This window comes from Balaenoptera ricei, chromosome 6, assembly GCF_028023285.1.
Source record: "Balaenoptera ricei isolate mBalRic1 chromosome 6, mBalRic1.hap2, whole genome shotgun sequence".
NCBI classification, from domain to species: Eukaryota; Metazoa; Chordata; class Mammalia; order Artiodactyla; family Balaenopteridae; genus Balaenoptera; species Balaenoptera ricei.
This window is the reverse complement of record NC_082644.1, coordinates 30,050,235-30,182,536: the sequence shown is the minus strand read 5'-3', so window position 1 is coordinate 30,182,536 and position 132,302 is coordinate 30,050,235. Positions and strand designations below refer to the sequence as shown.

The following is a 132,302-nucleotide window of genomic DNA, read 5'->3' as shown; positions in this document are numbered from 1 at the left end:
ATACTTCAAAAAGAGTCATGTACCAAAATGTTCATTGCAGCTCTATTTACAATAGCCAGGACATGGAAGCAACCTAAGTGTCCATCAACAGATGAATGGATAAAGAAGATGTGGCATATACATACAATGGAATATTACTCAGCCATAAAAAGGAACGAAACTGAGTTATTTGTAGTGAGGTGGATGGACCTAGAGACTGTCATACAGAGTGAAGTAAGTCAGAAAGAGAAAAACAAATACCGTATGCTAACACATATATATGGAATCTAAAAAAAAAAAAGAAAAGAAAGGATAAAAAAAGGGTCAGAAAAACCTAGGGGCAAGACAGGAATAAAGATGCAGACCTACTAGAGAATGGACTTGAGGATATGGGGAGGGGGAAGGGTAAGCTGGGACAAAGTGAGAGAGTGGCATGGACATATATACACTACCAAACGTAAAATAGATAGCTAGTGGGAAGCAGCCGCATAGCAGCAGGAGATCAGCTCGGTGCTTTGTGACCACCTAGAGGGGTGGGAGAGGGAGGGTGGGAGGGAGGGAGATGCAAGAGGGAAGAGATATGGGGACATATGTATATGTATAACTGATTCACTTTGTTATAAAGCAGAAACTAACACACCATTGTAAAGCAATTATACTCTAATAAAGATGTTAAAAAAAAAGTTATGTGTCACAGATATATCCAAGTTTCTTGCCAATTGCCTTGTACTAAAATCTTTAACCATGCTATTTTAAGTTTTGTCTTTTATAGACAATCATTATTTTACACTGATGGTTTTACAAAATGAAGATCTTCAAGAAGACTCATAAAGAGGACTATTTTAAAAAACAAGTATAAGTTTCTGATAGCCTTTAGATAATACCACTGAACTGGGTAACAAATGACAAAACTCTAATGGAAAACCTGATGACTTCATCAGGATCAACAGGAATTAATTACATGAGACTGAATGAACTGATAAATATAATTTATAACTTTATGACTTTTGGGGAAATATACTGGTTTTTAATTTTTGTTTTCCAGAAAAAAAACCTTTCCTCTTATGTTATGACCTACAACAAGTTGATAAAGTATACCTTTGTAAACAAAGATGAAACATTTATTTATTTTTCTCTCTCTACCTGATCCTTCCAGAACTTGGCTGCTCCAGCTGGCTCTCCTGTGGACTTGGTGGTTTACTGCAACTGGATTGCAACTAGTTATACTAATCATTGTTTTAATTTGTTCTTTGTTTCCAAATTGTTTATGCATTGTGTTTATGCTTTGTGCTGCACTATGACTTTGTCAATGTTACTGTTCCCTTAGTATGATAATCTCCATGTCCAACCATGTTGTTGCAAATGGCATGATTTCATTCTTTTTAATAGCTGAGTAATATTCCATTGTATATATGTACCACATTTTCATTATCCATTCCTCTGTCGATGGACATTAAGGTTGCTTCCATGTCTTGGCTATTGGAAACAGTGCTGCAATGAACATTGGGGTGCATGTATACTTTTGAACCATGTTTTTCTCTGGATATATGCCCAGGAGTGGGACTGCTGGATCATATGGTAGCTCTATTTTTAGTTTCTTAAGGAACCTCTATACTGTTCTCCAGAGTGGCTGTACCAATTTACATTCCCACCAACAGTTTAGGAGGGTTCTCTTTACTCCCACCCTCTCCAGCATTTATTGTTTGTAGATTTTTTGATGGTGGCCATTCTGACTGGTGTGAGGTGATATCACATTGTAGTTTTGATTTGCATTTCTCTAATAATTAGTGATGTTGAGCATCTTTTCATGTGTTTGTTAGCCATCTGTATGTCTTTTTTGGAAAATGTCTATTTAGGTCTTCTGCCCATTTTTTGATTGGGTTTTTTGTTGTTGATGTTTTTTCATGTTATCATAATTATTTTACTTTAAAAAACTGGGGAACAATCTCAAAGTTACAAAAAAGTTCAAAGTAGAGTGCAAAAAACTTCATTTTCCGTGTTGTTTGTTTTTTATTTTTGGTATTGAGCAGCATGAGCTGTTTGTAAATTTTGGAGACAAATCCCTTGTCAGTCGCATTGTTTATTTTTGTTTTTATTTCCATTACTCTAGGAGACAGATTGGAAAAGATATTGCTGCAATTCATGTCAATGTATTCTGCCTATGTCTTCCTCTAAGAATTTTATAGTATCCAGTTTTACATTTATGTCTTTAATCCATCTTGTGTTTATTTTTGTGTATGGTGTTAAAGAAGGTTCTAATTTTATTTTATTTTTACATGTAGCTGTCCAGTTTTCCCAGCACCATTTATTGAAGAGACTGTCTTTCCTCCATTGTATAGTCTTGCCTCCTTTGTCATAGATTAATTGCTCATATGTGCGTGGGTTTATTTCTGGGCTTTCTATTCTGTTCTGTTGACCTATATGTCTGCTTTTGTGCCAGTACTGTACTGTTTTGATGACTATAGCTTTGTAGTATAGACTGAAGTCAGGGAGGCTGATTCCTCCAGCTCCATTTTTCTTTCTAAAGATTGCTTTGGCTATTTGGGGTCTTTAGTGTCTCCATACAAATTTTAAGATTTTTTGTTCTTGTTCTGTGAAAAATGACATTGGTAATTTGATAGGGATTGCATTGAATCTGCAGGTTGCTTTGGGTAGTATAGTTATTTTTAACAATGTTGATTCTTCCAATCTAAGAACATATTTTATCTTTCCATCTGTTTGTGTCATCTTCGATTACTTTCATCAGTGCCTTATAGTTTTGGAACAGGTCTTTTGTCTCCTTAGGTAGGTTTATTCCTAGTTATCTTATTCTTTTTGATGCAATGGTAAATGAGAGTGTTTCCTTAATTTCTCTTTCAGATTTTTTTGTCATTAGTGTATAGGAATGCAAGAGATTTCTGTGTATTAATTTTGTATCATGCAACTTTACCAAATTAATTGATTAGCTCTAGTAGTTTTCTGGTGCATCTTTAGGATTTTCTCTGGATAGTATCATGTCATCTGCAAACAGTGACAGTTTTACTTCTTCTTTTCCGATTTGGATTCCCTTATTTCTTTTTCTTCTCTGATTGCCGTGGCTAGGACTTCCAAAACTATGTTGAATAATAGTGGTGAGAGTGGACACCCTTATCTTGTTCCTGATCTTAGAGGAAATGCTTACAGTTTTTTCACCATTATGAATGACGTTTGCTGTGGGTTTGTCATATATGGCCTTTATTATGTTGAGGTAGGTTCCCTCTGTACCCTCTTTCTGGAGAGTTTTTCTCATAAATATGTGTTTAATTTTGTCAAAAGCTTTGTCTACATCTATTGAGATGATCATATGGTTTTTATTCTTCAATTTGTTTATGTGATGTACTACAGCGATTGATTTGCAAATATTGAAAAATCCTTGCACCCCTGGGATAAATCCCACTTGACCATGGTGTACGATCCTTTTAGTGTATTGTTGGAATTAGATTGCTAGGATTTTGTTGAGGATTTTTGTGTCTATGGTCATCAGTGATATTGGCCTGTAATTTTCTTTTTTTGTTGTATCTTTGTCTGGTTTTGGTATCAGGTGATGGTGGCCTCATAGAATGAGTTTGGGAATATTCCTTCCTCTGTCGTTTTCTGGAATAGTTTTAGAAGTATAGGTGTTAGCTTTTCTCTAAATGTTTGATAGAATTTGCCTGTGAAGCCATCTGGTCCTGGACTTCTGTTTGTTGGGAATTTTTAAATCACAGATTCAATTTCAGTACTTGTGATTGGTCTGTTCATATTTTCTATTTCTTCCTGGTTCAGTCTTGGGAGATTGTACCTTTCTAAGAATTTGTCCATTTCTTCCAGGTTGTCGATTTTATTGGCATATAGTTGCTTGTTGTAGTCTCTCATGATCCTTTGTATTTCTGTGGTGTCCATTGTAACTTCTCCTTCTTCATGTCTACTTTTATTGATTTGAGTCCTTACCCTCTTTTTCCTGATGAGTCTGGGTAAAGGTTTATCAATTTTGTTTACCCTTTCAAAGAACCAGCTTTTAGTTCATTGACTTTTTCTATTGTTTTCTTTGTTTCTATTTCATTTATTTCTGCTCTGACTTTATGATTTCTTTCCTTCTAGTAACTTTAGGTTTTGTTTGTTCTTCTTTCTCTAGTTGCTTTTGGTGTAAGGTTAGGTTGCTTATTTGGGACTTTTCCTGTTTCCGGAGGTGAGATTGTATTGCCATAAACTTCCATCTTAGAACTGCTTTTGCTGCATCCCATAGGTTTTGGATCGTTGTGCTTTCATTTTCATTTGCTTCTAGGTATCTTTTGATTTCCTCTTTGATTTCTTCAGTGATCCTTTGTTTGTTTAGTAGCATATTGTTTAGCTTCCAGGTGTTTGTATTTTTTGCATTTTTTCCCCTTGTAGTTGATTACTAATCTCATAGTGTTGTAGTTGGAAAACATGCTTGCTATGATTTAAATTTTCTTAAATTTACTGAGGCTTGCTTTGTGGTATAGCATTTATTCAATCCTGGGGACAGGTCCATGTGTACTTGAGAAGAATGTGCATTCTGCTGCTTTTGGATGGAATACTCTATAAATATCATTTAAGTCCATCTGGTCTAATGTGTCCTTTAAGGCCTTTGTTTCCTTATTGATTTTCTGTGTGGATGATCTGTCCATTGATGAAAGTGGGATGTTAAAGTCCCCCACTATTATTGTGTTAGTGTTGATTTCTCCTTTTATGGCTGTTAGTATTTGCCTTACATACTGAGGTGCTCCTATTTTGGCTGCATATATATTTACAATTTTTATATCTTCTTCTTTGAATTATCCCTTGATCATTATGCAGTGTCTTCTTTGTCTCTTGTAACAGAATTTATTTCAAAGTCTATTTTGTCTGACTTGAGTATTGCTGCTCCAGGATTCTTTTTTTTTTTTTTAAGGTTTTATGTATGTATGTATGTATGTAATTATTTTAATTTTTGGCTGTGTCGGATCTTCATTGCAGTCAGGTCTTTCATTGCAATGCAGGCTGTTCCTTGCTGTGCACAGGCTTCTCTCTAGTTACGGCATGTGGGTACTTCAGCTTTCTTTTGATTTCCATTTGCATGGAATATCTTTTTCCATCCCCTCATTTTCAGTCTGTATGTGTTCCTAGGTCTGAAGTGGGTCCCTTGTAGACAGCATATATACAGGTCTTGCTTGTATATCCATTCAGCCAGTCTATGTCTTTTGGTTGGAGCATTTAATTCGTTTACATTTAATGTAATTGTCGATATGTATGTTCTTATTGGCATTTTGTTAACTGTTTTGGATTTGTTTTTGTAGGTGTTTTTTCTTCCCTTTCTCTTTTGTTCTCTTCTCTTGTGATTTGATGAGTAACTTTAGCATTGTGTTTAGATTCCCTTTTCTTTTTGGTGTGTGTGCATCTATTGTACATTTTCAGTTTGCAATTACCATGACGTTTTGATATAGCAGTCTATAAATAAAGAAGATTATTTTAATTTGCTAGTCTTTAATTTCAAATGCACTTCCAATATCCTGCATTTGTACTCTCCTCACAATTGCTGGTTTTGATATCACATTTGTGTGCACAAGATTTCCTACCTTTACTGTATGTTTGCCTTTACCAGTGAGCTTTTCTATTTGTAATTTTCTAGTTTCTAGTGTGGCCTTTCCTTTTCCACTTAGAGAAGTTCTTTTAGCATTTGTTTCAAAACAGGGCTGGTCGACCCATTAACAGTCAAGTGGATTAAAGTTTTACTGAGCTCTGACCACCACAGCAACAGTCAGCTCTACCCACCACCAGAGCCTCCCATCAAGCCTCTTAGATAGCCTCAACCACCGGATGGCAGACAGTAGAGGCAAGAAAAACTATAATCCTGCAGCCTGTGGAACAAAAACCACATTCACAGAAATATAGACAAGATGAAAAGGCAGAGGGCTATATACCAGATGAAGGAACAAGATAAAACCCCAGAAAAACAACTAAATGAAGTGGAGATAGGCAACCTTCCAGAAAAAGAATTCAGAATAATGATAGTGAAGATGATCCAAGACCTCGGAATAAGAATGGAGGCAAAGATCGAGAAGATACAAGAAATGTTTAACAAAGACCTAGAAGAATTAAAGAACAAACAGAAATGAATAATACAATAACTGAAATGAAAACTACACTAGAAGGAATCAATAGCAGAATAACTGAGGCAGAAGAACGGATAAGTGACCTGGAAGACAGAAAGGTGGAATTCACTGTTGTGAAACAGACTAAAGAAAAAAGAATGAAAAGAAATGAAGACAGCCCAAGAGACCTCTGGGACAACATTAAGCACAACAACATTCGCATTATAGGGGTCCCAGAAGGAGAAGAGAGAGAGAAAGGACCAGAGAAAATATCTGAAGAAATTATAATCCAAAACTTCCCTAACATGGGAAAGGAAATAGCCACCCAAGTCCAGGAAGTGCAGTGAGTCCCATACAGGATAAACCCAAGGAGAAACATGCCGAGACACATAGTAATCAAATTGGCAAAAATTAAAGACAAGGAAAAATTATTGAAAGCAGCAAGGGAATAATGACAAATAACATACAAGGGAACTCCCATAAGGTTAACAGCTGATTTCTCAGCAGAAACTCTACAAGCCAGAAGGGAGTGGCATGATATACTTAAAGTGATGAAAGGGAAGAACCTACAACCAAGATTACTCTACCCAGCAAGGATCTCATTCAGATTTGATGGAGAAATCAAAAGCTTTACAGACAAGCAAAAGCTAAGAGAATTCAGCACCACCAACCAGCTCTACAACAAATGCTAAAGGAACTTCTTTAAGTGGGAAACATAAGAGAAGAAAAGGACCTACAAAAACAAACCCAAAACAATTAAGAAAATGGTCATAGGAACATACATATCAATAATTACCTTAAACGTGAATGTATTAAATGCTCGAACCAAAAGACACAGGCTTGCTGAATGGATACAAAGACAAGACCCATATATATGCTGTCTACAAGGGACCCACTTCATACCTAGGGACACATACAGACTGAAAGTGAGGGGATGGAAAAAGATATTCCATGCAAATGGAAATCAAAAGAAAGCTGGAGTAGCTATACTCATATCACATAAAATAGACTTTAAAATAAAGAATGTTACAAGAGACAAGGAAGGACACTACATAATGATCAAGGGATCAATCCAAGAAGAAGATATAACAATTATATATATATATGCACCCAACATAGGAGCACCACAATACATAAGGCAACTGCTAACAGCTATAAAAGAGGAAATAAACAGTAGCACAATAATAGTGTGGGACTTTAACACCTCACTTACACCAATGGACAGATCATCCAAAATGAAAATAAATAAGGGAACAGAAGTTTTAAATGACACAATGGACCAGATAGATTTAATTGATATTTATAGGACATTGCATCCGAAAACAGCAGATTACACTTTCTTCTAAAGTGCGCATGGAACATTCTCCAGGATAGATCACATCTTTGGTCACAAATCAAGCCTCAGTAAATTTAAGAAAATTGAAATCATATCAAGCATCTTTTCTGACCACAATGCTATGAGATTAGAAATCAATTACAGGGAAAAAAAACGTAAAAAACACAAACACATGGAGGCTAAACATTACATTACTAAATAACCAAGAGATCACTGAAGAAATCAAAGAGGAAATCAAAAAATACCTAGAGACAAATGACAATGAAAACACGATGATCCAAAACCTTTGGGATCCAGCAAAAGCAGTTCTAAGAGGGAAGTTTATACCTATACAAGCCTACCTAAAGAAAGAAGAAAAATCTGAAGTAAACAATCTAACCTTACACCTAAAGGAACTAGAAAAAGAAGAACAAACAAAACCCAAAGTTAGCAGAAGGAAAGAAATCATAAAGATCACAGCGGAAATAAATGAAATAGAAACAAAGAAAACAATAGCAAAGATCAATAAAACTAAAAATTGGTTCTTTGAGAAGATAAACAAAATTGATAAGCCATTAGCCAGACTCATCAAGAAAACCAGGGAGAGGACTCAAATCAATAAAATTACAAATGAAAAAGGAGAAGTTACAACAGACACCGCAGAAATACAAAGCATCCTAAGAGACTACTACAAGCACCTCTATGCCAATAAAATGGCCAACCTGGAAGAAATGGACAAGTTCTTAGAAAGGTATAACCTTCCAAGACTGAACCAGGAAGAAATAGAGAATATGAACAGACCAATCACAAGTCATGAAATTGAAACTGTGATTAAAAATCTTCCAACAAACAAAAGTCCAGGACCAGATGGCTTCACCTGTGAATTCTACGAAACATTTAGAGAAGAGCTAACACCCATCCTTCTCAAACTCTTCCAAAAATTTGCAGAGGAAGGAATGCTCCTGAACTCATTCTATGAGGTCACCATCACCCTGATACCAAAACCAGACAAAGATACTATAAAAAAAAGAAAATTACAGACCAATATCACTGATGAATATAGATGCAAAAATCCTTAACAAAATACAAGCAAAAAGAATCCAAAAACATATTAAAAGGATCATACACCATGATCAAGTGGGATTTATCCCAGGGATGCAAGGATTCTTCAATATACACAAATCAGTCAATGTGATACACCATATTAACAAATTGAAGAATAAAAACGATATGATCAACTCAACAGATGCAGAAAAAGCTTTTGACAAAATCCAACACTGATTTATGATAAAAATTCTCCAGAAAGTGGGCATAGAGGGAACCTACCTCAACATAATAAAGGCCATATATGACAAACCTACAGGAAACATCATTCTCAATGGTGAAAAATTGAAAGCATTTCCTCTAATATCAGGAAGAAGACAAGGATGTCCACTCTCACCACTATTATTAAACATAGTTTTAGAAGTCCTAGCCATGGCAATCAGAGAAGAGAAAGAAATAAAAGGAATACAAATTGGAAAAGAAGAAGTAAATTTGTCACTGTTTGCAGATGACATGATACTATACATAGAGAATCCTAAAAATGACACCAGAAAACTACTGGAGCTAATCAATGAATTTGGTAAAGTTGCAGGATACAAAATTAATGCACAGAAATCTCTTGCATTTCTATACATTAATGATGAAAAATCTGAAAGAGAAATTAAGGAAACACTTCCATTTACCATTGCAACTAAAAGAATAAAATACCTCGGAATAAACCTACCTAGGGAGACAAAAGACCTGTATGCAGAAAACTATAAGACACTGATGAAAGAAATTAACGATGATACCAACAGATGGAGAGATGTACCATGTTCTTGGATTGGCAGAATCAATATCATGAAAATGACTATACTACCCAAAACAATCTACAGATTCAATGCAATCCCTATTAAATTACTAATGGCATTTTATACAGAACTAGAACAAAAAAATCTTAAAATTTGTATGGAGACACAAAAGACCCCGAATAGCCAAAGCAGTCTTGAGGGGAAAAAATGGAGCTGGAGGAATCAGACTCCCTGACTTCAGACTATACTACAAAGCTACAGTAATCAAGACAATATGGTACTGGCACAAAAACAGAAACATAGATCAATGGAACAAGATAGTACGCCCAGAGGTAAACCCATGCACCTCTGGTCAACTAATCGATGACAAAGGAGGCAAGGATATACAATGGAGAAAAGACAGTCTCTTCAATAAGTGGTGCTGGCAAAACTGGACAGCTACATGTAAAGAATGAAATTAGAACACTCCCTAACACCATACACAAAAATAAACTCAAAATGGATTCGAGACCTAAATGTAAGACCGGACACTATAAAACTCTTAGAGGAAAACATAGGAAGAACACTCTTTGACATTAATCACAGCAAGATCTTTTTTGATCCACCTCCTAGAGTAATGGAAAGAAAAAGAAATATAAACAAATGGGACCTAATGAAACTTCAGAGCTTTTGCACAGCAAAGGAAACCATAAACAAGACGAAAAGACAACCCTCAGAATGGGAGAAAATATTCGAAAATGAATCAACAGACAAAGGATTAATCTCCAAAATATATAAACAGCTCATGCAGCTCAATTCTAAAGAAACAAACAACCCAATCCAAAAATGGGCAGAACACCTAAATAGACATTTCTCCAAAGAAGACATACAGATGGCCAAGAAGTACATGAAAAGCTGCTCAACATCACTAATTATTAGAGAAATGCAAATCAAAACTACAATTAGGTATCACTTCACACCAGTCAGAATGGGCATCATCAGAAAATCTACAAACAACAAATGCTGGAGAGGGTGTGGAGAAAAGGGAACCCTCTTGCACTGTTGGTGAGAATGTAAATTGATACAGCCACTATGGGGAACAGTATGGAGGTTCCTTAAAAAACTAAAAATAGAATTACCATATGATCCAGCAATCCCACTACTGGGCATATACCCAGAGAAAACCATAATTCAAAAAGACACATGCACCCCAATGTTCACTGCAGCACTATTTACAATAGCCAGGTCATGGAAACTACTAAATGCCCATCGACAGACGAATGGATAAAGAAGATGTAGTACATGTATACAATGGAATATTACTCAGCCATAAAAAGGAACGAAATTGAGTCATTTGTTGAGACGTGTATGGATCTACAGACTGTCCTACAGAGTGAAGTAAGTCAGAAAGAGAAAAACAAATATCGTATATTAACGCATGTATGTGGAACCTAGAAAAATGGTACAGATGAACTGGTTTGCAGGGCAGAAGTTGTGATACAGATGTCGAAAACAAACATACGGACATCAAAGGGGGAAAACCGCGGTGAGGTGGGGATGGTAGTATGCTGAATTGGGCAATTGGGATTGACATGTATACACTGGTGGGTATAAAATTGATGACTAATAAGAACCTGCAGTATAGAAAAGACAACAACAAAAAAACTAATACGAAACTTTCTTTGGGTTATTTGTATGGAAATATGTTAATATAAGTGTTTCAGACATTACATGAAATTTCTAAACATCTTATATGTTCTGGTATAATGTTATAAGACATAATTCTAGTTATTACTTTAAAATGTATATCTCAGGAATAACTAAATTTCCTTGTCAATTGCATTATTATGAACTTTCATCAAATCTTTAACCATGGTCATTTTTAAGTCTTTTGTCATTTACAGACAGTTCTGGGTGTACTCTGATGCTTGTGCAAAAATGTTCCTATAAAAGGGTTTCATATTCAAGGCATTCATGGAAAGGACTCTGACAAGTACAGGTTTCTGGTAACTAACTATACTGCTGAACTGAATGAATACGCATATTCGGAACTCTAATGAAAAACTGATGAATTCATAAAAGTGCTAACAAAAGATCAAGATAAAAAGAAATAAATTACATGGGACTAAGTGAACTGATGAGGTTGATTATAATTTTTGTGACTTTCTGTTTGAATAAAAAGAAAAATCCCACAAGGACTCAGAGGCAAAAAATATACAAATCAATTTTCACTGCAAAGTAAAGGAGCTGTTACAGTGGAGGATTGTTGGACTGAATGTCAATATTATGACATAGTATGAGCGTGTTTCATGTTTGGTAATTGCAATCATTGTTTCTTTTGTTGTGGTCATCCATTTACAATGCATGGTGTCAGTTTACCTCTTGTAAAAATAAAATACAGTGTGTGTGTGTGAAAAAAAAACTCAGCAAATTATGTATAGATGTAATGTACGTTATCATAATAACGGCCATATAAGATAAGACTACAGCTAACATCACATGCAATAGTGAGAAGCTGAAGCAAGGAACAGGATCATCTAAGATCAGGAACAAGACAAGCATGCAACTCTCAGCACCTTCATTCACCATATGACTGTAAGTCCTAGCCACAGCAATTAAGCAAGAAAAACGAATAAAAGGCATCCAAATTGTAAAGTTATAAGTAAAATAAGTCTGTCTGCAGATGACATGATATTATATGTGGAAAACCCTAAATACACTGCAAAACAAAAAAACCTGTTAGAATAACTGAATTCTGTAAAGCTTCAGGATCAATATACAAAAAACAGCTGCATTTGTATATCAAAGAATATCAGCTAACAATGAATTATCAAAAAGAAAAATTAAGAAAATTATCTCATTTACAATAGTATGAAAAAAAGTAAAATACTTAGGAACAAATTTATCTAACGGGGTTAAAAATCTATACACTAAAAACCATAAAACACGGATGTAAGAAATTGAAGAAGACACAAACAAATGGATAGATATTCTGTGTTCATGGATTGGAGGGGTTAATATTGTGAAAATGCCCATACCATCCAAAGTGATCTACAGATTCAATGCAAGCTCTATCAAAATTCCAAAGCATTTTTTAGAGAAATAGAAAAAAAATCCTAAAACTCATGAAACCACAAAAGACTCCAAAGAGCCAAAGTAATCTTGAGAAAGAAGAACAAAACTAGAGACATCACACTTCCTGATTTCAAACTATAATACAAAACTATAGTAATCAAATAAGTACTGTACTGGTAAAAAACAGAAACACAGATCAACAAAAAGGAATAGAGAGCTCAAAAATAAACCCATGCTTATATAGTCAATTAGTTTTCAGCAAGGAAGTCAAGAATAAACAATGGGAAAAGGAGAGTCTCTCCAATAAACGGTTTTTGGGGAAACTGCATAGCCACATGCAAAAGTCACATTACACCAGACATAGAAATAAACTCAAAATTAATTAAAGACATGAACATAGGACCTGATCCTTAAAATTCTTAGTAGAAAATATAGGGGGTAATCTCCTTGACATTAATCTCATCACTGTTCTTTTGGATTTGACACCAAAAGCAAAGGCAACAAAAGCAAAAATGTACAAGTGGGACTACATCAAACGAAATAGGTTCTGAACAGCAAAGGTAACCATTAAGAAAAAGAAAAAGCAACCTGTGGAGTGTGAGAAAATATTTGCAAATCACGTATCTAAAAAGAAGTTAATATCCAAAGTATACAAGGAGCTCATACAACTCAGTAGCAAAAACACCATATAACACAATTTAAAAATTGGCAAAGGACCTAAAAAGACATTTTTCCAAAGATGACAAATATTGGGGGAACAGGTATATGAAAAGGTTGTTCACATCACCAATCATCAGGGAAATGCAAATCAAAACCGCAATGAGATATCACCTCACACCTGTAAGTATGTGTATTATGAAAAAGACAAGAGATAAATGCCAGTGAGGATGTGGAGAAAAGGGAATCTGTGTGCACTGTTTTTGGGAATGTAAATTGGTACAAGCAGTACTGAAAACAGTATGGAGATTCCTCAAGAAAATAAAATTAGAATACCATGTGATCCAGCAACTCCACTTCTGGTCATATAGCAAAAAGAAACAATAATTTTTTAGGAGTTCCCCGGCTGTCCAGTGGTTAGGATTTTGTGCTCTCACTGCTGAAGGGGAGGGCCCGGGTTCAATCCGTGGTTGGGGAACTAAGATCCCACAAGCCACGTGGTATGGGAAAAAAACAAAAACAAAAACAAAAAAAAACTTTGAAATGTTATTCACAGTAATGGTATGGAAAGAACCTGCCTGTCTCTCACAGATGAATGGATAAACAAAATCTGATACACAGACACACACACACATACACACACACACACACACACACACACAAATATACATACATAACATACACAATGGGATATTATTCAGCCTTAAAGTAAATCCTTACACTTGCAAGAACATGAAAGAGCCTGGAGAACATTATGCTAAGTGAAATAAGCCTGATGGAGAAAAGACAAATGCTGTATGGTATCACTTATGTGTGGAATCTAAAAAAAAAGTTGGAATCATAGAAACACAGAGCAGAAATTGTTGCCTGCAGTTGGGCATGGGGGGAAATGGGAACACGCTGGTAAATGGATCCAAATTTTCAGTTATAACATGAGGGATAAAATGAAGGAATAAGGTCTGAGGAGCTAATGTATAACATGGGGACTAACTGATGATGCCGTATTCTGTAACTGAAAATTTCTGGGAGAGTAGAATTTGTGTCCTCACACACAAAAAGTAAATATATGACAGGTGATGGGTATGCTAATTAACTTGATTGTGAGAATCCTTTCACAATATATACGTATATCAAATAATCACGTTATACGTTTTAGATATATTACAGTTTTGTCAGTTATGCCTCAAAATAGCTGTAAAAAGAGGAAAACGATCAACAAAATTGACAAAACTAGTTAGATTGACTATGAAAAAAAGAGATAAGAACAAAATATGTAAAATCAGAAATGAAGAAAGGGACATTACTACCAATTTTGTAGAGATAAAAAGGCTTATAATAGAGTACTATTGACAGTTGTATACCAACTAATTTGATAACTTAGATGAAATGAACACATTCCTAGAAACACACATCCTACCAAGAAATACAAAATCTGAACAGAGCTAGAAGTTAAGATATGGAATCAGTTATCAAAAATCTCCCAACAACTGAACGCCCAGCACCAGGTATCTTCATGGTGAATTCTACCAACAACTTAAAGAAGAATTAACACCAATCCTTCTCAAGTTCTTCCAAACAATTTAAGAGGAGAGAATGTATCTTCACTCATTTTATGAGGTTAACATTACATCAATTACAAACCTAAAGACACTACAAGAAAAGTACACTACAGTTCAATATCCCTTATGAATACTGATGCAAAAACCCTTTAAAATAATAAGAGACAGAACAGCCCATTATAAGGATTATATATCATGACCAAATGGGATTTATTCTTACAAGGCAAGGTTGCTTCAATATATGAAAATCAATCAATGTAGTATAGCACGTAAACAGATTGAAGGGACTAAACTCCATGTGATCATCTTAATTAATGCAGAAAAAACATTTGACACAATTCAATGCCATTTTATGATTTAAAAAAACCCACAAAACTCAACAAACCAGGAATACAAGTTGATGACTTCAACATAACAGAGGTCACAGATAGAAAACAACAGCTATTATATTCAGTGGTGAAATCTTTCTCCCTAAGATCAGGAAGAAAGGAAGGATGCCTGTTGTCACCACTTCTATTCAGCAAAGTACTGGAATTCCTAGCCAAATAAATAAGGCAAGAAAAAAAATAAAAGGCATCTAAATCGGAAAGGAAGAAATAAAATTGTATTTGTTCAGAGACAACACACATGCACCAAAAAAACCCTGTTAGAATTAATAAATGAATTTAGAAAATTTGCCAGATACAAAATCAACACTCAAAAATCAGTTGTTTCTCTATACACTAAGAATGAAAAGTTTGAAAAGGAAAGCTAAAAAAAAATACCATTTAAAATATCATGGAATATAGTAAAAGACGAGGAAAAACTTAACCAGCGGGACAAAAGACATGTACATTGAAAACTAGAAAACGCTGCTGAAGGAAATTAATGAAGACACCAATAAATGTAAAGGCATCTTGTGTTCACAGATTGGAAGACTTAATGTTGTTAATATGTCAAGACAACTTAAAGGGATGTACAGATTAAAAGCAATCTCTTTAAACATCACAGTGAGGTTATTTTCAGACGTAGTAAAATTCATCCTAAAGTTCATATGGAATTTAAAGGGCCTGAATAGTCAAAATAATGTGTAAAGAGAACAAAATTTAAAGTTTCAAATTTCTTGATTTCAAAACCTACTACACAACCACAGTATTCAAAATAGTACTGGCATAAACACACATACAGGACGGAGAATAGGCCAGTGGAACAAAATAGAAACCCAGAAGTAAACCTGTATATACATCACCAAATGATTTTCAACAGGAGTGCCAAGACCACCCAATGGGGAAAGGATAGCAATTTCAACAAATGGTACTGGAAAAACAATATCCACATTCAAAAGAATGACCGTAGACTCTTACCTTACACCACATATAGAAATTAACTCAGTGAATCAAAGACCTAAATGTGAGACCTAAAACTATAAAACTCTTAGAAGAAAGTTCTGGGAAGAAAACCATGACATGAAATTTGGCAAAGAGTTCTTGAATATGACACCAAAAGTGGAGGTAATAAAAGAAATACATAAACTAGGTATTCAAAATTTAAAAATACTTCTTTCATCAAAAAATAAAATGAACCTGCTGAATGGGAGAAAATATTTCCAAATCCTATAGCTGATAAGGTTAATATCCAGTATGTATACATTTGTACACTGTTGGTAGGTATGGAAAATGGTGCACACAGAAAGGAAAACAGTATGGTGGTTCCCCAAAACATTAAAAATAGAATTACCATATGATCCCATAATTTGAGTTCCTATTAAATACTCAAAAAGAATTGAAATTATGAACTCAAAGAGTTATGTGTTTACCCATGTTCATAGCAGAATTATTCACTATAGGCAGAAGGTGAAAAAACTCAAGGGTCCATTGAGGGATGAAGGGATATACAAAATGTGGCCTATACAAACAATAAATCAATATTCAGTCTTAAAAAGGAAGGGAATTCTGACACATGCTACAACATGGATCAACCTTCAGGCATTACGCTAAGTAAAATAAGCCAGTCACAAGAGGACAAATACTGTATGATCCCACTTCTATGAAGTACATAGAGTAATCAAATTCACAGAGACAGAAAGTACAATGGTGGTTTCCAGGGGTGAGGGGGCAAGGGAAATGGAGAGTTGTTGTTTCATGAGTACAGACTATTATAGTTTTGCAAGATGAAAAGTTCTGTGGATGGATGATGGTAATGATAGCACAGCCGTGTAAATATATTTCATGCCTCTGGCCTGCACTCTTAAATTGTTAAGATGATAAATTTTATGTTATGTATATTTTACCAGAATTTTTTTAAATAAAGGAAAATTAAGACATTCATATAAAGAAACACTGATGAAGTTCATTACTAGTAGATCTGCTCAATAAGAACGTTAAAGGAATCCTTCAGGCTGAAATGAAACGTAACTTGAAACCATATGAAGAATTAAAGAACAATGGTAAAGGTAACTACACTAAGTTTAAAAGGCCAACACATTTGCAGTTAGGGTTTGTAATGCCTCTTTTCAAAATGTGATTTAAAAGACATATATAAAATAGTTATTATAAGACTATTAATGGGCACACAATACATAAGGATGTCATTTGTGACAAGTGCAGTGTAAACGAGGATGCGGGATGTAAATAAGCAGAATTTTTGTTATTATTAAATGAAAATGTTATTACTTCAAATTTGTTTTTTCATAAAATTAAGATATTTACTTTAACCCCTAGGATAAGCACTAAGAAAACTACCTCACAAATATACAGAAAAGAAATAAGAAGAGAATCAAAATGGTAAACTGGGAAAAACATCAACCACAAAAGAATGTAATAATGAAGGAACTGAAGAACAAAAAGGATATAAGATATCTAGAAAATAAATAGTGTAGCAGAAGTAAGTTCAAAGGGCTCAATATAGGATCAACACAGACAAGACTACACGCAATCACGTTATAATCAACTTGTTAAACGTGAAGTACAAAGAGAGAATATTGAAAGGAACAAGAGAAAAGTGACTTGGCACATATGAGAGAACTCCCAGAAAACAATTTGTGAATTTCTCAGCAGAAACCTTACAGGCCAGGAGAGAGTTGGATGATATATTCAAAGTACTGAAAAAAAAAAAAACCTGTGAGCAAAAATTATGCTTTAAAAATAAAGGAGAGATAAAGTCAACAAAATCAAAGTGAGTTCATCACCACTAGACCTGCCTTATAAGAAATGCTTAAGGGAGATCACCTTGAAATGAAAACATGTTAACAGAAATGCAAAAGCAAACAAAAGCATAAATTTCAATGGTAAACTCATACACACACACACACAAATATAGCATAATAATACTGTAGTGGTGCTGTATAAAGTGTTTTAACCCTGATATAAAAGTTAAAATTTGTTAACAATATAAAAAGAAGGAAACTGACTATAAGGACACAAAGTGTGGGTGGGAGTAAAAGAATAGATGTTTAGAACTACAAGATTTCTATGTAGCCTTCAGCTAACCACAAAGAAAAGGCCTATTATAAATAAACAAAAGATAAAGAGAAAAGGATCAAAGTAAATCACTACAAAAATATAATCAAACAACAATGAAATAAAGCTACAGAGAAAGAGGACAAAACAGCGGCAAAACACACATAAGACAATCAACAAAACAGCAATAGTAAGTCCTTACTGATCGATAATTAGTTTAATATAAATGGATTAATCTTCCCAATCAAAAGGCATAGAGTGGCTGAATGGATAAAAAAAAATATCCAACCTTATGCTGTCTACAAGAGACTCATTTTAGATTAAAAGACACATATAGGCTCAAAGTGAAGGGATGGAAAAAGATACTCCATGCAAATGGCAACCAAAACAAAGTGAGAGTTCCTATATGCATAACAGACAAAATAGACATTAAGTCAAAAATTGTCTGTATAGACAAAGAAGGTTTCCATATGATAATAAAAGAGTCAACTCAACAGGAGGGTATAACAATTATATATGCATCCAGCATCAGAGCACAGAAAGCTCTAAAGGAAATATCGAAATTAAATGGAGAAATTGATTGCAGTACACGAATAGTAAGGAACTTCAATAACCCAGTTACAATAATGGATAGAACACCCAGAAGGAAAATCAATCAACAAACATGACTTGAACAACACTATGGACCATATGGTCCTTACAGACACATACAAAACATTTCATCCAACAGCAGCACATACACGTTCATTTCAAGTACACACACACCATTCTCCAGAATAGATAATATGTTAGGCCACAATCAAGTCTTAACAAATTTAAAAAGTCTGAAATAATTTCAAGTATCTTTTCTGATCACAATGGTATGAAACTAGAAATCCCATCATAGTAACAAAACAGGAATATCTGGACGTCCCTGGTGGCACAGTGTTTAAGAATCTGCCTACCAATGCAGGGGACATGGGTTCAATCCCTGGTAAGCAAAGATCGCACATGATGCAGAGCAACTAAGCCCATGCACCACAACTACTGAGCCTGCGCTCTAGGGCCCACATGCCACAACTACTGAACACGAGTGCTGCAACTACTGAAACCTGCGTGCATTAAAACCTGTTCTCTGCAACAAGAAAAGCCACTGCAATCAGAAGCCCGTGCACCACAACAAAGAGTAGCCCCTGCTCACTGCAACTAGAGAAAGCCTGCATGCAGCGATGAAGACCCAGACAGCAAAAAATTAAATTAAAAACAAAATTTTAATAAAGAAAAGAAAACAAGAAAATTTACCAATATGTTGAAACTAAACAATATACTCTTTTCCCCCGATCCACTTTTATTGAGATATAACGGCCATAGAGCCCTGCAAAAGTTTTAGGTGTACAGCATAAAGATATGACTTATGTACATCAAGAAATGATTACCACAGTAAGTTTAGCGAACATCATCTCATATGGCCACAAAATAAAAGAAAAAGAAAAAAATGTTTTCCCTGTGATGAGAACTCTTAGGATTTACTCTCTTAACCTTCATACATAACACACAGCAATGTTAATTATATTTATCATGTTGAATAATACAGTCTTGAGCAACCATTGGGTCAAAAAGAAAATCAAAAGGGAATTTTAAAAGAATCTTGACACAAACTAAAATGAAACACAACACACCAAGATTTATGGGATGCAGCAAAAGCAGTACTACAGGAGAAGTTTGTAGTGATAAATGCATACATTAAAGGAGAAGTAAAACCTCAAGTAAACAATCTCATTTTATGCCTCAAGGAACTAGAAAAAGAAGAAAAAAGTAATCTCAAATTTGGCAGAAGGAAGGAAATAGTAAAGATTAGAGCAGAAATAAATCAAATAGAGAATAGAAAAACAATAGAAAATAGAAACAAAACTAAGTCGGTGTTTTTTGGAAAGATAAATTTGAAAGACTCTTGACTACACGAATTAAGAAAAAAATACAAAAGACAACTCAATAAAATCAGAAATGAAAGAGGAGACAATACAAGTGATGCCTTAGAAATAAAGGAATCATAAGGGTCCATTATCAATTAAGCCAACAAATGTGATAATCTAGAAGAAATGGATAAATTCCTACAAACATAAAACCTACCAACACTGAATCAAGATAACATAGAAAGTCTGAACAGTCCAATAACAAATAAGGAGATTAAATCAATATTTTAAAAAAAAGCAAAATAGAAAATCCAGGACCAGATGGCTTCCCTGGTGAATTCTGCCAAATATTTGAAGAATTACTACCAATCCTTTTCAAACTCATCCAAAAAATTGGATAGGAGGGAACACTTCCAAACTAATTTTACAAGGCTAGCATTACCCTGATACCAAAGCCAGACACAGACACTACAAGAAAAGAAAATTACAGCCAATATCTTTGATAGACATAGATGCAAAAATCCTCGACAAAGTATTAGGAAACCAATTTTAACAATAAATTTAAATTATCATACCCCATGCTCAAGTCAGATCTATTCCTGGGATGCCAGGATGGTTCAACATACACAAATCAACCAATGTGATACACCACATTAACAAAATGAAGGAAAAATCACATGATCATCTCAATAGAGGCAGAAGAGGATTTGACAAAATTCAACATCCTTTCATGATAAAAACTCTAAACAAATTAGGTGTAGAAGGAATGTACCTCAACACAATAAAGGCATATGAAAAAGAAAAGATCACAGCAAACATCTTAATCAACAGTGAAAAACTAAAAGCTGTCCCTCTAATATCAGGAAGAATGCAAGAATGTCCACACTTACCACTTCTATTCAACATAGCACTGGAAGACGGAGGAATTAGGCAAGAAAAAGAAATAAAATGCATTCAAATCAGAAAGGAAGAAGTAAAATTACCTCTGTTTGCAGATGACATGATCATACATGTAGAAAATCCTAAAGATTCAACAACAACAGCAATAAAAACTGTTAGAGGGGCTTCCCTGGTGGTGCAGTGGTTGAGAATCTGCCTGCCAATGCAGGGGACACGGCTTCGAGCCCTGGTCTGGGAAGATCCCACATGCCACGGAGCAAATGGGCCCATGAGCCACAGCTACTGAGCCTGCGCGTCTGGAGCCTATGCTCCGCAGCAAGAGGCCGCGATAGTGAGAGGCCCACACACCGTGATGAAGAGTGGCCCCCGCTCGCCGCAACTAGAGAAAGCCCTCGCACAGAAACGAAGACCCAACACACCCATAAATAAATAAATAAATAAATAAATAAATAAATAAATAAAAAAAAACCAAAAAACTGTTAGAACTCATAAGTGAGTTTAGTAAAGTTGCAGGATATAAAATCAGCATATAGAAGTCATTATACAAAAGGAATGACCTACCCAAAAAGGAAATTAAGAAAACAACCCCATTCTTAATTTCATTACAAAGAATAAAATACTTAGGAATAAATTTAGCCAAAGGGGTGAAAGATCTCTACATTGAAAAGTATAAAAAATTGATGAGGAAAATTAAAGATGACACTGATAATATGGAAAGACATCCCATGTTCATGAACTGGAGGATTTACTATCATTAAAATATCCATACTACCCAAAGTGATCCACAAATTCAATGCAATCCCTATTAAAATCCCAATGGGGGACTTCCCTGGTGGTGCAGTGGTTAAGAATCCACCTGCCAATGCAGGGGACATGGGTTGGAGCCCTGGTCCGGGAAGATCCCACATGCTGCGGAGCAACTAAGTCCACACGCCACAACTACTGAGCCTGCGCTCTAGAGCCTGTGAGCCACAACTCCTGAAGCCTGCGCACCTAGAGACTGTGCTCTGCAATGAGAGAAGCAACTGCAATGAGAAGCCCGTGCACCACAACAGAGTAGCCCCCACTCGCCTCAACCAGAGAAAGCCCACGCTCAGCAACAAAGACCCAACGCAGCCAAAAATAAATAAATAAATAAAATAAATTTATTTTTAAAAATGGGCAAAGGACTTGAATAGACATTTCTCCAAAGGAGGCATATAAATGGCCAACAGATGTATGAAAAGGTGCTCAACATCACTAACTGTCAGAGAAATGCAAGTCAAACCACAATGAGATATCACCTCACACCTGTTACAATGGCGATTATCAAAAAGACAAAAGATAACAAGTGTTGATGAGGATGTGGAGAAAAGGGAACCCTCGTGCATTTTTGTTGGGTATGTAAATTGATACAGCCACTAAGGAAAACAGTATTGAAGTTCCTCAAAACATTAAAAATACAACTACCTTATGACTCAGCAATCCCACTTCTGGGTATACAGCAAAAGGAAATGAAACCAGTATCGTGAAGAGACATATGCATTTCCATGTTTACTTTTCACAGTAGCCAAGATATTGGATCAACTGAAGTGTCTGTAGATTCATGAATGGATAAATAGAGTGTGGTATACAAACAGGCATATCTCGTTTTATTGTGCTTTGCAGATACTACGTTGTCTACAGATTGAAGGTTTGTGGCAATCCTGCATTGAGTAAGTCCATTGGTGCCATTTTCCCAATTAGCATTACTTTAAAATTAAGGTATGTACATTGGTTTTTTAGACATAATGTTATCGCACATTAACACACTATAATATAGTATACACATAAGTTTTCTATGCATGGGTAAACCAAAAAATTCGTGTGGCTTGCTTTGCTGCAATATTTGCTTTATTTTGGTGGTCTGGCACCAAACCTGCAATATCTCCAAGGTATGCCTGTATACGATGGAATATTATTCAGCCTTTAAAATGAAGGAAATGCTGCTATTTGTGACAACATGGATGAACCTGAAAGAGATTATGCTAAGTGAAATAAGCCAGATACAGAAAGACAGCAACAAACACTTCATGATGCTACTTTTATGTGGAATCTGAAATAGTCATAGATGTGGGGTGCAGAACAGTGGTTGACAGTAGATGAGGGGATGGGAAAATTGGCAGGTATTGATCACGAGGTACAAAGTTTCAGTTAGGCAAGGTGAATAATTTCTGGAAATCTAGTGTACAACAATGTGCATATAGTTAACAATGCTGTATTGTGTACTTGTAATTTGCTAAGAGGGTAGATCTGAAGTGTTCTCACCATAAAGAAAGAAAAAAGAAAATGGTAATTATATGAGGTGATGGATACGTGAATTGGCTTGATTGTGGCAATTATTTCAAAAATGTATATGTATATCAAAACATCAAGTTGTATATCTTAAATATATATTTTTATTTCTCTATTATACCTCATTAAAGATGGGAAGAAGAAAGAAATGAGGTAATGATACATACTACAATATGGGTGAACCTTGAAAATTATGCTATGTGAAAGAAGCCAGACATAAATGGTCACATACTGTATAAATTACACTTATATGAAATATCCAAATAGATATATCTATAGAGACAGAAAGCAGATTGGTGACTGCCCAGGGGTTAGGTAGAAGAAAGCATGGGTAGGTCTTCCCTTTACAGCGATAAAAATATTTTTGAACCACATAGAAGTAAGGGTTGCACAACACGGTGAATGTACTAAATGCTATTGAATCGTGCGAGTTAAAACGGTTAATTTTATCTCCGTAAAAAGTAAAACTTCTCCCCAAGTTACGTTTAGTTAATTTACTGTGTCCTGACAAGTTTTAATATGAATCATATCGTTAAGAAGAAACAGCCTCAATTCACACCAAATAAACATTCAGTTTAACGAGGTATCTGTTTTCCAATGGTTTTTTTAATGTCCTAACTTTAGCATACTACCCCATCCCTATTGTTGTGGTAGAGCAAATGTCATGAACCAGAGGTGGAAACCTAAATCAGACCTTAGAACTCTAACTGAATTTTTGAGACAATGCAACGGGGCGGGGGGCGGAGTGGGGTGGGTTATGTGTTTTTGCTTCAACATGTTTGTACCTACAATTTCTTATCTTGTTCTACCTGACTTTTTAAAATCTTTAATTCATTTATCTTAAAATATGTAAATGGTTTATAAAAAGCAAGTAAATATCTATGTATGGCTAGAAAAGACATAATTTAATGATGAGCTTTCTTTATTAGTCATATTTTATACTGTTAGAAGAATGAGGCTAGCAACTGAATTCTGTCCCCCCAAAATTCATATATTCAAGCTCTAACAAAGTGATGGTATTTGGAGATGAGGCCTTTGGCAGGTAATTAGATTAAATGATGTCATGAGGATTAGGCTCTATTAGTGCCCCTATAAGAGGAAACCAGAGAGTTTTTTCTGTCTCTCTCCACCATGTGAGGACACAGTGAAAAGACAGTTGTCTGCAAGCCAGGAAGAGAGCCCTCACCAGGCACTGAATTGGCCAGCACCGTGATCTTAGACTTCCAAGCCTCTAGAACTGTGAGTTGTTAAAGTCACCAAGCCTATAGTATTATGTTATGGCAGCTTAAGCTATAAGAGTACTAAATGGAAGAGACATGAAGGAACCCTAAACACATATTGCTAAATGAAAGAGGTCAAACTGAAATGGATACATACTGTATGATTTCAGCTATATGACATCCTGGAAAAGGTAGGGCGCTTAAACTATTCTGTATGATACTGTAATGGTCAATGCTTGTCATACATTCGTCAAAACCCATAGGATATACAACAGAGTAAACTGTAATGTAAACTATGGATATTAGTTAATAGTAATGTATGAACATTGGCTCATCTATTGTAAAAAATGCCCCACACTAATGCAAGACGTTAATAAGAGGGGAAACTTTGGTTTGGGGAATAGATGGGAGGGGGTGTATGGGAACGCTATACTCTGCTCAAATTCTCTTTAAACTTAAAACTACTCTAAATATAGTCTACCAATTTATTTAAACAAAATAAATCTAAGTTGCCTCATCATATTGTGAGGTTATTATGATCTTACATTTTTTCTATTTGACCACTTCTTTAATGTTCATTTCTATCTTCTTTTATTCTTGTAAAAAATATATCAAATTTTTTGTACTATTTCACCCCCTAGCCTATTATCTTTTTAGTTATATGTCTTTCACAAACTTTCATTGGAAACTACATTAGATATCCTTGACTTATTACACTCTATGCCCATTACTATTTTCACCACCTCCCTAGTAATGCTTGAACCTTGGCTATGACCCATTGTCACCTCTGGACAAATAGTTTCTGCTCTATTTTCTGTCTTCTGTCCTTCTGGGCCACTTCTATCTACCATCATTACCCAAAGAACTGACTTGACAGATTCTATATGCCAGTGTGTAAGACTTGCAGTGTTTTAAGAAGTATCCCAACTTCATGATGATGATTTGGGGTCATTACCAAAGCACTCGGGATCATACACACTATCTTAAGGTAGTTTTATAGGACAATGCACATTGGTATTTTCCTCCTATTAACAGAGTAGGAAACTGTGGGTTGATCTGCAGCTATTTTGATTAAGAAAGCAGGATATGAACTCTGCTTCTTTGCTGGGGTACTTGGCACTGCTCCTTCTCTTGCTGGGACATATTTTGCGCCTTTACAGCCTGGCATCTAGGCGTCTTGATCAGACTAATGTTTGGCTTTATTGGATACGTTGACCAGTCTGATTGATATTCTGGTACATACAGGGTACTTGGTCATGGTTGCTCACCTCTGAACCTCAGCTTCATCACCTGCAAAGTGCAACTAATAGCACATCCGCTTTGTGGGGTTTTTATGGATTTGGCAAGCGTCATAGTGCCTGGCACGTGCTAGAGACTCAGGTGATGCAGTAATTACCCAAATTTGCATTTTCAGTGGATCCTTCCCATCTGGAGAAGGTGACTCACGGCCTTGGGGGAGGAAGAGCAGGACAAACAGCAAGGGCAGCAAGGGCCAAGGCAAGGAGGTGAGAACTGACATGCAAGGGGGCCTCATGCTGGTATCACCAGAGGGTCCAGAGTGAGCCAGGATGTGGGGAGAGACTGGCCGGTCAGTAAGACCAGGCCAAGAAGGGCCATGTGAGGGGGCTTAGCTTTTACCTTGTGGTAGAGGCCATCCAAAGGAGAAAGTGGAAGATGGGTAGGTATAGACTTCTCCCTTAGGAATTGTCCTCGGGGTCTGTTTATCTCTTGGCAGGGTCTGTTCAATGATTTGGCCCCTCCAGCACATTCTAGAGAGGACTGGCCATGTCTGACCTTCTGGAGATACAGCCCTGACCCCCTGGTCACCTCACTGAGGAGAGGGCTCATGCGGGAATCAGCCTCACTCTGCATCTGTCCACCAGTCCTGCACCCTGGACTCCAGGACCACTCACTTGCAAGAGACACATCCAGCTGCCAGAGGAAGTGACATTTCCTGACTCATCTGGCTAAGAATGAACAGAGTATTGCTGACCATTCCAGGGGAGTAGCTGCCACAGAAGATCAGGATGGGTCCAAGCCATAGAAGATCAGAAGGAACAAGGGTCAGTCCACGTGGGAGTTCACATGGGCGCCTCACAGTCACCAACATGCCCTCGAGTTTCCCTTCCAGCCCAACACACACTCCACCTGCCCACAGTCGCCTGTGCCACCATCACACAGCCCCACAGAGCTCCAAACATCCTCAAACACACAAACTCCCTACCTATAAGCAGATGCCTGTGTGCCCAAAACCCTCCTGCTCCAATATACATGCACTACAAACCCCAATAAAATCACAGCCACAGTCTTGAATACAAAAACACACCCCCAATGGCCCCCGATAATCAAACACCTAAATCCTCATATCTCACAAAAATCCACCCAACCCCGTATAACCCCCCAATGCAAACACACAAACCCTTCAACAATAGCCAAATACATTCAAACCAAACTCACATACTTTGTAATATAAGACACAAACCCCAAAATCCAAATATAACACATACAGTCCCCCCACAGCTATGAACATCCACATATGTACAATGCCTCAGAAGCTGAGACAAACACAAAATACCATCAGAGAGACACAATGTTTCCAACCTTCTCCTAAATACTCCCCCCAGAACACATGATGAACTCACACCCCCAATACAAACATACACCCATCTCCCTCTTGAGATACTATAAACAGCCTCTGTCACATCCCCTGATTATACACACACAGCTAGCAACCCCAATTTACACTGACAACCCCAATCTCTGCAAATTCCTCCACACCAAAAATACACTCCCTAAACTCTTACCCTACAGGATGAGCATATGTATAACCCCTATACTCTGAATACACACAGATCCAACACACAAAGCATTAAAATGCATACCCCTACCTCTTCTCAAATGCCTGCACACAGAGCCTCAAAACACCCAGAACCAGCCCCACCACCCAGCCGCACCATGCTACACCAACCGTACACTCATAAAGGCACTCAGGCCCCTCATCTCTCCCTAGATCACACATACACAGTCTCTACGCAGCTTTACTATTACCCCAAAGCGTCCTATACCCCAAACATACATCCATGAGTTCCCCACACAGCCCTAACCCATGATAGAGGCAGCTCTACCAGGGGCATCATGGCACCCCGAGCGGGGAAATGCCGCTGAGGTAAGTGCCTCCTATGTTGCTGCAATTCTTGCTGTTGTTGCAAATCATCCCTTGACCCCACCGAGGCTGACTGGGACACCCTAAACGGGAAGTGGCAGCATATGAGTCAGGGAAGAGGAAAACTCCCTTCCAGGTATTCCCTGTCACCGTCCACTGCACCAAAACATCGGATGACCAGCATGAACAAGAAACAGAGACATGTAACTATACCATGATAGAAATGCAAATTTTTCTAGAAAAACTTTGTCCAAGGGAAGGGGGAGAACTGTGTTCCCCCTAATTATAAAGCCATGCTGTTACAATTCAAAGAAACGTCAGATACAGTACAACAGGCATTGGACTGCATCCATGTTGTAGCTAGATATGAGAAAGATAATTTTTCTGAAGCCCCAAATCTCGCTTGCCAGTAAAGGCACATGGGCCCCGCTGCCCCATCGGCCAGGAACCCAACAGAGGACCCTTAAGGGATAGAGGGACTTCTGGGACCCTTACTGGTCTCCACCAAGGGGTGGTGCTTCACCCAGCTCCATCCTTCATGGGATGACTAACAGACCTCCCTGTATTGGCAGCTCTGGAGATCGGGGTCCCTAATGACATAACCCTGGGACAGCCCAAGCACAAGGTAGAAATTTTTGCTCAGCCGTTACAGACTCTTCAGCAGACTGGAGTGATGGGCAGCTGTCACCTCTCCGAATCCTGTACCCTGACCTCTGCCAAGGCCTCTGCCTTAGGGACCTGGCAGATCCCTGGAGCGTGGCCCTCCTCTGGGACAATTGCCCATATACTTCTCTAATTATCCTTGGGACACACATAAACAACTTTTCTCATGGCTCTCATTGACAACTGGAGCTCAAATTACAGTGCTTCCTGGGAAACCCTCCAATTATAAACAAGGGCCACACGTTAGATTACAACGCATAATAGTCAGGGGAGTGGAAAGCATTCAGCTTCCATTGACTGTCACTACTGAAACAATCTTTATTAAAAATCTTGTAGTGGTGGTAGCCCCTTTGGCCCTACCCTTTCCCGGTACAGCTACGGATGCCTTGATGTACCGCAACGCCATTTGGAACAAACCCAAATCCCTGGTCTTCCTGGTGGAAGCCGAATATTGGGAGCCCATACGACTGCCACCTAAGACAGTAAATATCACCCAATAACATGTATGACAGGGGGCTGTGGGATTGCAGCCCAAAATTCAAAATTTATGACAAGAAGAAGTCATTAAACACACAATTTCTCCTTTTCAATTCCCCCATTTGGCTGCTATTAAAGCCTGCTATTAATGAGTGGCGCCTTATAAGCAACTACGGAAATATCAATGCTGATCCCCACTATTAAGGCTCCCATTTCCAACACTGTCCAGTTAATTAAGGATATCCAAAGGGCTCCAGGGAATTACTTTGCTGTGACAATCTAGCTATTATGTTCTATTCAGTACCAGTTATTGAGGAGTCCCAGCTGCAGTCTACTTTTACTGCAGAAGGCACCCAGTATGTTTTAACCCGTCTGCCTACTGGCTATCTTAACAGTCCAGCTATTGCCCACAGTCTTTGCTGGCAAGACCTGGTGTCCCCTTGCACCGTCTGGCACTATACTGATGTTCTAATCCAGAGCCCCTCAGGAGATTGGTGCACGAGGCCCTAACATGGTTGGTGACCCATCTATAACATACAGGTGGGCTACTGCCCCACAGAAAATTCAAGGGCTGTCCACAACTGTTAAATTTCTGGGCATTAACTGATCCTTTAAAAGCCAGGAAGTTCCTCTTGCAGCTAAACCTCAGCTGTTAACTATTCCGCTCCCCAACACACTATAGCAAGCCCAACTCGTCTTACTTAGGTCTCTTCACACTTCGGAGGCAACAAATACCACACTTGTCCATCATTCGTAGACCCATTTATGCAGCCACGTACAAACCCTTCACATTTTACTGGTGAAGAGCTAAACAATAAGCTTTATAGCAGGCACAAAGGTCAATTAGTCAAGCCCTCCCACTGGTTCCCGCTGGCTGCTCTTTCTGGGCTGAGAATGGACTATGTGTCCGGGAGCCTTTGGACTAACACAGCTCCTCCTAGCTGCCTGTGGGCTTCTGGACCAGACGGCTGCTCTCTACACCACTACACCCCCTCAGAACCCATTTGGGAACTGGTTCGTTGGTTTTGGTCTTGGTTTGGTGTGCACTGATGCCAGAGTTTGCTTGCGTCTTTTGCGTTTTGGTGTACACAATGGGAAATACTCCATCTACCCTGAAGGAGAGCCCTTTGGGGCCTATATTAGATAAATGGGTGAAACATAGCCCTGAGCCTATGACTAAGAAACACATGATATACTATTGTAATAGGGTGCGGACCCAAAATATAGGATCAGAAGGGCGATAGCCCCTGAATGGCTCACTCAACTTTTATAGGATCTCGCAGTTACAGGTGTTTTGCAAAACAGCAAGCTGCACCGGCAGTTGTTCCAACTGCCCACCCTCCCCCCATGCCGCCATCATATTCACCACCTCCTGTTTCCCCTACCCACAGGGATCAAATAGAAGTTTCTGTGTTAACCCCCAGAGCACAGGAGCTGGATTTAGTATCACCATCTAAGACTCCACAGGCCACCCAATTTGGACCGGGAGCCACTACCACAGCAGGGCAATTTCCCTTGTGCTGACATCCTATAGGAGGCCAGGCGACGCCCTTGGACTTGAGGCGTCTATTCTAATTTCCCCACAGGAGCCCCAGGGAACTTTGACAGTGGGGAACGAGTTGATTGACTCTCCAATAGATACCACTCCCCAAACCCTCCCTGTTTATCTTAAGAGGCTTGTAAATATTAAACAAAGGGGAAACAAAGTCATCCTAGGAAAAACTTGCCTGTATCTTTGAGATGCAAACGTCCTTTCTGGTCTTCTCAGGAACCCTCATCTCTGCCATCTTTTTAAAATGCATCTTTTTAAAAGAGGGTAAAGTAATTTTGAAATTGACTTATCAAGGATAAATAAAAAACCTAAGTGTCTTTTCTGTAATAATTCAGCCATCTAGACAAGTGAGTTTGATTTTTTCCATCTGTCAGAAACCTAATTTGAATCCAAACTCTTTTTGTAAACTGATGGGTTTCACATGGCTGTACCTGACTCCGTGCTGAAATTTGGAAATGACAACTATGACGTCTCTGTATGTTTGTGTCCTTGTATGTGTCTTTGTCTTTGGATAACATTGCTGAGGTGGATTTGTGGATGAGCTCTATTTAATTGGCTTAAAGAAAAGTGAGCACTTACAAACCAAACTATTCTAAATACAAGAGAAATTGAGCTAAATGAGCTTCAGGTTCATGTGAACTGGGAAATATTCAGTATTAATTAAGACCTGGTATTAACGTTCGTTTGTTGATCTAATTAATATAGACATGCTGTTAGAGTCATCAACATTAAGTATAATACTTTTATTGTGCCTAGGTTTACTATAAGCTAAATAAAATCTTGTTATATCTATTGCAAATTTGTCAGCAAGGAAATAACCTGATGTGAAGAAACTTTTAAGGAAAGAAAATGCAAATGAAATAAGAGCTTTAGGTGAACTTTTTAAAATACTTATCCTTTAGGAAGGTCTATCTAAAATAAGTCTCTCCAGATATTTGACCACTTGAAAGTCAGAATTGTGCTAAAATAAGTGACAGAAGTTTTATGGAAAGTGGACCCTGAAAAAAAGAGTTCTGTACGTGGTCAGGATTGACTAAGTTTAAAATAAGTTTAATTGAGTCAATAAATTTTAAAAGTAAGCTGGTGCAAAACTTGAATTTCGCTTTTCTCTCTGTTAAGAAGACAAGGTTTCTTAAGATTTTGGACTGCCTTTGATACCAGATTTTAAGTTTTTCTACCTTTTAAGAGATCTGTTCTGTACTTGCCTTTGAAATCTTTTATTGTTACTTTGGCTAACTGAATAACTATTGTTTCACAGTGACATGTGATCCTATCTGACAGTTTTAAACCCTTTTCTTATTTTTCGGACAAAACTTCCCAAATCAAATTATAATGAAGTTCCTTTGAGCTCTAGCTAACTTTGGGGTGCTTCAAAGGGCCCCTGAAACACCCCCAAAGAGAGATATTAACTAATTAGGTTGACTTGGTATGTTGAATTACACGGGAAGTGTTGTCAAATAAGCAATAAATCTTCTTTGGTTATATTGTATGCCAAATGATACGGGTATTCTACAGATTATATGGAGTTCCTAAAATTTGGTATGCCCTGGTAAAATGTTACCAGTCAGAATTCTCTTTATTATCTGAAAGTGCTGCATGTCACCGCAGTAACCACGTTACTTTGTCAATTGCATCGTAATCAGATTTAAACGTGCCTTCTCTTTGTTTCTTTTCAAGTAGCCAAATGTATGTCTCAGCCCACTCATCTTTGTAAAAATAGACATAGAAGTCTTTCAAATGCTGTTTTAGCAGGAAGTTACTGATGTGTATGTGCCATTTACAGTGATTCTGTATATACTCCCCAGCTTCAAAAACACTTAGAACTGCTGCTGTGGTTTCTGGAAGAGTCAGTTGTTGGTTCCTCAATTACACCTGTGCAGCTCGGGTCTGAGTTTTTAAAGAATAGTTAACTTTTAAAGAAGTTTCTTTATCAAAAGAGCAGTTTGAGTTATAGCCATGGTTTTTGCTGGGTTAACACTGGCTTCAGTTAAATCGTTTCAATTATAAAGTAAGTATAACTATGGTGAAGAAGCTTGTCTCATTTTTAAATGCTGAATCACATTTTATTTCTTGATTTAATGCGATAGAAACGTCAAAATTCCGGACCACTGGAATATGCCAACTTTTTTGTTTTGGGGTTGTGTGTATAGTTTTTGTTGTGCTGATTTGTTTGCTTGTTTTTTAAAGAAACGGAAACTGCTATGTCTGCTAGTGGAAGAAAATGCTTTGTTTTGCTCTGAAGATTCTGAAATTATTCAGGCATATCGTGGTTCATAGATTACAAAGAATAATGCTAGTTAAATGCCAATGAACTATTTTTACTCTTTTTATACGAAATGTACAAATTTCGGGGGGGGGGGCGTGGTGATGGTGGCAGCGGTGCCTCTTACTACCTTATGTAAAACACTTGAACATTTTCATCAATATTGCCATCATCTGTTTAATACTCCCAGTATATTTTCTCAACGTGTTTACCTAAAGTTGTATGGAATGACATAATAAGCAATAAAATCTGGATTACACCCCCCCCCCAAAAAAAGTGCCTTCTTAAGTCTTTCGTCATTGTACACAGTTATGGTATCACTCTGATGCCTTTGCAAAAATGCTTCCTCTTCAAGAAGATTTATAGAAGGGACCTTTGGATAAATACAAGTTTCTGGTTTTCAGACCATAAAGGTGAACCGGGTAAGATCTTGAAGAATTCTAATGGGAAACCTGATGGCTTCATAAAGCTGTTAACAAAAACGATTAGTTGCACATGACTGGGTAAACTGGTGACTATGGTTATAATTTGTATGGTTTCTATCTGAAAAATGACTGCTTTAAATCTGTGTTTTCCAGGTGTAAGCAAAACCCTCCCCTTAAACTAACTATGACTTACAGTAATTTGTTAAATTATACCCTTGTAAGCAGAATTGAAACATTTATCTTTTTCTCTCTACCTGGTTGATCCTGCCAGTAGCGTATGCTTGTCTCAAAGATGAAGCCGTGCATGTCTAAGTATGCACTGCTGGTACACTGAAACAGCGGATGGCTCACTAACTCAGTTATGGTACCTCTGGTCGCTCGCTATTGCAACTGGATTACAAGTAGTTATACTGATCATTGTTCTTTGTTTCCAGATTGTTTGCTCTTTGTGTCTCCCTGCTGCACTGTGTCTTTGTTAACGTTACTAGCTGCATTACTTATATCCTGTCTATTTTATAAGATTGGTGTCTCTTACAGTACCCAGTATGTAACCAGGCCTCCAACAATACTTCTATGGCTAAACATCTTGAGGAAATAGATCACATTTATAACATAAAATAATTGTAATAGTGTGATTCTAGGTATGGGAGGAAGCAACAAGGGAAAATGTCTCCTGGGTCATAATTAGATAGAGGATCCAGAGGATCTTTAATTATCAATAGGGCCTAGTCCAAAAACTAGCACCTGGAGTGGCATATCAAGCATTCTCCCCTGACCTGGGATGAGCCTCCCAGCACCGTGGGACAAAATTTGATCCTAAAATGTCTCCCAAATATTGGTCAAAATCCTGACCAAGACGAGAGGATCTGAGAAATGGAATATTGCCTGACACATCAGTCATTAGCGATTGCAGCCCTCCAACGTGAGCCGGTGAGCCCTGACGAAACTCAGGATATGAGAATATAGGATACAGGCCCCGGGTAGCTGAGGTACATATCAAATGAATGATTTCAGTGAGCCCAGACTCTTGCATCTTCCCATACATAGAAAACTGCTAAATTCCTTAACTTGAGACGCTGCTTCCCAGGCTTGAAGCTCTCAAAATTCCCATCAAATAGATCATAACTCTCAACTTTTAGGCTGAGAATATTTTTTTAAGGCTACAGGTGTAAAGGAGACACTTTCCAGAGAGGAACAACAACAAAAAAAACAACGTTTGGAACACTGGCACCGATGGTGGACACTCCCGGAAAGTTCCATCTGACGAAGCAATTAAAAGGGCCGTCACCCCTTTTTCCACAAGACTGTGGAATGGACATTGACAGTAGGGAATTGGAACAGGGAGGAGCCAAATCTGACTACACGTTGGATCTGTTTCTTTGACTTTAACTTTTGCCTTCTGCTGCTTTTGTTCACTAAAAGGATACTGTCTGTACATAATGGCCTGCCTCGGGGAACCCTCTTCCTCTGCCTGAATGTTAAACCAAAGTGCCTTTGTTCAGGGAAACATACGGACTCTGTCCACCTGTGGATGGCTGCAATTAAGAAGAAATTAACACATCCCCTCCCTGAGGCTGGCCATTCCAGGGGATATTCGCAAAACTTATGGCCCTTTTACTTTACCTCCTCATCTCCTCCCCATCTCTGTGCTATAAAACAAACTGGCATCCAAACCCCGATAAGATGCTTATTTTGAGACTTTAGTCCGCCATCTTCTCGGCCTGCTGGCTTTCCGAATAAAGTCATATTCCTTGCCTCAACACCTCATCTCCGACTTATTGGCCTGTCGTGCGGCAAGCACAGCAAGCTTGGACTTGGTAACATCTTTACTCAGGACACGGTGTCACAAAATGGGACATTGTTTTCTGTTTGTTTGTTTTGTTTTTGTGTTTTGTGTTTGTTTTTGTTTTGGGCTGCACCACGTGGCTTGTGGGATCTTAGTTCTTCGACCAGAGATCGAACCCACGCTCCCTGCAGTGGAAGCTCGGAGTCCTAAGCAATGGACTACCAGGGAATTCCCATGGGACACTGTTACCTTGCAGTCATGGTCCTCACCTTTGTGAGACAGAGGTAGTAGTGTAGCAGGATTGAGAACGTTGTAAAGTTTAAGATAAAGTTTAGGTGGTGAAAGCAGGATTTCACAGGAAGTGAATCTAGTGACACTTGCAGTGAAACGTTGTCAATTCAGAGTTAAGAAGACTGTGGACGATGTGTGGAATTTGCAAATAAACTTCATTTTCTAGAGTCAAATCTGCCAAGGCTTCCACTAAATTTGCAGTTGTGGCTATAACCTTAAGACAACTGAGATAGGCATAAGCAACTGACTCAAGCTGCATGCTATAATAGGCAAAAGGCCTATGTTTACTACCATGCTCACATAGTTCCGCAGGGCCTGATTATGCCATTCATGCACAAATCAAGTAAAAGGTTCTGCATAACCTAAAGTTAATCTATTAGGTAGAGATCTCTTTGCTAACTTAAAAGGGCTAATATATTTTGCCTCCAGTGGAGATCTCACCTTAAAGTTTCCGGATCAACCTGAACCTGATCATTTGGGTAACCCTAAGGCAGGCAGCTCTTGCAGTGCTTGTTTTAGCCTTATAAAAGCCTGCTTATGTTTATCTTCCCAAGCAAAGGATTCAGGGACTAAATCTTTAATAAGTTCATAGAGTGGAAGAGGTAACAGAGAAAAATTTGGAACCCAGAGCTTGCAATAACCAGCTAAACCTAGAAATCCACAATGCTAGCACTTAGTTGTGAGTCTAGGAAGTTCCTGTATCAGCCTAATTCTCTCTGGAGATAGCTGAATTCCTTCAGTGCTTAGATTATGTCCTAGGTAATGAACAGTGTCTAGAGATAATTGTAATTTTTCCTTTGTGTTCTTTCTCAGCTAACTGTTGCAGGAAATAAATGGAATCTTTTATGCATGCCTTATGGAATCTTTACAGTAGCTGAGTACAGCAGGAGGTTATCTCCATATGGTAAAAAGGTTGATTTCTCAGGGAACTAGAGGGTACTTAAATCTTGGTGAAGTACTTGGGAGAAAAAAGAAGGGGTCCCAGTGAACCCTTGAGGCATAAAAGTGCAGGTATATTGTTGATTGTTCCAAGTAAAGGCATATAGATATTGGCTGTTGGGTCTCCGGGATGCTGAAGAAAGGTGAACAAAGGTCTCCAACAGTAAACCATTCCAAGTCAGTTGAAACTTGTGACAGAAGGGTGGCTAGGTTTGGAACAACAGGAAAACAGGGAATAACTATTTGTATTAACAGCTCCCAAGTCCTGGACAAATCGCCATCCTGCCAGGTTTCCAACCAGGCAAGATTGGCATGCTGCAGGGACGAGTACAGGAATGACTATCTCCCGGGAAATTAAGTCTTCTACAATAGGTGTGAGACCTTGTATGACCGCAGGCTTTAATAGTTGTTGAGGAAACCTAGGGAGAGGTTTAGCTACACCTATCTGAATCTTTATAGGTTTGCATTTTTTTATTCTTCTGATGTTAACACTGTCAGAAGTAGCCCTCAAATTTGCAGGCATCTCCACCAAATTAGAGAACTTGTGCTGAACTTCCTCTTTTATGTCCAGGACAGATTGTAAGGAACATAAATAATCAGGTTCAGGTTGATCAGGAAACTTTAAGGTGAGATCTCCACTGGAGGCAAAATGTACTGGCCCTTTTAAGTTAGAAAAGAGATCTCTACCGAATAGATTAACTGGGGCTATATTGCATAGCAAAAAGGAATCTTGGTTGAGATAAAAATTCTCTCTGAACTTTATTAGGTACTCCCACTATGGAAACATCCTCTTGACTCAGAGGGGCCTGTTGTTCTTTGAGGGTGGGATTTAGAGTAGAAAGCACAGCTCTGGTTCGGGCTACGGATAGGGTGTTAAAGGGTTAGGTAATTATGTTTACAGTTAGGGTTAGGGTTTAATGTAGATTTCAAAGTAAAATATGAGAGTGGGGTTTAAAGTAGAAAGCATAGCTCCAGTATCAACTAAAATTTGGCAGTTTTTCATCAATTTTCATTCTATTTTCCTCTGGGCTGTTTAAGGTAATTGCTGGTAATAGTTTACCAGAGAACCTCTGGAGTTCTGCCAACTAGGGGAGAGGGTCATGGGGGGGCCCTCCCTTTGAGACAGATATGAGAGCATTTGTGAAGAGTTTGCATAGGACCTTTGAGGACACCTTTTTGTCCAGTGTCCTCACTGATTACAAATGAAACATTAACTTTGGGTCATCAAATTGATCATGGACCCCTAGGAGGTTGTAATGGGGGAGGCCTAGGTGTTATTTTGTGTCTCTTGCCTTAGAGCTGTTGTAACTGTAAGGCTATGAGCTTGGTGGATTTCTGTTTGTGATCTTGCTCCAAGGTCCTTTCAAAATGCTCAGCTATAGTCAGGAGTTCAGTCAGGCCTACAGCCTCCCAGCCTATTTTCTGCCCTTTTATCAATCCACTAATCTCAGAAGATAATCCATTTACAAAGAGGGCAGTTAAAGTAGGCTGAGTGGCCTTTTTATTGCTTGCAACCCCAAATGCTGTAAAAAGAGACCCTACAAACTGGCTCGAAAGTCTTCCACAGATTCACCCCTCTTTTGTTTGTATGAGTGAATAACAGGCCAATCATTATTAGGCCAACTAATAATAGACCAAGTATGAGCAGGGAAGATTTTAGGAATAGCTTATAAAAGGTTAGTTGTTATTCTGCAAGCCTTTTTAGGTTGAGGATCTTGAATATCATCCTAGGGATTATGTCATTTTGCTTCCCGCGTCCATTCTGGGGCTTCCCCCAGTCCTACCAACATGTGTACAAGCGGATAAAGATCTAGCAGTTTGGGGACATAGGCCGTGACAGTGACTCTAAATTCTTCAAAAAATGTTGGGGGTTCCTCCCTAGGTTTAGAGAATTCTTTGACTATAGCTCTCAGTTCAGTCTTTGACCAAGGGGTAAAGGACACCTGAGGGGGCTCACCTGCAACCTCAGCTAGTTTTACTTTAAATGGCAATTGTTAAATATTCTCTTGGGAATCGAAAAGTATTTCAGACAGAAAATGAGTAAAACAAGAGTACTCAGGTGAAAAAGGAAAGGGGGGGACAGTAGGAGTTAAATCTGCAGTCACATCCGTCCTATGGTCTTTTGTTTCAGGTACCTTTTTTCTCTTTAATTTTTCATTAGCTTTTTGTTCTAAGTCTCTAAACGAATTTATTTTGGAATCTTGAAACCTTCTGTAAACTTTTACATACCAATTAAAGAAGGCATCTCATTCTCCCTGTCCAATTTGGGAACCCTTGCTCTCTAGTGTTTTCCTTAAATGAACAATCTTGTCTAACTGGAACATTCCCCACAATGTCCACTGTAATTCTAGATCAATATTAGTATAATTTTGCCATCTTTCTAAATATCTACAGCCTCCAGGACCATAGTTCTCAAATATAAAATAAGCAGGTGTGCCAGAAGCTGGCATTCTCAACTCTTTGGTGATAAAGGATCTCATTTCCTTAGCTAGCCTTTGTCAACCCAAAAGAACACACAAAAGAACTGCGCCTTAATATATCAGCAGTAACAAAGAGATGTTACTATGTCCTGGCCAAAAGAAGGCCTGGTATGCACCACCACTAATTCCCAGGGATCCCTGGACTGAGGAAAAAGATCCAACCAGCAAATCCCAAGGAATGGGGACTGCAAACTGATGCCAAACAAAATGGAGAACTATAGCCGCCACCAACAGTTCCAAGCATGGAAACTGAGGGCTGATTCCAAACAGATGGGGAAGTGCAGACTACACTGCCAGCAGTGCCCAATGTGGAATCCAGGGAACAAAATTAGGGCCTAGGGTTTACCACTCAAAAATGTACTGGCAATAACCAAGAGATGTTACTGTGTCCTGGGAATTTCCATCTGAAAGGCTAGGGGTTTGGCCTCAGGGAGAATCCTCTACCAGCCAAACTGACCTGCCCTGTAAAGGAAAGCCAGTTAGATTGCGAGCACAAACTCAATCAAAGAGAATGGAGCTCAAACCAAGAGGAGCTTACCAACAACCTTCAGGAATGGCAAGAAAGACAGTGAACTCAAAGGAGTTGTGGGCACCACACCTGTTTCTCCTTGTCCCAAATGTTATCAGAAATTTGCTTCAGATCCCATCACTGCCACCAATATATTTATCTTTTTCTTTTTAAAAAGATAAGCAATTAATCATAAAATCATCCTGTTAGCAGGAGGAATCATAAGAGTGGATTTTAGAAAAGTGCACATATATATTTTTATACAGAACATTTCCGGAGGGATACATATTAAACTGTTAGTGGCCACCTCTGAATGCCACCGATGTATTAAAAAACAAAATTTAACTGAGTAAATTTGAAGATTTACTTTGAATTTTGAATAAATTTGCTTTATTAAACGATTCATGAATCAGGCAGCATCTCATCTGATAGAAAGGGAGATACTCCAACGGGTTACACAACATGGAAGGCTTTTTGTTTTTTGGCCACGCCACATGGCATGTGGAAATCTTAGTTCCCTGACCAGGGATCGAACCCATGCCCCGTGCATTGGAGGAGCAGAGTCTTAGCCCCTGGACCACCAGGGAAGTCCCAGAAGGCTTTTAAAGTAAAGAGGGTGGGACAAGGAAAGAAAGTCATCATCAAGGGAAAAAATGAAAGTTCACTGGAGGAAAGTGAAACTTCAGGTGACAATGGCTTCTCATTGGCTGAACTGTGGAATTTTCTATTAGCTATTTCTATTTTCTATTTCTTGTTGCTGGCCAGGAAGGAAGTCTTCCCTCCTCCAGCTGGGGTAGTAAAGTGGTTGCACTTCCTGTTTGGGGTCAGTAAATGACCTCTTCCTGTTGGGGTAATTGATGATGAGTGACACGGCATGAGAGCTCCCTCTACGGGCCTTCCAGACTCCAATTCTAGTTGAGGTTTCCTTTTGTTAACATTCACAGCATGTTTTATTGGCAGGAGGATTCACAATGAGGGAGAAAAGGCCACAAGACTCACCATAAAGAAGGCTCAGAAATTCCTGGGTGGGTCCAAGGGAGGCACAAGGTGGCTGTGGGGTCAGCTGGCGGCCACAATGATCACATGGTTCCATCTGATGGGTTTGCAGCTCGATGTGGAATAGTGAATAAAAGGGTCAGTTCATCCTATCAGAGAAACATGAAACTGAGATAAGCTTCCCACTGCTGGAAGCATCATGAGCCTTCAGAAAAGAACAGAGAACATGTCTAAAGGGTTTGGGAACATCAGAGTCATATCTCCTCAGAGTGGGACTCCCCAGGCTCTCCAGGTCTCAGTCCCCAACCCTCCCTCGGGGACAAAGCCTCCCCACCTCTGTCCTTGTCAGCTCACTGATCCCTAGAGGTCCTGCCTATCCCTGAGGACTTAGGTTTCCATGGAGACAGGTTGGTTGAGACCTAGTGATACAGTTGACCAGCCTGAAACGCAACAGTTCCCACCACCCTGGGGCAGTTGGGCTCAGGGACACGTGGCTCTGGACCCCATGTGGAGGGTGTTCTTGCACGTCAGTTGTGCCCCAGAAGAGCCAGTAACGCCTGTAGCTGTCCAACTGATTCTCAGGGTATTTTCCTGGGAGAGCCCTTGGTCATCTGACCTCGTATCCAGGAAGCCCCGTGACTTTCTGACTGCTGCCTGTCACACCAACAACACACCTGTGAAGGTTCTGCTCTGCATGGCCATCTGTCCTCCAGGCCCCCCCTTCTAGGGACCCAGATGCTAGGACCACCCAAATGCTGAAGGAGTGTCCACCTGCCTAAGGTACAGACACCCCTGTATCCATCTGCATGATTTCTACTGGGAATCAACAACATTTATGGGGATTCTTTGGCCCTAAAGAACAGACCAACCTGATAGGAGCAATGCAATGATTCACAATTACCAGGGTCAATGCACATATACAGGGGCCCATAGCCCCAGATGCCCCACTCACAATTCACATGGGTGTCCCATACGTACCCACCGATGCCCAAATATTCTTGCTTCATACATACATACATCCAAACACGCACAACAGTGGTGTGCTGGTAAGTGCTAAAAAACTCTCCGAGAAAGGTGGGAAAGACTTCACTTAGGCTATCTACATGGTATAAATATTCCCAGCATGACCAATTGCAAGCTACCCACTTGCCATCACTGAACACAGAGCTGGGAAGAGATATGCACCATTGACTATCCCAAGATAGCATGAACAAGTTCCAGCACATCCCATACTTTTTCCTATGAATTTGTGCACACAATCCACTTACACCCCAAGTAGAACCCTCAACCCCCACCACAGATATATAACCAAAATGATACCACATATACATATGTGTTTGTACATATACATATATATATATATATATATCCTGAACACACACGTACATGTCTACCCTCACCCTGAATAAATACACAAACAGACCACCTCTTACTACCTAAATTTTTACAGACGAAACCTTACTCACCCTGAATATTCACATTCCACTCTCACAACTATATATACACACACAACATGGGCCTGAAAACAAACATGTGCAACCAATATGCCATCCAGATGTACACACTGAGTACCTAAACACACAGGCTCACCAAGTACACAACTGTCTCATGTGCAACCCAAAAAAGACCCATATGCAGTCCCACAGCCCTAAGATACATATACTCCAGGATTCCTGCACACACACATAACTTACACCGTCTACTGGTTTCCAAACACACAAACTAAACTCTCACATCCCCCAGAATACATACCCCAGAAGCCCCAGGAACTCAAAAACACACACAGCCACAAATAACCTATACTTATCAAATACAGCTGACCCTTGAACAGCTTGGGGGTTAGGGCGCCAACCCTCCATGCAGTGGTTCTGCATCCATGGATCGTGTAGTAGTCCTGTAGTATTTACTGGAAAAAAAATCCACTAGAAGTGGACCCGTGTGGTTCAAACGTGTGTTGTTCAAGGGTCAACTGTACATATAAGTCCACCTCACTAATACTGAGAACACACATACAAGCAACACCACTAAATTCTTCAGGCATTACATTTTGAAATAGACACACAGAGGACTCTAAGCCTCCTGATATACTCACAAATCACAAATACACACACCCACAAACTACTCATGACTATACACCCCAAATGCTCAGACACACTCAAAACAGAAAAACACCGACAACCTCTGCAGTCTTACTAATATACATACACAATTCTCACACACCTATGGACACACACATGCAAATATTCCCAAGCCCTGAACATACAGATCCCCTCCCAAACACTATACATTATGCTACCTCTCCAGAATACAAGCTCCCCACCACTACCCCAACATATAAACTGTATATGTGTGTGGGGGTGTTTATATATATATATTTCTACCCTCACCCTGAATATATAGACAGACCACCTCTTACTCCTACCAAACACATGTATAAACACCCTAGCATTCTCCAAAGAAATACACTTTGAATACTCCTAACAACTCCATACCTTATGAACAAACTTTGATAATGCATGAACCTGATGATGGACACACACACAGATTAGAATACACAAGTAAGATACATGCAAGTATCTCCAGCAAACCATTTATGAAACAACTCCCATATATCAAATTATCCCTAGCTATTAGGAGCCAGCTCACACATATGCAAATACTCACAAATACCCGTATCACATATTTCTAATATATAGAAATGCAATTGTCCAACTTCCCTGTAGAAACATAGAACCCCACCTCTTTATCAGATATACATATACTCACTTCCCAAAATACATAAGCTTCAGAGGCTCCTACTGAAAATTACAAATGCACAGCCTCAGCAAATATTCCTCCAAGTGGCCATGCCCCTTGAATACACACACAAACTCATTTAACACATAACTCTCCACAAGTCCCAAATGCAACCACAATTACCCAGAACACTACAAATATGCAATAATATCACCCTATATGCCCTTTGTTCCAAATACACATACAGTACCACACTACTGGCATATACATAACCCCACATTCCCAACCTCTCACACACAATTAACTCTGCCATCTTGCAGAATACAGAATCATACAAACACAACATACCTACATATACAACATCCACCAGTCCCAGAAAATAGTCACAGACTTGCCCTCTACACATCCAAATATACATAGACAGCTCCTGAAAATGCACACACACAAACACCCCATAACCATACAACATGCCCTGAATACACAAATGATCATCCTACATTCCCCAAATATACAAAATAAACAGACTGGACACCCAAAGTAATATACACCACTACTTTTCCTGACATTGCCCTTATGCATATGCAGATAATCCTTCCAAATCCACCATTAGACACACATAAATCCCCAAATTCATGGGTGATAAAAACACATGTAAACATATTCCCCAAACACCAAATTACAAACACCTAACCACCAACTCCTTGAGTATGCCTGCGTCACATCTCAACACCCTCCAAGTACAACACTCACTCTTACACACTCTCACAAAAACACAGGCATGACCTCCCTTCAGACACAAACATCCACAGACAAAACCAACCCACACATTTGACTACATATCAGATTCCCACCAACCAATTAAATATGTACAGACCCCATCTATGCTTGCAAATCAATCATGATTTGACATCAGACTACAAATACATGTTTACTACCACATTCAGCAAAGTTGCTCCCATCACTGACAAAAGAATGCAGTTTGGACATAAGTGTTGATTGATGTTTTTATGATAAGAAGGAAGACACTAGTGAAACCATGAGTGTGTTCCTTCGATCTTCACTCATTTTCCAATCACCTGAGCTACACCTTTGGAACCAGATGAGGGTTTTCAACTCGCAAGAACGTCCCTCTAGCTTTTGGACTCTTCAGAACGTGCAGCCTAGAACGGCACCTGTTTAATAGCTCACACACACTACTTACCCCCCACCGTAGGCCCCGCAATCACTGAACCCTTCATGCAGCCGGCTCCCCAGTGGTGCCAATAGCCCTGGGGTAAACCCCTCAAGGGAATCGAGCTCTATGGGGGCGTGAATCCACATTGTGGGGAGTCTCCTTACACGGACAAGGGCACAAATAACCCACAGGGTGAACAACAGCGCAGAGCGGTGACACCTGAGGGGTGAAAAGTCCCCGTACCCCTTACCTCAGGGTTCCTAGAATTGACTCCAGAGGCGGCCATGACAGGCCCCGCCCCCGCTGGACAGCCATTGGGGCCCCAACCTCCGCGCTCGCGCATGCGCTCCTGTCTTCTGGAGCCGAGCCAACTGCCCCAACAGACGCCAGGAGCTGTTGGAGGACGGCGGTCCGCGTGCCTGAGAGCCCCGCCCCAGTGGGCGTGCGCAGGCGTGCAGGCGCGGGGCACGCGGGGATCTGTTCCAGGAGGTCTCTGCAGGAGAGGAGAGAAATGCAGGGTCGGGCACACTACGCAGCATCTCTGGCGACGCTCCTCGCCGGGAACCTTCGTGACGGTGTCTTCTTAAAACCAGCTCTTGTGAGATGTGCACTCGTGATTTTTCTATTGCACACCTGAAACCCATGCACTTAGCTACAAAGAGTTCTGGAGAGCTCCGCTCTAAGCACAGTAGCCTCAAATTGGGGCAAGTGCTTTCATGCCCTTTGGACTGCAGTTCCTTGGTTCTTGTTTATGCCTTTCAAAAAACAGTAGGTCCTTTTTCCTAGCAAGCCTGAAGTTTCCGCTAAAGAACAATTCTAGCCAAGAATTCAGACCTGGGAAACACTCTTAAGATACTGTCTCCTGACTCCATTCCTAGAGTTTTTCCAAACGTATTTACTCTACTAGAATATTTTTTCTCAGTGTATTTAATACATGGAGGTTTTTCAATAAATGTTGATTCACAGGTGTTTCCTTTGTACGGTTTTTTTTTTTAATAACTTTGAGAGAGAGTGGACAATCTGGGCCAATTTCAACACAGCAGGTAGTATGGGAACAATTTTACTTTCCCTCCCTCCTTTTTTGTAATATCTTGCAGACTTTCAGTTGGCATTAAAAACAACAACAACAACAAAAATAGTAGCAGGATCAACTTACTGACCTGACTTTGTAATACTTCCCAAAGAAACTTCAATCATCAGATCCTCTTTCTGGTCAATTGCAAGATTAGAGCATTTCTCACTCAACAGGATGCCTCTGAAGACCCCTCACGTCTAACAGCACTAAGCGCCTCCAAGTGCACAGACTTGAAAACTCCACAAGACACAAACATGGTATCTCTTCATTTCTTTAACGTTTCGTGATTGAGTGGAAGATGAACTGTCTTCTGAGGCTTGTGATGCATGTCCAGAGATGTTTTTTCTCAGCAGTCAATGCCTGCCCACAGCCTCTGTGCAGGAATAGTCAGAGATCATGATCCAAAGGACTTTTAGATACTCCCTTCTGTGACTACTCTTCCCAAATTACATTTGGGCTAATTTGATTATCTCTGTCTCTGGGGTGTAGGATTTTGAAGTATTACAAAAGTGATTGCAGAATTGGGACTGGCTAATTTTTGCACAGTGCAATTTTTGTATCAGTGGCCTTGAGAAGAGTCCTTCAAATACTGTATCAGAATTATGAGTGAGAATCTTGTAAATAATTGGTTGAATGACTGAACAAAGGGAGGAAGCAACAAGGAAGCCTGCCTTTCTCGAGTGCCTGGGTACAATATTTTGCCTCACCATCCCTCCAGTATGAAGTTACTGGTTGAAAATCATATGAGTTTTCCTTCATTGTAAAAGCTCCAGTACTGAGCGATATTCCCAAACTGTTTATTTTTTTTTCAGTCCCCGACAGGAGTTTCCTTGGATATAAAGTTCACCATGCTGTTGCTTGAAATATTCTCACCTTATCTTCTCATCTTCTTCTGGGTCAATTTTTCCTGACAAGGGGCAAGGAACTTCTTAAGCACCAACAGGAATCTTTTTCACACTGTGGAACAGTCCTTCTAAACCTCTGTTTCCTTCCGCAACACCCCACAATCAGTTGGAGTTCTACTGCAGCTACAGCAGTGAGAGAATCTCATCTCCCAAGAGATTTGGTTGCATTCCTCTGAGGTTTTCAGCCTTCATCTCCCTTGACAAGTTTCCTAACAGTCCTCTCTTCTCACAACACAAACCACGAATACTCTTTCATATCATTTTGATAGTGGTAAACTGACTGACATGGATTCTCAATATGAAAATAATAATCAGACAAGTTTTGTAAAAGGAATGCTACCATCATTCCCATGCAGATGGGGCCATATGCAACGATGAGCCTAGATTCTAAAGAGCAAGTGTATGTAATGCAGACAGGAAATTAACAAACTTGTAAGCAGGGCTTGCAGGCTAGGATTTAGATGGAAGTGGGCTTGTCTGAATGGGGATTGGACACTGGTGGATAAACTCTTGGCATTGTGTCAAGGTGCACATCCATCTCATGGGTAGTGGACATTTAACACCTAGAAAAACCAGGGCTCTAGGATGTTTAGTCCCTTTAACATAAGGAAAGAGAAGAAGATTTTCTGCCTTCTTGTTCCTTACTTCTGTCCTTACCCCTACTAAGCCAAGATGTTCAGTGCTATATGATGGCTCTTCCAAATCCATTTCATCCAAAGAGCCTGCAGATTTTGTGTATGTTTACAGTTGTGTTTTCTGTTGGAGCCAAGATGCACACTTGAGTCTCGTCACTCCAAGTTCTCTTTCTCATAAGGATGAGTAACTGATAATAGCTTAGTATGTTCTAATTTTTTGGTAGTGTTGCCAGATAAAATACAGATTTCGAGTTAAACATAAATTTCAGATAAACAGGGAAAGAATTTGCAGTAAAACTATGTCCAAAATGTTGCATGGGACAAAGTTGTACTAAAAATGAATTCATTGTTTATGTGAAATTCAAAAGTCAAATTCAGTTAGGCATTTGTTACTTTTCTTTACTAGATCGAGCCACCCTATTCTTTCAGGTCTTTGAAATGTAAGAGACTAGAAATTGTTGTTCTAGGAATCTAGTGCAGAAACAGAGGAGCCACGATACCTGTACAAAGACAATCATTGGAAATATCCTCAGATATATAGGAACATATATGAATTTTCAACTAGAAAAAAAAATGAAGGCATTTTAAAAAATGAAAACAGATTGCCTTCGTTTTTAGTTGCATGACGTATCTCTGGGAAGATTTTAATGAAAGAGATAACACTGGTTTCCTCCGGGAAAGAGGATTGGGTTGACAGGGGAAAGAGGTGGGAGGAGGACTCGCCACTGCATATTCCATTTTGCACAATTTAATTTTGAACCATGAGAAGGTGTTACTCGCTTAAAATATTACACTAAAATCATTTAAAAGGTAAAAAACTAAATCTTTTACAACCATGGAATACTATGAGAAAGACATTTAGTGAATTCTGGTCTTGGACATGGGGGCTGCATGACGGTTTTTTGATGGACGGGGGCTTTCCAGCACAAAGGATCATTAGTAAGGCTGGTCCTGCTGGATGTTGGTTGGAGCACAAGGACCACTCCCTTAGGAGTGATGTACATACAGTAGTCAAAGACACTGGATCTGCTGAGACAATCCTAATTTCAAATACTCAGTTCCATGTGGCCATAAATACCCAAGTGTTTATCAGACTAACAGTTCTGAATTTTGTTCAGAAAGTCTAGTCTCTGTTGAAGTAAGTCAAGAGCCAGGTAGGAAGCAGAGTGTGTTGAGGGACACAAAACTAGGTTGATGGAAAAAGAAGTGAAAGGAAGGGAACATCAAGTCCAACCTCGGTGCCTTGAATCAAAAAAACAGTTTATAAACTGCGTAAAGAGGCACACGCCAATTGTGTTGCCACTGTGTGAGGTGGAAGGAACTTCCGGTTCTTGCCTACCTGCCAGAGCCCTCGTGGAATGTCTCCCCACCCCCACCCTACCCAGACCCACGTGCCCTCTGCCCCTCCCTCACTGCAGAATGTTTAGATTCAAACCTGCCCCTCCTTCACTTGGATCCTGAGCGTCTGCTGAAGCAGGTCACTCTCTGGGTCCTGGTCTTGACTTTTCTCATTGAGGCTACCAGGCAGCAGTAGTCCGTGCCCAAGCCTGCAGGATGGCTTCAGAAGGAGGTAAGCCTATAGGCTGGGGGTGTGTTCTCAGAGACCCTGCCATCCCTCACATGCTTCGGGTTCACACGTGACACTTCACGGTGGGCACACAGTTGGACTGAAGTAGAGGGAGAAGAGAGCCCTGGACACACGAGGACATTTCACCTGGGGAGACTGGGGAGCCTGAAGAAACCCGAGACTGCACTGGGGAGGAGGGGTCATTGGTGGTGGATCAAGAGGAATTGCCCTGGCTATGGAGAAAGGATGGCAGCAGGCAGGTTGATTCTTTCTAGAAGGGAGACAAGCCACTTTGAAACGTGTGTGTAAGGATGTGTGTGATGTCCTGGTGGTGACACAGGGAGGGTCATGAGGAAAGCCTAGACCTGTCTTGTGTTCCTGAGACACCTGAAGCTTGCCTCACCATATCTTTCTAAGGGATTTGAACAGGAGCATACTGTATCTAAGGGGGCCGTGGGGAGAGATGGTCTTGGTGAGAAAACTATTCAGTGGGGCTGTGTGTGGCCACACCTGCAGTGAAGTGTCCTCTCCGAGAGCTAGGCAGGAGGTTACTCTAACTGCCGCAGCCCACACCTCGTCCACTCCTCCCAGCCCAGAGCTCACTTCTCAGTTCAGGCAACTGTTGCTTGGGATTCAACAGGGGATGGGCAACCGTTTAACTTCAGCCAAGAGAGGGCTCAGGTTCCTGAGTTGCTCTGAATTGTTCTTCCTCTTGTGGAATCGCAGTACTTCAGACCTACTTCATCTCGTCCCATATCTCATGGTGGACTCTCAGGCTGCCTTGAGAGGAAGAGTTTGTTCATATTTCATGTCACTCCTTCATGGACAGGGGAACAGATGTGGAGTGGGGTTGTTTCGGGTGGATTGCCTGTGAAGGCTGCTTCCTCTTTTAAAGGGGGAAGGAGTGTAGCCCAGGGGCAGGAAGACGATCTTCTGTGTTATTATTAAACGTCCTATGACACCTGTTCTAATTAATTAGGTGCACCGTGGTGTGTACCTTGTTCTCCTGAACAAGGATGTGTTCCAGACAACTTGATCGCCATGGCACCTGGCTTATGCCTGCTTCTTAGATTGTCTTTCCATTATTGGGAGCTGGAAGGGGAAGGACCACAGGCGGTCTGTACTTCCACGACCAATGTAACATGACAATTCTTTGGCCCTTGTTTAATCCTCTGCAGCCATCACTGGCTGTGAAATGACAGAATCTAAGGGACACGCGCCTACTTCTCAGACCCCCCCCAACCCGCACCGCCTCCTAGGAACAGAACTCCTGAGTGATGACAGTGACTCTGGGCACTGGGGAGGGGGTGGCAGGACCTGGCCCATGTTACATGTCTGCTGTGGGTTGTTCTGAGATGCAGGTGCATTCTGGGCCAGTGTTAAGGGTTTGTATCAAGATTCCATTAGAGAGATATTTTCCAGCATTTTGTTTTGTTTTGCGAGGCTAGGAAAGAAAGAGGGGATTTATACTGAGCATCAGGAAAAGGAGGACTGAGGAGGAGGTGGGGCCCCAATATTTTACACAGTGCCTGTCCACAAAGGGCCTTTGGGGGCCTAGAACTTACCTTGGAGAAGGTCCCTACCTGCTAGTACGCCGGCTGAGGGGCATTTCTCACAGAGCGGATGTCCACACAGTTCCAGGTTTTGAGAGACAGCCTGTGAGGCTTAGGTGCCAGGGGGTGCCTTAGGGAGGCTCTCCAAGTCAGTGCTTGCTGAGGCGATTTCTTCTCGGCAGACAGGGGTCAGGGACCTTGGTGGATGGGCACGGGGTCACCAGTGGAATAATTCTCAACTGGAGGTCAGGGCATGAAAATCACTTGAAGACATTTGCACGCTGCACAGTTTCCCTTGTCCAAGTGTCCCTGACCTGTGGAGATGTACACTCTGATGCCACAGAAAGCCTCAGTCCCACTTGCCCATTCTCCTCCTCCATTCACTCCTTTCCTTTGCCTCCACAGCATGGCCAGTGCTGGGAACGGATGTGACCATGAACCCCGGTGCCTCCTTGTCTACTTTCACGGCAGTGCCCTTCCCTCCACCCACTCCTGGCGCCCAGCACCGGCCACCCTGGCAGCAGCACCTGCCACGTCCCCTCACCCCAGCATTCCCTCCTGGCAGCAGCCTGCTGCTGCCAGCTTTCCCCAGGACGCCTTTGGTGGCTAATGGTGGCCGTGGCCCCAGTGCCCCTGGGGCTTGCAACCTCACTGTCCAAGTCAGGTCACAAGGGAGGCCAGTGGATGCCCCCCAGACTCAGACCTTTGTCGTTACTCAGGCCCCCCTCAACTGGAGCATTCCAGGGGCCCTCAGCAGGAGTGCTGCATGTCCTGCACCCGAATTCATAGCAACCCCTGTGATGGGGACCTTTGTGACTGCTCCAGCTGTTGGAGTTAGTCAGGCTGGCAAGGGAGGCTGGACCCCAGGCTTTCCTCCTCAAGTGCCACCACCAGCTGCCCAGCTGGCCCCTATCATTCGCCCAGTGAACTCTGGGCCATGGCCACATGGCACTTCCAGGGAGGGCCGCCTGGCCACCAACCAGTCCAACGCCTCGCAGGATGGCTCCTCTAACACCCAGAGCGTGTACAGTAACTTCCGACGTTGGCAACACCTCAAGCCCCTGGCCCGGAGACACTTTCACCGGAGTCCTGATGCAGAAGCTTTTTCCTGCTTTCTCATGTGAGTGAACGCTCAGGGTATCCTGAGCTTATAAGGGAGCTTTTAGATAAAGAGGAACTGGGGATGGACTCGCACGTTAGGTTTCTAGGGATACTGGAAGGAATGTGTGAGGGCGATGTCCATGCTATGAGAAGGCACATTGTCGGTCACATGGGTGGGCCTGCCAGTCCGTGACATCAGGACTGAAATGTGCCCTATCTCAACTGGCCCCACCACCCTGTGAGTCTGGCCAGCTTGCTCTTCCATGATTCTCATGGTAATATGGACTGAAGACTTGCAGTCAGAGAGGGTCGTGGTGTAAGGTGAGGAGCCAAGGAGTGGATGCCGCACTCTCCTGTGGTGCCGTGTCCTTCATACAGGACTTGAGCGTACATGGCCAGGGGAGGTCACTTCAGAGGAGGGGGAGGAGCGCGGGGCCCAGGAGGGCGCTTTATGCATGCCTCCACTTCGTTGTGGAGAATTCCACGAGGAACAGGGTGATGGTAGAGCTCTCCTAAGGGCGTGGGCTCTCTCCCACTAGAGTTGTGAGCCTGGCAGGCATTTCCATCCTAAACCTCCGGTCCCTCGTAAAAAGGGGACACTTACACTTCACTCAGAGGACTGTGCAGAAGACGCCTTGGGCTAATCTATGAAGTGTTAGCAGATTGCTTGGCACATGCCACGCCTCATTGATGATAGTGATTTTTATGATGAAAATGCAGGCTTGAAGAGGAAAAGAGCTCCCCAAGGCAAAATGTCCCAGCTCTAGCCTGGGAGAGGATGGTCATCCTTGAGTGAGTGTGAGGCGGTGACAGCAGTGGCTGGGAAGGCTTGTCTTTGCCCTCCCAGACGCCCGCCTCTCACCCTCCTGTTGCTCAGTCATGCTGTGTTGAGTGATGTGTGGTCCACATGGGCGGGTGGGGTCAGGCAGGTGCGGGCTGGGCTGTGCCCGGAGACTGACCCCGAGGGCTTACAGCCCAGTGCTTCGATCCCTGGCCCGCCTGAAGCCCAGCATGACGCAGGAGGAGGGACTGCGGAGGGCCGTGCAGGAATGGCGGCGCATAAGCAACCTTGACCGGATGATCTACTACAAGATGGCGGAAAAGTGAGTCAGCGTCCTGGGCCCAGGGGCTGCGTGGAGGGTGAGGCGAGTGGGTGAGGGCAGGGTCTGGCCGTGGGGGTGCTCATCAGAGAGGACAGAGGAGAAGGGCTGTCACCCAGCACAGGGTCCCTGCAGCCCAGGGGCCCTACTGTCCTCCAGAAACCCCTCCCTCACCTTGAGAGTTTGAGACTTCTGTCCTTCCTCCACCAGGAGCTCTGCCTTCCCCTGATTTTGACCTACCCTTGCCTTGATATGAAGGTCTCAGGACGGGGCAGGGTGAAGCTGTGAGTCCAGTAGGGGTCCAACTCCGGCCATATGGGCTGGGCCGGGGAAAGAGCTCCACCCGCCAGCCTGCTGCTTCCTTAGTGGTGGGTGGCTGGCGGCCACTGACATAGATTTGGGACCCCCTCTCCTTATGAAAAGTGGCCTAAGTGGGTACCCTGGAATCCCTGAAGAAGCTGGGGAAGCCAGCTGTCGTCAGCCCAAGGGTCTCCGGCCCTTTCAGTGTTTGCTCCATGGTAATCCCCTTGGTTTAAGAAACAAAACCAAACAAACGAGTGCCTCTCAGAGAAAAGGAAGGCCTCTCCTCTAAGCTCAGCATCCACATTGTCCAGCTTCTCCTGGGCCCTGTCTCCAGGTTTATCTTCCAGGACTCTCATTCCCAGCCCAGGGTCCTGGATTCGGGCAAGGACCCCTGTGGGGAACACATGCCTGTTCCAGCCTCTGGCTGTCAGCCCTTCATGTGGTTCTGGATGGGGATGGGGTGCATGAGGAGGGTGCCCCCTGGGTCAGCCATGTGTCCCGTTGACCTGGTTCAATTCAGCGACCTGCGTCTATGCTGTTGAATGCCCTCCAGTGCTGGTGAGGCAGGAAGGGTCCCAGACCTTGTTATCACTTCCAGGAGCAGCTCTCTGCTGTGGACAGCACCTCACAGGGCCTTGACGGCCCCAAGGCACATCCTCTCCCAGTGCCTCATTCTTGGCTGCCTTTGTTGGGCTCCAGAACCCAGGCCTTTTTCTCAGGGTGGCCTGTGCCTCCGTCACCCCCCAGGTTCATGGAATTTGCGGCCGAGGAGGAGACGCACATTCAGCATTTGCAGTGGATGCAGTGCGCGCAGGACCTGCCTCCTCCAGCCCCACCGAAGCTGGATCCTCGGGGGCCCCCAGCCCCGAAAGTGGGCCTTCAGCCAGGCACCCAGCTTCCCACTGGAGCTGAAGGCACAGGTAACAGGGGCCTAGGGTTGGCCACCGTCCCCATGTGGATCCTTTTCCTTCAAGACAGGGGCATTGGTCTTTCAACCAAAACAGCCACCGAGGCGGGGGTGGGGGGGGTGGGGTCTCAGCTGCCCTTTGTCACTACGGGGTATTGACTTGGTCAGTTTTGTAACTCCTCTCACACCTCCCTGTCAAAGGACCCCACACGAAGTCTGCCTAAGTAGTGGGCTTGAAGGGGAGACCCCTAGAAAATTGGAGGTTCCCCACTTCCTTACTTGTGACTCTCTTAGATGACCCCCTAACCTCCCCTCTCCAACTGTGCATGAGGCTTCAGATGATCCTGACCCCTCCCACACCCACATCAATGTCCCCCAAACAATGCCCTCACCAACGTGCGGTCGGTGGTCAGGAGGTGGACCGGGAGTCCCTCACCTTCCTTCCCTTCCTCCTGCTCTGCCTCAGCCTGTGCTCCCAGGATGTGCGGCCCCAGGGCCCAGCCCTCGCACCCGAAGCCACACAGATCCCAGCGGACCCCGGAGCCCAAGGCGCCCAAGGAGATTCCCCCTGAGGCTGTGAGGGAGTATGTGGACATCATGGAGGCGCTGGTGGGGCCCGTCCACTCAGCCACTGGCGAATCAGATGCAGAATGTGGAAAGGACGGAAATGAGCTGAAGCAGGAAGAGGACAGCACCTACTTGGACCCGGGTCTCTTGAGCTACATTGACAAGCTGTGTTCCCAGGAAGACTTTGTCACCATGGTAGGCTGGGCTTGGAACCTGGGGTCTACAAGATGCCAGGGCATGGAACTCTCAGCACCCAAGATCTGGGTTCTGCTCAGGCCGATGGGACTTAAGCTCAGCTCCTTGTTCCTGAGCCTGGTGTTAGGGGAGGTTTACGCAGATGTATGTGTGTATATGTTTGTGTCTGTGTGTATGCCTTTGTGTCTGTGTATGTGCATCTGTATATGTGTTCTTTTGTGTGTGACTGTGTATGTGCATGTTTGTGTGTGTGTGTGTGTGTGTGTGTGTGTGTGTGTGTGTGTGTGTGTGCTGACCATCCCCGCCTTGTGGAGGAGAGTGGGGGTGGGTCTCTGCTTTTCACTTTCCCTCCTGGTCTTCTTGTGTCACAGGCCACTCCTGGCCAAGGATGCTCACAGCCTCTTCTTTCTGTCCAAGGTGGAGGCAGTCATTCATCCTCGATTCCTGGAAGAATTGCTTTCCCCAGACCCACAGCTGGATCTCTTGGCCCTTGCTGAGGAGCTGGAGCAGGAGGAAGGACTCACCCCTGAAGAAGTGAGCCAGGGGAGGGAGAGGGACACTTAGGGAGCCAGGGGACTCCAGGGGAGGGGGGACCCCAGGTGATCCAGGGGACAGAGGAAACCAGGTGGCCCAGGGGAGCCAGAGGAGGGAGGGATCGCAGGTAGAACAGGGGAGACAAGGGACACCCAGGAAGACCAGGGCACGGAGGGACCTCAGTGAGCAGGGGAGAGGTAGGGCCCCAGAGCAGGAGGCCCACATGGCTCTGTCCGTCCCTTCCCTGCCTCGGAGGCCTGGCATGGGGAAGGGCCCTCTCTGGGGTGGGTGCAGCGCAGGGTGATAGGAAGGAGAGGATGGGGAGCCGGGAGCGGAGGGAAGGACACACAGCTGGGAATAAGGTGCAGGAGGATGGCAGGAATGCCACCGTGTCTGTATTTGGAGTCTAGTCCTGGGGTCACCCGTCCCGTCCTCCCCCCAGGGCTATTGTCCCACTGCCCAGTGCCCCTCCTCTCACACGTGCGCGTGGAGCCGTCACTGTCCTCCTCCCTCCTACCAGCTGGTGCAGAAACGACTCCTGGCCTTGAAAGAGGACGAGGGTGGGCCGGCAGCCCCGAGCCACAGTGCACCCGGAATGGGCTCAAGTCCATCTGAGTCCCACGCCGGCCAAGGTGCCCAGAGGCACGACCAAGACCGCCATCGAGGGGTCAGTGATGAAGCCTGGCCACCAGAGATTGATTGTGAGGCTCTTCATAGGCCCATCCGAGCAGACACTGGCCCGTTCGGGCCCAAAGTCTTTGTTCCCTCTCGAGGACGTCAGGAGGTCTCTCCATTCCGGGCCGGACGGCCCTCCCCTCCCCAGGGTCAAAGGCGCACTGGCCCTCTACTGGGACCCAGGGATGCGTCTGTTCTCAGAGAGGTGTCTCCTGTTCGGGAGGCCCGAGGGCCCAGGGACGCGTCCAGTGAGGACGAGGAGGAGCTCCCCAGCCTGGCCTTCCTCTTTGCCTCCCCGCAGAGCCTGCTGCCTTGCTGGCTGTCCCAGAGTCCTGCCCCTGCCTCAGGCCTGGCCTCCCCTGGAGGTTGGGGTGCCCAGAGAGCTCCCCAGGCCCCCTCCCCTCAGAGAAGAGGCCCCAGCCCAGCTCCACCAGCCGCTCCCAAGTCGAGGAAGCGGGCTCTGTGTGGGCGCCCAGCCGCTGCTGAGAAGCTGCCCATCCCCGGGGCTGGCCACGGCGTCTCTGCGAGGCCAGCCTTGGCTCTGGGCCTGGCTCGCCCCTCACAGCCGAGAAAGAGAAAGCGTGACCCGTTTGTCACAGGGAAGAGGAGGAAGAAGAAGAGGAAGCACTGCAGCCAGCAGGGAACAGCCGGGCCGGCCCTCCAGGGCGAGCCCCCCAGGGCGGCCCCCAGGGGAGCCTAGGGGCTCCTCCTCACCCCAGTGCTGATCCTGGAGGATGTGGGAGGAAGGGAGGGATTGCAGGACCAGCAGGGCGGGGAGGGGAAGTGCGATTGTGGGGCGTTAGGGAGGTGGGGGAGGTGGGTGTGGGCAGGACCTTTGGAGTGATATATGTAAATTGTGAATAAAGATAGTTTTGGTGGGAAATGCTCTCAGGCCACTGTCATCTTCTTCGTGTGGAGCTGCTCCGCAGAGAGCGAACCTGAGAGGAAGGAAGGGTGAGGGAGGTCACAGGAGCTATGGATCTACAGGTGGCCAAACCTTTCCTCTACATAGACAAGGACTCCTCAGGCTGCCCCTGGGAACGCACAGCTCTCACTTTCCCCACGGACCCACTCATCATCCCCTTCTCTAAAGCCTGCTTGGCTAGGGGCCTTCTGGGGCATCTGTACCATCTTCTGCATCCCTGAACCGTCTGGGGAGGGAGAGCTGCTTTTGTGCCTCTCAGCCCTCTGGACACTAACCAGTTTCTAGGACGGAGCCTGGAGACGGCCCTTGTCTTTATGGAGCTGCTCTCTGCTTCCCTGAAGTGGCCAGGCGATGGCGCTGGGGTGACCTTCCGCTCATCCAGGGTTTCCTGTGTGGGTGGCCTGACCAGAGAGGAAAAGTCTTGGCCATGGGGACAGGACTGTCTGCCTCGTCATAGCGGGAGCGTTCTCTAGTCCCACTGGGATTATTGCAATGTGGAGAGTGGTTGAGGCAGCTACCTCTTAATCCCAGTGAGGATGCAACGAGGGGAATGGGCGCGGGGAAATTCATGGGGCACCCGTTACAGGTGTGTCTAAGGGAAACGACAGTTGGGCCCCTTTGTGGAACTTGTGGGATTTCTGTGCAGCAGCATCTCGTTCAACTGAGGGAGGAGGACCCATCTGGCTGTGGCTGTGGGGACTGGCCTTAGGGGCCTAGGGGTGTGCAAAGACACCCCAGAACTACTGTCCCTTCCCTTTCCACCCATGGCTGGACATGTGTGTGTATTGGTATCAACACTGATTTGTATTCCCATAGAAAACAGTTCCTCCTGACAAACTATGACCGTGTTTCACAAGAACAGCTTGCTCACAGGGGCAGCAGGGGTGGGGGAGGGGTGTCTGCGGCCCCAGATCTGGGTGGGAGCTGGGATCCATGCTGAGGAGTGTGGAGGCCTCAGTCACCGTCCTGCGGTTGCCGGCAGAGACTTCGAATCATCAGAGCAGGGGAAATGACCCGCTCATAAGGGTGAGACGAGCAAACAATGAGGGGCAGGGAGCAGACCCCTGCTGTCTCCCCGAACTGCCCCCCCTCCCAGTCTGCTTAGCTTCCGTCACAGCCTGTGCTGGCCCACCTCTGAAGCCCCTTCCTCCTAAAGCACTCAGATGCTCTGATCTTTTGTAGACCTGCCCTGGGCCTCACCCCCCTTCCCTGCTGGCCAAAGGCTCTTCTCCCGGTTCTGAGTTCTGATTCCTTCCCCAGGACCCAGGCAGGGGTTAGGACAACAGGGACTCCCTGAACATGACCCCTACACCATCAGCATGCAAACTGGGGCCGCAGGCTTTCACAGGTGGCATGGCTCTCTGCTGGACCCTGCAAAGAGCTTGGAGAAGAAAGGGGCTCATGTCTCTCCACCTCCACTAATCTGTAGGTCAGCCTCACAGGTCCTCCTCTGTCCAGGTGGGCAGCACATATGTGCTCCCAGCCCTCCTTGACCCTTTGTGAAAGAAAGTTTTTGCAGCTCAGTAGTCTATTAGTCAAGGTGTCTCAGGGCTTGTTCCTTTTGAAGCCCTACAGGAGAATCTGTTTCCTTTCCCTTTCTGTCTTCTAGAGGCTGCCTGCATTCCTTGGAATTAGTCCCTTCTTCCATCTTCAAAGTGCATCACTTTAATCTCTGCTTCCCTCATCACATGGTCTCTCCAACTCTGACTCTTCCTGTGTCCCTCCTATACAAATCTTTGTGTTTATATATAGCCCACCCAGAAAATTTATGATAATCTCTTCATCTCAAGAGTTTTTACTTAGTCACAGCTGCAAAGTCCTTTTTTCCATACAAGGTGACATTCACTTATTGTCATAGGAGGGGTTAAACACGGACCTTTTTGGGGAACCGTAATTTACCCTACTAGAAGAAATCCACAAGAATACCTACCATCAGAATCCACATGAATAACAGACTATGACCAAGTGGAATTTATTCCAGGGATGCAAGCCTGGTTCAATGGTAAAAAATCATCAATGTAATCTACCATATTGAGTCTAAAGGAACACATACTGTCACACCAATTAATACAGAAAAGGCTTTTAACGAAATTCAACACCCATTCATATTAAAAATGCTCAGAAAACTAGGAATAGAAGGTCACTACCTCAACCTAATAAAGAACATCTACAAAAAACCTACTTCTAACATCACATGAAATGGTGAAAGAATGAATGTTTTTCCCTGAGTTCAAAAACAAGGTTAGAATGTCCACTCTCATCTCTTAGTTTTCAATGTAGTACTTTAGATTCTAGTTAGTGTAGTACAGCAAGAAAAGGAAAAAAGAGGCATACATATTAGAAAAGAAGAAATATAATTGTCATTATTTACAGATGACATAATTGTCTACATAGAAAATTCCAAGGAATGTATAAGAAAACTCATAATAAATTATAATAACTTGCTTTAGCAGGATCTCAGAATATAAGATCTATACGTAAACATTAATACACAACATTGATCATATTTCCATATACTAGTAACAAACTGAACGATTGAAAACCAAAATTTAAAACATAGTAAATAGGTTCCAGTTCAAGGTGGCAACATGGGAAGATCCTGAACCCACCTCCTCCCGCAAACACACCAAATCTACAGCTACATATGGAAAAATTTCCTCTGAAAAAAACTAAAAGATGGTGGAGCAACCCCTTCACATCAAGAAAACCAGAGGGAAACCACATCAAAACAGGTAGGAAAGGCTGAGACACAATTTTTCCATAAATCCCATCCCTGGTGTGGAGACACACAATCAAGAAGGAGCTCAAAACCTGGAGCTTCTCCCTGAGAGGTGAAGGGTTTGGACCCCACACTGGGCACTCCAACTTTTAAGGCTGGCACCTGAGAGATAGACCCCCAAAACATCTGACTTTGAAGACCAACAGGGCACATCCCATGAGACCCACAGGGCTGTGGTGGACTGAGGAACAGCTCTTAAAGGGCCTGTGCACAGACTCACCTGCCCCAGGGCCAAGTGCAGAAGCAGCCCTTTGAAAAGCACTCTGACTTTTTGTGAAAGAGACTCACTTCCCAATTTTAAAGCATTAATCTGAGGAACAGGGGCCTGCTGGAATACTCCCCAGGGACAGAGGCTGGCGGGTGCCATCTTCCTGCTCTCTCTCTGCCTTGATAAAGCTGAAAGGTGCCATCTTTTTCCCCCTTTTTCCTTTCCTGCAGGTGACAACTTTGTGCTCCAGCCAGCTGGCTCCTTCTTCCCTGCTCTTCCTCTGTCTTGCTATATATATATATTTTTCTTCTTCTTTTTCTTTTTTTCTTTTCCCTTTTCCCCTTCATTCAGATGGTATCATCTTTGCACTCTTCCCACCGCCTCACTCCAGCCAGTAAGCATCATCTTCACACTTTCCTTCTGATGTGCTCCAGAGAGTCAGAATCTCCAAGACGGGAGATCCCACTTTTGTGGCCTCCACTCAGGGGATGCTCCTTGATCACCTGGCTCTAGAGGCCAGGAGGGATCTCTTTTCTGCATCCCATGGGACTGTAACAATTGGAGAGACAGTTCTTGGCAGGATACCACCCCTAGGATGTACCACTACACATCAGACTGAGACACAGTCCCAGCCTTTACATGAAAAAGGCCTATTTGCTAGTAGGGACAAGACTTAAGAACAGGCTTCAGGTTCAGCACACATCTAGAGGCTACGGATGTGCTCTCAAGGAAGGTAGGCTGGGGGTACCATCTTTCCACCCTCACTCTGCCTTACTACAGTTCACTGGTATCTCCCAGAATGGAGCTTGTACACTTATCTGAAGCCCTGTTTTCTTGTGACTGCTCCCCAGGGAATATCTTCAGATTACTTGCTTCTGGGGCCCAGCAAGGCTTACACTTGCAATCTCACAGGACTGAATATATTTGTATTCTTTAAAAGCTGTTACCAAATTGTCTGGCTTCCTATCAACCTGAATCTAGGTGCTGACTGAGATCCTCCAGTTTGGGATGCTCACTGGTCTTGGCACACCCTCAACTGCTGGGAGGGTGTGCCAAGTCTATTAAAAATAAACTGCTTAGACAATCACAAAGGTTTGAGAGACAACCAAGAGTACACAGCGTTAAATGACAAGGTTCATCTGTCACACAGCTCTTCAAGACTGGGAGATGTGACTATTTCACTTAATGCGTAGAAACCAACACAGAGAGTCAAGCAAAATGAAGAAAGAGAGGACTATACTCCAAAAAAAGAACAAGATAAAACCTCAGGAAAAAATCTTAATGAAATGAACATAAGTAATTTACTTGATAAAGAGTTCAAAGTTATGGTCATAAAAGTGCTCACTGAACTCAGAAGGAAAATGGATGAAAACAGTGAGAACTTCAACAAAGAAATAGAAGATATAAGAAAGTTCCAAATAGAAGTCACAGAACTGGAGAACGCAATAACTGAACTTAGAAATACAGTAGATGAAGCACAAGAAAGAATAGGTGAACTCAAAGACAGGTCAGAGGAACTCATCCAATCAGAGAATAAGGAAGAAAAAAGAATGAAAATAATTAATATAGCTTAAGGGATTTATGGCACATCAAATGGAATAACATTCACCTTATAGGAACTCCAGAAGGAGAAGAGAAAAAGGGGCAGAAAACATTTGTAGAAATAATATCTGAAAACTGTTCCTAACCTGGGGAAAGAAACAGACATCCAGATACAGGAAGCCCAGAGAGCTCCAAAGCAGATCAACCTAAAGAGATCCATACCAAGAAATATTAAAATTAAAATGTCAAAGTCAAAGATAACAAGGGAATCTTAAAATCACCAAGAGAAGTACAACTTGTTACATACAAAAGAACTTCCATAAGACTATCATCAGATTTTTTAGCAGATATGTTACAGCTCAGAAGGGAGTGGCACAATATATTCAAAGTGCTGAAAGAACAATCTTTCCAACCAAGAATACTTCACCCAGCAAATACTTCACCCAGTTATATTCAGAACTGAAGGAGAGATAAAAGAGTTTTCCAGATGACTAAACGTTAAAGGAGTTCATCACCACTAACTCAGCCTTACAAGAATTGTTAAAAGAACTTCTTTAAGCTGAAAAGAAAGGGCACTAATTAGTAACAAGAAAACACATTAAAGTATAAATCTCACCAGTAAAGGTAAGTGTATATAGTAAAGGTAGTGGATTAATGAATTATAAAGCTGTATGAAGGTTAAAAGACAAAACTCGTAAAAAGACTTATAATTAAAATAATTAGTTAAGGGATATACAACATAAAAACATGTAAAATATGTCATCAAAAACATAAAATGTGAGGAGGGAGGAGTAAAAACTTTGACCTATAGAATGCATTCAAACTTAAGTTGTTATCAACTTAAAATAGACTGTTAAAAATATAAGTTGTTAAATGTGAGCTTCATGGTAACCACCAAGCAAAAACCTAGAGTAGATGCACAAAAGATAACAAGAAAGGAATCTAAACATACAACTAAAGAAAGTCATTAAGCCACTAAGGAAGAGAGCAAGAGAAGAAAGGAACAGAGAAATCACAAAATAGCCAGGAAACAATTAACAAGATGGCAATAAATACATACTTATCAATAATTATTTTAAATGTAAATGGACTAAAGGCTTCAATCAAAAGACATAGGGTGGCTGAATGGATTAAAAAAGAAGACCCATCTATATGTGGTCTATAAGAAACTCATTTCACAGCTAAAGACACACACAGACTGAAATTGAAGGGATGGAAAAAGATATTCCATGCAAATGGAAACCAAAAGAAAGCTGGGGTAGCTATCTATAATTATATCAGAAAAAATAGACTTTAAAACAAAGACTGTAACAAGAGACAAAGAAGGACATTACATATGGATAAAAGGGTCAATCCAATAAGAGTATATAACATTTGTAAATATTTATGCATCCAACATAGGAGCACCTAAATAAATAAAGCAAATATTAATAGGCCTTAAAGGAGAAATAGCAATACCATAATAGTATGGGACTTGAGTATCGTATTACATCAACGGATATATCATCCACACAGAAAATCAATAAAGAAAGATTGGCTTTAAATGACATGTTAGATCAGATGGATTTAACATATATATATATATATAACATTCCATCCAAAAGCAACAGAATATACATTCTTCTCAAGTACACATGGAACATTCTCCAGGATAGATCATATGTAAAGCTAAAACCAAATCTTAACAAATTGAAGAAGATTTAAATTATATCAAGCTCCTTTTCTGACTACAATGGTATGAAACTAGAAATTGATTACAAAAAGAAAACTGGAAAATTCACAAACACGTGGAGAGTAAACAACAAATTCCACAATACAGTAAAATGGTCATCTAACATGATCCAGTGAGATTTATTCCTAGGATGCAAGGATGGTTCAATATCTGCAAATCAATCAATGTGATATACCACATTAACAACTTGAAGAATGAAAATCATATGCTCCTCTCAATAGATGCAGAAAGACTTTTGAGAAAACTCAACATCAATTTATTATAAAAACTCTCAATGAAGTGGGTATAGAGGGAGCATACCTCAACATAATAAAGACCATATATGACAAGCCCACAAATAACATCATATTCAACAGTGAAAAGCTGAAAGCTTTTCCTCTAAGATCAGAAACAAGACAAAGACGACCACTAAAGTCCTAGCCAGGGCAATTATGCAAGGAAAAGAAATAAAAGGCATCCAAACTGGGAAGAAAGAAGTAAAACTGTTACTATTTGCAGATGACATGACACAATATATAGAAAACCCTAAAGACTCCATCGAAAAACTGTCAGAACTAATAAATGAATTGAGTAAATTTGCAGGATATAAAATCATTATACAGAAGTATGTCACATTTCTACACACTAATAACAAACTAACCAAAAGAGAAGTTAAGAAAACAATCCCATTTACAATTGTATCATAAAGAATAAAATAAGAATAAATTTAACCAAGGAAGTGAAAGACCTGTACACTGAAACTACAAGGCATTGATGAAATAAATTGGAGAAGACACAAAGATACCCCATGCTCATGTATTGGAAGAATTGATATTATTAAAATGTCCATACTCCCCAAACAATCTACAGATTCAATAAAACTCAATCAAAATTCCAGTGACATTTTTCACAGAAACAGAACAAACAATTCTAAAATTTGTATGGAACCACAAAAGGCCCTGAAAATCTTGAGAAAGAAGAAGAAAGCTGGAAAATGCATGCTCCCTGATTTCAAACTATATTTCAAAGCTATAGTAATCAAAACAGTATAGTATTGGTATAAAGGGAGACACATATCAATGAAAAAGATAGAGAGCCCAGAAATAAACCCATTCATATATGGTCAATGAATTTACAACAAAGGAGCCAAGAGTATACAATAGATAAAGGACAGTCTCTTCAATAAATGGTGTTAGGAAAACTGGACAGCCACATACAAAAAATGAAACTGGACCAGTATCTTACACCGTACACAAATTCAACTCAAAATGGATTAAAGACTTGAATGTAAGACCTGAAACCATAAAAACTCCTAGAATAAAACATAGGCAGTAAGCTCCTTAACATCAATCTTGTCAATGATTTTTTTTTCTTTTTGGGATTTGACACCAAAAGCAAAGGCAACTAAAGCAAAAATAAACAAGTAGAAGTACATCAAACTACATAGCTTCTGCACAGCAAAGGAAACCATCAATAGAGTGAAAAGGCAACCTAGTGAATAGGAGAAAATATTTGCAAATCATCTATCCAATAAGGGGAGGGGTTAATATCCAAAGCATGTAAAGAATTCATACAGCTCAAAAACAAACAAAAAAATTCCAATTAAAAAATAAGCAGAGGATCTGAAAAGGCATTGTCCAAAGACAATACACAATTGGCTAACAGGTACACAAAAAGATGCTCAACATCATTAGTCATCAAGAAATTGCAAATCAAAACCACAATGAGGTATCACCTTATACCTGTTAGAATGGCTATTATCAAAAGCGAAGAAATAATAAATGTTAGCAAGGATAGGGAGAAAAGGGAAACTTTGTGCACTGCTTGTGGGAATGTAAATTTGTGTAGCCATTATGGAAAACAGCATGGAGTTTCCTCAAAAATTAAAAATAGAACTACCATATAATTCAGCAATTCCACTTCTGGGTATTTAGCCAAAGAAAATAAAAACGCTAACTTGAAAAGATATATGCAACCCTATGTTCATTGCAGCCTTATTTACAATAGCCGAACTATGGAAACAACCAAAATGTCCAGTGATGAATAAATGGATAAAGAATATGTGAGATATATATATATATGTGTGTGTGTGTGTGTATGTATATATATATATATGTGTGTGTATATATATATATATATATATAAATATATATATATAAATATATAATGGAATATTATTCAGTCATAAAGAAGAATAAAATCTTGCCACTTGTGACAGCATGGATAGACCTTGAGGGTGTTATGCTAAGCAAAATAAGTCACACACAGAAAAACAAATACTGTATGATCTCACATATATGGAATAATGAAAAACAAACAAAACAGACTCACAGATACAGGGAACAGTTTGGTGGTTGCTGGAAGTGGGGCGTGAGGAAGGTGGGCAAAAAGGCTGAAGGTAGTCAAAACATACAAACTTCCAGTTATAAAATAAATATTATAAATCATGTGGATGTAATGTAAAACACGGCAACTCTAGTTAAAAATACTGTACTGCATATTTGAAAGTTTCTAAGGGAATAAATCTTCAAAGTTCTTATCACAAGAAAAAAATTGTAACAATATATGATGGTGGATGTTAACTAGACTTATTGTGGTCGTAATTTTGAAACATATAGAAATATTGAATCATTATGTTGTCCACTTGAAACTAATATAATGTTGTATGTCAGTTATACCTCAGCTTAAGAAAAATAAAAAGTGCTACAAATAAATATAAATAAATAAATGTATACAATAACTGCCTTCAAACTGAGATGTTTAATATAAATGTTTAAAAAATGTAGATCTGTATAATGAAACCTACAAAACTCTGATGAAAACAATTAAACAAGTGGTAAAAAAAAAAAGTACAGAGGCATATTATTTTCATGGATTGGAAGATTCAATATGGTAAAATATTAATTCTTCCCAAATTGATCTGTAGGTTTAAATGCAATTCCTATCAACTCCCAACAGGTTTTTTTTTGTCACAATAGACAAGCTTATTCTAAAATTTATATCAAAAGTTAAAGGAAGAAAGATGGCAGCAAAATGATGGTCTAGGAAGTTTCAAACTCTCGTTTCCCTACAGAAACATTCAAAACAAAAACTAATTAGAAGCTTCTAAACCAACTCTGTAAGAGCTCTGGAAAATCATCAAAGGTTTCCACAGCCAAGCAAATGCCCAATTGGAAAAAATCATCTCCAAAGAGATAGGAAAGTTTTGTGGCCATTTACCTACTCTTGTTCCACTCCTCCCAACATAACAGTGGTCTTAGTCTTGAGCCAGCAGCAGCCTGGTTTCCAGTTCTCCAATTCCAACTGGTTGGAGCAGAGTAGACCTTATTTACAAATTATTGTGTACCACTATTCCAACCTGTCAGGGGGAAAACCGAAAGCCTGAAAGCCTGAAGCAAGATGCTCTTGTCTGTTTTGCATAACACAGAACACAGAAAAATGGCAGGTGCTACTTGTAAAGCTACAAGGCAACTCTAAATGAACAGATGCCTGGGTCAAGAGATTCTGGGTGGAGAAATATAATAGACCATTTAAAGCCCAAGGTAGAAGCTGGAAGTGAGACTATTTGGGAAATTAGGACTTTCAAAGCAGCCTGTATGCAGGGGAATTTAGAAAGCCACATGCAGGACCAGGCATGACATGCTCAGAAAAGTCCTGAGAAGACCTCAAGCTTTCACCTCAGGCTAATCCCTAGGCTCAGAGCAAGCCTAGCTAAGTGGTGAACAAGGACCCCAGCACAGAGCCAATCTGCCGTAATTGGTGGTGGCTGTTCCCTCTTTTTACATGTTTTTATTTATTATTTCAGCTCCTAGACTTCAAGGAAATCTCCATCAGAAAAAAAGCTGGGGGGCTGGAGTCAAGGTGGCAGAGTAGGAGGATGCAGAGTTGGCGTCTCCTCACAACTAGGACACCTACCAGGTGTTGGTGGGGGACCTCGGACACCTAAGAGGACTGGAGGAACCCCTGAGTGACCCAGTAGGACATGGGGGAGGGAAGGGGAAGGAGAAGTGGAGGCCAGATGGGACTGGTGCCCCTGAGGGGCAGCTGGAGGAGGGGAGGGATTCCCATGCACAGAGGGGCCCATTCACAACGAGGGGAACAACAGGGACAGGGAGAGACCCTCAGGGGATTGGAGGACCAGAAGGAAATGCGGCCTGCATTTCCCCCCACCCAGTGGGCCTCGGGGAGCCTGCAGATCCCAGGCCTGATGCTCCACAAGACAAGGCCCCTTCTGGTCGCACTGAGCCTAGGCCCAGCACACCCCCCCCCCCAACCCAGGGCCTTTTCCTTTCCCATGTTAGGGAAGTTTTCAACTATAATCTCTGCAATATTTTCTCAGACCCTTTCCTTTTCTCTTCTTCTTCTGGGACCAGTATAATTAGAATGTTGGTACGTTTCGTGTTGTCCCAGATGTCTCTGAGATTGTCTTCAATTCTTTTCATCCTTTTTTCTTTATTCTGCTCCTCAGGAGTTATTTCCACCATTTTGTCTTCCAGATCACTTATTCGTTCTTCTGCCTCAGTTATTCTGTTACTGATTCCTTCTAGTGTATTTTTCACTTCAGTTATTGTGTTGTTCATCTCTGTTTGTTTGTTCTTTAGTTCTTCTAGATCTTTGTTGAACATTTCTTGTATCTTCTCAATCCATACCTCTAGTCTATTTCCACGATTCTGGATCATCTTTACTATCATTACTCTGAATTCTTTTTCAGGTAGATTGCCTATTTCCTCTTCATTTATTTGGTCCTGTAAATTTTTACCTTGCTCCATCATCTGTGACATATTTTTTTGCTGTCACTTTTTTTTTTTTTTTAATGAGTGGGATTTTGTTCCTCTGTTATTGATTGTTTGGCCTGAGGCTTCCAACACTAGAGTTTGCAAGCTGTTGGGTAGAGCTGGGTCTTGGTGCTGAGATGAGGACCTCTGGGAGACCGCACTCTGATGAATATTCCACGGGGTCTGAGCTTCTCTGTTAGTCCAGTGGTTTGGACTCAGAGCTCCCACTGCAGGAGCTTTGGCCTGACCCCCGGCTCGTGAACAAAGATCCCACCTTTGTGGTTCTTTTGTAAATAAGGACACTCCAAACCTAAAAGGTCATTATTTTCTGCTGGGTTCTGCCTCCACTGGGTTCCACCTCTGCTGGGTTCTGCTGGAGCAAACTATCTTTTAATAGTTTTGGTGAATTTAGCGTATGACTTCAATTCCTCTCCATTCCCCAAACACAGACTCACTCCCTCTGCTCATCTCAAGAGAAGTCTGCAGACCTTTTGTGCTGCCCATCATGTCTGGCCCCACCCCCTGTCCCTTTGGACTCACCACACCACACATGGGCCCATGCTCCAGGAACCTAGGGTGGCCTGCTCTCTGCTCCTTTTGTTTTAACTTGCATCAGATGTCAGAGGATGGTGCTTTTGGTTGCCTTACAACTCTCTTGGGGGGTGCTTCCTTGCCTAATTTCATTTAATCTTTACAATAAGCCCACAAGTTTAGAAATCACTTGATTGCAAGTGACCACAATCTCATGCACACTATCTGAAGCCAAAAGCAGAGGGGTTTCCTAGGAGACAAAGTGACAGAGCTAGCCTCCCCATGCTTGGAGTAGCAGAATGATGTCTCAGACCTAAAGGTACCCTCTCTGTACCTTCAGAGCTGCCTGAAGCACCATCTCTACTTCTCAGAGCAGCTGTCACATCCTCCTGGTTCCACGTGTTCCCTTTACTTGCTCATGACCCCAGCAGGACAGTCCCTAAAATGCAGCCTTCACTCCAGGAGTTCCCTAACCTTCTGGTTCTGACCATCTCGGTCCTGGTATCTCTGGTTCTTGATTTTGGTGTCTCTAATGTGTTCAGCCCAAATAAGGTCACACTTCCTCTGAATACATGTGCCCTGATCAAGTCATCTGTGTCTGGAGTAGAGGGAGAAATGTTTCATGTTAAGAATAGGGAATGTGTTAGTGACAGCTGAATTTTCTAAGGAATGAGAAGCACCAAGAGGTAAGTGTGTAGGAGGAAAATATAAGTTCTGTTCAGCCAGTGAGGTAGATAGTGCATTTATTCTTAGTTTATAGGTACAGAAACAGACTTAGAAGGTTCAGTAGCCAACCCAAAGCCACTACACAATGGCTTAGCCTTCATAGAGACCAAGAATGTATGTGTATACATGTGATTTAGGGAAATGGAGATTTAGGTGTGTTTAGTGTACAATACATATATATGATATATATCTATATATGTATTCTATCTCTAAGGCTTTCTTTGGTCTACCTGGATATGCAGATAGGCAGAAGGGCTCAGGGGCTGCAGAGAACTGAGTGCTGCATGCAAGTACAGGGAGAGAATTTCATGGATATGTTTCTTCTTGAAGGGAAAGTATGTTCAATGCATTTGACATTGCCCGATTGCATGTGGTTCTAGAAAGGAAAACAGGCTGGACAGCATAGTGACTATGAGCCTGGGTTGGAAGCCTGATACTGCCCTGGGCCAGCTCTGTGACTTCAGAAAAAAATACCTAATGTCTGTGTGTGCATCTATTTCCTCAAGTGAGCATGAGTAACATAATGCCTAGACCACAAAGATTGTTAATGCAGACTAAACAAAGTAATATTTGCAAAGTACTTAGAACCTTGCCCAGCACATAGTAAGCACCATAAGTGTATGCTGAAGAAAACCAGAGCAAAAGATATCTTTCCTTCTCTCTTTGTCTCAGGAGAGATTCATCTTCTCTTTCTGTCTCATTTAATGTTTGAAGTTCATCCTACAATCTTACAAATAACTTTTTAACCTGAATCCTTCTTCCTAGTCACAATAACCCTTTGATTTAACATTCTTACTGGGAACTATGATAGAAAACATTTTTGCATTGGGATAGGTATATTATTTTTCGTGTACTACCTCTTTATTACATTTTGTTTCTATTATTCAGAAGTCAACATGAGTAGACTGAGAAAGAAAGTTCTTGTCTACTATCCAAAAGTAGCTTAGAACTGAATTATGTTCCATGTCTAGTTAACATCTCAATAACTCAATAACCTTATTAAGCCAATCTTTTGTTTTTTTTTGTTTTGTTTTGTTTTGTTTTTAAACATCTTTATTGGAGTATAATTGTTTTCATTGTTGTGTTAGTTGCTGTTGTATAACAAAACGAATCAGCTATACTTATACATATATCCCCATATATCCTCCCTCTTGTGTCTCCTTCCCACCCTTCCTATCCCACCCCTCTATGTGGTCACAAAGCACGGAGCTGATCTCCCTGTGCTATGCAGCTGTTTCCCACTAGCTATCTATTTTACGTTTCGTAGTGTATATAAGTCCATGCCACGCTCTCACTTCGTCCCAGCTTACCCTTCCCACTCCCCGTGTCCTCAAGTCCATTCTCTACGTCTGCATCTTTATTCCTGTCCTACTCCTAGGTTGTTCAGAACCATTTTTTTTTAAATTAGATTCCATATATATGTGTTAGCATACGGTATTTGTTTTTCTCCTTCTGACTTACTTCACTCTGTATGACAGACTCTAGGTCCATCCACCTCACCACAAATAACTCAATTTCGTTTCTTTTTATGGCTGAGTAATATTCCATTGTGTATATGTACCACATCTTCTTTGTCCATTCATCTGTTGATGGACACTTAGGTTGCTTCCATGTCCTGGCTATTGTAAATAGAGCTGCAATGAACATTTTGGTACATGACCCTTTTTGAATTGTGGTTTTCTCAGGGTATATGCCCAGTAGTGGGATTGCTGGGTCGTATGGTAGTTCTATTTGTAGTTTTTTAAGGAACCTCCATACTGTTCTCCATAGTGGTGTATCAATTTATATTCCCACCAACAGTGCAAGAGGGTTCCCTTTTCTCCACACCCCCTCCAGCATTTATTGTTTCTAGATTTTTTGATGATGGCCATTCTGACTGGTGCGAAATGATATCTCATTGTAGTTTTGATATGCATTTCTCTAATGATTAATGATGTTGAGCATTCTTTCATGTGTCTGTTGGCAATCTGTATATCTTCTTTGGAGAAATGTCTATTTAGGTCTTCTGCCCATTTTTGGATTGGGTTGTTTGTTTTTTTGTTATTGAGCTGCATGAGCTGCTTGTAAATTTTGGAGATGAATCCTTTGTCAGTTGCTTCATTTGCAAATATTTTCTCCCATTCTGAGGGTTGTCTTTTGGTCTTGTTTATGGTTTCCTTTGCTGTGCAAAAGCTTTTAAGTTTCGGTCACTCCCTCTTGTGAGAGCACCAGAATCACAACTGGCTGCTGGACAATCATTGACAGGAAGACCCTGGACTTCACCAAGGAGGATACCCCACGTCCAAGGACAGAGGAGAAGCCACAGTGAGACGGTAGGAGGGGCGCAATCAGAGTAAAATCAAACCCCATAACTGCTGGGTGGGTGACTCACAGACTGGCGAACACTTATACCACAGAAGTCCACCCACTGGAGTAAAGGTTCTGAGCCCCACGTCAGGCTTCCCAACCTGGGGGTCAGGCAATGGGAGGAGGAATTCCTAGAGAATCAGACTTTGAAGCCTAGTGGGAATTGGATTCCAGGACTTTGACGGGACTGGGGGAAACAGAGACCCCACTCTTGGAGGGCACACACAAAGTAATGTGTGCATCAGGACCCAGGGGAAGGAGCAGTGAGCCTGGGGGAGACTGAACCAGACCTACCTGCTGGTGTTGGGGGGTCTCCTGCAGAGGCGAGTGGTGGCTCTGTTTCACCGTGGGGATAAGGACACTGGCAGCAGAGGTTCTGGGAAGTTCTCCTTGGCGTGAGCCCTCCCAGAGTCTGCCATTAACCCCACCAAAGAGCACGGGTAGGCTCCAGTGTTGGGTTGCCTCAGGCAAAACAGCCAACAGGGAGGGAACCCAGCCCCACCCATCAACAGTCAAGTGGATTAAGGTTTTACTGAGCTCTGACCGCCACAGTAACAGGGAGGGAACCCAGCCCCACCCATCAACAGTCAAGTGGATTAAGGTTTTACTGAGCTCTGACCGCCACAGCAACAGTCAGCTCTACCCACCACCAGAGCCTCCCATCAAGCCTCTTAGATAGCCTCAACCGCCAGAGGGCAGACAACAGAAGCAAGAAAAACTATAATCCTGCAGCCTGTGGACCAAAAACCACAGTTACAGAAAGATAGAGAAGATGAAAAGGCAGAGGGCTATGTACCAGATGAAGGAACAAGAAAAAACCCCAGAAAAACAACTAAATGAAGTGGAGATAGGCAACCTTCCAGAAAAAGAATTCAGAATAATGATAGTGAAGATGATCCAGGACCTTGGAATAAGAATGGAGGCAAAGATTGAGAAGATGCAAGAAATGATTAACAAAGACCTAGAAGAATTAAAGAACAAACAAACAGAGATGACCAATACAATAACTGAAATGAAAACTACACTAGAAGGAATCAATAGCAGAATAACTGAGGCAGAAGAACGGATAAGTGACCTGGAAGACAGAATGATGGAATTCACTGCTGCGGAACAGACTAAAGAAAAAAGAATGAAAAGAAATGAAGACAGCCTAAGAGACCTCTGGGACAACATTAAACGCAACAACATTCGCATTATAGGGGTCCCAGAAGGAGAAGAGAGAGAGAAAGGACCAGAGAAAATATTTGAAGAGATTATAGTCGAAAACTTCCCTAACATGGGAAAGGAAATAGCCAGCCAAGTCCAGGAAGCGCAGAGAGTCCCATACAGGATAAACCCAAGGAGAAACACGCCGAGACACATAGTAATCAAAGTGGCAAAAATTAAAGACAAAGAAAAATTATTGAAAGCAGCAAGGGAAAAACGACAAATAACATACAAGGGAACTCCCATAAGGTTAACAGCTGATTTCTCAGCAGAAACTCTGCAAGCCAGAAGGGAGTGGCATGATATACTTAAAGTGATGAAAGGGAAGAACCTACAACCAAGATTACTCTACCCGGCAAGGATCTCATTTAGATTTGATGGAGAAATCAAAAGCTTTACAGACAAGCAAAAGCTACGAGAATTCAGCACCACCAAACCAGCTCTACAACAAATGCTAAAGGAACTTCTCTAAGTGGGAAACACAAGAGAAGAAAAGGACCTACAAAAACAAACCCAAAACAATTAAGAAAATGGTAATAGGAACATACATATCGATAATTACCTTAAACGTGAATGGATTAAATGCCCCAACCAAAAGACATAGACTGGCTGAATGGATACAAAAACAAGACCCATATATATGCTGTCTACAAGAGACCCACTTTAGACCTAGGGACACATACAGACTGAAAGTGAGGGGATGGAAAAAGATATTCCATGCAAATGGAAATCAAAAGAAAGCTGGAGTAGCTATACTCATATCAGATAAAATAGACTTTAAAATAAAGAATGTTACAAGAGACAAGGAAGGACACTACATAATGATCCAGGGATCAATCCAAGAAGAAGATATAACAATTATAAATATATATGCACCCAACATAGGAGCACCTCAATACATAAGGCAACTGCTAACAGCTATAAAAGAGGAAATCGACAGTAACACAATAATAGTGGGGGACTTTAACACCTCACTTACACCAATGGACAGATCATCCAAAATGAAAATAAATAAGGAAACAGAAGCTTTAAATGACACAATAGACCAGATAGATTTAATTGATATATATCGGACATTCCATCCAAAAACAGCAGATTACACGTTCTTCTCAAGTGCGCATGGAACATTCTCCAAGATAGATCACATCTTGGGTCACAAATCAAGCCTCAGTAAATTTAAGAAAATTGAAATCATATCAAGCATCTTTTCTGACCACAACGCTATGAGATTAGAAATGAATTACAGGGAAAAAAACGTAAAAAGGACAAACACATGGAAGCTAAACAATACGTTACTAAATAACCAAGAGATCACTGAAGAAATCAAAGAGGAAATCAAAAAATACCTAGAGACAAATGACAATGAAAACACGACGACCCAAAACCTATGGGATGCAGCAAAAGCAGTTCTAAGAGGGAAGTTTATAGCTATACAAGCCTACCTAAAGAAACAAGAAAAAGCTCAAGTAAACAATCTAACCTTACACTTAAAGAAACTAGAGAAAGAAGAACAAACAAAACCCAAAGTTAGCAGAAGGAAAGAAATCATAAAGATCAGAGCAGAAATAAATGAAATAGAAACAAAGAAAACAATAGCAAAGATCAATAAAACTAAAAGTTGGTTCTTTGAGAAGATAAACAAAATTGATAAGCCATTAGCCAGACTCATCAAGAAAAAGAGGGAGAGGACTCAAATCAATAAAATCAGAAATGAAAAAGGAGAAGTTACAACAGACACTGCAGAAATACAAAGCATCCTAAGAGACTACTACAAGCAACTTTATGCCAATAAAATGGACAACCTGGAAGAAATGGACAAATTCTTAGAAAGGTATAACCTTCCAAGACTGAACCAGGAAGAAATAGAAAATATGAACAGACCAATCACAAGTAATGAAATTGAAACTGTGATTAAAAATCTCCCAACAAACAAAAGTCCAGGACCAGATGGCTTCACAGGTGAATTCTATCAAACATTTAGAGAAGAGCTAACACCCATCCTTCTCAAACTCTTCCAAAAAATTGCAGAGGAAGGAACACTCCCAAACTCATTCTATGAGGCCACCATCACCCTGATACCAAAAGCAGACAAAGACACTACAAAAAAAGAAAATTACAGACCAATATCACTGATGAATATAGATGCAAAAATCCTCAACAAAATACTAGCAAACAGAATCCAACAACACATTAAAAGGATCATACACCACGATCAAGTGGGATTTATCCCAGGGATGCAAGGATTCTTCAATATACGCAAATCAATCAATGTGATACACCATATTAACAAATTGAAGAAGAAAAACCATATGATCATCTCAATAGATGCAGAAAAAGCTTTTGACAAAATTCAACACCCATTTCTGATAAAAACTCTCCAGAAAGTGGGCATAGAGGGAACCTACCTCAACATAATAAAGGCCATATATGACAAACCCACAGCAAACATCATTCTCAATGGTGAAAAACTGAAAGCATTTCCTCTAAGATCAGGAACGAGACAAGGATGTCCACTCTCACCACTATTATTCAACATAGTTTTGGAAGTCCTAGCCACGGCAATCAGAGAAGAAAAAGAAATAAAAGGAATACAAATTGGAAAAGAAGAAGTAAAACTGTCACTGTTTGCGGATGACATGATACTATACATAGAGAATCCTAAAACTGCCACCAGAAAACTGCTAGAGCTAATTAATGAATATGGTAAAGTTGCAGGATACAAAATTAATGCACAGAAATCTCTTGCATTCCTATACACTAATGATGAAAAATCTGAAAGAGAAATTATGGAAACACTCCCATTTACCATTGCAACAAAAAGAATAAAATACCTAGGAATAAACCTACCTAGGGAGACAAAAGACCTGTATGCAGAAAACTATAAGACACTGATGAAAGAAATTAAAGATGATACCAACAGATGGAGAGATATACCATGTTCTTGGATTGGAAGAATCAACATTGTGAAAATGAGTATACTACCCAAAGCAATCTACAGATTCAATGCAATCCCTATCAAATTACCAATGGCATTTTTTACGGAGCTAGAACAAATCATCTTAAAATTTGTATGGAGACACAAAAGACCCCGAATAGGCAAAGCAGTCTTGAGGCAAAAAAATGGAGCTGGAGGAATCAGACTCCCTGACTTCAGACTATACTACAAAGCTACAGTAATCAAGACAATATGGTACTGGCACAAAAACAGAAACATAGATCAATGGAACAAGATAGAAAGCCCAGACATTAACCCACGCACCTATGGTCAACTAATCTATGACAAAGGAGGCAAAGATATACAATGGAGAAAAGACAGTCTCTTCAATAAGTGGTGCTGGGAAAACTGGACAGCTACATGTAAAAGAATGAAATTAGAATACTCCCTAACACCATACACAAAAATAAACTCAAAATGGATTAGAGACCTAAATATAAGACTGGACACTATAAAACTCTTAGAGGAAAACATAGGAAGAACACTCTTTGACATAAATCACAGCAAGATCTTTTTTGATCCACCTCCTAGAGTAATGGAAATAAAAACAAAAATAAACAAGTGGGACCTAATGAAACTTCAAAGCTTTTGCACAGCAAAGGAAACCATAAACAAGACGAAAAGACAACCCTCAGAATGGGAGAAAATATTTGCAAATGAATCAACGGACAAAGGATTAATCTCCAAAATATATAAACAGCTCATTCAGCTCAATATCAAAGAAACAAACACCCCAATCCAAAAATGGGCAGAAGACCTAAATAGACATTTCTCCAAAGAAGACATACAGATTGCCACGAAGCACATGAAAAGATGCTCAACATCACTAATTATTAGAGAAATGCAAATCAAAACTACAATGAGGTATCACCTCACTCCTGTTAGAATAGGCATCATCAGAAAATCTACAAACAACAAATGCTGGAGAGGGTGTGGTGAAAAGGGAACCCTCTTGCACTGTTGGTGGGAATGTAAATTGATACAGCCACTATGGAGAACAATATGGAGGTTCCTTAAAAAACTAAAAATAGAATTACCATATGACCCAGCAATCCCACTACTGGGCATATACCCAGAGAAAACCGTAATTCAAAAAGACACATGCACCCGAATGTTCATTGCAGCACTATTTACAATAGCCAGGTCATGGAAGCAACCTAAATGCCCATCAACAGACGAAGGGATAAAGAAAATGTGGTACATATATACAATGGAATATTACTCAGCCATAAAAAGGAACGAAATTGAGTCATTTGTTGAGACGTGGATGGATCTAGAGACTGTCATACAGAGTGAAGTAAGTCAGAAAGAGAAAAACAAATATCGTATATTAATGCATGTATGCGGAACCTAGAAAAATGGTACAGATGAGCCAGTTTGCAGGGCAGAAGTTGAGACACAGATGTAGGGAATGGACATATGGACACCAAGGGGGGAAAACTGCGGTGGGGTGGGGATGGTGGTGTGCTGAATTGGGCGATTGGGATTGACATGTATACACTGATGTGTATAAAACTGATGCCTAATAAGAACCTGCAGTATAAAAACACAAACAAACAAAAAAAAAAACAAAAAACAAAAAAACAAAAGCTTTTAAGTTTCATTAGGTCCCATTTGTTTATTTGTGTTCTTATTTCCATTTCGCTAGGGGCTGGGTCAAAAAGGATCTTGTTGTGATTTATGTCATAGAGTGTTCTGCCTATGTTTTCCTCTAAGAGTTTGATAGTGTCTGGCCTTATATTTAGGTCTTTAATCCATTTTGAGTTTATTTTTGTGTATGGTGTTAGGGAGTGTTGGAATTTCATACTTTTGCATGTACCTGTCCAGTTTTCCCAGCACCACTTATTGAAGAGGCTGTCTTTTCTCCACTGTATATGCTTGCCACCTTTATCAAAGATAAGGTGACCATATGTGCATGGGTTTATCTCTGGGCTTTCTATCCTGTTCCATTGATCTATGTTTCTGTTTTTTTGCCAGTACCAAACTGTCTTGATTACTGTAGCTTTGTAGTATAGTCTGAAGTCAGGGAGCCTGATTCCTCCAGCTCCGTTTTTCGTTCTCAAGATTGCTTTGGCTATTCGGGGTCTTTTGTGTTTCCATACAAATTGTGAAATTTTTTGTTCTAGTTCTGTGAAAAATGCCAGTGGTAGTTTGATAGGGATTGCATTGAATCTGTAGATTGCTTTGGGTAGTAGAGTCATTTTCACAATGTTGATTCTTCCAATCCAAGAACATGGTATATCTCTCCATCTATTTGTATCATCTTTTTTTTTTTAAACATCTTTATTGAAGTATAATTGCCTTACAATGGTGTGTTAGCTTCTGCTTTATAACAAAGTGAATCAGTTATACGTATACAATATGTTCCCATTTCTCTTCCCTCTTGCATCTCCCTCCCTCCCACCCTCCCTATCCCACCCCTCTAGGTGGTCACAAAGCACCGAGCTGATCTCCCTGTGCTATGCGGCTGCTTCCCACTAGCTATCTATTTTACATTTGGTAGTGTATATATGTCCATGACACTCTCTTACCCTGTCACATCTCACCCCACCCCCTCCCCATATCCTCAAATCCATTCTCTAGTAGGTCTGTGTCTTTATTCCCGTCTTGCCACTAGGTTCTTCATGGCCTTTTTTTTTTTTTTCCCTTAGATTCCGTATATATGTGTTAGCATACTGTATTTGTTTTTCTCTTTCTGACTTACTTCACTCTGTATGACAGACTCTAACTCCATCCACCTCATTACAAATACCTCCATTTCATTTCTTTTTATAGCTGAGTAATATTCCATTGTATATATGTGCCACATCTTCTTTATCCATTCATCTGTCGATGGACATTTAGGTTGCTTCCATGTCCTGGCTATTGTAAATAGAGCTGCAATGAACATTGTGGTACATGACACTTTTTGACCTATGGTTTTCTCAGGGTATATGCCCAGTAGTGGGATTGCTGGGTCGTATGGTAGTTCTATTTGTAGTTTTTTAAGGAACCTCCATACTGTTCTCCATAGTGGCTGTATCAATTTACATTCCCACCAACAGTGCAAGAGTGTTCCCTTTCCTCCACACCCTCTCCAGCATTTATTGTTTCTAGATTTTTTGATGATGGCCATTCTGACCGGTGTGAGATGATATCTCATTGTAGTTTTGATTTGCATTTCTCTAATGATTAATGATGTTGAGCATTCTTTCATGTGTCTGTAGGCCATCTGTATATCTTCTTTGGAGAAATGTCTATTTAGGTCTTCTGCCCATTTTTGGATTGGATTGTTCGTTTTTTTGTTATTGAGCTGCATGAGCTGCTTGTAAATCTTGGAGATTAATCCTTTGTCAGTTGCTTCATTTGCAAATATTTTCTCCCATTCTGAGGGTTGTCTTTTGGTCTTGTTTATGGTTTCCTTTGCTGTGCAAAATCTTTTAACTTTCATTAGGTCCCATTTGTTTATTTGTGTTCTTATTTCCATTTCTCTGGGAGCTGGGTCAAAAAGAATCTTGCTGTGATGTATGTCATAGAGTGTTCTGCCTATGTTTTCCTCTAAGAGTTTGATAGTGTCTGCCCTTACACTTAGGTCTTTAATCCATTTTGAGTTTATTTTTGTGCATGGTGTCAGGGAGTGTTCTAATTTCATACTTTTACATGTACCTGTCCAATTTTCCCAGCACCACTTATTGAAGAGGCTGTCTTTTCTCCACTGTATATACTTGCCTCCTTTATCAAAGATAAGGTGACCATATGTGTGTGGGTTTATCTCTGGGCTTTCTATCCTGTTCCATTGATCTATATTTCTGTTTTTGTGCCAGTACCAAACTGTCTTAATTACTGAAGCTTTGTAATATAGTCTGAAGTCAGGGAGCCTGATTCCCCCAGCTCCATTTTTCGTTCTCAAGATTGCTTTGGCTATTCGGGGTCTTTTGTGTCTCCATACAAATTGTATAATTTTTTTTCTAGTTCTGTGAAAAATGCCACTGGTAGTTTGATAGGGATTGCATTGAATCTGTAGATTGCTTTGGGTAGTAGAGTCATTTTCACAATGTTGATTCTTCCAATCCAGGAACATGGTATATCTTTCCATCTATTTGTATCATCTTTAATTTCTTTCATCAGTGTCTTATAATTTTCTGCATACAGGTCTTTTGTCTCCTTAGGTAGGTTTATTCCTAGATATTTTATTCTTTTTGTTGCAGTGGTAAACGGGAGTGTTTTCTTAATTTCACTTTCAGATTTTTCGTCATTAGTGTATAGAAATGCAAGAGATTTCTGTGCATTAATTTTGTATCCTGCTACTTTACCAAATTCATTGATTAGCTCTAGGAGTTTTCTGGTAGCATCTTTAGGATTCTCTATGTATAGTATCATGTCATCTGCAAATAGTGACAGCTTTACTTCTTCTTTTCTGATTTGGATTCCTTTTATTTCTTTGTCTTCTCTGATTGCTGTGGCTAACACTTCCAAAACTATGTTGAATAATAGTGGTGAGAGTGGGCAACCTTGTCTTGTTCCTGATCTTAGTGGAAATGGTTTCAGTTTTTCACCATTGAGGACAATGTTGGCTGTGGGTTTGTCATATATGGCCTTTATTATGTTGAGGAAAGTTCCCTCTATGGCTACTTTCTGCAGGGCTTTTATCATAAATGGGTGTTGAATTTTGTCGAAAGCTTTCTCTGCATCTATTGAGATGATCATATGGTTTTTCTCCTTCAATTTGTTAATATGGTGTATCACATTGATTGATTTGCGTATATTGAAGAATCCTTGCATTCCTGGGATAAACCCCACTTGATTATGGTGTATGATCCTTTTAAAGTGCTGTTGGATTCTGTTTGCTAGTATTTTGCTGAGGATTTTGCATCTATGTTCATCACTGATATTGGCCTGTAGTTTTCTTTCTTTGTGACATCTTTGTCTGGTTTTGGTATCAGGGTGATGGTGGTCTCGTAGAATGAGTTTGGGAGTGTTCCTCCCTATGCTATATTTTGGAAGAATTTGAGAAGGATAGGCGTTAACTCTTCTCTAAATGTTTGATAAAATTTGCCTGTGAAGCCATCTGGTCCTGGGCTTTTGTTTGTTGGAAGATTTTTAATCACAGTTTCAATTTCAGTGCCTGTGATTGGTCTGTTCATATTTTCTATTTCTTCCTGGTTCAGTCTCGGCAGGTTGTGCATTTCTAAGAATTTGTCCATTTCTTCCAGGTTGTCCATTTTATTGGCATAGAGTTCCTTGTAGTAATCTCTCATGATCCTTTGTATTTCTGCAGTGTCAGTGGTTACTTCTCCTTTTTCATTTCTAATTCTATTGATTTGAGTCTTCTCCCTTTTTCTCTTGATGCGTCTGGCTAATGGTTTATCAATTTTGTTTATCTTCTCAAAGAACCAGCTTTTTGTTTTATTGATCTTTGCTATCATTTCCTTCATTTCTTTTTCATTTATTTCTGATCTGATCTTTATGATTTCTTTCCTTCTGCTAACTTGGTGTTTTTTTTTTGTTCTTCTTTCTCTAATTGCTTTAGGTGCAAGGTTAGGTTGTTCATTTGAGATGTTTCCTGTTTCTTAAGGTAGGATTGTATTGCTGTAAACTTCCCATTAGAACTGCTTTTGCTGCATCCCATAGGTTTTGGGTCGTCGTGTCTCCATTGTCATTTGTTTCTAGGTATTTTTTGATTTCCTCTTTGATTTCTTCAGTGATCACTTCGTTATTAAGTAGTGTATTGTTTATCCTCCATTTGTTTGTATTTTTTACAGATCTTTTCCTGTAATTGATATCTCGTCTCATAGCGTTGTGGTCAGAAAAGATACTTGATACGATTTCAATTTTCTTAAATTTACCAAGGCTTGATTTGTGACCCAAGATATGATCTATCCTGGAGAATGTTCCATGAGCACTTGAGAAAAATGTGTATTTTGTTGTTTTTGGATGGAATGTCCTATAAATATCAATTAAGTCCATCTTGTTTAATGTATGATTTAAAGCTTGTGTTTCCTTATTTATTTTCATTTTGGATGACCTTTCCATTGGTGAAAGTGGGGTGTTAAAGTCCCCTACTATGATTTTGTTACTGTCGATTTCCCCTTTTATGGCTGTTAGTATTTGCCTTATGTATTGAGGTGCTCCTATGTTGGGTGCATAAATATTTACAATTATTATATCTTCTTCTTGGATCAATCCCTTGATCATTATGTAGTGTCCTTCTTTGTCTCTTGTAATAATCTTTATTTTAATGTTTATTTTGTCTGATATGAGTATTGCTACTCCAGCTTTCTTCTGATTTCCATTTGCATGGAATATCTTTTTGCATCCCCTGACTTTCAGTCCGTATGTGTCCCTAGGTCTGAAGTGGGTCTCTTGTAGACAGCATATATTCGGGTTTTGTTTTTGTATCCATTCAGCCAGTCTGTGTCTTTTGGTGGGAGCATTTAATCCATTTACATTTAAGGTAATTATCGATATGTATGTTCCTATTCCCATTTTCTTAATTGTTTTGGGTTTGTTATTGTAGGTGTTTTCCTTCTCTTGTGTTCCTTGCCTAGAGAAGTTCCTTTAGCATTTGTTGTAAAGCTGGTTTGGTGGTGCTGAACTCTCTCAGCTTTTGCTTGTCTGTAAAGGTTTTAATTTCTCCATCAAATCTGAATGAGATACTTGCTGGGTAATCTTGGTTGTAGGTTTTTCTCCTTCATCACTTTAAATATGTCCTGCCACTCCCTTCTGACTTGCAGAGTTTCTGATGAAAAATCAGCTGTTAACCTTATGGGGATTCCCTTGTGTGTTACTTGTTGTTTTTCCCTTGCTGCTTTTAATATGTTTTCTTTGTATTTAATTCTTGATAGTTTGATTAATATGTGTCTTGGTGTGTTTCTCCTTGGATTTACCCTGTTTGGGACTCTCTGTGCTTCCTGGACGTGATTAACTATTTCCTTTCCCATATTAGGGAAGTTTTCAAATATAATCTCTTCAAATATTTTCTCAGTGCCTTTCTTTTTCTCTTCTTCTTCTGGGACCCCTGTAATTCAAATGTTGGTGCGTTTAATGTTGTCCCAGAGGTCTCTGAGACTGTCCTCAGTTCTTTTCATTCTTTTTTCTTTATTCTGCTCTGCAGTAGTTATTTCCACTATTTTATCTTCCAGGTCACTTATTTCTTCTTCTGCCTCAGCTATTCTGCTATTGATCCCTTCTAGAGTATTTTTAATTTCATTTATTGTGTTGTTCATCATTGCTTGTTTCCTCTTTAGTCCTTCTAGGTCCCTGTTAAATGTTTCTTACATTTTCTGTATTCTATTTCCAAGATTTTGGATCATCTTTACTATCATTATTCTGAATTCTTTTTCAGGTAGCCTGCCTATGTCCTCTTCATTTGTTAGGTTTGGTGTGTTTTTACCTTGCTCCTCCATCTGCTGTGTGTTTTTCTGTCTTTTCATTTTGCTGATCTTACTGTGTTTGGGGTCTCCTTTTCACAGGTTGCAGGTTCCTAGTTCCCGTTGTTTTTAGTGTCTGTCCCCAGTGGCTAAGGTTGATTCAGTGGGTTGTGTAGGTTTCCTGGTGGAGGGGAGTAGTGCCTGTGTTCTGGTGGATGAGGCTGGATCTTGTCTTTCTGGTGGGCAGGTCCACATCTGGTGGTGTTTTGGGGTGTCTGTGGCATTATTATGGTTTTAGACAGCCTCTCTGCTAATGGATGGGGCTGTGTTCCTGTCTTGCTAGTATTTTGGCATAGGGTGTCCAGCACTGTAGCTTGCTGGTCGTTGAGTGAAGCTGGGTCTTGGTGTTGAGATGGAGATCTCTGGGAGATTTTTGTCGTTTGTTATTACGTGGAGCTCTAAGGTCTCTTGTGGATCAGTGTCCTGAAGTTGGCTTTCCCACCTCAGTGGCACAGCCCTGATGCCTGGCTGGAGCACCAAGAGCCTGTCCTCCACATGGCTCAGAATAAAAGGGAGAAAAAATAGAAAGAAAGAAAGAAAGAAAGAAAGAAAGAAAGAGGGTAAAATAAAATAAAGTAAGATAAAATAAAATAAAGTTATTAAAATAAAAAAATATTATTAAAAAAATTTTTTTAAAGTAAAAAAAAAAAAAACAACAACAACAAAAAAAAACAAAACGGATGGACAGAACCCTAGGACAAATGGTTAAAGCAAAGCTATACAGACAAAATCTAACACGGAAGCATACACATACACACTCACAAAAAGAGGAAAAGGGGAGAAAATAATCTATCTTGCTCCCAAAGTCCACCACCTCAATTTGGGATGATTCGTTGTCTATTCAGGTATTCCACAGATGCAGGGTACCTCAAGTTGACTGTGGAGATTTCATCCGCTTCTCCTGATGCTGCTGGGAGAAATTTCCCTTTCTCTTCTTTGTTCGCACAGCTCCTGGGATTCAGCTTTGGATTTGGACCCGCCTCTGTGTGTAGTTCGCCTGAGGACGTCTGTTCTTCGCTCAGACCGGACAAGGTTAAAGGAGCAGCTGATTTGGTGTCTCTGGCTCACTCAGGCCCGGGGGTAGGGAGGGGTACAGATGCGGGCGAACCTGCGGCGGCAGAGGCTGGCGTGACGTTGCTCCAGCCTGAGGCGTGCCGTGCATTCTCCCGGGGAAGTTGTCGCTGGATCACGGGACCCTGGCAGTGGCGGGCTGCACAGGCTCCCGGGAGGGGAGGTGGGGATAGTGACCTGTGCTCACACACAGGCTTCTTGGTAGCAGCAGCAGCAGCCTTGGCATCTCATGCCCGTCTCTGGGGTCCGCGCTGATAGCCGCGGCTCACGCCCGTCTCTGGAGCTCCTTTAAGCAGCGCTCTTAATCCCCTCTCCTCACGCATCAGGAAACAAAGGGGCAAGTAAAAGTCTCTTGTCTCTTCGGCAGATCCAGACTTTTCCTGGACTCCCTCCCGGCTACCTGTGGTGCGCTAACCCCTTCAGGCTGTGTTCACGCTGCCAACCCCAGTCCTCTCCCTGGGATCCGACCGAAGCCCGAGCCTCAGCTCCCAGCCCCCGCCCGCCCCGGCGGGTGAGCAGACAAGCCTCTCAGGCTGGTGAGTGCTGGTCGGCACCAATCCTCTGTGCGGGAATCTCTCCACTTTGCCCTCCGCACCCCTGTTGCTGTGCTCTCCTCCGTGGCTCTGAAGCTTCCCCCCTCCGCCACCCGCAGTCTCCACCTGCGAAGGGGCTTCTAGTGTGTGGAAACCTTTCCTCCTTCACAGCTCCCTCCCACTGGTGCAGGTCCCGTCCCTATTCTTTTGTCTCTGTTTTTTCTTTTTTTCTTTTGCCCTACCCAGGTACGTGGGGAGTTTCTTGCCTTTGGGGAGGTCTGAAGTCTTCTGCCAGCGTTCAGTGGGTGTTCTATAGGAGCAGTTCCACGTGTAGATGTATTTCTGATGTATCTGTGGGGAGGAAGGTGATCTCAGCATCTTACTCTTCCGCCATCTTCTCAAAAATCTCCAATCTTTTGTTGATGGGCACTTGAGTTGCTTCTATGTCTTGGTTATTGTAAATAGTGCTGCTATGAACATTGGGGTGCATGTGTCTTTTTGAATTAGAATTTTCATTTTTTCTGGATATATACCTAGGAGTTGAATTGCTGGATCGTTTGTAGTTCTATTTTTAGTTTTTAAGGAAACTCCATACTCTTTTCTATAGTGGCTGCACCAATTTTACATTCCCATCTACAGTGTACAATTCCCTTTTCTCCCCACCCTCTCTAGCATTTATTATTTATAGACTCTTTGATGATATCCATTATCTTTGGCCACTTCTTAAAAAGGCATCAGGTAATATATCCTTATGCTTCTTGGAGTAATGAGATTTCTCAGCCAATTTCCTGCACATAGGTGGTTGGGGCACAAGGATTGTTTTATGTCTCAAAATAAATGCTTTTTTATTTTTTTAGCGCAGGTTGATGACCTCTTTTAATAATATGACTCTGACAAAAATCTTACTCAATTTAACTTTCTTTCCAACTTGATTCCAGTCAGCTCCATGTGTCAACAGACATGCCCGTGGTAACTAGAAATAAATTTCCTCCCATACACTTACCTTTCTCTCATCTTATGTCATTCAGAATATAATCAGGAGACAAAACCACACCATTAATTTAAACATATGTATATATGTTGTTATGTAAGAAAAAGAGAGTTAAATACTGAAAGGGTAAAAGAGTGCTAGAACAAGGAGTGTGGTGCACAAAAATAGGACTGTGCTGTAGTGATCAGATGGTGTCCTCCCCAGAGCATCTTACTTTCAATGAACTTATTCAGACAAATAATTGGTTATGGTTGCAGTGCTTTCTTTTTGTGTTGGCTGAGGTAAACTGGCCAGATCATGCCCACACAAGTTATATTTAAAGGATGGAAATTAATTGGAATTGCGTACAGAAGACTTTAATTATTCCAGGAAGTAAAAAGCACTGTATTTGGGTATGTAAACATATTCACTCTTGATAGTTTTTTGTTTTGTTTATTGGAAAGAAATATTGGTGATATTTCTAGAATAATGGCATGCGGAGCTTATCAAATCCTCTTCCTGAAAAGCAATGATAAAACTGGACAAAATTATCAAAAGCAACAATTCCAGGACTCTAAAAACTGACTATGGTATCAGTAAATTGAGAAGTGCTTATTGAAGTAAAACAAAAATAACAAAAAAAACCCTAGTAAACCTTGAGCAATAACAGTGGGAGTCTGTGGCATTATTGCCTGTGTCAGTTCTTACCACCACCCCCTTCCCTGGTTCCATGAGCAACAGTAGTTCTGCCAGGGTGGGGCAAGCTGTGAAAATCAGAAGTTTACTGCTGAAGAGGTCTGACTTGATTTGGAACAGAACTCTAGATACCCAATACCTTTGGTCATTGTCAGAAAGCAATTTTGGTGGAAACCAATGAGGAATGGCAACATTGCAGGTAGTATGAAGTCATGATGTTAGTTGAGGTTAACAGCAGACTGGCAGACTAACCAAAAATTTAACAGAAAAATCCCCCAAATGAGACCACTAGAGTGGGCCATAATAAACTCCCACATGTCCTTGGTGGTCTGGATGTGTGAACACATGTGTAAGGCTGCATACATGCTGGGAAAAAATTGGAGACAACCTTAGCTATCTACACATTCCTGGCTGAATGTAAGCTTATGTGCAGGCATGGGAGAGACAGGGTGGTGTCCAATAGAAAATAAAAGCTAGAAAGACTAGCAAAAGCTAGCAAACTTGAATTCCGAATACATTCTGCAACCCACATACAGATACATTGGGAAAGGATGGAAACCTTACTGATGGAAAGTGTTTTAGTGTAAACGTTTTCAATTGACTGCTAAGCTATGCTGACACAGGGTTAACCCCTAAAAAGATAGGGTTACCTAAAAATAAGAATTTTAAAAATTAAAAATCTGAACAGAGACATCAGCAGGGAGACAGATATCATATAATTAATTTAGGTATATTTTTGAAAAGAAGAAACAGCCACAAATCTGAGAGGTAGGAGGAGGCATATCAGAATACAGAATTGCTGTAATATTTTTTCTAAAATGCTTAATTTTCAACAAAAAACATTAGGAGACAAGAAATTGAAACCCAGAAAATAGAAACTGCATGGGCTCTAGATATTGGATTTAGCAGACTAAAACTTGAAAACATCTATTATAAATATGTCTAAAAAAAAGAGAAGGGAACCATGTTTAAAGAATTTAAGAAAAGTATGATGGTAATGACCCACTGAATAGAAAATATTAATAAAAGGATAGCAATTATTTTTAAAAAGAACCAAGTAGAATGTCTGTAGTTGAAGGCTTCAAAAATGAAAATTTTTAAATTCACTAATTTCAACAGAAGATTCAAGATGACAGAAGGAAGAATAAATGAACTTGAAGATAGATTAATAGGAATTATCCAATCTAAAAATAGAAAGAGAAATAAATGAAGAAAAATGAACAGACTCTCAGAAAGTCATCAGACATATTAATATATGCATAATGGGAATCCCAGAAGGAAAGCAGAGGAAGAAATGGGTAAAAAAAATTTTAAGAAACAATAGCCAAAATTTTTTCAAATTTGATGAAAAATAATAATGTAATAAAACCACAATGAGGCATCACCTCACACTGGTCAGAATGGCCATCATCAAAAAATCTACAAACAATAAATGCTGGAGAGGGTATGGAGAAAAGGGAACCCTCTTGCACTGTTGGTGGGAATGTAAATTGATACAGCCACTATGGAAAACAGTATGGAGATTCCTTAAAAAACTAAAAATAGAACTACCACATGACCCAGCATTCTCACTACTGGGCACATACCCTAAGAAAACTGTAATTCAAAAAGAGACATGTACCACAATGTTCATTGTAGCACTATTTACAATAGCCAGGACATGGAAGCAACCTAATTGTCCATCGACAGATGAATGCATAAAGAAGATGTGGCACATATACACAATGGAATATTACTCAGCTATAGAAAAGAAATGAAATTGAGTTATTTCTGAGAGGTGAACGGACCTAGAGTCTATCATACAGAGTGAAGTAAGTCAGAAAGAGAAAAACAAACATTGTATGCTAACACATATATATGGAATCCAAAAAAAAAAAAAAAATGGTTCTGATGAACTTACGAGCAGGACAGGAATAATGACACAGACATAGAGAATGGACTTGAGGACATGGGGTGGGAAGGGTACGCTGGGATGAAGTGAGAGAGTAGCACGGACATATATACACTACCAAATGTAAAATAGATAGCTAGTGGGAAGCAGCTGCATAGCACAGGGAGATCAGCTAGGTCCTTTGTGACCACCTAGAGGGGTGAGATAGGGAGAGTGAGAAGGAGGCACAAGAGGGAGGGGATATGGGGATATATGTATACATATAGCTGATTCAATTTTTTATATAGCAGAAACTAACAAAACATTGTAAAGCAATTATACTCCAATAAAGATGTTAAAAAAATTAATCTAAAATTCAAGAGACCCAACATACACCAAGTAGGATCAAAGAAATCTGTATCTGGACATATCAAATCAAAGATAAAGACCAAGAGAGAATCTTGAAAGCAGCAGGAGAAAAAAGACTTATCTTACATAAAGGAACAACATTCCAATTAATAACTGGCTTCTCATTAGAAAAAAAAAAAAAATGGAGGACAGTTAGATAAAATACTCAAAGTGCTAAAAGGAAAAATCTGTCAACCAAGAATTCCATACCCAGTCAAACTATCCTTCAAAATGAAGTTGAAATAAGGGTATTTTCAGATTAACAAAGACTGAGATAATTCATTGCTAGCAATCTTGCCTTATAAGAAATACTAAAGAAAGTCTTTCCATATGAAAGAAAAGGATATAGGATGTTAAATCAAATTTACAGGAGGAAATAAAGAGCAAGGAAATGGTAAATATAAGGGTAACTGTAAAAGACTGCATAAATATATTTCCCTATCCTCTACTAACTGAATTAAAAAGGTTAAAGAATGTATAAAGTTTAAATTAAAATATTGTATTGATGATATATCATAGAGATGTAATAAAAATGACAATAACAGCACAAAGGAGGGAAAGTTAATGGAACTATATTGGATGAGTTTCTCTATTACCAAACTTAATAATCTATAGTAGATTCGGGTAAATTAAGATGCACAGTGTAATGATTATAGCAACTATGATGGTTAATCTTTGTGTCAATTTTGCTGCACTACAGGGTGCCCAGATTAAACATTATTTCTGGGTGTGTCTGTGAGGGTGTTTCTGGATGAAATCAGCATTTGAATCGGTGGACTCAGTAGACTGCCCTCCCTAGGGTGGGTGAGCATCATCCAACCTGTTGAGGGCCTGAATAGAACAAAAGGCAGAAGAAGGAAGAATTTGCCTTTTTTTCTTTCTTATTTGCCTGGTTGAGTTGGGACATTGGTCTTCTTCTGCCCCTAGACTGGGATTTACACCATTGCCTCCCCTGGTTCTTAGACCTTCAGACTCAGGCTGAAATTATACCACCGGTTTTCCTGGGTCTCCAGCTTGCAGATGGCAGATCATGGGACTTCTCAGTCTCCATAATCATGTGAGTCAACCCCTCATAATAAAAATCAATCTCTCTCTCTCCCTCTTCTCTCCCTCTCTCCTGATTCCTATTGGTTCGGTTTCTCTGGAGAACCCCAACTAATACAGCAACCACTATGTAAGTAACTAAAAATACAGCTACAAAATCAACAAAGGAATTAGTAGGGCACAATAAAAAAATGTATATAGTGGAAAAGAAAGAAGTAGAGAAGTGAAAGTGTTACCGACCAGGGTTCTTGCCCTCCTTAATCAATAGAAAATGATAAGAGGCCAGACAAGAAATTCAAGCAAGGCTTTATTGGAGCCCCTGCTGCAGCAAGGGGGGAGCCAGAACAAACAACAGTTTCCCTTGTTAACCTGCTCCCTGAGGGGGGGGCGAGCTGGTTCCTTATATGGGGGTGAGGGTAAGGGTGTGTCCAGGGGTTGGGCCAGAGGGGTGGCTTAGGTGGTTTGCCCACCCCTTTGTGATGTTGTGTGCAGGGGGCATGCACAGTACCCTGTTTTTGCTCCCAACCCCCTGTTTTTTCTCCTGGCTCTTCAGAAGTGGCATTTGGGCTTTTTTGGTCTTTTTGTATTTTTTGTCCATAATTAGTCCCAACTGAGCATACATGCAGTTATTTTTAGTCCCTTATAGTTTCTTTGTATTTTTTGGCTTGAGGAAATGTTTGTCCAGATGCAAGCATTGCAGCACTGCTGCAAAGGGTCCCAGGTCCCAGCCTGTCTCATTTCCCCCTGAGAGACTCTACACCCTTATTCTTAAGGGGTGAGGGGCCAAAGGTCTCTTCTTTTGAAACTTCTTCCTGCTGGACAGGGTCTGCAGACCCTAGCCTACCCTAGAGGTATAGAAATCCCTTGCTGACTGTTCCAACGACCTGTAGGGAGCTGGGCCACTCTCCACTGGAATGGGCTGAATTCCTTGAGCCCTCATGAGTCTTACTTCAAACTGTTAGAGCCTAGAAGACACAAACTTAACCAAAAAGTTAAACAAACAAGGGCTAGAAAGAACAACAATAGCCACTAAAGGGTCTGGAAAGGGAAGGAACCAGTTTAACTTTGGGAGGGCTTCTTTTTTTCTTCTTCTTCTTTTTTAACTGTTGACCAGACAGTGGAGGCAATATCGCCCCTGTTGAAATTGTGAACCCACTCTGCCTGGGTGTATATTTCCTTAATATTAACTGTTACCTGTCCTGTCACATTGATCCATGTGTAGCAGGAAGTATTAGTTAACCAAGTGCAGCAGGAAGTATTAGTTATCGCACAAGCTCTGTCTTGTTCTGCAAGACAAAAGCCAGACAATTGTCAAGAACCGCATCAGCCAAGGAAAAAAGAGAGGTTCCAAGTCTTGTTAAGGCTTCAAATAGGAGTCCAACCCACTACGTCATTTTACTTATCTGTCGATGGTGCCTATCTTTTGAATAGGTATCTCAGATTTTCCACTGACTCAGAGGTGTATTGTTCTTCGGTTGTGACCTGTGGGGTTTCTGGAGGTAAAACTTTAGTCTGGACAAATATACGCAACTAGATATATATCCCTTGAAGTTTGACAGCAGTAGGGGTGGCTAAAATTACTTTATAAGGGCCCTTTCATCTTGGCAATTGTTGGTCTTTGGGGCATCCCCCTTTCCATGTTTTAAGAAGAACTTAGTCCCCAGGGTTTATTTGTGAAGGAACTGCTCCTTCCTCTGTATCTTTAGTGGGAGCTGACAGTGCCTTGTGAGCATAATCCTGGATTGCCTTCTGAACTTGTTCTAGATTAATAATATATCTCAGGGTCTGGTTCACTTCCTCATCTGATAGAACATCAGTAGTAAGAAAAGGCCTCCCATAGGTCATTTCAAATGGGCTAAGCCTCAGACCACTCCTGGGGGCTACACAGACCCTGAAGAGTACAATAGGAAGCAAGTTGGTCCAGGGTTCATGAGTTTCTTGGCAGACCTTTGCTAAGGTTTTCTTTATTTTTTAAAAAATATTTATTTATTTACGTATTTGTTTCTTTATTTATTTGGCTGTGCTGGGTCTTAGTTGCTGCCTATGGGATCTTTGCTGTGGCATGCAGGATCTTTAGTTTTGCGGCATGCGGGAATCTCTTAGATGTGGCATGCGGGATCTAGTTCCCCAACCAGGGATTGAACCCAGGCCTGCTGCATTGGGAGCAAGGAGTCTCAACCACTGGACCACCAGGGAAATGCCACTAAAGTTTTCTTTAAAGTATTGTTCATTTTCTCTACCTTCCCTGAAGACTGAGGGTGCCGAGAAGTGGCTTGTAGTCTATCCCTAGGGCCGTTGTGAGCCCCTGTGTGATTTTGGCTATAAAAGAGGGCCCGTTATCACTCTGGAGGGACTTTGGAAATCCAAACTGAGGAATTATTTCTTCTAAAAGGAACTTACACACTTCCATGGCCTTTTCAGATCGGGTGGGGAAGGCTTCAACCCATCCTGTGAAAGTATCAACAGACACCAGAAGATATTTATATCCTGATCGTGAGGGCATTTGCGTGAAATCTAACTGCCAGTCTTCCCTCAGGCATGTCCCCCGGCATTGAATTGGCCTGAGTAACGAAGTGGGGAGTAGATAGGTCTGTGGGTTATTAGGGGCACATAAATTCCAGGCAAGCATTACTTGTTTTATTGTTCTTTTAAGCTCCTTCCCTGAAAAAGCCTTTTGCATCAAGTCCCATAGTGCACCCCTCCCATAGTGGGTGGCATCATGTAAGCTCTTAGTGAGTTTCCATTGTTGGGCCTCAGGGATTAGCACCCTATCCTCCTTTCTATACCAGCCTGTGCTTCCTTGCTCATAGCTCCATTTCTCAGAATTTTCTTGTTCCTGTGGGGAATAGTGGGGGAGCTAGGGAGTTCAGGGGGCCAATCACTAGGGCCATAACTTGTTCAGGTTCCTGCAATCGAGCTGTCTGTTTTGCAATTTGATCAGCTTTGCTGTTCCCTTGGCTAACAAAAGGCCCCTCCCTGTGATGGCCCCTACAGTGGACTACTACTACCTAGGTCGGGAGCTGCACTGTTTCTAAAAGAGTCAAAATCAAATCTTTATGTTTTAGGGGGGAACTTCTAGCGATTACCATTCTTCTTTCTTTCCAAATGGCAGCATAAGCATGGAACACATGGAACCCATACTTAAAGTCAGTAAAAATATTTAATTTCTTATCCTTCCCTAATTGCAAACTCTCGTTAAGGCAATTAGTTCAGCCTTTTGGGCTGATGTCTGGGGTGGCAGGGCCTTGGTTTCTATGACTTCATCTAGGCTAACTATGGCATACACCACCTTTCAGTTTACCATTTCTACAAAACTGCTCCCATCAGTAAACCATTCGACCTCAGGGCTGTCTAGAGGCTCATCTAGAAGATCAGACCTACTGGAGTAAGTTTGTTCTATGGTCTCTATACACTGATGCAATAAGTCTCCACTCTTGACCACTGGAAGAAGAGTTTATGGGTTTGGGGTTTGACACACCTTTAAGGTAATGTTGGGGGTGTCCATTAGGAGGGCCTGTTATTTTGTTAACCTTCCTCCAGTCAACCAATGTCCTTTGACTTCCAGCACAGATTGTACCTGATGAGAGGTTAACACATCTAAATGTTGTCCCAGGGTGAGCTTGGAAGACCCATTAACTAACAGGGCTGTGGCTGCTACTGCCCGCAGGCAGCTTGGCCATCCCAGGGCCACTGAGTCCAGTTGTTTTGAAAAGTAAGCCCCCTGTTCTCTGATCTGGTCCCAGCTTTTGGGTCAGGACTCCTAGTGCTATCCCTGACTTCTCGTGAATGTGTAGGGTAAAGGGTTGGTCCAAATTTGGAAGCTCCAGTGCTGGTGCTCTACTTAATTCAGTCCTTAGAGTCTCAAAGGCCCACTGATGGTCCTTATTCCATTGAAGGGGTTCTCTTTCTTCTCCCTTTAGAGCCTCATATAGGGGTTTTGCTATAAGGCCATAATTTGGAATCCAGACACAACAGAACACAGCCATCCTGAGAAAGCCTCGAAGTTGCCTCTTTGCGGTTGGAGATGGTAATGCACTAATTGCTGTTTTTTGATCTATGGCCAGGGCTTGTGCCCCTGGGGTCAAAACAAATCCTAAATATTGAACCCACTGCTGTGAGATCTGAGCCTTTGTTGGAGAGACTTTATATCGCCTTTCTGCCAGAAAATTTAGGAACCTAATGGTATTTTGATCTGAATCTTGTTCGGTCTCACTACTTATCAATAAATCATCAACATATTGTAGCAGAGTTCCCTTCTCAAGGCTCAGTTCCCTCAGTTCCCTTGCTAACGTGTTTCCAAAAGATGGGGGCTGTCCCAAATCGCTGAGGAAGCACTGTTCACATATATTGGGTAGCCTCCAGGGTGTCAGGGTCCCTCCATTCAAAGGCAAAAAGGTATTGAGACTCAGGATGTAGAGGAATACAGAAAAGTGCATCTTTGAGGTCCAAAACAGAGAAATACTGGGTGCTCCCTGGCACTTGGGTGAGGAAGGTGTATGTGTTTGGCACCAATGGGTGAATAGGGATGAGTGCCTCATTCACTGCTTGTAAGTCTTGCACAAACCAAAACTCCCCATTAGGCTTCTGAATGGGGAGGATCGGGGTGTTGCAAGGGGATTGGCAAGGCCTAATGAGTCTGTGTTTTAGGAACTTGCTGAGCAGCAGTTGGATTCCCCTCAGGGCCTCAGGCTTTAAAAGATCTTTTCCAGGGGTATTTTCCCCCAGGCTTTAACTTTATGTTTATTGGGGGAACAGGTTTTGCCCTTCCTGGCACTGAGGTATCCCAAACTGCAGGATCTACTTGTTCCCTAATTTCTTGGGGAATGTCTTGGGGAATATTTTGATGACCAGCAGGTGGGTCATCTGGGGCTACTAACAGATGCATTCTCTGCTTGAATTCTCTACCTCCTAAGAATATACTAGCTCTTAACTTATTTAGCAAATCTCTTCTGAGGAGGAGGACAGGGCATTCTGGCATATACAAAAAGGAGTGAATAATAATAATGGGCCTGACTCTGTGGGCAAGGGGAGATGTAAATCACCTTACCTTTGGCTGTCTATCAACTGCTGTCACAGTACAGTCTCTGTTGGAGAGGGGGGCAGCTGGCCAAGTCAGAACAGAGCAGGTGGCTCCAGTGTCTACAAGAAATTCAGTTCTCCTACCTGCCACATCGAGGTTGACCCGAGGCTCTGCTGGAGTGATGAGGATGGATCGAGTGGGATCTGGAGCTGGGAAGGCACTCAGGCCCCATCAGTTGGTGTGCAGGAATCTCTCATTGGAGAGAATTGTAAGGACCTGGGGCCAGTCAAGGTTGCCCCTTGGGTGTCTCACAGGAAAGCGCTCAGGACATTCCCCCTTCCAGTGCCCCGCCTTCCAACAAAAGGCATACTTGTTCGAGCCCAGGCAGCTTCTTGGCAGTCTGTCCAGGCTTCTTGGCCCTCCAGCGTCCCTTCGAGATGGTGGGTGGATCAGAGCAGCCAAAAGTTGTGTTTTCTTTTTTAGCCTCTTATCCTTATTGGACTCCTCCATTAAGTCGCGGTTGTTATAGACCTTGAAAGCCTCCTCTACCAAGGTTGACAGTGGGGTTTGGGGCCCAGACTCAAGCTTTTGTAATTTTCTCCTGATAATCAGGAGTAGCCTGGGTGATAAAATTCATGGCCAATAGTGTCCTCCCTTCTGCGGACTCAGGGTCTGTACTGGTGTACTTCCTGAATGCCTCTGTCACTCGGCTCAGGAAGACTGTTGGGTTTTCATCTTTTTCCTTTGCAACTTCTCAGACCTTATCATAATTTACAGGCTTCACCATACACCTTTTCAGTCCTTCTGATAGACAAGTCATATAATGCCTCATCCTAGCCTGGCCTACCTGATCTTCATAGTCCCAGTGTGGGTCATGTTCTGGGACTGGATCCCCACCCACCTGAAAAATTTGGCGGTGTGGATTGGTGGCCAATAGGCCATCTGAGTGTTACCTGACCTTTCTCAGTATACGCTCCCTTTCATCTGGGGTGCAACAGTAGGCCAGAATAACCATGATGTCCTGCCAGGTGAGAGAGAATGTCAACCCCAGCCTGATAAATTCGTCCCTAAACTTGTCAGGGTCCTCTGAGATCCTGTCAAAATTCTCCTTACAAATTCCTAAGTCTCTCATTGAGAAGGGGACATGCACTCCAGTAGTGCTTCAGTTTCCATCAGCTGATTCCTGAAGGGGTAAAGGCCTTGTGGGGCAGAGGTGGGGGCTAACTTTGAACCTGATCCTGGGCGACAGGAAGTTCCACTACGAGTTACCCTGGAGGGACTAGTCTCTCCCTCCTGGGGCGACGGAGGATATAAAGGGACATAAGGAGGCAGAGATTGGGATTGGTCAGAGGGACCCGGAGAAGTAGGTGGCTCCGGAGGAGTAGGTGGCTCCGGGGAAGCAGGTGAAGCTTGGTTTCCCCCCTGAGAGTCGGAGAAAGCTAGAAGGGGATCATTTAAAATGTCGGGAGTGTTTCTGATTCCCCAGGCTTTTGATTACAGGAGACCCATAGAGCGGGGTTTTGGTAAAGGACCATGAAGGTTTATTTTGGGGGGTGGGGGCAGCCCCATGTGGTTTGTGGGATTTTAGTTCCCCGACCAGGGATCAAACACATGCCCTCAGCAGTGACAGCTCAGAATTCTAACCACTGGACCGTCAGGGAATTCCCAGGACCATGAAGGCTTGAACATAGGGAGCCTCAGTCCATTTTCCTGTCCTGCAACAGCAGAGATCCAATTGCAACACGGTATTATAGAGACCCATTTTCAGACCATTTTTCTCCATTCCCCGACTTATACAAGGGCCAGGCAATGTTACAATAGAGTTTAAACGTTTCCCTTTTCAGCCCGTCTATTTTGAAAGTTTCCAATTTTTAAGGATACTCTCCAGAGGTGTTTCTTCTGGCTTAGAAGAGGATCATCCCATGTTGAATAACATGCAACCGAGAAAAAGTGCTCCTAGAAATGAAGTCCAGTGTCCCAGAGACATTTACCAGGAGGCTTTTGTCCTATAACGTTTCCCTATGCTGGGGGTATTCCTCGAGTTTGAGCATCTATAAAACCTAGGATGTGGGCTGCTTGGAAGTGGCCACCCAATAGGTGATCTGTAACAAGGTATGGGCTGCCAAGGCCTTGAGTGAAAGGGGTCCTAGAGGTGCAAAAAAGGAACTCCTGGAGGAATTGGAGTTGGGTGCAATGGAAAATGCCATTGGGGTCAGGACCTAAGGGCCTACGTTGGGAGTATTCCCACAGGGGATTTTTTTTGGACATAGAATAAGGTGAGAGACTAGACAGCAGAAAAACCTAAAACCCTTTCCCCTCTCTGTTTGACAGCTATGATAAAACTGGGGAGAGCCTGATGATTCCATCTGACACAGGCAACAGTGAGTTTAGACAATGTTTCCCATGTAATTTAACACACCAAATGAACCCAATTAGTTTAGGATCTCTCTTTGGGAGTCTCCAGGGGCCCCATGAAGCATCCCAAAGTTAACTGGAAGTCAAAAGAATTTCAATTAGAATTTGATATTTGGGAAATCTGTCAAAAATTTCCAAAAGTTTTAAAACATCCAGTCAAATAGAATCATAGGCTGCTGTGAAACAATTATTCCTTGAGCTAAGGTGAAAAAAAAAAAAAAGGATTCCAAAAGTAAATGCAGATCACTTAAAGGCACAGAAACTCACACAATCTGTTATCAAAAGGAGCATTCGAGGAAATCTTTGTTCTCTTATGAGAGAAAGAAACCAAATCCAGTCTTATATCAGCCTACCCTTGATAAAATCCGGTTACCTAATTAAATTTAATCCAACCTTAGAAAATTCCAACCACATAAAAAATTCTCTTCTCAGTGTTCCTTTTCTGCAAATCTTCTGTAACTTTGTGTAGCCATATTTTGTCCCTTCTTTTTTCCATTCAGAAATAACCAGCTGTAGGACAAAATCACATTTTTCCATTTAACAAAATACATTTCCATTCCACATACCTTCTTTTCTGAAAGCACACATCCTACCTTCCTTATGTCACAATGAAATGTCTTTTACATTAGCATTCCCTGATTGGAATATCCCATAAACTCTTGGGAAGATCCCATGTATCTTCCCAAAGCACAATTTCTTTCCTTAAGGTGATGTAAGATATGTGTCTAATAAACCCAAACATCCTTACTTTCCCTCTCACAAGAAAACAAAAGTAGGTAAATTTAGACCTGTTTAGCAATTGATGTTCCAATATTTCATCTTATTTGAAACGGCCTGGATACTCAATGGATTCCTATCCTTTAACTTAATTTAGTTTCAAGTTACCAAAATTTGGAGGGACTGTTCTAGATGGACATTTTGAAAACATGATTATTCCCATTGAGTTTACTAAAAAGCTCTTATCCAGTTATATTTACTTAAAAGTTTAATCATATCAGGTTATTTTCCTTGCTAACAGATTTTATCACAGAAACAATATGCACTTATTGACTTCCAGTAACCCTAGGTACGATAGAAGTATTATACTTAATGTTGATAATACAGACAGGTCTGTATTAATTAAACCCACAAGCTTAAGCCACACAAGTTAATTTTTACAAAATCAGAGATCTCTTAGCTTTCCTGCTTGAATTTAAAAAGGTCTCTTTTTTTCCCTCAGTCTGGGGACTACAGATGGATCAGGGAGTCCCTGAGAGTCCAGGCAGAATAGTTACATTGCAAAGGCAGAGGAGAGAGGTGCAAGCCCCTCTCTTCTTTTTTTGTTCTTTAAAATCCCACTAAGTAACCCAAGGCTGGAGTCGAGTCTCAGACAATGTGGGATCTGTTTGTATTTCAGGGTTTAAGAGCTTCACCATGCCCACAATGTTAGCAGAGACTTGTAGGAGCAGTTGGACAGACAAAACTCATAAAACAAAGATACCAATGACAAAAACTTAGACACAAACAAGAAGTTTTCAGGATAAAGGGGATGGGAGTGCAGGTATAAGGACCAAGGGAAAGGTAAAGGGAGGAGGGACAGAAAAGACTGTAAAAGAGAAAGAGAAAGAGAGAGATTGCCATTTCAACCTGACCCTGCAGCTGTCTCTTCAGGCACCAACCTGCAAGCTTTCAGAAAGGGCCATTGAAGGAGGGTGCACCCCGTCCACTGCCCACCGGGGTGATCGAGCCTGGAAACCAGACAGTTGTATTTCATCTGTAGGAACCTAACCCACAGGTGGGACTCTCACCCATGCATACACCAGTTTATAGAAATCTGCTGTAGCACTGCAGCAAAGGGTCCCAGGTCCCAGCCTGTCTCAAAAGTGGGGGGAAAGATAAGAGACATACAGAAAACAAATACCAAAGTGGAAAATGTAATTCCAACCATATCAATAATCACATTGAATGTGAATAGATGAAACAAAGTTAAAGACAAAGATTGATAGACCATATTTGAAAAGCAAGGTCCTTAAAATATAGTCTCTAAGAAGTGGAGGAAAGAAAGGTGGGAAGGAAAGAAGGGAAAAAGAAAAAAAAGAAGGTAGGAGAGAAAGAAGAAATTAAAGGCACCCAACTTTAAATGGCAGAATTCGAACTTTTATTACAGAGGACATGATCCTATGTGTTAGAAAACACCAATGATCCCACCAAAACAAAATACAACAAAACAAAACAGACTAGAATGAATAAACAAGTTTAAGAAGGTCACAGGAAACATTTCTTATAAAAATAAATTTCATTTCTATATACTGAGTACAAAAATATGAAAAGGAAATTAACAAAATGATTTCATTCACAGTAGCATGGAAAAGAATAAAATACTTAGAAATAAATTTAAGAAAGAGCTGCAAGATCTGTACACTGAAAACTACAAAACATTGCTGAGAGAAATTAAAGATCTATATAAACAGAAACATTTCTTTTTCATAGATCAGGAGACTTCATATTATCAAGAAAGCAATTCTCGGACTTCCCTGGTGGTGCAGTGGTTAAGAATCCTCCTGCCAATGCAGGGGACACAGGTTCGAGCTCTGGTCCAGGAACATCCCACATGTCCCGGAGCAACTAAGCCCATGAGGCACAACTACAAGCCAGCGCTCTAAAGACGGTGAGCCACAGCTACTGAGCCGTGTGCCACAACTACTAAAGCCCACGTGCCTAGAGCCCATGCTCCACAACAAGAGAAGCCACCACAGTGAGAAGCCTGCACGTTGCAACCAAGAGTAGCCCCCACTCACCACAACTAGAGAAAGCCCACACGCAGCAACGAAGACACAAAGCAACCAAAATTAGATAAATAAATAAATAAATAAATAAATTTTTAAGTAAAAAAAAGAAAGCAATTCTCCTCAAATTGATCTATAAATTCAATGCAGTCCCTGTGAATATTCTAGCAGGCTCTTTTTGTGTAGAATTTGACAGCTGATCCTAAAATTCATATGGAAATGCAAAAGATGCAGAATAGCCTAAACAGTTTGGCAAAAGAATAAAGCTGGAGAACTTTCACCACCTGACGTCAAATTTTACTATAATACGTATTAATCTAGACAGTGGGTTTCAGGCACAAGGAAAGGAATACAGTACAATGGCACAGAATTAAGGGTACAGAAATAAAACAATTTTTATTATGAATTGATTTTCAACAGAGGTCCCAAGACAATTCAATACAAGAAAGACTAACCTTTCTTTTTTTAACCAAGGAAAGGTGCAGGGATAAATGGATATCCACAGGAAAAACCCAAAGCAAAGAAACAGAAACTTACATCACACTAGACAAAAATGAACTAAAACTTGATCACAGATCCACATGTAAGAAACAACCCCTAACATTTCTCAAAGAAAACATAGAAGAAACTCTTCATGATCTATTAGATATAACATCAAAAACATGATCCATACAAGAAAAGATTAGTAAATTAGACTTCATCAAAATTAAAAACTTTTGCTCTTTGAGCACCACTGTTGAAAGAATGAATAAACAAGCTACAGACTTGGGAGAAAATCTTGCAAATCACATATCTGATAAAGAACGGGATCTTGCCGTTTGCAACAACATGGATGGACCATGAGGGTATTATGTTAAGTGAAGTACGTCAGACAAAGGCAAGTACTGTATGATTACACTTATATATGCAATCTAAAAAATAAAACAAATGAAGAAACCTAACAAAACAGAGACAGAGTTATAGATACAGAGAACAAACAGGTGCTTGCCAGACGGGAGAGTGTTGGGGGAAAGAAAGCAACAGGTGAGGGAGATGAAGAGGTACAAAATTCCAGTTGCAAAATAAATGAGTATGAAATGTACACTGTGGGGAATATAGTCAATAATTATGTGATATATTTGTATGGTGACATATCATAACTATACTTACCATTTTGAAATGTACAGAAATAACCAATCACTATGTTGTGTAACAGGAACTAACATAGCATTTCATTGTACATCAATTATACTTCAAAAACAAACAAATTCATAGGAAAGGAGATCGGATTTGTGGTTACCAGAGGCCGGAGATTGGGGGAGGGAGAACTGGTTAGCTGCAGTCAAAGGTACAAACTCCCAGTTATGCGATAAATAAGTACTAGGGATGTAATGGACAACATGATAAATATAATTAACACTGCCGTATGTTATACATGACAGTTGATAGAGTAAATCCTAAGAGTTCTCATCACAAGGAAAAATTTTTTTTTCCATTTCTTTAATTTTGTATCTATGTGGGATGATGGATGTTCACTAAATTTATTCTGATGATCATTTCATGATGCATGGAAGTCAAATCATTATGCTATACACCTTAAGCTTAAAAAAATTTAAAAAAAGAAAGAATGGACCTCAGTTAATATTAATGTCTCAATATTGGCTCACTAGTTGTGATAAATGTGCCATAGTAATATAAGATCTTAATATTAGGGGAAAGTGGGTGAGGGGGATCTTGGAACTCCTTGTACTGTCTTTGCAACTTTTTCATAAATCTAAAACAAAAAGTTTATTTAAATATAAATAAATAAATAAATTTTAAAAAATGTACAGAAAGTTATTGAATTGTCCCTTGTATAATAATAAGTGAACTTCATGGTATATAAATTATATCTTAGTAGAGTTGTTTAAAAGGTTATGAAGAAGGTCAGGGTGGGCTGACGGCTGGGCTGAGGCGGGGTCAGGGCAAGGTCAGGCAGGGCCAGGCTGGGGTCAGGCGGGAGTCAGCAACCCTGGCAATGGGCACGGAGGCGTGGATCGCCCAAGGCCGAGGCCAGCCTGTGGCCCTTCTCTGGCTGCTGCTGCTGCTGCCCGTGGCCACCCGGGAGCTGCGAGGGTCCCCGGCCACGGCCACGGCCACGGCCGCCCCCGGCTGGGCTCCAGGCGCGGGCGGAGCGGTGGAGGGCAGCGCTCCGACTCCGGAAGCGCAGCGGTTGGCCCCGGGAGCCACAGGTGCGTTGGGGCCTCTGTTGAGGGCGGAAACGGCCTAAACTGCAGGGCCTGAGGGGGCCGGCTGTGACCAGGGCCTGGGTGCCCTGAGTCACTGAATTTCATCTTTTCTCTGCCCTGGCCAGCAACCGGGCAGCCCAGAGACCCCCTCAACACAGGTGGGTCACCGACTCCCCACTGTGGAGCCTCTGGGTGGGAAGTGCCTCTGTGCGACTGTGGGACCTCTGTGGGACTGTGGAAGTGGGGACATAGCAGGGTCTGACCCTGAGGCTGGGTGGCTGGGTGGAGGAAAGCACCAGGACTGATGAACGAGTGGCCCTGAGTCCAGGGCCGCGGGTCTCATTCCCCTCCGTGAGGCCCTGGGAGCGCAGGCCCTAGACCAAGATGCCCGCTCTCACGGGGCCTGGGCACACCCCCTGCCCTCCCAGGTGTGAGTCCTAGAGCCAGGGCTGTCTTCATTAGCCCACTCCCTCTTCTTTTAGAAATGTAGAATCCTGAGTCAGAGAGGGGGAATGACTTTCCCCAGCTCACACAGCACCACAGACTGCAAATCTCCCTCCCTAAGACACCGGGGTGACATGGAGGAGGCACAGGCCCTTAGAAGCCATGATCTTGAGCAAGTAATGTGGGCAACTTCTGAGACCTTTAGCTCTTTGATCTACAAGAGTAGGCATTGAGGTGTGCTAGTTGAGGGAAATAAGGTCTGTGACGTGCCCAGCCCTTGGCAGCCTCACTCGGGGATGTCCTTCTCCCTGCAGATGCTGCTGTGAGCTGCTGTGGCTACCTTAGGTCCCCCCTTGCCCCATCCCACCAGACCTCTGGGTCCTCATCCCCACAGGGCTTGCTCTGTCCAGTTCTCAGGGGCAGCCAGTGAAAGTAGAGTCCAGGTAGCGCTGTCATTTTGGCTAGGCCACTGGACGCTTGGCCTTGGTTTTCCCATCTATGAAGTGGACGGGACCTTCCTGGTAGTGGCATTTGGGGTACTACTAGTGTCTCTATCGTAGGTGGCAGGGGAGTCTGCACAGTGTGCGGGAAGCCCAAGGTGATGGGGAAGATCTACGGTGGCCAGGACGTGGCGGCTGGCCAGTGGCCATGGCAGGCCAGCTTGCAGTACCAGGGCTCGCACGTCTGTGGAGCTGTCCTCATTAACTCTCACTGGGTCGTTTCCACTGCCCACTGCTTTCTGAAGTAAGTCCTCCTTCCAGGGTGCCAGCACAGGCACTGGCAGGCGAGGGGGACATGGGGGAAGAGGAGAAGAGGGGTGATGGGCACCCCACGTCAGCTCCTCTGGGCTTTTCTCTGGGGCAGTCTGTGGCCTTCAGATGCATGTCATTCCTGCCTTTGGCCTGTGTACCCTCCACCTGGACTGGCCTCCTTGCTCACCTGCTCAGACCCGCCTCATGCTCTGCCATCCGCCCCTGTGCCTGTCCTTCAACACAGATGTGCCTCAGGAGAGTGGCAGCGTCCGTCCTGGCTGCCGTGCGGTGTGGACCCATCTCAGATCACAGCTTCCTCTGAACGTCCCCACATTTCCAGGTGTCAGATTCTAGGCGGGGACCTGGGACCGCGTGTCTGGCCAGCAGCTGGGCAATTCTTCTTATTCCTCCCGCACAGCTGTGTGCCCAGGAGGAGTCATGGCCGCCGGTGTGCGTTGTGGGGAGCCACGGTGCCAGGCTGCACAGGAGGGAATTGGGGCTCCCTGGGAGAGTGACATTGCTGCTCAGGGGTCTAATTCCCCTGGCCGTCCTGGGCCTGGCTCAGTGCCTGGGTCTGAACAGATGCGGAGGGGTCCCCAGGGAGTTGGGGGCATCACAGCCCAGGTCTGGGAGCTGGAACTTTCGGAGCTTAGAGTCCTATTGGCGCCTGCTGCATACGACGATCCATGCAAGCCCCTTTGTGACATCAGGGGTGGCAAGTCCCCACCTCACCCTGTCTCCATCCTGTCACAAGAGAAGGCCCAACATGGGTGAGAAGGGCAGATGCATGGGCTGGGGGTTCCGGACAAGGGCTATGCAGAGCGAGGGGCTTGCTGGAGGGGAAGGGTTTGGGCAAGGGGAGCATGAGGGGGTCTCCAGGTGGATGAGCCGTGCAAACAGTCAGGGAGGTGGGAAGTTTCAGCACCTGTGTTCAGGGAACAAGGCAAGGCTCTGTTTCCTGCACTCATTTGCTCATTTATTTAACAAATCTTTTGTGAGTCCTTATAACTAAGTGGAGAAGCAGCCCTTGGGCAGGAAGGTGTTTAAAGAAAGGAGAGGTCAGGAAGAGTGTGGGGCCAGAAGGTGGACTGTAGGGAGTCTTGGGAAGGGTAAAGTTAGAGCTGGGATTGAGCCAGAACTCCTCCTGTGTACAATCAAAGACCTTCATTTGATATGCCACCAAGGATCTTTCCAGCACAAGGATTCAATGCTCCTCTGATTCTAGTGTGTGATGGAGAAGCCGTGTGTCTGAGGTTGTAAGTAGAATAGCAATTAGCCCCAAGAAAGAAGGACTCCTGAACGCTAGAAATGGGGAGATAAAAGCTGTCTAGCATCATGTGGGGTAGAGGCCTGTGGGCAGTTAGATGAGGATGCAGGGAAAGAGCTAGCCCACACGCAGAGACGACGGTGACAATGTGCCCTCTTCCTCCAGAAAATCTCACGCCCCGGAGAACTACCGGGTTCTGTTAGGAAGCACCCAGCTGCACCAGCACACCCAGCACACCCGAGAGATGTCACTGAGCCGGATTATCATGCACCCAGACTTTGAGAAGTTACATCCCTTCGGGAGTGACATAGCCATGTTGCAGCTGCTCTTTCCTGTGAATTTCACCTCCTACATCATCCCCGCCTGCCTCCCAGTCCCTGGCATGCAGCTACCCAGTAACTCATCCTGCTGGATAACTGGCTGGGGGATGCTCAACGAAGAAAGTGAGAGGGTGTAGGAGAGTCGGGTTGGGGGCAGATGAGGGTGGGGAGGAGGAAGGGGAGAAGGACAAAGGAGGGAAGAAGGGAGGTGTGGCTCCTCCTGAGGGGTCCCCAAGCAAAGAGGCACTGGACCCTGGCCCACTAAGCGTCATTTCTAGAGGAGTGGACCATTCTAGTTCTAGTTCTGAAAGTGTGTGACTGTAAAGCTTCAGTGTTCCCTAAGTGCAAAGGTTTACACTGAAAGTCTGGGAATCTTTGACTTTTGGAATCAAGATTCTGGGTTCTTGAAGTCTTTCTGGTTCTGGATTCCAAGGTTTTAATCAACCATGGATCTGAGATGACTTGATTCAACTCAAAGGTCATGCTTGGGGCCTGGTCCATTGCAGGCCACTGACAAACAAACACCCTGATTTCCCATTGCCATAAGAGGAGCTTGGGAAAAGTGGAAGGAAAACACACGTACGACTTCTGACCTCTGAGCCTGCCTGATGAAGTTAGAATGATTATGACTTAAGAGTGTTTCACTCTCTGAACCTCACTTTGCTCTTCTCCCAACGCAGCTCAGCTATCTACTTTGGAAGCTTGTTAGGTGCACTGCATAACGCAGGAAAAAAATTATGTTTTTTAAGATTGAAAGAGGAGAAATGTAGGCAAAGACTTATGAGCCAGAGTCTTTATTAAAGAAAGGAGTATTTATGGTTGGGGGAAATGCTTATGGTGCAAAATTAAGGGGAAAAAGAATATATATTTTAATTATTTGTAGGGTCATAATTTGGTACCGTGTTTCTCAACAGAGGTGCTACAGGCATTTTGAACAGACCCTGTCTTCATTGCGTGGGATGTGCCAGCATCCCTGGCCCTTGCCTACTAGTATGTCATGAACACTCCCTAATCATAGGACAAACAACCAGGTTCCCAGCATTCTCACACCACATACACAACACATACACACCACACATACACCACATTTCTCACACACACACACACACACACACACACACACACACACACAGACTGTTCCTCCTTGAGGACAGAAACCCTGTCTTTCTTGTTTTAATATCCCAGCCTGTGGCCCGGGCAGGGCCAGGCACCTTGTAGGTACCCCACTGCTGCCACCCTGGTCCTATAGACCATAATTGCTTGCCTGTACCTCCAGACTGGTCTCTGAGATCCCACCCTGTGTGCTATACTTTAGTCTCTACATAGCTGTCTGAGTGTTTTCTTTAAAGCAGGAGTCATGCCAGTTCCCTGCTCATTACCCTCAGTGCCTTCTCATTTATACCTAGAAAAAAGTCGTAACTCCCTGCCTTGGCTCTCAGGCCCTGTGTAATGTTGGCCCCAATTCCTCTCTGCTCATCTCCTACTACATCCCTCACCCACACCATCCCAGCCAGCAGGCCTCCTTCCTGCTTGAAAACGCCAAGGCCATCGCCACCTCAGGGCCTTCACCTTGGCTGCCTCCCTGGCCTCACTCGCTCTCCCTGCTAACCTTGGCATGACTCACTTCTTTACATGTACACCTCAGCTGCTCCTCTGAGGAGTTTTACTTGATCATATGAGCTAAAACAGGCAACCTCTAATAGCATATGTCCCTGTTTTATTTCCTTTACACCACTTATTAGATCTAAAACAATTCTACTTATTTACTTCATTTACCCTGTTGATACAAAAAGCTCAGCTTCCCTGTACACCAGTGCTAAATAGAATCTTGGAGACAGAGTTTTGGGTGAAGTAGAAAAGGATAGCTTTATTACTTTGCCAGGCAAACGGGGACACAGTGGGCTCCTGCCTCGAAAAACTGTGTCTCTACTTGGAGAGGATAGTGAGAAGTTTCATAGTAATGGTTCAAAGAGGGCATGATCAGCTCTTGGACGTTCTGCTGATGAGGTGGGGGTGAGGTAAGTAAGAGTCAGCATCATCAACCTTCAGGTTCCAACTGGTCTGGGGTCTACATGCTTGTGGGCAGCACACCATTGTTAATCATTAACTTCTCCCACCTGGAGGGGGTTTCAGTATCTGCAAAACAGCTCAAAGAAATTGTTTTCTATATCCATTGTTGGGGAGCCAGGACCTTGCCCCAAGGCTGCACTGTGTTTCTCTTGACTGTTTCTCACTGGTCTCGCATCCCCTCCCTTCCCTGATTAACAACTGCTTGAATCTGCCCGTTGGAACTCAGAGAAGGTCATGGAGGCTGAATGAAGTCTATTTCCTGTAATCAAAGAAATGGGGGACACAGAAAGCCTTTGTGCCCAGGAGCCCCTCAGGGCCCTGCTCGGTATCCCTGTCTCCCCCAACTAAGAATGTTCCTGTGTATCATTAGTGTCTAAAAGATACTGAACACAAGGACAGAGGAATAAATGAGTGATTGGATGAGAGGGTGGATGGGTGAAGGGTAGGTGGGAGGATGAGTGGGTGGAAGGAAAGATGGATGGGTGGGTGAAAGGATGGTAGGCAGAGATAGTTGGAGTGAGTGGAGATGGATCAAAAGATGGGTAAATGGGCAAATGGATGGAAGCGTGAGTGGATGAATGGGACATGAGGAAAGAGGAAAGATAGGTAGATGGATAGAGGAATTGGTGGATGGATGGAAAGGTTAATGATAGACAAATGGAGAGTGGATGGGATGGTCTGTGAAAGGGTAGGTAGGTTGGTGTATGGTTGCTAAGCACCACTGAGTGGCATGTGTTGGTGGGATTTGCCTTTTTCCTTTGTAGAATAGGAGAGAGGTGTGGTCTATTGCTATGAGGGAGGTGGAGGGAATAGGATGAGTTTGGAAAAGTTTGAGAAAAGGGGGAGGGCTTACTAGGCATAGGTAGAAGACTGAAACAGTGCTGAAGGCTCAACTGTGCTGAGAAAAGTCCATGTTGAAGTGGTGAACAGTAAGGCAGAGTAGCCTGTAGCTAAGCCACAGCACCCTTCACTGATTTCCGCCTTATCCTCGCAGCGCCTCTGCTCGAACCCTTCCATCTCCAGGAGGGTAAGGTGGGCTTCATTGAGAACAAGTTTTGTAATATATTTTACGGACTTAGAAAAGGCAAGAACTTCTCCGTGCATGAGGACATGCTGTGTGCTGGGGCCTTCTCGACAGGAAAGGCCATCTGCCAAGTGAGTAAGGTCATTTCTGTTCTTCCCTTGCCTGTTCTCAGGGCCTCAGTTTCCCTAGGGGAGGGGCTGTGTTGCCTCTACTGTCTTTGTGGAGACCCCTGGGACTTCCCATTTCCTCCCTCCACATGTCTTCCTGGGCTCAATTCCTTGGCAGTGTCCCCCAGGATAGCCCCTTCCTAAGCCCCTTGCACATAAGGGCATCTACTGGCAGCACCCTCAAACAGCATCTTTTTATGAGGCATACCTTAAAGTTTTTATTTAAGTATAACATACATACAAAAGAATCTATTCATGCTGTTTTCATAAGTTGGATGAACTTTCACATAGTTACGCAACAGATGACCAATACCCCAGAGGTCCCACTCACACCTCCTTCCTATCACCAACACCCAACAGAAACCGCCGTCTTCACTTTTGACAACTTAGATTAGATTCTGAATATTCCATAAATAGAATTTATTTCCAGTTGTCAATCTTTCGTGTCTTTATATTTGTGAGATTCATCCAAACTGTTAAATGTAGTTATAGTTTGTTGAGTCTTATTGCTCTACAGGACTCTATTGTGTGAATTGAATTCTATGATCAGTTCTACTCTTGATGGGTATTTTAGAGGTTTCCAAGTTTTTCATTTCATTTCACTTCCAAATATTTTACCTTCTATTTCACAGAAACCCTTGAGTAGAATTGTTGAATTAAAAGGTATGTGTATATTCAGCTTTGGCAGATATTTCCTAACAACATCTCCAAAGTGGTTGCACTTCATTCCAGCAGTGGATGCGAGTTTAATATTTATTTATTTTCCTTATTTTTTTTTTTTGCTGTGTCGTGTCTTAGTTGCACCACAAGGGATCTTTGCTGAGGCATGCGAGATCTTTCGTTATGGTGCGCGGTCTCCTCCGGTTTCTCTCTGGTTGTGGTTCTCAGGCTTCTCTCTAGTTGTCGTGTGTGGGTTTTCTCTCTCTAGCTGTTGTGCGTGGGGCTCCGGAGTGCATGGGCTCTGTAGTTGTGGCATGCAGGTTCTCTTGAGGCGCATGAGCTCATTAGTTGCGGCACGCTGGCTTAGTTGCCCCGCGGCATTTGGAATCTTAGTTCCTCAACCAGGGATTGAACCCGCGTCCCCTGCATTGGAAGACAGATTTTTTACCACTGGATCACTAGGGAAGTCCTGGATGAGAGTTTATATCCTCGCCAACACTTTGCACTTTCCATCTTTTCTCATTTTGATAGCTTATGGTGGTTTGCATGTCCCTGATGACAAGTTAAATGTACTTTCATATGTTTATTGTCATTGGATATCTTCTCTAAAGTTTCCCTTCAAGATTTTCCCCCCTCTCACTTTTCTGTTGGGTTGTCTTCTTTTCCTTTAGGGGCTCTTTGTGTATTTTTACATATTACAGGTATGAGTCCACTGTTGGATATTTGAATTGTAAACATTTCTTTCCTCTCTCTGTAATGCCCAATTTTAGAGGTGGGCAAACAGGTCCGGAGAGGGAAAGTAGCTACCCTAAAATAAGGCAGCACAACCTGGTCCCCCGTATTCTGACTCCAAGCCTAACCTGACCTCCACCATATCCACCTCAGGGCCCAGCCTCCCAAGCTGGCATCATGTGCGGAGCTCTTGCATAGATGGCATTGTGGAGTGGAGGGGAGAGTATTAGGGTTCTGGAGTTAGAGACACTGCTCTGCCCTGAAGGTCTTTTCACTTTCTGAGCCCATGTCCTCATTTATACTGTAGGATTCTGAGGCCTCCTTCATGGGATTGTCGAAAGGATGGTGTAGTGGGTTGGATAGTGTCCCCTACATTTGTAACCATCTGGAGTCTCAGAAAGTGACCTGATTTGGAAATAGGTCTTTGCAGATGTGATTAGCTAAGAATCTCGAGATGAAACCATTTTGAGTTTAGAGTGGGCTGAGGGATAGACAGAGAGGTACTTGATTTCAGACTTCTGGTTTCCAGAACTGTGAGAAGAGAAATTTCGGTTGTTTTTATAGTGACCCAGTTTGTGGTAATATGCTTTGGCACCCCAGGAAATGCACACAGGAGGGATGGGATGCGCCTGGTCCTTGAGAAGGCCTCATGGACAGCTGTTTTCACGGCAGCCCAGTGGAGCTGCTGAGCCAGAGGGAAGAAGCTCGGCCACCTGCCCTCCTGGTAGGAGGTAGACCCAGCTTTCTTGGTTCCCAGTGCACAACCCATGGCTGTCTGGCTTGGGCCGTTGTTCTCACAGAGTCAGCTGCACCTGCAGGTGAAATAAAAGGGCTGAGTCCTCCGAGTCCCCATCTGGCTGTCACCGTAGACCTCCCTTCCAGACTGCAGAGGTCATGGCCATGGAGTTCAGGGCCGGAGCCCTTTGCCTGCTTGCCTGCTGGACATCCATTCTGCCTCTTGACCCCACCCCCTCTCGTTTCTCCCCAGGCTGAGGACACCATTGAGCTGGACACCCAGGAGCCCCAGCACATGGCCCCTCCTGCCCCCCTTAGCCTTTCAGTCACCACAGCCTGTCTGAGAGGTTCCATCTAGATTCATCTTCTGTCACATGCCTGCTCTGGTCCCCAACCTCCAACCGGGGCTCTCTTCTCTCACTGAAGTGCCCTCCCCCAGCACAGGACACCCAGAAACAAGTCTGAGGAGAGACAGACCCCAGGAGCACTCAGTGCTCAGACTGTGGGGCAGGACAGACCTGGGTCCAGTCTTCAGTCTGTAATGTAGTGATTATGACCTTAGATAACCCGTGAAATGGGGTTGCTAACGGCCTCCACTTAATAAGGTCCTTATAGAAGATTCAGTACTGTGCCTGGCATTCAGTAGGTGCTTAACACCTGCTGGCTTTCAATCTCCTGGCCTGGTCTGCCTCCCTCTATCTGGATTGTACCTGTTCTTCTGGGCCTGTCTTAGACCTGTCCTCTCACCCAAGGTAGAATTCATTGCTCTGGCCCTGCCCAACACACACACACACACACTGTTTGCTGCGTGTCTTCAGTAGTGCAAAGTGCAGCTCACTTTGCGTGGGATACATTAGTGTTGGGCCTTCCTCTGCCTTCTGAGAACTCCCCAGGGGCTAGGAGGCTATTGGAGCCCTTCCCATCTCCCTCGGACTGGCCCAGAATCCATCATAATATAGACAACCACATGGCTCATCTGCACGAATCCCTGAGGCCTGGAGTGGACAGGGACCAGGCCTTCCCCTGGTCAATCAATCAAACAGCTTGGGGTGGGTACACTGTGGGGAGGGCCAAGGGCACCCCAGCTAGGGAGCACAGAGGGGAAGAGCCGAGGTGATGATGGCACATTCCCAATCTCCAAGAAGACCCCGTGTATGACTTTCTTGGGTCTGCGGTGACAAATCACCTCAAAGTGGGTGGCTAAAACAACAGAACTTTATTCTCTTACATTTCTGGAGGTCAAAAGTCTAAAGTCAAGGTGTTGGCCAGGCTGGTTCCTTCTGGAGACTCTAGGGGAGAATGTTTTCTTGCTTTTGCTAGCTTTTTCGAGGCCGCCAGCATTCCTTGGCTCATGGCCCCTTCCTCTGTCCCCAAAGCACATTGCTCCTACCTCTGCTTCTGTCATCACATCTCCTCCTCTGACTCTGACCTCCTGCCTCCCTCTTTCCTCATGAGAATCTTTCTGATTACATTGGGTCCACCCAGATAATCCAGGATAGTCTTCCTATCTCAAGATGCTCAACTCCATCACAGCTGCAGAGTCCCTTTTGCCACGTAAGGTAACATAGCCAAAGGGTCCAGTGATGAGGATGGGCATCTTTGAGGGTTACTTTTGGCCAGCTACACCATGTACCCTTCTCTCTCCTTCAAGCCGCCACTTCCCCCACCCCCTCCTCAGCTGGAGATCTTCTCATTTCACTGAGAACGCCAAAGCAATCAATCAGCCTAGAGCCCATTCATCTTGCCAGCCCCACCCTAGCATCTTCCATCTCTCCTGAGCCTCATGGCCCATCCCAGCCAGTCTGTCCTGGAGCTCTGGGTGCCCAAAGGCTCTCCTGCTCCACGTCTTCTGTCTCCCTCTTTCCTGGCTCCTGTGTAAACGTGCAACAGCACTCTCCCGCCTGCAATTGCCCAGTTTCTCTGCCTTCCTTCCCCAAAAGACTCACAGCAGCACTGAATCTAACCCACTCCACCCAGGAGTGTCGCCAATGTGCCACCAGAGCCACATGACCAACATCCCCAAGAGCCTGTTCTTGCCAGAGCCACCTGTGGACCTGAGTCCTCCTCTCACTCAGCACTTCAGCAAGTCTCACTCCCATTTCCTGGGCACCAGGACTAGCCAGCTACTCTGCTGTGCACCTGGTCCCCTCCCCTCCCACCTCTAAATGCTGGAGACCCCAGGGCTCCGTGCTCAGCCTGCTGCTTCCCCTCTGCAGTTCCTCCCTGGTTGGTGAGAAAGGCTCAGATTTGAAAGGTCCTGTTGCCTCCTTCAACATATTGCCCCAAATCTGACTGTTTCTTACTGCCCTGGCCCCTCCCCATCAGTAATCTCTCACCTTCCCTCCTGTAGCTACCTCCCAACTGGTTCATTCTCCACACAGCACCAGAGTGATCCAGGTGCTAGACATAACCTAGACAGTTCTCCATGGGGGTCAATTCTAACGCCCCACCATAAGGCCCTGTGACCCCATGTCCCATCTATCCCCCTTGCTCCACACACATCACTGCTCTTCCTCCCCCCCACCTGGCTCAACCCTCCTCTCCTCGTCTGCACTTACTGCTCCCCCTTCTCCTGCATCAGAAAGTTAGGTTGTTTCTTGCCTGGAGTCTCAGCACAGGAAAGCTTTGTGCCTCCACCCTATGAAGTGCCCTTCCCTTCCTGTCCTGTCCCTTCCATGACTTGTTTCCACATGTCACATCTGACAATGGCAGGCTAATTGGCTTATTTACAAAAGCACCGCAAGAGAGGAGGCTTGTCATTTCACCGCTGTGCCCAAAGGCGGAGGCTGCCCTGGATGCTGGATGTGCGTGTTGGACCGGTGAGTGGAGGAGCAGCAGGCGTGGCTACGGCCCCCGCTCCCCCCCACCCCCACCCCCAAGGATGGGACCTTCTCCTGGCTGATGAGTGAGGGGAATTCCAAGCAGATTGTCCTGCCCTGACAGCATTTTAGGACTCCAGCAGCTTTCTGGGGACCCCCATCTTCTCCCCGAGCAAAACAGGCTGCCTCCACCGCGCCTGGGTATGGGCATTTTCTGAAAATGTTCAACCAAGAAGTTGAGAGAAAAATTAAAGGCCTAACTAAATGAATGAAAAAGGAGGAGGACCCACGTGGGCACATGCTGCTGCAGTTCAGGGTACTGCAAGAGCTGGGCACTGACGCAGCTGTAGCTGGCCAGGCTTTCCTCACAGAGCAGCTCTCTTGGGCCCTATGGTGCAGCTGCCCCTTCTCGGCCTTGGATAGTGCCCGTCCCGGACCACCAGGACCTCGCTGGGCACAGAGGCCCACATGTTGACAGGTTTAGATCAGTGATGGTCCCGAGGGTCAATCAGGAACGTCCTGTAGCGCGATTCCTCTGCCTGCCCGCATGGCCTAACAGGGCTGCTCGGCAGTGGGACGCTGGTGTTGGGACTTTCACAGAGGTGCACCTGAGTGAGCCTGGATGGCAGAGACTCATAAGCCCACCTTGCTACCTGGTCTTCTCAGACCTGGCTCAGTCACCCACATGAACTCCCATCTCTTTCCTAGGGCGATTCCGGGGGGCCCCTCGTCTGTGACTTCGCCAGTGCCTGGGTTCTGATGGGGCTGTCCAGCTGGGGCTTTGACTGCCGTCATCCCATTTACCCCAGCATCTTCACCAACGTCACCTACTTCACCGACTGGATCGTCGAGATCCAGAGACTCACACCTCTCCCTGAGCCCACGTCCGCTCGTCCTCAGACCCTGTTTCCATACCAGACTCTGCAGGCTGCGGGCTCGCCTGGGCCTGGCACAGCCTTTGTGCCTCCACAGAGCTGGCCCCTGCTGTTGTTCATGCTTGGGGCCGTATGGAAAGCCCTGCAGTGATCCCCCAAGCCCCTTTGCTCTTGCTCTCTGCCTCAGGGCCCAGTCTCCTCGCTGAAACCTTCTGCCTCTCCCCTCCCACAGCCCCATCACCTTTCAGTGGTCCCTTCTTCGCTTTCCTGTCCAACTGCTGCCACCCCACAAACCAAGCATGAAAAAAACAAATACAAACTAATGAAAGAGTCATCTTGCTCCTGTCTTGGGGCCCTATTGCCCGCCGTGATCCTCAGCACTCACCCTTTCGCTTGAGGTCTGTTGTCTGACTCCGTGGACAAGGAAACAGGACCGGGCAGGGAGACTATCCCAGGAGGAAAGCAGGAGTGAGGACACTGAAGGAGTCCAGCTGGGGAGAGAGAAAGGTGTCTTCACTTGCAGACACCACTCCTGCCATGGGGGTGCACAGGCCTTCAGAGGAAAGATATGTCAGCTCCAGCTGCCATAACAAATACCACAGGCAATGTGGCTTAAACAACAGGAATTTATCACCTCACAGTTCTGGAGCCCAGAAGTCTAAAGTCTCTCTCCTTGGCTGATAGATGGCCATCTTCTCCCTGTGTCCTCACATTGTCTTCCCTCTGTGTGTTTCTGTGTCCAAATTCTCCCTTCCTATAACGGCACCAATCATATTGGATTAGGGGCTACCCTAACGACCTCATGTTAACTCAATTATCTCTTTAAAAGCTCTACTCCAAATAAAGTCACATTCTGGGGACTTCTCTGGAGATCCGGGGTTTAAGACTCCACGTTTCTATTGCGTTGGGCACGGGTTCCATCCCTGGTAGGGGAACTAAGATCCCACATGCCGCATGGTGCAACCAAAAAAAAAAATGTCACATTCTGAGGTACTGGGGTTAGGACTTCAACATATGTATTTTAGGGGGGGGCATAATTCAGCCTTTAATAGGAAGTAAGACATTTTGCCAGGTGTCTGTAGTACAAGGGAGTAAGGATCTTTCCCAAAGTAAAGAACCGTCACTCGTGGGATATGGAGGAACAAGGACCAGCTCCCCACGGAGGTAGAGGGAAGTTCCCAGAGTGCGGGACAATTGACTTGGACTGGAGTACATGACCCAGGCCTTGAGGATGGGGCTTCCAGCCTGCAGCATAGAGGGCTGTTGAATGTGGCGGGTCTAGCAGAGTGAGTGGGAAAGAGAGAGAGGAGGCCCGAAGCCAGGCTGTGAGCTGAGGTGCAGGCTGGCAGTCCTCAGACCTCTGCTCCGAGAGTCGACTTCCAGCACCCTCCTCACCCACCCCCATGCTCCCGCTCTCCACAGTCTGAAGGGGCCCAACTCACTGACCCCCAAGCCCACAAGACACTGCTCTCTTCTGTGTAGGAGACCAGGCCAGCCTGGCCCAAGATGTCCCCAGACCTCCAGCAGTTGGAGCCTGGTGTCTCCTTTCTGCTTAGCTGACTCAGGACTTAGTGGCCTGGCAATAAGCCTTGAAGCAATGCTCTAGTCATCCTTCCTACCAATATGCCTGACACAGAGTCCTTGTGCAGCCATCGGGATCCCAGGAGGCCTCGCAATGCACCCGCCCCAGCCTTCCTAACCCATGGTAATGTGGTAAATTTCCCATTTAGCACATATCCAATATGGACTAGATGCCATTCAAAGGGTTCAGTGGAAGTTCTTTCCAATCCTGGCATTGCCCAAATATCCTGAACCCTCACTGGCAGGTGAGCACAGATGGACTCGTATGCACATGAACACTGAGATGCCACTGGCTGGAGCCAGGACCCTGCACAGGAACTCCCTTCCCAAGATGATCTTGGGAGGCCTCAAGAAAGTGTCTTCCCAGCGTCCACACCTGTCTAGGCATTGCCGCACTCCCTGCCTCTGGCCATCCCTCTGGCTGGAGCTCTACCACTGAGGTACCACCACACCTAGCAGGAGAGCATTTGGGCACCCAGAGCTCCAGGACAGACTGGCTGGGATGGGCCATGAGGCTCAGGAGAGATGGAAGATGCTAGGGTGGGGCTGGCAAGATGAATGGGCTCTAGGCTGATTGATTGCTTTGGCGTTCTCAGTGAAATGAGAAGATCTCCAGCTGAGGAGGGGGTGGGGGAAGTGGCGGCTTGAAGGAGAGAGAAGGGTACATGGTGTAGCTGGCCAAAAGTAACCCTCAAAGATGCCCATCCTCATCACTGGACCCTTTGGCTATGTTACCTTACGTGGCAAAAGGGACTCTGCAGCTGTGATGGAGTTGAGCATCTTGAGATAGGAAGACTATCCTGGATTATCTGGGTGGACCCAATGTAATCAGAAAGATTCTCATGAGGAAAGAGGGAGGCAGGAGGTCAGAGTCAGAGGAGGAGATGTGATGACAGAAGCAGAGGTAGGAGCAATGTGCTTTGGGGACAGAGGAAGGGGCCATGAGCCAAGGAATGCTGGCGGCCTCGAAAAAGCTAGCAAAAGCAAGAAAACATTCTCCCCTAGAGTCTCCAGAAGGAACCAGCCTGGCCAACACCTTGACTTTAGACTTTTGACCTCCAGAAATGTAAGAGAATAAAGTTCTGTTGTTTTAGCCACCCACTTTGAGGTGATTTGTCACCGCAGACCCAAGAAAGTCATACACGGGGTCTTCTTGGAGATTGGGAATGTGCCATCATCACCTCGGCTCTTCCCCTCTGTGCTCCCTAGCTGGGGTGCCCTTGGCCCTCCCCACAGTGTACCCACCCCAAGCTGTTTGATTGATTGACCAGGGGAAGGCCTGGTCCCTGTCCACTCCAGGCCTCAGGGATTCGTGCAGATGAGCCATGTGGTTGTCTATATTATGATGGATTCTGGGCCAGTCCGAGGGAGATGGGAAGGGCTCCAATAGCCTCCTAGCCCCTGGGGAGTTCTCAGAAGGCAGAGGAAGGCCCAACACTAATGTATCCCACGCAAAGTGAGCTGCACTTTGCACTACTGAAGACACGCAGCAAACAGTGTGTGTGTGTGTGTGTTGGGCAGGGCCAGAGCAATGAATTCTACCTTGGGTGAGAGGACAGGTCTAAGACAGGCCCAGAAGAACAGGTACAATCCAGATAGAGGGAGGCAGACCAGGCCAGGAGATTGAAAGCCAGCAGGTGTTAAGCACCTACTGAATGCCAGGCACAGTACTGAATCTTCTATAAGGACCTTATTAAGTGGAGGCCGTTAGCAACCCCATTTCACGGGTTATCTAAGGTCATAATCACTACATTACAGACTGAAGACTGGACCCAGGTCTGTCCTGCCCCACAGTCTGAGCACTGAGTGCTCCTGGGGTCTGTCTCTCCTCAGACTTGTTTCTGGGTGTCCTGTGCTGGGGGAGGGCACTTCAGTGAGAGAAGAGAGCCCCGGTTGGAGGTTGGGGACCAGAGCAGGCATGTGACAGAAGATGAATCTAGATGGAACCTCTCAGACAGGCTGTGGTGACTGAAAGGCTAAGGGGGGCAGGAGGGGCCATGTGCTGGGGCTCCTGGGTGTCCAGCTCAATGGTGTCCTCAGCCTGGGGAGAAACGAGAGGGGGTGGGGTCAAGAGGCAGAATGGATGTCCAGCAGGCAAGCAGGCAAAGGGCTCCGGCCCTGAACTCCATGGCCATGACCTCTGCAGTCTGGAAGGGAGGTCTACGGTGACAGCCAGATGGGGACTCGGAGGACTCAGCCCTTTTATTTCACCTGCAGGTGCAGCTGACTCTGTGAGAACAACGGCCCAAGCCAGACAGCCATGGGTTGTGCACTGGGAACCAAGAAAGCTGGGTCTACCTCCTACCAGGAGGGCAGGTGGCCGAGCTTCTTCCCTCTGGCTCAGCAGCTCCACTGGGCTGCCGTGAAAACAGCTGTCCATGAGGCCTTCTCAAGGACCAGGCGCATCCCATCCCTCCTGTGTGCATTTCCTGGGGTGCCAAAGCATATTACCACAAACTGGGTCACTATAAAAACAACCGAAATTTCTCTTCTCACAGTTCTGGAAACCAGAAGTCTGAAATCAAGTACCTCTCTGTCTATCCCTCAGCCCACTCTAAACTCAAAATGGTTTCATCTCGAGATTCTTAGCTAATCACATCTGCAAAGACCTATTTCCAAATCAGGTCACTTTCTGAGACTCCAGATGGTTACAAATGTAGGGGACACTATCCAACCCACTACACCATCCTTTCGACAATCCCATGAAGGAGGCCTCAGAATCCTACAGTATAAATGAGGACATGGGCTCAGAAAGTGAAAAGACCTTCAGGGCAGAGCAGTGTCTCTAACTCCAGAACCCTAATACTCTCCCCTCCACTCCACAATGCCATCTATGCAAGAGCTCCGCACATGATGCCAGCTTGGGAGGCTGGGCCCTGAGGTGGATATGGTGGAGGTCAGGTTAGGCTTGGAGTCAGAATACGGGGGACCAGGTTGTGCTGCCTTATTTTAGGGTAGCTACTTTCCCTCTCCGGACCTGTTTGCCCACCTCTAAAATTGGGCATTACAGAGAGAGGAAAGAAATGTTTACAATTCAAATATCCAACAGTGGACTCATACCTGTAATATGTAAAAATACACAAAGAGCCCCTAAAGGAAAAGAAGACAACCCAACAGAAAAGTGAGAGGGGGGAAAATCTTGAAGGGAAACTTTAGAGAAGATATCCAATGACAATAAACATATGAAAGTACATTTAACTTGTCATCAGGGACATGCAAACCACCATAAGCTATCAAAATGAGAAAAGATGGAAAGTGCAAAGTGTTGGCGAGGATATAAACTCTCATCCAGGACTTCCCTAGTGATCCAGTGGTAAAAAATCTGTCTTCCAATGCAGGGGACGCGGGTTCAATCCCTGGTTGAGGAACTAAGATTCCAAATGCCGCGGGGCAACTAAGCCAGCGTGCCGCAACTAATGAGCTCATGCGCCTCAAGAGAACCTGCATGCCACAACTACAGAGCCCATGCACTCCGGAGCCCCACGCACAACAGCTAGAGAGAGAAAACCCACACACGACAACTAGAGAGAAGCCTGAGAACCACAACCAGAGAGAAACCGGAGGAGACCGCGCACCATAACGAAAGATCTCGCATGCCTCAGCAAAGATCCCTTGTGGTGCAACTAAGACACGACACAGCAAAAAAAAAAAATAAGGAAAATAAATAAATATTAAACTCGCATCCACTGCTGGAATGAAGTGCAACCACTTTGGAGATGTTGTTAGGAAATATCTGCCAAAGCTGAATATACACATACCTTTTAATTCAACAATTCTACTCAAGGGTTTCTGTGAAATAGAAGGTAAAATATTTGGAAGTGAAATGAAATGAAAAACTTGGAAACCTCTAAAATACCCATCAAGAGTAGAACTGATCATAGAATTCAATTCACACAATAGAGTCCTGTAGAGCAATAAGACTCAACAAACTATAACTACATTTAACAGTTTGGATGAATCTCACAAATATAAAGACACGAAAGATTGACAACTGGAAATAAATTCTATTTATGGAATATTCAGAATCTAATCTAAGTTGTCAAAAGTGAAGACGGCGGTTTCTGTTGGGTGTTGGTGATAGGAAGGAGGTGTGAGTGGGACCTCTGGGGTATTGGTCATCTGTTGCGTAACTATGTGAAAGTTCATCCAACTTATGAAAACAGCATGAATAGATTCTTTTGTATGTATGTTATACTTAAATAAAAACTTTAAGGTATGCCTCATAAAAAGATGCTGTTTGAGGGTGCTGCCAGTAGATGCCCTTATGTGCAAGGGGCTTAGGAAGGGGCTATCCTGGGGGACACTGCCAAGGAATTGAGCCCAGGAAGACATGTGGAGGGAGGAAATGGGAAGTCCCAGGGGTCTCCACAAAGACAGTAGAGGCAACACAGCCCCTCCCCTAGGGAAACTGAGGCCCTGAGAACAGGCAAGGGAAGAACAGAAATGACCTTACTCACTTGGCAGATGGCCTTTCCTGTCGAGAAGGCCCCAGCACACAGCATGTCCTCATGCACGGAGAAGTTCTTGCCTTTTCTAAGTCCGTAAAATATATTACAAAACTTGTTCTCAATGAAGCCCACCTTACCCTCCTGGAGATGGAAGGGTTCGAGCAGAGGCGCTGCGAGGATAAGGCGGAAATCAGTGAAGGGTGCTGTGGCTTAGCTACAGGCTACTCTGCCTTACTGTTCACCACTTCAACATGGACTTTTCTCAGCACAGTTGAGCCTTCAGCACTGTTTCAGTCTTCTACCTATGCCTAGTAAGCCCTCCCCCTTTTCTCAAACTTTTCCAAACTCATCCTATTCCCTCCACCTCCCTCATAGCAATAGACCACACCTCTCTCCTATTCTACAAAGGAAAAAGGCAAATCCCACCAACACATGCCACTCAGTGGTGCTTAGCAACCATACACCAACCTACCTACCCTTTCACAGACCATCCCATCCACTCTCCATTTGTCTATCATTAACCTTTCCATCCATCCACCAATTCCTCTATCCATCTACCTATCTTTCCTCTTTCCTCATGTCCCATTCATCCACTCACGCTTCCATCCATTTGCCCATTTACCCATCTTTTGATCCATCTCCACTCACTCCAACTATCTCTGCCTACCATCCTTTCACCCACCCATCCATCTTTCCTTCCACCCACTCATCCTCCCACCTACCCTTCACCCATCCACCCTCTCATCCAATCACTCATTTATTCCTCTGTCCTTGTGTTCAGTATCTTTTAGACACTAATGATACACAGGAACATTCTTAGTTGGGGGAGACAGGGATACCGAGCAGGGCCCTGAGGGGCTCCTGGGCACAAAGGCTTTCTGTGTCCCCCATTTCTTTGATTACAGGAAATAGACTTCATTCAGCCTCCATGACCTTCTCTGAGTTCCAACGGGCAGATTCAAGCAGTTGTTAATCAGGGAAGGGAGGGGATGCGAGACCAGTGAGAAACAGTCAAGAGAAACACAGTGCAGCCTTGGGGCAAGGTCCTGGCTCCCCAACAATGGATATAGAAAACAATTTCTTTGAGCTGTTTTGCAGATACTGAAACCCCCTCCAGGTGGGAGAAGTTAATGATTAACAATGGTGTGCTGCCCACAAGCATGTAGACCCCAGACCAGTTGGAACCTGAAGGTTGATGATGCTGACTCTTACTTACCTCACCCCCACCTCATCAGCAGAACGTCCAAGAGCTGATCATGCCCTCTTTGAACCATTACTATGAAACTTCTCACTATCCTCTCCAAGTAGAGACACAGTTTTTCGAGGCAGGAGCCCACTGTGTCCCCGTTTGCCTGGCAAAGTAATAAAGCTATCCTTTTCTACTTCACCCAAAACTCTGTCTCCAAGATTCTATTTAGCACTGGTGTACAGGGAAGCTGAGCTTTTTGTATCAACAGGGTAAATGAAGTAAATAAGTAGAATTGTTTTAGATCTAATAAGTGGTGTAAAGGAAATAAAACAGGGACATATGCTATTAGAGGTTGCCTGTTTTAGCTCATATGATCAAGTAAAACTCCTCAGAGGAGCAGCTGAGGTGTACATGTAAAGAAGTGAGTCATGCCAAGGTTAGCAGGGAGAGCGAGTGAGGCCAGGGAGGCAGCCAAGGTGAAGGCCCTGAGGTGGCGATGGCCTTGGCGTTTTCAAGCAGGAAGGAGGCCTGCTGGCTGGGATGGTGTGGGTGAGGGATGTAGTAGGAGATGAGCAGAGAGGAATTGGGGCCAACATTACACAGGGCCTGAGAGCCAAGGCAGGGAGTTACGACTTTTTTCTAGGTATAAATGAGAAGGCACTGAGGGTAATGAGCAGGGAACTGGCATGACTCCTGCTTTAAAGAAAACACTCAGACAGCTATGTAGAGACTAAAGTATAGCACACAGGGTGGGATCTCAGAGACCAGTCTGGAGGTACAGGCAAGCAATTATGGTCTATAGGACCAGGGTGGCAGCAGTGGGGTACCTACAAGGTGCCTGGCCCTGCCCGGGCCACAGGCTGGGATATTAAAACAAGAAAGACAGGGTTTCTGTCCTCAAGGAGGAACAGTCTGTGTGTGTGTGTGTGTGTGTGTGTGTGTGTGTGTGTGTGTGTGAGAAATGTGGTGTATGTGTGGTGTGTATGTGTTGTGTATGTGGTGTGAGAATGCTGGGAACCTGGTTGTTTGTCCTATGATTAGGGAGTGTTCATGACATACTAGTAGGCAAGGGCCAGGGATGCTGGCACATCCCACGCAATGAAGACAGGGTCTGTTCAAAATGCCTGTAGCACCTCTGTTGAGAAACACGGTACCAAATTATGACCCTACAAATAATTAAAATATATATTCTTTTTCCCCTTAATTTTGCACCATAAGCATTTCCCCCAACCATAAATACTCCTTTCTTTAATAAAGACTCTGGCTCATAAGTCTTTGCCTACATTTCTCCTCTTTCAATCTTAAAAAACATAATTTTTTTCCTGCGTTATGCAGTGCACCTAACAAGCTTCCAAAGTAGATAGCTGAGCTGCGTTGGGAGAAGAGCAAAGTGAGGTTCAGAGAGTGAAACACTCTTAAGTCATAATCATTCTAACTTCATCAGGCAGGCTCAGAGGTCAGAAGTCGTACGTGTGTTTTCCTTCCACTTTTCCCAAGCTCCTCTTATGGCAATGGGAAATCAGGGTGTTTGTTTGTCAGTGGCCTGCAATGGACCAGGCCCCAAGCATGACCTTTGAGTTGAATCAAGTCATCTCAGATCCATGGTTGATTAAAACCTTGGAATCCAGAACCAGAAAGACTTCAAGAACCCAGAATCTTGATTCCAAAAGTCAAAGATTCCCAGACTTTCAGTGTAAACCTTTGCACTTAGGGAACACTGAAGCTTTACAGTCACACACTTTCAGAACTAGAACTAGAATGGTCCACTCCTCTAGAAATGACGCTTAGTGGGCCAGGGTCCAGTGCCTCTTTGCTTGGGGACCCCTCAGGAGGAGCCACACCTCCCTTCTTCCCTCCTTTGTCCTTCTCCCCTTCCTCCTCCCCACCCTCATCTGCCCCCAACCCGACTCTCCTACACCCTCTCACTTTCTTCGTTGAGCATCCCCCAGCCAGTTATCCAGCAGGATGAGTTACTGGGTAGCTGCATGCCAGGGACTGGGAGGCAGGCGGGGATGATGTAGGAGGTGAAATTCACAGGAAAGAGCAGCTGCAACATGGCTATGTCACTCCCGAAGGGATGTAACTTCTCAAAGTCTGGGTGCATGATAATCCGGCTCAGTGACATCTCTCGGGTGTGCTGGGTGTGCTGGTGCAGCTGGGTGCTTCCTAACAGAACCCGGTAGTTCTCCGGGGCGTGAGATTTTCTGGAGGAAGAGGGCACATTGTCACCGTCGTCTCTGCGTGTGGGCTAGCTCTTTCCCTGCATCCTCATCTAACTGCCCACAGGCCTCTACCCCACATGATGCTAGACAGCTTTTATCTCCCCATTTCTAGCGTTCAGGAGTCCTTCTTTCTTGGGGCTAATTGCTATTCTACTTACAACCTCAGACACACGGCTTCTCCATCACACACTAGAATCAGAGGAGCATTGAATCCTTGTGCTGGAAAGATCCTTGGTGGCATATCAAATGAAGGTCTTTGATTGTACACAGGAGGAGTTCTGGCTCAATCCCAGCTCTAACTTTACCCTTCCCAAGACTCCCTACAGTCCACCTTCTGGCCCCACACTCTTCCTGACCTCTCCTTTCTTTAAACACCTTCCTGCCCAAGGGCTGCTTCTCCACTTAGTTATAAGGACTCACAAAAGATTTGTTAAATAAATGAGCAAATGAGTGCAGGAAACAGAGCCTTGCCTTGTTCCCTGAACACAGGTGCTGAAACTTCCCACCTCCCTGACTGTTTGCACGGCTCATCCACCTGGAGACCCCCTCATGCTCCCCTTGCCCAAACCCTTCCCCTCCAGCAAGCCCCTCGCTCTGCATAGCCCTTGTCCGGAACCCCCAGCCCATGCATCTGCCCTTCTCACCCATGTTGGGCCTTCTCTTGTGACAGGATGGAGACAGGGTGAGGTGGGGACTTGCCACCCCTGATGTCACAAAGGGGCTTGCATGGATCGTCGTATGCAGCAGGCGCCAATAGGACTCTAAGCTCCGAAAGTTCCAGCTCCCAGACCTGGGCTGTGATGCCCCCAACTCCCTGGGGACCCCTCCGCATCTGTTCAGACCCAGGCACTGAGCCAGGCCCAGGACGGCCAGGGGAATTAGACCCCTGAGCAGCAATGTCACTCTCCCAGGGAGCCCCAATTCCCTCCTGTGCAGCCTGGCACCGTGGCTCCCCACAACGCACACCGGCGGCCATGACTCCTCCTGGGCACACAGCTGTGCGGGAGGAATAAGAAGAATTGCCCAGCTGCTGGCCAGACACGCGGTCCCAGGTCCCCGCCTAGAATCTGACACCTGGAAATGTGGGGACGTTCAGAGGAAGCTGTGATCTGAGATGGGTCCACACCGCACGGCAGCCAGGACGGACGCTGCCACTCTCCTGAGGCACATCTGTGTTGAAGGACAGGCACAGGGGCGGATGGCAGAGCATGAGGCGGGTCTGAGCAGGTGAGCAAGGAGGCCAGTCCAGGTGGAGGGTACACAGGCCAAAGGCAGGAATGACATGCATCTGAAGGCCACAGACTGCCCCAGAGAAAAGCCCAGAGGAGCTGACGTGGGGTGCCCATCACCCCTCTTCTCCTCTTCCCCCATGTCCCCCTCGCCTGCCAGTGCCTGTGCTGGCACCCTGGAAGGAGGACTTACTTCAGAAAGCAGTGGGCAGTGGAAACGACCCAGTGAGAGTTAATGAGGACAGCTCCACAGACGTGCGAGCCCTGGTACTGCAAGCTGGCCTGCCATGGCCACTGGCCAGCCGCCACGTCCTGGCCACCGTAGATCTTCCCCATCACCTTGGGCTTCCCGCACACTGTGCAGACTCCCCTGCCACCTACGATAGAGACACTAGTAGTACCCCAAATGCCACTACCAGGAAGGTCCCGTCCACTTCATAGATGGGAAAACCAAGGCCAAGCGTCCAGTGGCCTAGCCAAAATGACAGCGCTACCTGGACTCTACTTTCACTGGCTGCCCCTGAGAACTGGACAGAGCAAGCCCTGTGGGGATGAGGACCCAGAGGTCTGGTGGGATGGGGCAAGGGGGGACCTAAGGTAGCCACAGCAGCTCACAGCAGCATCTGCAGGGAGAAGGACATCCCCGAGTGAGGCTGCCAAGGGCTGGGCACGTCACAGACCTTATTTCCCTCAACTAGCACACCTCAATGCCTACTCTTGTAGATCAAAGAGCTAAAGGTCTCAGAAGTTGCCCACATTACTTGCTCAAGATCATGGCTTCTAAGGGCCTGTGCCTCCTCCATGTCACCCCGGTGTCTTAGGGAGGGAGATTTGCAGTCTGTGGTGCTGTGTGAGCTGGGGAAAGTCATTCCCCCTCTCTGACTCAGGATTCTACATTTCTAAAAGAAGAGGGAGTGGGCTAATGAAGACAGCCCTGGCTCTAGGACTCACACCTGGGAGGGCAGGGGGTGTGCCCAGGCCCCCTGAGAGCGGGCATCTTGGTCTAGGGCCTGCGCTCCCAGGGCCTCACGGAGGGGAATGAGACCCGCGGCCCTGGACTCAGGGCCACTCGTTCATCAGTCCTGGTGCTTTCCTCCACCCAGCCACCCAGCCTCAGGGTCAGACCCTGCTATGTCCCCACTTCCACAGTCCCACAGAGGTCCCACAGTCGCACAGAGGCACTTCCCACCCAGAGGCTCCACAGTGGGGAGTCGGTGACCCACCTGTGTTGAGGGGGTCTCTGGGCTGCCCGGTTGCTGGCCAGGGCAGAGAAAAGATGAAATTCAGTGACTCAGGGCACCCAGGCCCTGGTCACAGCCGGCCCCCTCAGGCCCTGCAGTTTAGGCCGTTTCCGCCCTCAACAGAGGCCCCAACGCACCTGTGGCTCCCGGGGCCAACCGCTGCGCTTCCGGAGTCGGAGCGCTGCCCTCCACCGCTCCGCCCGCGCCTGGAGCCCAGCCGGGGGCGGCCGTGGCCGTGGCCGTGGCCGGGGACCCTCGCAGCTCCCGGGTGGCCACGGGCAGCAGCAGCAGCAGCCAGAGAAGGGCCACAGGCTGGCCTCGGCCTTGGGCGATCCACGCCTCCGTGCCCATTGCCAGGGTTGCTGACTCCCGCCTGACCCCAGCCTGGCCCTGCCTGACCTTGCCCTGACCCCGCCTCAGCCCAGCCGTCAGCCCACCCTGACCTTCTTCATAACCTTTTAAACAACTCTACTAAGATATAATTTATATACCATGAAGTTCACTTATTATTATACAAGGGACAATTCAATAACTTTCTGTACATTTTTTAAAATTTATTTATTTATTTATATTTAAATAAACTTTTTGTTTTAGATTTATGAAAAAGTTGCAAAGACAGTACAAGGAGTTCCAAGATCCCCCTCACCCACTTTCCCCTAATATTAAGATCTTATATTACTATGGCACATTTATCACAACTAGTGAGCCAATATTGAGACATTAATATTAACTGAGGTCCATTCTTTCTTTTTTTAAATTTTTTTAAGCTTAAGGTGTATAGCATAATGATTTGACTTCCATGCATCATGAAATGATCATCAGAATAAATTTAGTGAACATCCATCATCCCACATAGATACAAAATTAAAGAAATGGAAAAAAAAATTTTTCCTTGTGATGAGAACTCTTAGGATTTACTCTATCAACTGTCATGTATAACATACGGCAGTGTTAATTATATTTATCATGTTGTCCATTACATCCCTAGTACTTATTTATCGCATAACTGGGAGTTTGTACCTTTGACTGCAGCTAACCAGTTCTCCCTCCCCCAATCTCCGGCCTCTGGTAACCACAAATCCGATCTCCTTTCCTATGAATTTGTTTGTTTTTGAAGTATAATTGATGTACAATGAAATGCTATGTTAGTTCCTGTTACACAACATAGTGATTGGTTATTTCTGTACATTTCAAAATGGTAAGTATAGTTATGATATGTCACCATACAAATATATCACATAATTATTGACTATATTCCCCACAGTGTACATTTCATACTCATTTATTTTGCAACTGGAATTTTGTACCTCTTCATCTCCCTCACCTGTTGCTTTCTTTCCCCCAACACTCTCCCGTCTGGCAAGCACCTGTTTGTTCTCTGTATCTATAACTCTGTCTCTGTTTTGTTAGGTTTCTTCATTTGTTTTATTTTTTAGATTGCATATATAAGTGTAATCATACAGTACTTGCCTTTGTCTGACGTACTTCACTTAACATAATACCCTCATGGTCCATCCATGTTGTTGCAAACGGCAAGATCCCGTTCTTTATCAGATATGTGATTTGCAAGATTTTCTCCCAAGTCTGTAGCTTGTTTATTCATTCTTTCAACAGTGGTGCTCAAAGAGCAAAAGTTTTTAATTTTGATGAAGTCTAATTTACTAATCTTTTCTTGTATGGATCATGTTTTTGATGTTATATCTAATAGATCATGAAGAGTTTCTTCTATGTTTTCTTTGAGAAATGTTAGGGGTTGTTTCTTACATGTGGATCTGTGATCAAGTTTTAGTTCATTTTTGTCTAGTGTGATGTAAGTTTCTGTTTCTTTGCTTTGGGTTTTTCCTGTGGATATCCATTTATCCCTGCACCTTTCCTTGGTTAAAAAAAGAAAGGTTAGTCTTTCTTGTATTGAATTGTCTTGGGACCTCTGTTGAAAATCAATTCATAATAAAAATTGTTTTATTTCTGTACCCTTAATTCTGTGCCATTGTACTGTATTCCTTTCCTTGTGCCTGAAACCCACTGTCTAGATTAATACGTATTATAGTAAAATTTGACGTCAGGTGGTGAAAGTTCTCCAGCTTTATTCTTTTGCCAAACTGTTTAGGCTATTCTGCATCTTTTGCATTTCCATATGAATTTTAGGATCAGCTGTCAAATTCTACACAAAAAGAGCCTGCTAGAATATTCACAGGGACTGCATTGAATTTATAGATCAATTTGAGGAGAATTGCTTTCTTTTTTTTACTTAAAAATTTATTTATTTATTTATTTATTTATCTAATTTTGGTTGCTTTGTGTCTTCGTTGCTGCGTGTGGGCTTTCTCTAGTTGTGGTGAGTGGGGGCTACTCTTGGTTGCAACGTGCAGGCTTCTCACTGTGGTGGCTTCTCTTGTTGTGGAGCATGGGCTCTAGGCACGTGGGCTTTAGTAGTTGTGGCACACGGCTCAGTAGCTGTGGCTCACCGTCTTTAGAGCGCTGGCTTGTAGTTGTGCCTCATGGGCTTAGTTGCTCCGGGACATGTGGGATGTTCCTGGACCAGAGCTCGAACCTGTGTCCCCTGCATTGGCAGGAGGATTCTTAACCACTGCACCACCAGGGAAGTCCGAGAATTGCTTTCTTGATAATATGAAGTCTCCTGATCTATGAAAAAGAAATGTTTCTGTTTATATAGATCTTTAATTTCTCTCAGCAATGTTTTGTAGTTTTCAGTGTACAGATCTTGCAGCTCTTTCTTAAATTTATTTCTAAGTATTTTATTCTTTTCCATGCTACTGTGAATGAAATCATTTTGTTAATTTCCTTTTCATATTTTTGTACTCAGTATATAGAAATGAAATTTATTTTTATAAGAAATGTTTCCTGTGACCTTCTTAAACTTGTTTATTCATTCTAGTCTGTTTTGTTTTGTTGTATTTTGTTTTGGTGGGATCATTGGTGTTTTCTAACACATAGGATCATGTCCTCTGTAATAAAAGTTCGAATTCTGCCATTTAAAGTTGGGTGCCTTTAATTTCTTCTTTCTCTCCTACCTTCTTTTTTTTCTTTTTCCCTTCTTTCCTTCCCACCTTTCTTTCCTCCACTTCTTAGAGACTATATTTTAAGGACCTTGCTTTTCAAATATGGTCTATCAATCTTTGTCTTTAACTTTGTTTCATCTATTCACATTCAATGTGATTATTGATATGGTTGGAATTACATTTTCCACTTTGGTATTTGTTTTCTGTATGTCTCTTATCTTTCCCCCCACTTTTGAGACAGGCTGGGACCTGGGACCCTTTGCTGCAGTGCTACAGCAGATTTCTATAAACTGGTGTATGCATGGGTGAGAGTCCCACCTGTGGGTTAGGTTCCTACAGATGAAATACAACTGTCTGGTTTCCAGGCTCGATCACCCCGGTGGGCAGTGGACGGGGTGCACCCTCCTTCAATGGCCCTTTCTGAAAGCTTGCAGGTTGGTGCCTGAAGAGACAGCTGCAGGGTCAGGTTGAAATGGCAATCTCTCTCTTTCTCTTTCTCTTTTACAGTCTTTTCTGTCCCTCCTCCCTTTACCTTTCCCTTGGTCCTTATACCTGCACTCCCATCCCCTTTATCCTGAAAACTTCTTGTTTGTGTCTAAGTTTTTGTCATTGGTATCTTTGTTTTATGAGTTTTGTCTGTCCAACTGCTCCTACAAGTCTCTGCTAACATTGTGGGCATGGTGAAGCTCTTAAACCCTGAAATACAAACAGATCCCACATTGTCTGAGACTCGACTCCAGCCTTGGGTTACTTAGTGGGATTTTAAAGAACAAAAAAAGAAGAGAGGGGCTTGCACCTCTCTCCTCTGCCTTTGCAATGTAACTATTCTGCCTGGACTCTCAGGGACTCCCTGATCCATCTGTAGTCCCCAGACTGAGGGAAAAAAAGAGACCTTTTTAAATTCAAGCAGGAAAGCTAAGAGATCTCTGATTTTGTAAAAATTAACTTGTGTGGCTTAAGCTTGTGGGTTTAATTAATACAGACCTGTCTGTATTATCAACATTAAGTATAATACTTCTATCGTACCTAGGGTTACTGGAAGTCAATAAGTGCATATTGTTTCTGTGATAAAATCTGTTAGCAAGGAAAATAACCTGATATGATTAAACTTTTAAGTAAATATAACTGGATAAGAGCTTTTTAGTAAACTCAATGGGAATAATCATGTTTTCAAAATGTCCATCTAGAACAGTCCCTCCAAATTTTGGTAACTTGAAACTAAATTAAGTTAAAGGATAGGAATCCATTGAGTATCCAGGCCGTTTCAAATAAGATGAAATATTGGAACATCAATTGCTAAACAGGTCTAAATTTACCTACTTTTGTTTTCTTGTGAGAGGGAAAGTAAGGATGTTTGGGTTTATTAGACACATATCTTACATCACCTTAAGGAAAGAAATTGTGCTTTGGGAAGATACATGGGATCTTCCCAAGAGTTTATGGGATATTCCAATCAGGGAATGCTAATGTAAAAGACATTTCATTGTGACATAAGGAAGGTAGGATGTGTGCTTTCAGAAAAGAAGGTATGTGGAATGGAAATGTATTTTGTTAAATGGAAAAATGTGATTTTGTCCTACAGCTGGTTATTTCTGAATGGAAAAAAGAAGGGACAAAATATGGCTACACAAAGTTACAGAAGATTTGCAGAAAAGGAACACTGAGAAGAGAATTTTTTATGTGGTTGGAATTTTCTAAGGTTGGATTAAATTTAATTAGGTAACCGGATTTTATCAAGGGTAGGCTGATATAAGACTGGATTTGGTTTCTTTCTCTCATAAGAGAACAAAGATTTCCTCGAATGCTCCTTTTGATAACAGATTGTGTGAGTTTCTGTGCCTTTAAGTGATCTGCATTTACTTTTGGAATCCTTTTTTTTTTTTTTCACCTTAGCTCAAGGAATAATTGTTTCACAGCAGCCTATGATTCTATTTGACTGGATGTTTTAAAACTTTTGGAAATTTTTGACAGATTTCCCAAATATCAAATTCTAATTGAAATTCTTTTGACTTCCAGTTAACTTTGGGATGCTTCATGGGGCCCCTGGAGACTCCCAAAGAGAGATCCTAAACTAATTGGGTTCATTTGGTGTGTTAAATTACATGGGAAACATTGTCTAAACTCACTGTTGCCTGTGTCAGATGGAATCATCAGGCTCTCCCCAGTTTTATCATAGCTGTCAAACAGAGAGGGGAAAGGGTTTTAGGTTTTTCTGCTGTCTAGTCTCTCACCTTATTCTATGTCCAAAAAAAATCCCCTGTGGGAATACTCCCAACGTAGGCCCTTAGGTCCTGACCCCAATGGCATTTTCCATTGCACCCAACTCCAATTCCTCCAGGAGTTCCTTTTTTGCACCTCTAGGACCCCTTTCACTCAAGGCCTTGGCAGCCCATACCTTGTTACAGATCACCTATTGGGTGGCCACTTCCAAGCAGCCCACATCCTAGGTTTTATAGATGCTCAAACTCGAGGAATACCCCCAGCATAGGGAAACGTTATAGGACAAAAGCCTCCTGGTAAATGTCTCTGGGACACTGGACTTCATTTCTAGGAGCACTTTTTCTCGGTTGCATGTTATTCAACATGGGATGATCCTCTTCTAAGCCAGAAGAAACACCTCTGGAGAGTATCCTTAAAAATTGGAAACTTTCAAAATAGACGGGCTGAAAAGGGAAACGTTTAAACTCTATTGTAACATTGCCTGGCCCTTGTATAAGTCGGGGAATGGAGAAAAATGGTCTGAAAATGGGTCTCTATAATACCGTGTTGCAATTGGATCTCTGCTGTTGCAGGACAGGAAAATGGACTGAGGCTCCCTATGTTCAAGCCTTCATGGTCCTGGGAATTCCCTGACGGTCCAGTGGTTAGAATTCTGAGCTGTCACTGCTGAGGGCATGTGTTTGATCCCTGGTCGGGGAACTAAAATCCCACAAACCACATGGGGCTGCCCCCACCCCCCAAAATAAACCTTCATGGTCCTTTACCAAAACCCCGCTCTATGGGTCTCCTGTAATCAAAAGCCTGGGGAATCAGAAACACTCCCGACATTTTAAATGATCCCCTTCTAGCTTTCTCCGACTCTCAGGGGGGAAACCAAGCTTCACCTGCTTCCCCGGAGCCACCTACTCCTCCGGAGCCACCTACTTCTCCGGGTCCCTCTGACCAATCCCAATCTCTGCCTCCTTATGTCCCTTTATATCCTCCGTCGCCCCAGGAGGGAGAGACTAGTCCCTCCAGGGTAACTCGTAGTGGAACTTCCTGTCGCCCAGGATCAGGTTCAAAGTTAGCCCCCACCTCTGCCCCACAAGGCCTTTACCCCTTCAGGAATCAGCTGATGGAAACTGAAGCACTACTGGAGTGCATGTCCCCTTCTCAATGAGAGACTTAGGAATTTGTAAGGAGAATTTTGACAGGATCTCAGAGGACCCTGACAAGTTTAGGGACGAATTTATCAGGCTGGGGTTGACATTCTCTCTCACCTGGCAGGACATCATGGTTATTCTGGCCTACTGTTGCACCCCAGATGAAAGGGAGCGTATACTGAGAAAGGTCAGGTAACACTCAGATGGCCTATTGGCCACCAATCCACACCGCCAAATTTTTCAGGTGGGTGGGGATCCAGTCCCAGAACATGACCCACACTGGGACTATGAAGATCAGGTAGGCCAGGCTAGGATGAGGCATTATATGACTTGTCTATCAGAAGGACTGAAAAGGTGTATGGTGAAGCCTGTAAATTATGATAAGGTCTGAGAAGTTGCAAAGGAAAAAGATGAAAACCCAACAGTCTTCCTGAGCCGAGTGACAGAGGCATTCAGGAAGTACACCAGTACAGACCCTGAGTCCGCAGAAGGGAGGACACTATTGGCCATGAATTTTATCACCCAGGCTACTCCTGATTATCAGGAGAAAATTACAAAAGCTTGAGTCTGGGCCCCAAACCCCACTGTCAACCTTGGTAGAGGAGGCTTTCAAGGTCTATAACAACCGCGACTTAATGGAGGAGTCCAATAAGGATAAGAGGCTAAAAAAGAAAACACAACTTTTGGCTGCTCTGATCCACCCACCATCTCGAAGGGACGCTGGAGGGCCAAGAAGCCTGGACAGACTGCCAAGAAGCTGCCTGGGCTCGAACAAGTATGCCTTTTGTTGGAAGGCGGGGCACTGGAAGGGGGAATGTCCTGAGCGCTTTCCTGTGAGACACCCAAGGGGCAACCTTGACTGGCCCCAGGTCCTTACAATTCTCTCCAATGAGAGATTCCTGCACACCAACTGATGGGGCCTGAGTGCCTTCCCAGCTCCAGATCCCACTCGATCCATCCTCATCACTCCAGCAGAGCCTCGGGTCAACCTCGATGTGGCAGGTAGGAGAACTGAATTTCTTGTAGACACTGGAGCCACCTGCTCTGTTCTGACTTGGCCAGCTGCCCCCCTCTCCAACAGAGACTGTACTGTGACAGCAGTTGATAGACAGCCAAAGGTAAGGTGATTTACATCTCCCCTTGCCCACAGAGTCAGGCCCATTATTATTATTC

The 132,302-nt window shown here is 43.1% G+C and overlaps 3 protein-coding genes across 3 annotated transcripts; 2 read left to right on the top strand and 1 right to left on the bottom strand.

The window, feature by feature from the left end:
- The first annotated feature begins 47,872 nt into the window (after nucleotides 1-47,872).
- LOC132368037 (NUT family member 2G-like) lies at nucleotides 47,873-55,520 on the top strand. Its single transcript, XM_059926655.1, has 7 exons — nucleotides 47,873-47,888; nucleotides 49,844-50,558; nucleotides 51,514-51,642; nucleotides 52,690-52,813; nucleotides 53,378-53,611; nucleotides 54,029-54,145; nucleotides 54,666-55,520. The coding sequence occupies exons 1-7, from the start codon at nucleotides 47,873-47,875 to the stop codon at nucleotides 55,518-55,520; spliced, it is 2,190 nt and encodes a 729-aa protein (XP_059782638.1).
- Nucleotides 55,521-56,678: 1,158 nt separating this feature from the next.
- LOC132368036 (putative serine protease 47) lies at nucleotides 56,679-112,988 on the top strand. The gene is made up of 6 exons (XM_059926654.1): nucleotides 56,679-56,771; nucleotides 100,645-100,975; nucleotides 101,977-102,160; nucleotides 103,601-103,878; nucleotides 106,820-106,980; nucleotides 112,671-112,988. Exons 1-6 carry the CDS (start codon nucleotides 56,679-56,681, stop codon nucleotides 112,986-112,988), a joined length of 1,365 nt encoding a protein of 454 aa, XP_059782637.1.
- Nucleotides 112,989-116,354: 3,366 nt separating this feature from the next.
- LOC132368035 (serine protease 40-like) lies at nucleotides 116,355-131,258 on the bottom strand. Its single transcript, XM_059926653.1, has 6 exons — nucleotides 131,247-131,258; nucleotides 124,885-125,215; nucleotides 123,700-123,883; nucleotides 121,982-122,259; nucleotides 118,876-119,036; nucleotides 116,355-116,459 (listed from the first exon to the last, which is right to left on the bottom strand). Exons 1-6 carry the CDS (start codon nucleotides 131,256-131,258, stop codon nucleotides 116,355-116,357), a joined length of 1,071 nt encoding a protein of 356 aa, XP_059782636.1.
- Nucleotides 131,259-132,302: the final 1,044 nt, after the last annotated feature.

Bases quoted from the DNA above. Each gene is read 5' to 3' on its own strand.
- LOC132368036 (XM_059926654.1), top strand. From the start codon at position 56,679: ATGCTGAGGAGTGTGGAGGCCTCAGTCACCGTCCTGCGGTTGCCGGCA. The intron at 56,772-100,644 runs GTGAGACGAGCA...ATATCTTAGTAG, and splicing joins GAAATGACCCGCTCATAAGG to AGTTGTTTAAAAGGTTATGA. The intron at 103,879-106,819 runs GTGAGAGGGTGT...TTATCCTCGCAG, and splicing joins GGGGATGCTCAACGAAGAAA to CGCCTCTGCTCGAACCCTTC.
- LOC132368035 (XM_059926653.1), bottom strand. The intron at 122,260-123,699 runs GTAAGTCCTCCT...CTCTTCCTCCAG, and splicing joins ACTGCCCACTGCTTTCTGAA to AAAATCTCACGCCCCGGAGA. The intron at 119,037-121,981 runs GTGAGAGGGTGT...TTATCCTCGCAG, and splicing joins GGGGATGCTCAACGAAGAAA to CGCCTCTGCTCGAACCCTTC.
- LOC132368037 (XM_059926655.1), top strand. The intron at 51,643-52,689 runs GTGAGTCAGCGT...GTCACCCCCCAG, and splicing joins TACTACAAGATGGCGGAAAA to GTTCATGGAATTTGCGGCCG. The intron at 52,814-53,377 runs GTGGGCCTTCAG...CCACACAGATCC, and splicing joins GGGGGCCCCCAGCCCCGAAA to CAGCGGACCCCGGAGCCCAA.